We start from the raw sequence: 124859 nt of genomic DNA on the forward strand, positions 1-124859 counted from the left end.
ATAAATCAGTGCAAATTACATTACAACAACACATACGCTTTAATACGTTTCAAAACATATTGGAAATTTATGCATATGTACACATGTATATATGTATGTATGTTAGGGTGGAACAAACAAAAGAATATTTTTTTGCGCTTGGTGCGCTGAAAAATAGGTTCTTAGACACACCTACAAAAATCACTTAAAGTACGTATGAACTCTTAATTGTAACGGGAAGATCACCGGCCAGTACTCAATTTCCTAAAAAATTTATGATTTTTTCAATTAGTTAAGAGCGAGTAATGAAATTTTCTCCTGATAAAAAGAAAAAAATGGAAAACTGTAACGCGGTGTATTTTGCTGTGTCAATTAAGAGCTCTACTTGGAAAGATTTTCGTATAGGTGTCTAAGACCCTTCTTATTCAGAGTACAAAGCAAAAAAAGTATTCGTTTTCTAGCAATAATAATGTATATGTCGTCACCTAAAATGCAAAACAACGCAGCAAAAAAAAAAAAAAAACAAAACGAAAACCGCTCTCAAATATAATATAATAACCATATTAAAACCAAAACTCAAAATTTCTTTCAATATGAGTGTTTGATAACCAATATATAACCAAAATTTTGTTTCAATATGAGTGTTTGCTAACCAATATATAACCACTTTATAACCAAAACAGAAATATTGTTTCAATATGAAAAAAATAATTGGAAATCGCTGTCAAATATAATAACCAAAATATAACCATTTTATAACCAGAACGTAAATTTTGTTTCAATATGAGTGTATGGTAACCAATATATAACCATTTTATAACCAAAACGTAAATTTTGAATATGAGTGTAAGATAACCAAAATATAACCATATTATATGAAAACTCAAATTTTTTTCACTTTGAGTGGTTTCTATTACATTGTTTTTCCTTCGTCTGTAAACTTATGAACGTGATTTTATGTTATTTTGCACTTTAGGTGACGATATGTGTAGTAGGGTGTGCATTCTTCCACCAAGTTAATTTGTAAAAGGCCCCTGAAGTTCGAGTTTTTGTCCTAAACACAAGGATCCAAAGTAAAAAATTTCTTTATTTTCAATTTAAACCGTGTTTAAATCACCATTCATTTATCATGTAAACAACATAAGCCTTTTTCGTATTTTGCATTAAACAAGTAAATTTATAACTTTGAAAATTTTATTAATATTATAAGAAATTGTTCGCTTTACAAAAAATATTTTGCTGATTTTTTGAATAAGAACATATTTCTAAAAGTTATATACAGTTAAAATAAAACATCAAATTTATAGAGCATTCATGCAAGTGATTTATGCATTTTGTGTTGCTCATACGACATGGTGTACTGTGTCAAAATAGTGCATTTGATACATAATTTTAACTGCGCATAACTTTTAAAGGAATATGCCTGTAAAAAAAATTATTAGAACCTGTTTTTAGAGCAGAAAATTTTGTATAATATATATATTTGTCATTTATTTTCTTTGGAGATTTAAAATTTATTGGAAAAAATAAAAAAATCCGAGGTAAAATGTATGGGAAATGTTAAATGAATAGTTTAAATTATTTTATATTTTTTAAGGCAAAAATTGAAACTTTATAGGGTGTTTGCAAAAAAACAAGTCAACTTGGAAAAAACGTACACCCCAATATACATATACATACTTATAAGTATATACGTATAAATAGAGTTATCGACTTTCAGCTTTCAGCGCCGCACAATAAATAAAAATGCCAACTGTATTAATGAAACGCACTTGAAATATAAATTATATGTGTATGTGTGTGTAAGTTCGCTCACGCAACATGGAGTCGCACGCTCAGCGGGATTATTGATAATGGCAATCAATTAATTAGACACTTTCAATGGCGTACAAAATGAATTATAAGCTGCCGCACGTACAAATGTAAATATAATACAACAACAACAACTCCAACGAAATGAAGGATGAATTCTTTATACACAAGCACGTGACTGGTTATACACATCCTTATATGTGTATGAGCACATATGTATGTATGTATGTGCGCTTGTATGCATATCACCCGGCATGAATGTATTTGTAATTATATAATTTTCCCAAGTTGTTGCCACATTCCAGCTCGTACTACGTGCCTACTGTGAGGCATAGATGGATACACCAATTTAGCTTCATTTTCGCAATTTGCCCACAGCCAAGCGCCGTCGAGCACAACTCACTGCGACCCGCACATACACCCTTTTAGTGACATTTATGAGGAATTTATGGTACATGCTCACACTTGCATGTGTGAGTATGTGTGTGTGTATGGCCATATGTCCAACTAAACTGATTACTCCCGTTGCCCCAAAGGCATTCACACGTCAACTCTGAACTCTGACCGTGTTGCCACAGTCAACGCTGCTGATAATGCCACTCGCCTTACTGGCTGGAACTTTTGCTTTTGTTGTTGTTGCTGTAAGTTGGTAACTTTCTTTGCACTTTGTGGCATAACAGATGTGGAGCAACGTGCAACAATTTTAGATTTCCGTATGCATATTGCACAGGTGGAGGTTATATTGCGCAATAATAAAATTAGAATATAGAAAAATGCAAACTTGTCAAAGAAGAGGATATAACAGAGGATGTTGCATGTGGGTGATTTTTTAAAGCGTTGCATTAAAAATTGTTAACAAAATCATGTGAATTATAATTTTGAATCAATCTGCTAATAAGCGGCTTTAGGTTTATTAGGCAGGATCTGGAAGAATCAGTTAAAATATCTTAAAGGTTTCTCAGCTTTAACAAATTGGGCAGTCGGAAGGTCGGAAGGTCTCGCCATCTTCCCAAATAAAACTGAGGTGGTTTTATTTAATTAAGGATACAAGATCCCGGTGGCACCGCAGAAGCAAATGAGAGACATCGAAAAGAGAACAAAAAAGCCATTGATGCCTTATACTGCAGTAAAGGAGCCATTGACAAAAGGTGGGGTCTCTCACCGAAAGTGGTACTCTAGCTTTACGACACCATAGTGTAGCCCATTAAGTTTTATTGAGTCTTGGAAAGATTCGGGGTAACCTTCTTTACGGATGGGTCAAAGCTTTGGGGGGAAGTTTAGGAGAAGGGTTTACTGTCAGGGCTCTTTATCAATTCTAGATTCAGACTTCCTGTCTGTTGCTCTGTTTTCCAAGGCGGGGTTGCACCCATTAATGTAGGAGTAGATTTACTGCTCTAGAGCGCAGCCTCCTTCAGAAAAGTGACCATCCACTCAGATAGCAGGGCGGCGATACTAGCCTTGAACTCATTAACAGACCGTTCAGGGTTACTCAAGAACTGCCTAACCTCGCTATCAATAACATCGAGAGTCTTTGTGATAAGATAAGTCTATAGGCGCCAGCCCACAGAGGAATCGAAGGAGATAGCTGATGAGTAAGCAAGAAAGGCAATCTAGAAGACTTCACGGTAGGGTTTTACTTAAACCAAAGGGAACCTGATACCATATATCTCTTTTGTGACGGAAGTATAACGAAATCCGTGCAGGTTTTGGTAGTAAAAATATCTTATTCCAGTCGCTGGAATACCCTGTAAAATCAAATCCTCTAAAAACCCTACCTCGTCTAAGTCTTTCGAAGCTGCTCGCTTTCTGACCGCACCTAAGGTGGATACAACAACTACCTTATCAACAGCAGCTAGATCCATGAGTTAACGGAATTTTGGGGCTTGATGCTGGAAATCTATTTTTGTACGACTTTTTAAGTTCCACCACTTGTTAAACCAATTCATATAAAAATATAACCTCATCCAAGCTTTTCGAAATGGCTTGCATTCTATCCATACCGCAGAGAATACCCGTTGGATGCAGCAACCACATCTAAATACCGTTCCAACAACAGTTGGGTCTACGTAACCGAAGCGAACCCGGTTTTTTATCTGGTACAGAACTGCCAACTCGGCAGAATTCTGCCGCTACAATAATAACAACAACCATCTTCATCAACCGTCAGATTCATAAATAATTTAAAGTTCTTATCTCTCTCAAAGGTAAAAAGCATTAGTCAACGGAACCCTGGGTTTTGAGATTTTAATATAGATATATTTCTGTTTAATAACGTAAATGCATTTGATATATTGTATATAATAAACATCATATTTCAACTTCTACATAAAGCTGAAATCTTCAAAATTATGAAATCATTAATCTTCCCAAAATAATTATACACTCGATCCATAGAGACAAATAGCTGGAAACAATTATTCGACTAATATCCATTAAGCCTAGTAGAAAGCTGTAATAACCTTCATTAATATATGGCAATTATGACACCTGCTCATTTTATTTACAGATAAAAAACTTCGACCGTCCAAGGTGAGATATGTCACCTTGGTTTTGCTTTACAGTGAATAAATTCATTACTCATTACTTGTCATTAGTAAGTAGAGTTTAGCAATTTGTCATGCCACCTGAATCTCGTCTGGTGTGGGTTTCACACCGACAAACCTATTTCACTGTTATTAATATAGCCGTAAAACAAATAGAACATTGCAATGAACTCAAATTTAGTAAGAAGAATATGATTAATGGTTTTCCTTGCTTTATGCATTCCTAATTGAATGCCATTAACTTAATGATGTGGCAAATTTGTTTGGCTGACGAAATTAGAAATCAATAATTTATTGGCCTAAATATAAATAAATATATAGCAGGGCAGTGAACTTTAGTTTTTCTTTGAAGAAATGTACTGGACAGTATCAGGACAAAATGCAGGTTATGTTTACAGTCATTTAAGAAAATTAATCTTTAGAATATAATATACTTATTTAAGTGTATTAATCCTTATCGATGCACAACTGTCGCTGACTATATTTCTTTATGTGTCTCAATATTCCATTTTAGTAAAATTGCCACGAATTTTTAATTACCAAAAAAAGGAAGAAAAAAAAAACTTGTTACTAACTAAAATCCGTTTAAGACAACCTCTCAATAATTATAATAAATAGTAACATACCAAACACGTATATAGGTATATTATATGCATACATATATAATATGAGCGGTTTTAACAAATCATTTTGCTAAAAGATTCATTAAGACAAAAAAAAGTTTAGGTAAGCTGCACCTCAGCTATAATACCTTTCATAAATAAGAAAGTTTCCAAACAAGAACTTGATTTCGATCGGTTGGTTATACTATATACCCTGAAAAGTGTATAATAAATTTGCTAGGATGTTCGTAACACCCAAAAGGAAGCCTCGAAGACACTATGTCATGCCGATCATTCATAAATTATATACATAAATGATCAACATGACGAGCTCTGTTGGTTTAGGCGAGTTCGTCCGACTTTCTGTTTTTACGCGAATTAGTCTCTCAGTTTTTGAGATATCGGTCTGAAGTTTTGCACACGTCCTGTTATCTTCAAGAAGCCACTCATTTGTTGCAACCACCGATATCCGGCTATTATAGTACTTCTATCGAAAACTTTTTATTTGACAAGGTATCTTCTTGCATTATTCTTCAATTTGAAAAGGCTTATTACCCAAGGCATCGCTAGAATCCCCGATGAAATAACATATAGCTGCCATTTAAACTGACCGATAAAGAGCAGCGTACAGACCATTTTATACCCTTTTATGCCATAAAAAATGCACCTCTAAAGGTTATTAAAAAAAGATTAAAATTTGTCTTCGGGGCAGACAAAGTTAACACTTTTTTTTTTGATTTTCTTGGCGTCCCTTAACTTTACTTTACTTAACTTTCAATTTTTTCACTTTACTTAACTTGACTTCTTACTTAACGAGTTCTTCCAAAAGAGATGTTGGGGATTAAAGTTCATGATCCTGACACTGAAAAATCATTTTTCGTTTCGAAAGAACATCTAACAAATCTGAAACTGCAATAAATTGCTAAAATGAAAACACACAGTTCCTCAAAAAATATGGCTTTTGTTACCCTGGTTATCTTATACCATGTTCAGACCGACACTTAATCACACGATTTCGGCTGTTGAGTGGCTTATCCCACTAATCTTATAAATTTATCAAGATTTCGCCATACAAAAATGACAGTTCAAAATCACTTCATCAGAGTGATTTGAAACTGATCCACGCTAAATCTCTCTGAGCGACTCTGATTTTGCGCCATCTACTTGTCAGCATTCGAAATCTATTACATTATCACAGCTGATTTTGACACTACAAAGGGGAAAAGAGCAATGAATCTAATTTCCCCTGAAAATCGACTTCCCAAATGAAAAAATGCGTCCATTATTTCCATTATATGGAAAATATTTAAAAGAATACGACTTTTATTACAAAATACTATATGGCAATAATTTCTTTTGATAAATATTGTGCGATGTAAATTTTTGAATGGCAAAAACAGCTGCTTTTTCATCTTTTCAACGGCAGTGAGAACGGACTGATTAGTGAATGTAATTAAATGTAATCTAATCCCTTTAAATTTTCGGTCTGAACATGGTATTAGCAAATTTTGAGTTTATTTATGAGAGAATTTATGTGCTCTGGGTTTTAAGATTATTGCATATCTCATACATATTTTGACCAATTAGTTATTTTGCCAGTCTTGATTAGGGTACTGCGCATTTTTTCGGGTATACAAATATCGCGAGATCCCCACCTTCTGCCTATTTACCGGAAATATGCGAAAAACGAGTAAGGAGGGACTAAGTTCGGGTGTAACCGAATATTTCATATTCTTGCAACGAGCACGTTTTCGGCGGTATAAGAATACAGGGGATTGTGCTTGTTTAATTTTGGATATGTTCATACAAATAAATTTCATTGGAAAAAATAACGAATTTAAGGCTGCTTTCTCAGTTAGGATAACAGCATCTGTCAGTTCTAGTTAAAAAAAAACGTTTTTTTCCGAAAAAAGGAAACTTGGTAAAGTTTACCTGAACTTAACTGACAATGACTGTTAAACAGATATTGAGGAAATGTCACTTAAGATTTGGCATTTTACTGAAAGTTTTAATTACATTTAAACTTTCCTAACTCGAATCACCATAATCCACAAAAAAATTCGAGTTGTGGCAGAAAATTTCTTTGCAATTTGACTTCTATTGCTAATTCCAAAGTTCGACTTATGGAGAATTTCGAGTTAGAGAATTTTGAGTTGTAGAAGCTCAACTGTTTTATATATTTCGGGGGATTGTGAATACATGCGTATGTTTAGAAATATGTGCAGTGAAATCTCCCATAAACAGACACTGACGAACCAGCCTTTCTGTCCAGTTATTAGAATTGTCCGCTTAATAAATTGTACCTAAAAAATATCAACAAATTGTGGGACCGTTCAATATGTTAATGGAGATGTCCGCTTAATAGAGCGTTCACTTAACATAGTTTTCACTGTATTTCTTAATTATGAATTGCTTTGACTATCCTATCTTCTAAGTTGCTTCAAACTGGACACAGTGTGTTAAATTTTGTTCAAATCGGCTCAGTAACTTAGGAGCCCATCGCGGACAAACAGCGTGACACGTGATTTTTACATATAAAGATATATTAAATATGTTTATAACTCATACACTGACCGACATCTTCGGCAAAAGGTTGGTGGTAGTATCGAACCGCTTTTATCTATGTTTGTTAATATTATACTACATATATACTATTAATATGCCGCATCATACTAATAAAAACTTCCTAAGATTCCATTAAGGTACTCCTCATTCCATCATATGTAGAAAAAGTCACCCGGATGTTTTTTTTGTTTGTTATGTGGGAGCTAGGTCAAGTTTTCGCCCAATTTCGAACAAAAATAGACTATTATGAGTAATACATGCTCTCTCATGTTCACTGTGCTGACTTAAATATTGACCGATATATGCGGCATAAAGTCAACTGGAATTTCAAAGATCTTTATGTTAAGTAAAGGGGGGCTCAGGGAAATATTGACCCGATTCAGCACATTTTTTATATGCAGTGATATTATTATCAGGAAAAGGTTCTCTCTGAAGTTCAATTGTTTATTCCCTACATTGACCGATATTTTCGGTCAGAAGTCATCAATAGATACTGGAGGCCACATTTCTGCTATTTGAAGCTTGAACAGTTTTATTTGGATTTGGACAATTTTCGGTCGTAAGATGACATTAGAGCAGAAAGCTTTATTACTGCAAAGTTTTATACCGTTTTATTAATTGTTTCCTGATTTGTGTACTGGAAAGTGAAATAATCAATTGTGTTATATAGAAAGCAGGCGTGGTTGCAAGACGCTTTTGCCCATTTTCACGCTATAACCTAAGGATATCATAGAAATGTCACGTATCGAATTTGACTGAAATGGTGTGAGCTTATAACATGTTTCCGCCATTTGTCGCCATCTTTATTTCAATGTATCCCTATTTTTCAAAGCAAAACGGACTTTATAAATACTATATGTCTATTCATGTCTCATGTTTTCTGAATTTTGTAATGTAAAATGGAAATCAAGACTTAAAAACAAATTAAAACTGATCTCATAAACATCATTTTGATGACAGCACAAATATATGCAAAAACGATCTTATACTGCCGGCAACAAAAGCAGTGTAAGCCAATGAAACTAGTTCATTAGATTAAAAAAAGTTTTTGATTAACAAAATGAATCGCAAACAACATTTTTTGGCTATTTTAAAGCCACACAATTTAGATATTTCCGCAGAGAAGCAATCCAAGTATGCATACTTGTTCTATAGCAATGTGCGAAAACAAATGTGTGTACAAAAGCACATATCTCTGAGCAAGTAACTACTGAGATCCATTAATTCATCCGCTCCATAATTGTTTGTGCAATTGTCGTCAAGTGCATGCTTCCTCTACAAAACCCTTCATTTTATACCTTGTTGGCAGCATTCCAATTTCCCACAGCCACGTCCAGAGCCAAAGTCATTATTCAAACAACACACACACACTCACTCACACGCATGCACACACACTTAGGGCAAGCAATGCGAGTAGCAGCAATCACTTTTGAGCTTACATTTTCGCACTTGCACTTCACACTTTTTACTGTTGACTATTGTTGTTATTTTTGCTTTATTTAACGGACACTCGTATCATCTTGTATTTCAGCCCCTTCAGTCCTTTCAGCCCCTGCAGCTGGTTTGTAGGTGTGTGTATGTGGTGCATGCAAATGTTTAGAGATCTGTCAGCAAGAAGTTTCTTCTGTGAACAAATACGAATTTCCTTATTCTCCCGTACATTTAAACAAAAACAACAACAACAATCTACACAATGTCCACAACATGTCTATAATGGATTTCAACAAATTAAATCGTTAACAATGTTGACTGACTGGTTAGGTAAGTGCTTGGGTGGCATTAATTCCCACAGCTGTGTTCTCAAGCATCAAGCATCTCGACTACGTGGCCCCCGGGTTGCACACACACACACACACACACACACTCACACACACATCGGCTCACCACTCAATGGCGTTGCGCATTTCTGCTGTTGACCCACTTGACGCTTAAGAAACACAACTTCAGACAAAAGTCACACAACAAACTGTAATAAAACAAAATTTTCTTATTTACTTCCCACCGCCCACCGCCGCCCGCTACACTTACTGCCGCTCTACTGCTGTCTTTTATGCTGTTTTGTGCTGCCGAGCGTAGGCAAACTAAGCGCCGAAGCACCGTAGGACAGGTCAAGTAGGTGGTGTAGCTCGGCGCAAGGACACAGGCGTCCATAGCGACGATAGCGTTGCGCGGAATTACGTGCGCTCAGCTTAAATTCCATTCAAATTGGATTTACAGTTATAAAAGACAGACCTGTAGCGGGGCGCGTAAAGGCAGCGCAACTAATTGTATTCATCCGCTCGCACAAGGCGCGAAAGTTCACGAATAATGCGGAGCTAAGCAACTCGCTTGCAACGTGGGATGTGAAAAATGCGAGATTTTCATTGATAAACACGAAAAGCGTGAATTTACTTAACTCAAATTGTATAGTAGCATAGTAGGGGCAAAGTGTAAGTGCAAATATCAGGACATTAATGAACTCAACGAGAAGATCTTATGAAGATTATTCTGTGAAGTGAGCTTTTCTACTACAGAGCTTTCCGATAAGAATGATATGATGTGAGGGATTTCTTAAGAAAAAAGCAACACACACACTAATTAGTAAGGAAATGTTTCTTCTTTAACGTGAAGTGGAATCGAAACAATGCAGTTCTAAATTTAACATCATTCAAATGGTCTGTACGACTACTTTTGCGGTAATGAATTCGATGAACCCAGCATTCTAATAATACCTACAGTATTGGCTTCTAAAGTGTGAAGAGAGTCTGATTTCTTTCTAAAGACTCATGACTTTAAATAACCCCACAAGCAGTAGTCTAATGGTGTTAAATCACAACTTCCTGGAGGCCATTCAATGTCACAATTTCTTGAAGTAATCGAAACTGCCAAATTTTACTCGGAATAATTTGGTTCTTGCACGTGCTGTGTGGTACTTAGCGCCGTCTCATTGGAACCAGATAATGTCAGGATCAACTTCTTCCAATTGCGGCCATAAAAAGTTGATTATCATCGATTTATACCGCTCTCCATTGACATAACGTTGTCATCAGCTGCATTTCGAAAGAAGTACGGACCGATGTGGCATTAATTATTGTCTTAAATTCTACAATACCTTAAGAATATTGTTTTAAATTTTCTAGTTGATCCGAGTAATAATTTCGAAGTTACAACTTTGAGAACTTGCCCGCTCGAGGCTAGCTAGGCTAAATGCGTCGAAAATCTAAGTTAATGTTTTATCTAAAACAAGTACTTTTTTTTTACTTTAGATGATTCTGTAAATTTAAAATATTTTTTTAAAAAGCTTTCAGAATTTCTTTGTTAATAGTGTATGTTTTTAGCAAAGAAAAATTCAAATAAAATATTTAATTTTATTTATGAGAAAACAATTTTTGAAAAAGTCTATTTTTTTAACCGAGAACCCTTAATACTATTTTTAATCAGGTGGCAACTCTATTCAAAATCATTTATTTTGTTTTACAATTGTTTATGAATATTAGTTTGACCCCCATATTGCTTAATATTATATCAATTTGCGTGAATTAGAATTTAAAAACAAGTGGTATCCACTTCACATTTCTTTGTTTTAAACTATCCTAACAACATATCATTTATTAAGTTGCATTGCTCTACTTCGCTAAATAAAATTTATATACTTTATATGAACTTAAAACAGGTGGCAACTGTCTAAGTTTTTTGTTTTAAACCATCCGAGTTGTACACCGTTTAATAAATAAATTGCTTTAATAAATTAGATAAACGAACTCGATTTAAAACTATCTTAAAATTTTCCACAGGTGGTAACATTGCTGAACGATTTTTAATAGTGAGTTTTCTTAATTTAGTTTAAAACCCATTAGTTTCAAGAATTATATCAATTAAATTGGTTAAAAATTTCAAACAGGTGGCATCCTTATTAACCATTTTTAATAGTCAGTTTTTTACTTAAATACCCATTCGTCTCAAAAATTATATCAATTAAATTGGTTAAAAATTTCAAACAGGTGGCAACCTCACTTACATATTTTTAACTATCTGAGTATTATACCCATTAATAAATTGCATTACTTCAGTTAGCTAAATACATTTTGTATAAACGATTTACAATTTACAAATTTTTAAACATATGGCAACTCTAATCAGCATTATTGTATTATATTATTTAAGTTCTACTAAACTTATTATATTGCACACGCATATTACTTATTTATCAAAGACATTTATTTAACTTCACACACAGTTAAACAGGTGGCATCTCTTTAGTCTACTTATTACTATTTGAGTATTAAGCCAATTAGCAAAGCAATCGATCAGTTCGCTAAATAAATTACATGTATTTAGAGTGCAATCGATTTTAAACTTTTACAAAATACTAAACAGGTGGCAACTATGCTCAACATTTTTTTAAATTAATATCATCACTTTTTATACTGTATGACGCGGTCCCAGAAAGACCTGTGATCAGTGAGTCTGGTTTCATGGTTTATGAGAACCTACTTAATTGATTAAGGGCGATGTCACGCCTACTTTTCAATAAATTTTTCAACATTTTAGGTTCTCATAAAAGCTTTTAGATATTAAAAAAACTTTAAAAATATTTTATTATTGTTTTTATTGGTGCCAGATGGTATTCATTATATTCATCGCATCATAAGCATCACTCACACTCATTAAGAACCCAATGTGTATGAATATGTAGGTATATGTATGTATGTGTGTAAGTGTCTAAACCACATAAACTATTGCAGACGACAAGCAGATTGTGTGCTAAGTCTTTCGATGAGATATTGACAATTTCCACAAGCATGTGCTTGTATGTGAGTAGCAGTTGCGCATGGTGAATATATGGTATAGTGAATGCAACGCAATAAAAATATGTGGCAAGGAAGTGAGCAATTGGCAACAGCGCAAGTTCAAAGGCAGCTAATCGCACTGGGATGCGCGCCGGTGGGACTCAATGTGTGCGGCATGTGCAGGGTAAAGTGATAAAAAGCGCAATGAATGGCAACGGCGGCAATAAACAAATGGGTTGAAAAGGCAACACGCTCAACAACACAGCGAAAGCAGGGCAAAAGCAAGCAAATGACAAGACACAGATGAGCCCACACACCCGCATACATGCATGTATTAAACTCTGCACCGCCCAAACTGCATAAAGCTCTTGCTACAAGTGCATGTGCGCCAGTCGCCACTCTTCTTCTTCCCCCGCCATCGTTAAGTGTCTTTACTTGCGCTGGCATTCCGCCAATTGTCAATATGACGGCGGCAACGAAATATTATTACTCATACGCCGTGTAGGGCCAAGCAGGCAGCCGGCAACTCGAAACAGACACACTTGTGCGAAACAAGCTTGATTGAGAGCGCGCTGGAGGGTCGCAAAATCAGCTTGTACTGTTTAGTATCGTCGACGATGTTAACTGCAGTGGAACTTGTCGTAAAACTGCTCACGGCCATAATACAATTGGGGATACCCGAACAAATATGTGAACAAGCGAGCACACGCAGACACACACACGCACGCATATTGAACGCAAACATGATTACAGATTTGGGCGAGACAAAAAACCAAATAAGAACTTGTTTTATTTGCTACACACATATATACATACATATATGTATACGTACATATGTACGCATATATAAGTCTAAATGATATATGAGCTACGTTGCGATCACACGTCACCGGGGAGCGAAAAGTCAACAAAAGGTTATATTGCGAATTTTTTCCACGCGTTCCCTTTGAATAACAGACAATCAGCGACAAGAATGCTACTTTCGTAAGCGTGTGAGAGTGAAGCGGAAACGGGGGTGCGCCAAGGCGATGTGTGAGCGGAAAATATAGCAGCATTTCTTCTTATTTTTTCTTTGTGTTTTTTTTTTGCCAAAGCAACGCGCATAGCTATGTGCGAAAAGTCAGCAAAAATGAATATTGTAGCAAAATGCAAAAGGGAAATGGCAAGACTACAACAAAAATGCGTAAACAAGCGAAATTACAAAGCTAGAGTGACAGCAGCCCTTACTTGAAGCAGCTGAACATGACTTTAGGCAACTGATTAAATTCAGAAAAGAAATTAATTTTTACTTATTTATTTATTGCAAGGGTGTATGCAACAATCATAGTGCTAGTTGGTCTGTACAAATCACTTTAAATTAAATTTTTGGTTTTGTGGAAAAAATGTTGACAAATTTGTGAACAGTGAACTACTGGTGTGCTGTGCTGGTGCTGGTGTGTAAACTCGGCTATTGTTGTATTGAAGCATTTAAAAAAGGCTGGCTGCAAAAGGAAGCTCGATGTTTGGGTAAAAAAAAACGGCCAGAACTGATCAACAGAAAAAGCTTCGCCTTCCATCAGGACAACGCTAGACCACATACATCTTTGATGACTCAGAAAAAACTTGGAGAGCTTGGCTGGAAAGTTTTGATGCATCCACCATATAGCCCTGACCCTGCACCATTGGACTACCATTTATTTCGGTCAATGCAGAACTCCCTTAATGGAGTAAAGTTGGCTTCAAGAGAAGCCTGTGGTAATTACTTGTCGCAGTTTTTAGCCGAGAAACTAGAAAAAGTTTTACGCTGATGAACTAATGTCTCTAGCGGAAAATGGCAAAAAGTGGCCGACCAAAATGGTACACTTTTGGTTCATTAAAGTTGATTATAAATATAAAATAAATTTAGTTGAAGTTTTTCACGAAAAAAATTGTTCCACTACCCAACATTTCTTACATCAGCAGGTCTACAAACGCTTTATCACTTTTTCAGAAGAAAATACTACCAGTCATTGACAATGCTCGATACAGGCTACTAAAGCTTTGTATCGGAAAATAACGGACTTATTTTTACTTGAACTAATATTGTAATAAATATTTGCATTTGTCGTAGATTCATGTAGTCCATACATAGGTTGTCTTTTATATTTTGGGATTTGGCAATCCTGGTGTTATGATCTGGCAATTCACAACAATATCGTAAATTTTTGATGTTATAGATGCTCAGAATGTTTTGACATAAGGGCGCTATTTGTGTTGTTCACAGTTACTTAAAACGTTCCATTTCGGCCAAAAAATGGAATTAAAGCATTTTCGCGCGCTTATTATGAGCGCTGAAACGTAAATTAGCGCTTAGGAAAGCGATGGTGATTTATATTTTCAAGAAAAGTTGTCTAATGCGTTTCAAAAGAGATGTAACAATTTTCGTTTATAGAAATTTCTATCATTTAGCCACATCATATGGACTCTGAAACTGAACTAAAATTTCAAAAGTCTAAGTGCGATTGAATTCTTATAAGCTTTTTATATTTATCTATCTCTCTTAATGCCTTTCATGTCTGAAACCCTTTTTACTAGTCTTTAAAATGTTACTCATACGCCGCGTTGCACAGATATTCATCATATTTTGTGCTTTTTTAGATCTTTACTATTTGATTGTTACCTAGTGAGGAAAGCTCTCTAAGCGCCATTCACTTGGAAAAGGATCGAAACGAGTCTTTTACATGTGGCTCAAGAAGCTCACTACTTTCGGTCTTAGACCAAGTATCCTCTGGGTAGCCAAAGAACATCCGTTTGAAGGCCAGCTAAAGTGGGAAGACGAAACATCTTCTCCACAGGATTGTGCGCTGGGTTTGGGACCTGTCACCAAAGCAGGCGTTCTATTGCTCAACGATGCAGAAGTTCAAGAAGCAATTACTAGTATGAAGAACAACAAAGAACAAGTCTTGGAACCAATATTAACACCAACAACAATGTCAGCCTCAAAATCCAAGGCAAAATAACTCTTGTCTACTACTACTTGTGCTACTTCGGACTGAGTAGGCAATTGAGAAGTAAAGTTTTTTCTCGACGAACAAAGACCAAATTCTACAAGTCACTCATCATCCCCGTCCTGCTATATAGTGCAAAGGCATGGTGACGATGACAACATCAGATGAGTCGGCGTTGCGAGTCTTCGAGAGAAAGGTTCTGCGGTAGATTGATGGTCCTTTGCGCATTGGCCACGGCGACTATCGCAGTCGATGGAACGATGAGCTATACGAGATATACAAGGTGCGTTACAAAGTAAACATCTATATGTCAAATAGTGCGTTTGAATCTGCTGTTTTTATCGATTGTCCAGTGATAATTTCATAATATTTGATGGATTGGAAGTGAAGTTATTGCGTTTTAAGTGTCAGTATGTTTGTGTTATCGGTGCGAAAATGAGCTTCGAACAAAGAGCCAACATTGAATTTTGTTTTAAAATTGGTAAAACTTTTACCGAAACATCTCAATTGATGAAACAAGTTTATGGCGATGATTGCCTATCCCGTAGCAGAGTGCACGAGTGGTTTCAACGTTTTCAATCGTGAAGTCGGTCAACATGTGGGGTAATGAAAATCCGTGATCACCGGAAATTCCATCGAAACTGTGCGTGAATTTATCAAAAATCAGCCGAAATCATCATTGAAATTCATGAAAAAGGAGTTGAACATCTCTAAAACATCGATTTTTCGCATTTTGACGGAAAATTTGGGCTTATGAAAGGTGTATGTACGGTTTGTCCCGCACAAATTAGCTGACGACCGAAAATTGTTCAGAATCCAACATTCGAAGTACGATTATTTGTCCAAAAATCACATTTTAACCATTAACCACTCCCCGTATTCACCTGATATGGCACCGTGCGACTTCTTTCTTTTCGGAAAAATGCATTTGCTCATGAAAGAAAAGCGTTATGCAGACGTAGAGGCCATTCAAAAGGCTTGCACCGGCGTACTGGCGGCCATACCGGCCAACGAGCTAAAACACTCGTTCGACATGCTTTTGGACCGTGCAAAAAGCTGCATTGAAGCAGAAGGAGACTATTTTGAATAAAATAAATTGATTTTGCCAAAAACCCCATTTGTTCTGTTTTTTTTTTAAGTCGTTTTTACTTTGGAACGCTTCTTGTACGACGACTTACTACTTTTTCAAAGCATTATTTGCAATCTTCGTTTTACACCAACCAACAATGCTAATCAACTGTAGTGCTACTTTATTTTTCCGCAATTAAATCGATAGAGTGCAAAAATCTATGTCATGTGACTGATGGACACAATTCAAAAGGGTAGCATCCCACTTGCTGTACACCCTACTCCATTTATTCGAAAAAATTGCAAAGATAAACTTTGATGGCAGATTTAATTGCCATGTTTTCCCCTGAGCAATCATACAAAGAATTCTTAACTCTGCAGCGCCAACATTGTTTTCTCCGAGGAAATGCGACACTCAACCAGCCAGAGTGGCGAAAGCAACACCAACAAATGATTCTCAAAACAATATGCATAATTTTCATTTACTTGAAAGAAATTGTGACGATATAAACTTTGCTTAGACCACAAATGTAGATATCCTTTTTGCAACCGCTTCTTCTTCTTTTTTTTTTTTTCTTATTTGTGCATTTTGCTCATTAACAACTTTTCTTGCGTTACTTCAAGTTGTTATTTTCACGCGAAGTCGTGAAAGCGCAATTTGTGCGCGAGAAGCGTTGGCTGCTGCTGCGGTGCTTGAAGAGTCGTGTTCGCAACCCGCTGCCGCGGTCGCTGTCACGCTGCGCCAACCAGAAATTATTGCAGCAGAAGTGCGAATGCGAGCGCTGTGAAGTGTGTTGACAGCAAAGAGGCGGTTGCACACACGATGCCACACTTACATATATACCATTAATATTTATGTACACACCCACACATACATATATGTTGTTGCGTTTGAAGTATGGCGCTGATGGCAACCAGCGAATAATGAACTGCAGCGAGCAATGAGTGAACGTTCAAAGAAAGTAAAAAGTCCATGCGTGTGTGTGTGTGTGAAGTAACGGGAAAGCTGCGAATTGCACTCGGGCAAATTGAAATTTCAAACGCAACCATACGCGTAAATGATTACATCAACATTTTAAGAGGCTGCATGTATGTACATATGTATGTTCGCAATTTGCGGCAACAGCAATTGCTTATTTATGCACCCACACACACTCACTCATATATTTACTTGACACACTACCGTGTCGATTTATATTATTTATTTACATGAAAACTTCAATGTGTGGTATTTGTGCCACAAGTTGTTCAATGCGATAAACCGCACACACACACACACAAGCACACATGCGCGTATAAATATTCACTGAGTTGCTCAGAAGAAATTATGAGTGCAGAAACTAAAAGAAAATGATATACGAAACATAATGTGTGACATGTGACGAGTGACGAGTGCGCAAATGAAGTAGTGAATAATTCCTGAATTATGGTGAGTACGTGTGGCACGCAATTAGCATTTGGTCGCCTTTGCCACCGCAGCCGAGGCAGATGATTTGACGCTGCTAGCAGTGAAGCAAATTGTGGGAATCCTTAAACCGCAGCAAAGCACCACACTTAATAAGCATGCAACACGCTGTGGCATTTCGAACTACATAATTAACATAACGCAAGCGTATTTTTCACAAAGTCCATCAAGTACAAAAAAAATTTATGAATACTGGAATTTCAGCGAAAATTGTTCATATTTTCTGATTAAGTGTTTTTTAATTAAAAGTGAAATGAACCTTATGAGTTATAATTTAAGGCGGTTTTCAATTTTCAGTGCTTCTGTAGAGAAATCATGTGTAAGAGTAAAATTAGATTAGGTTGGGTTCTGCTTTTTCAAGTTTATGTTAGTCTTTTCTTTAGCTTCTTTGAGCGAACTGAATGAGATAAAATGGATTTAGCAAGCTTAGTTTTGCCTAAATACATCAAAATAGCCAGATATACTGTTAATTACTAATTGAAAAATAATAATTTACAAATTATATTAATCACCTTTTGACAAACTAATAATAATATTTAAGAGCTATATCGAATGTAAATAAAATTATTAGGATATTTTTTGAAAATTTGAAGTTTATCTTGTTTCGGAGATGTAAACAAATTTTGTGAGAAATTTTTAATTTAGTGTTATCGGTTCCCAAAACTTTTCCTCGAAGCGCTGTTCTCAAAGTCGGTGGAGAAAATTAATCCACACAAGCTTCTCAGATAAGGTTTTTAATTTTGATTTTTTAAGTATACATTTTTTGGGAAGACGTAATTTTTAAAAATATCATCATTTTGATATTTAGTTGTAGTTCGAATTAGAGTTGCCACCTTTAGCCAACTCAAATTATTACAAAAATCGTGAAAAATATAAAAAAAATATTCTGTAATATTCTGAGCATATTAGATTTAGTCGTAGTGTCAAATAGAGTTGCCACCTTTGGCAAAAAAATAAAACCGAAAACTTAAAAAAAGTGAGGAATACATAAAAGAATACGTTCAAAAATATTCTGAGAATATTAGATTTAGCTGTAGTGTGAAATAGAGTTGCCACCTTTAGCAAAGAAACGAAAATGAAAATATTAAAAAAACGTGAAATAAAAAGTATTCTGGAATATTCTGAGAATATTAGATTTAGCCGTAGTGTGAAATAGAGTTGCCACCTTTAGCAAAGAAAAAAACTGAAAATATTAAAAAAAATCGTGAAATAAAAAGTATTCTGGATATTCAAAGCATATTAGATTTAATCGTAGAGTGAAATAGAGTTGCCACCTTTGGCAAAAAATTAAACCGAAAACTAAAAAAAAGTGAAGAATACATAAAAGAATGCATTAAAAAAAATTCTGAGAATGTTAGACTTAGTCGTAGTGTGAAATAGAGTTTTTAGCAAAGTAATAAGCCCGAAAACTAAAAAACAAAACATAAAAAATACATAAAAGAATGCATTCAAAAATATTCTAAAAATATTAAATTTAGCCGTAGTGTGAAATAGAGTTGCCACCTTTAGCAAAAAAACAGAACTGAAATTATTAAAAAAATCGTGAAAAATAAAAAGTATTCAGAAATATTCTGAGAATATTAGATTCAGTCGTAGTGTGAAATTGAGTTGCCACCTTTAACAAACAAAATTTAATTCGAATTATTACAAAATCGCGATCAACATGGAAAATCAGCTGGAGGTGCTTGATTTAAACTTTTCATGGAAAGGAATTGCCATCTACTAAAAACTGAAAACTGAGAAAAAATTTAATAAAAGAGTCGCTAAAGTTGAATAGTACCTAATGTAGAAATATTTAATAAAGAAAAAATCCATTCTTGAAAATCTAACCTAGTTTTTAAAGTAGGCATCTTTTAAAGATTTATTTAGAGATATTAACGGTGCTTGATTGTGATATTTCTATTCGCGTCTAACCTGCTATTTAATAATTTTCAATACTCGAAACTATATTTTCATCCACTCAGAATTATCATTTTCAATCTATAGTTATTTTTTCTATATTTTTCATTAGTCAAATTTGTAGTATTATTCACATATTCGAAACTCAGTATTGAACGCCAAACTAAAGAATGTATGCCACATTACAAAAGTGGAATTTTCATAAATTTATTGAGCATTATCATATCATTATCTATCATAAAGTTTATTAATATTAAAACACATCATAACTGAATGCTACAACTACAAACAGTTCAATTATGTAATTGTTAGCCACAATAAATGGTGAAATGTGGCAGCTTGGCAATTAACCACGAAATTTTAAAACAATTTTTGCTCTAATGACAATTTGGATACTAATTAAGGGCAATCATTGTGACCACCGAATGATGTGTATGACTTGCAATCAAATTAGTTAAGCTTTAAATGAAATAAATGCGCATTTATAAATGAAACTTTTGCTTAGCTGCAATTAAATTGATTGGAAAAGCCATTAAAATGCATCGAAATGAAATTGAAGAGGCAACCATTTGCATGTAAGTGAACAAAAGAATATAACACAAATATGAACTGATGCGGGCAGGTGAAGATATGAAAAAATATTTGTCAAGGAGACTAAGCCAATTTAACAGAGAATTTATTTCTAGATTAATGACCCGCCAGAAACACTGAAGTATCGATTTTAGTCTCTGTTGCCATAAATCACTGACATACATACCATATATAAATAAATTCTACTCATAGACACAAAAACAAGTGTAGAATAATATTATCAATGAAAAACATTTTCCATGCGTTTAGACATTTATGCTCGTAAACAAAAACACATATACATACACCTTTGCTCCATTTGTTTTGCTATTTAAAAGCTCCATGGTAAAATTGGAAGTTTCACGGCAAACATATATTCACACAAAAACAAATTCCCTAATAGCTGAAACACGTGTTTGTTATGTTTTCAGTGAAAGCAATCTGTATTTTCGTATGTTGTTGTGATTATATATTATCAAATGAATTGCTTGTGTCTAAATAAAATCATATTTAATGCACAAAATGCCAATTAAGTGTGGGAGTCGTCGTAATGTCATTGCCAGCCTACGACAGGAGCAAATATATACATACATATATTTATAAATATGCTTATGAGAAGTGGCTTGTGTATGGGAATATGGCAAAAACAAGCACTGATTTTATTAGAAATGAAAAATTATTCCACATTTTGGTCCTATATGACCACTTTGAAACTAGTGTAATTAGGATTAATTGAAGATCAACTGAAATACAACGGAAATACTCAAATATTTAGTCTTCTTACAAGATTTTATTAAAAATCTTACTAAACCAGAGCATAGAATTGAAGAAATGTAACTTTGCAATAAAAAGAAAAGCTCTCGATAGATGGCGCTTTAGTCGAACGATTTCTTAAATCCTTTTTAACTTCCAAGTTTTATTAATAATCTCACTAAACTCGAGCATAAAATTGAAGAAATGAAATTTAGAAAAGTTTAGAAAAGCTCTCAATAGGTGGTTTCTAAAGTCCATCTCTTCCAAATTTCATTAAAAATTCATATAATAATAGCAAAACCAAATACGATGTTGGATCGAAAAATTTCAAAACCTATATTTACAGATAAAGAAGATATTCAAAAAGCTTATATAAGAAATTATATCTACTTGTGAATTAAAAAAATATTTTTCTCGCATATTGAATGTACACAAATTTGAAAATATTGTTTGTAATTTGGAAGTTAATCCAGCAAATAGTTTTGGAGACACTAGTGTACTTATAAGATTCTTTTAACTTAATGTAATCCCCTTCCAAAAACTTAAACGCCCTTTTTTGGAACACTTTCTTCAGAGTATGTGGCGAAAATTTCTTTAAAACGTCCAAACCGATCGAGTTGAAATTTTCTCGCGACCTTCTCGCCTATATTTTTCAGGTATTGATCGCAGAAATAATAATAAACAAGAAAAAATGTTAACTTCGGCTGCACCGAAGCTAATATACCCTTCACAGATTACATTGGTGCCTTAGAAAATAATTTATACCAAATTTCGTAAATATATCTTGTCAAATGCAAAAGTTTTTCATACAAGAACTTGATTCCGATCGTTCAGTTTGTATGGTAGCTATATGCTATAGTTAACCGATCTGACCTATTTCTTCGAAGATTACATTGTTGCCTTAGAAAATAATCTATGCCAAATTTGGTGAAGATACATTGTCAAATGTGAAAGTTGTCCATACAAGAACTTGATTCCGATCGTTCAGTTTATATGGCAGCTATATGTTATAGTGGTCCGATATCGGCCGTTCCGACAAATGAGCAGCTTCTTGAAGAGAAAATGACGTTTGCAAAATTTCAAAAGGATATCTTAAAAACTGAGGGACTAGTTCGTATATATACAGACAGACAGACAGACGGACATGGCTAAATCGACTCAGCTCAACATACTGATCATTTATATATATACTTTATAGGGTCTCCGACGCTTCCTTCTGGGTGTTACAAACTTCGTGACAAACTTAATATACCCTGTTCAGGGTATAAAAATGCGTTTTTTGGACTTGCAAGTGAATATAAACTAACCAAATAAACCTGAAAAATAGCTGAGCCAAATAGTATCTAGAGATGGCGTTGAAGTCGAAATAATTTCATGACAGAGCCCTTTTTTGAAGTTTTATACAAAATTGCTTAAAACTTCAATGATTTCTTGGTAATAATAAGCCATACAGTTATTGCAATTTCTAAAACTAACTACAGCCTTAAAACCTTAAATCGCTTTAAAACCCCTGAAAGTATGCTACACAATACTAATAAATATCGCAGTTTCTTATAGGAAAGTGAAAGCAGAGCCCAAGTCGCCAATAATCTCTTCAAATAAACTGGCAATTCAAAGCCACTCTATATTCCTGCAGCTCCAATATATAATAGGGTGCTACATACACACTAACACACACACACACATACATACATATGTAGGTAGATATTCGAGTATGAATATCATTACAATTTTATTGGCATATAAATTTTGGATGCCAACCAGAAATTATTAACTCGCCAAGCACACTCAATAAATTTATTTATAACAGCTAAATGCTATACAAACAGCAAGTCGACAAACGCAACAACAACAAAAAAATAGCAAAAGCATCAACGAAGAAACAACAGATGTTGCATAAAATACGAAATGATGCCCAAAGGGCACAGACTCATGTAACGGCTTGAAAGTATAACGGAATTTATTGTGGGCTTTAATGTATGCACGTGTGTGTAGACATACATACATACTCGTAGGTGTCTACAAACATATCTCAGCTCCGACACACACACATACACCAATACATTGCGGCACTTGAAGCCGTCGCAGCTTACACATTTACATACAAATGTTTATTTATTCGCAAATATCATACATATGTATGTATATATAAGCGCACATATGTACGTTTGCTCTCTATTGACCTTTCACCCAAAACCCGAGTGACCATTTCGAAATAACGGAAATTTATTTCAGTACGCCCGGCGAACGGCGTGTAGCGAAAGTTTTGCCAATGCCTTTGTGTCTCTCTCTCTTTGAGCATTTGTGTGTGTGTATGTGTGTTAGTGTGGGTTAAAAGGGTAAATAAATCAACATTAACGCCGAGAGCAACGTTTTGCTAAAGAGCAAATTTACATCAGCGAAATTGTTATTGTTATTAGTTTCCCACAGTGCACAGAGGTCAGTTGTAATGGAACTAGATTTTGCAGCGCCTAAATGTTTGAGTTGTGCAGTAAAAGTTTACACACAGCTTAATGTTTACGCATGTAAGTAATGTTCGAGTGTTTGAGTGCGAGTGTGAGTTGAGCGTGAACTCAACGTCAACTTTGCTCTTGTAGAAATCTTGTTCAATTTAATTTGTCTGTGGAAAATTAGTGAAATATAAAAATGAGTTTTCATTTGCATCAACTTACTTGTAATTTGCGTTGAAATTTGAACATCGATTGCAGTGGCAAAGCGTGTACGCGAAAAAAAATATAATTTTATATAAAAAAAGAATATAATTTAAACACCTTTTAAGATATTTAACTTGAGAAACAATTGTATTTTAATAATGTTGCCACCTAATCGTAAAATTTTATTTTTCAAAGAGATATACTTATACCCCACAAAACAAATAATTGTTTTATTTTTACAATACTTCCCTTGTAACTAAAATATAATATTTAGAGTTGCCACTTGTTTTTAATTTGTTTTTTTTTAATAAATTTTTTTCATTTTGAGAATAGGATACACCTTTTGAGATATTTGAGTGAAGAAACAACTGTATTTTAATGGTATTGCCACCTAATCATAAAATTTTATTTGTCAAAAAAAATATATATTCCACAAATAACTTTATTATTATTTGTGAAATACTTGCTTTCTAATTAAAAAAAAATATTTTGGAGTTGCCACTTGTTTTTAATTTGTTATTATTTTTTTTGTAATATTATTAATATAAGTTTTAGCATACAATATTACACAAAACTTGGGTAAGCAATTTTTGTCATATGGATTTCAGGTGCACTAAAATGTTGCTAAATCGGGTGTGTCAAGCGATCAGCAAAAGCAGAAACCAAATTGAAATATATTTCTAAATAAAATATATTTAAATTATATGAATGTTTGTATGCATGCATTAAAAACGTTTCAAAAATATATAGAAACATTTTTTATATGGCTTTGGCTAATTTTACTATATTTTACTTTTTGCATTTGCCATCGGTGGTAACTCTATTCAAAATTATATCTAATTTATTTTATTTTTTTCTTCGGAGGACTTCCTGCTTATATTTAATATACATTTTATAATACATATTGCCCAGTTCTACTATTTTTCATTAGGTGGCAACCCTGTTCTAAAATATGTTTAATATAAAACGTATACATATTTTCTGGACTAATTTTTTATCATTTAATTTTAACGCAAGTTTTTACTATTTTTTTTATTTTTTCCATGGGTAACACCTCTGTTCTGAAATATGTATAAAGTTAAGGGGTACCCACTATATACTAAAACCATGTTATTTTTTATTTTCTTTAACAAAAATATTTTTGTACCCAGGAAGAGTATTAAAATTGCGGTGTAAATATTTTTGCTTGTTTTTCATTTATTTGAAAGTTTCAGAAAGAAACATATTTGGTAGTCGAAAAAGTCTTTTCGTATTTTGTCAATAGACGTCGTTGCATTCGTATATCTCCAGTGCTACCAATCACATCATGTCATACCATATAGTGTTGGAAAGGTAAGATTTTAAGCTTCATTTAACAAAAAAAAAAATGGGGGAAATTAAAAAATTACAGTTGTTCAAAAATGAGTGAAAATAATGAAGAAATTCGCTGTATTTTAAAATTTTTGTAGAAAAATGGAAGAATGCCACGCAAGCCACCAATGAAATTTGTGAAGTTTACGGAGACGATGCTGTATTAGTTCGAGTAGCACAACAATGGTTCGCTCGCTTCCATTCTGGAATTTTTATGTGAAATATGCACCTCACTCTGATCGACCTATCCTTGAAAAAGTCGAAGAAATTATGGAAAAGATTGGCCGGAACCGTCACATAAACAACTATGACATCGCTAAGGAACTTTACACTCATCATCAAACGGTTTTGAACCATTTGAAAAAGGGTGGATTGTCTATGAAAAATTTAATGGACCGAATTAACATCTGCAATTCTTTGCTGAAACGAAATGAAATCGAACCATTTCTGAAGCGAATGGTAACAGAAGACGAAAAGTGGATCAAATACGATAACAATGTGCGAAAAAAATTATGGTCCAAGCGTGGGGCTGAGTTTTTTAATTTGATTGGAAAGGAATCATCCATTATGAGCTACTCCAGCCTGGTCGAACGATTGATTCTACATTGTACTGTCTACAACTGACGAGATTGACGCAAGTAATCGAAAAAAAACGGCCAGAACTGCTCAATGTGCTCAAAGAATGTGCTTCGCCTTCTTTTAGGACAACGCTAAGCCACACACATCTTTGATGACTCGACAAAAATTTGGAGAGCTTGGCTGGAAAGTTTTGATGCATTCACCATATACTCCCGACCTGGCAGCATCGGACTACCATTTATTTCGGTCAATGAAGAAAGTTGGCTTCCAGAGAAGCCTGTGAAAATTACTTGTCGCAGCTTTTCGCCGAAAATCCAGACAAATTTTTGTGCTGATGAAATAATGTCTCCAGCGGAAAAATGGCAAAAGTGGCCGACCAAAATGGTACATATTTGTTTATTTATTTATTAGCAAAAATAAAAAACAAGGTTGAATTTTGATTGGAAATACGAAAAGTCTTTTTCGACTACCCAATATGTATGTGCGTAAATATATTAAAATAAAGATAATATACACAGTTTTTTCCTTCAAAATATTTACTAAGCTTCACTAATACTATCGATTTTCTGCTTATCTCATTCAATTACACCCTGACACCGCAACGGAGGGCAAGTCAGATTTTCCTTATGATTTAAAAGAAAGTATTAAATGAATAAATAAATCGTACTGCGAAAAAGCAAGAAGCAAATAACAGTTCATTGCAATGATTACGGCAGAGAAAAACAATACGGAACCCTACCCGTACCACTCCAGCCTCCGAGCATTCGCAACTTATTTGCAAGGGTATCAATGTCAATATCATTTCATTTGCATTTCATACCGCCACACGGTGAAGGCAAACAATCAAGTTGAAATAAAAATTATTGACACACTTACGCACATACATGCATGCATATGTATGCGGGTTCAAGTGTATGTGTGGGCACAACAATAAATATCGCTTTAATGCCGACAAAGATAAAATAAATATTGAAATTGACTCGTAAAACTGTAAATGTTGAGCATCAGTGGCGCAAACATATCGAATAACCGGATGTGTGTATGCATGTGAGCATGTATGTGTGTGTGTGTGTGCCTTATATTTACATATTTCATTGCCATTGGCAAATATCCAGCGGCATTTGTTGAAGATTTCGAATTTACTTAATTTGCTGTGAAATTCACCGGAACTTTGTAACGGAAATGTTGGCATTCCTCATTTATGTAGTATACATACATACTAATATGTATGCTTGCAAGTATTTTGTGCGAAGGGTCATTGCCATATACATAAATATTTCGTTAATTTAATGGCATTTCCTTAAAACGCAAATAGTTTCCTCTTGGTAGTTTATTTCAACGGAGCATAATTTGAATGTTTCATATATTTTTGACTGAAGTCAATGCTGTACATATACATAGTATACATTTTTTATTTAAAAGAACTAGTATTAAATTTTTAGGGGTTGCAACACCACAGTTGAATTTTATTGCTCTTCAGCTTAAAAAAATAAATCTGAAATGAAACAAAAGCATAATTTTCTACTTCAAATCTAATAACCTCCACCAAATAACCCTTTCATGTTAAACACCTCTGCGTATGAGTAACTTCAATGCAGTGCAAATTTAACCAAATAAAATTTTCAGAAAACTATTGCTCTAAAGGAAATATTGGAACTAATAATTATTAAACAAAAAATTTCAATTAAATTATTACTAACTCATACATACTAACAACAACAACTAACAATTTTAATTTTTGTTTTTAATGATTGATAATATTTTATGAAAGCAATTCAAAGAACCTAACCTCAAATAAAAAAAATCTCTTTGATTTTAGTAATAACACAAGCCCGCAAATCATTTCATACTATTATAGTTACTTTTACAATGCACCTGACTAAATTAGTTCTTTATACAGTTACTTCACAAAAACTTAAAAAATGCCACTTGCAACTAGTAGTTCATATTGCCAAATCGTAAATAATATGTCTTATTAGGTGCATCACTTCAATATCTGCCAAATTCACAGTAGTCAACATAAAAGTCCAAGAGTATACTTCTTTGGAACATTTCTGCATTGTTTGAACTTGACTGTCATAGTTCTCCTTGTGCTGTCTGCATTGTGTGCAAACAAAGTTTCTTATTTCCTCGAAATCATCATTTTGAACATTTATTCGTGAGTCACAATGCAAGTGCGCTGTGAATTCGTTTTATTGAAGTAGATAGCAAGTTCATTTCTTTCTCGGTAAAATACTAAAATCATTCATAGTTGAAGTTTTGTCGATTAAAACCAGCTGTTTTTCCATGAAATTAATGCTCTTAGTTTCCAGGGACACTCGCAGTGGCTTTTACGGAGTTTTTTTTTTAGATTTGTGAAACAAAAAATATTATAAGTAGGAGTAAGCAGGATAGAGTCACACGAAGAAGTTCACACAAGTGAGAAAAGCTCTCTGATTGCCATTCACGACTTCCGGTATAAGACCAAGTAGCCTCTGGGTAGCCAAAGACCATCCATTTGAAGACGAGCTTAAGCGAAAAGGCGAACAATCCCTCCCCAGGGTTGTGCGCTGGGTTTGGGACCCGCCACCTTAAAAACACCCCCAATGAAGTAAGGGCTATGATTTAAGGACAAGAACCTGGGATGTCTGGTTTCTTTATTAGGAAGGTGCCACTGCCCAGCTGGTTGATGTCCATGTAAAAATAAGAGCTGACATCACCGCGGTGCGGTGGACGGGACAAAGACTGTGATATTTACTACAGTGCCCATATAAAGGAGCGCAAATTCGGTGTGGGATTCGTGGTAGGAGAAAGACTCCGTCGCTGAGTACTGTCATTCAGCTAGGTGGTTGAACGTCTAGCCGCAATCCGCACCAGAGCAAAGTTCTTTGACATATCGCTAATTTACGCCCACTCTCCGACGTAAGAGAAGGACGATGTGACCAAAGATGCCTTCTCTGAGCGGTTGGATCACACCTATGTGAGTTGTCTCACCACGATGTCAAAATCGTGCTTGGTGACTTTAACGCCAGAGTAGGCAAAAAAGGTATCTTTGACACAACGGTCTTCAGTCTCCATGATGAAACCTCCCCAATTGGGTTAAGTATGATCGACTTCACCGGGACCCGAAATATGGTATTAGATTCCAGCATAGGAAAATTCATCATGCGGCGACTAACAGAAGGTTTCAAGACCGGAGCATACTATTGTAGAACCCCAGGCGTGATATAGTGACTGATGCCAAGAGCATACAGAAGTTATGGAGGGAACACTTCTCCAGCTTGCTGAATGGCAGAGAGAACATAACATTAGGAGATGGTGTACCCGATTCCCCAATCGATGACGATGGAACAGGCGTTCCATTGCCCGACCATGAAGAAATTCAAATAGCAATTACCCGTCTGAAGAACAATAAAACGACGGGGGCCGATAGATTGCCGACCGAGCTATTCAAATACAGCGGCGACGAACTGATAAGAAGCATGCATCAGATTCTTTGTAGAATATGGTCGGAAGAAAGCATGCCCAACGACTGAAATTTAAGGGTGCTCTCCCAATCCACAAAAAGGATCGACCCCAAATACCGTGGGATAAGCCTCCTCCACATTGCATATAAGGTTCTATCGATCATATTGTATACAAGATTACAGCCCGCCGTCAACAAACTGATTAGATCCTATCAGTGTGGCTTTAGGGCTGGAAAATCAACACCTTACCAGATATTCAACATGTGGAAAACTTTGGAAAAGATCCGTGAAAAGAGGACCGATACACACCACCTCTTCGTCGATTTTAAAGCCGCTTTCGACAGCACGAAAACTGACATTGAACAAAACCAAAAGCTCTGTCAGGATCGGAACAGACTTTTCCGAGCCATTCGATACCAAACGAGGTTTCAGACAAGGCAAATCCATATCGTGCGCCTTCTTCATTCTACAAGAGGCTGTCGTTAATTCTCCAGACTGGATAAGGAAGCGAAGCAAATGGGTCTGGTATCGAACGAAATACCTCCTGTCATCAAACAAACAGTCGTCGCACCTGCGTTAGTAGTTTGAACTGAACAATACATAGTATTTGAAGATTTCACCATTGTCTTAGACAATAATCTAAGCTAAATTTCGTGAAGATTTCTTGTAAAGTAAAAAAGTTGTTCACGCAAGGATTTGCCCTTGACAGATCAGTTTGTATGGCAGCTATATGCCACAGTTGTTCGATATCAACGTGTGAAAAATTTCATTGCGATAACTCAAAAACTGAGGAACTAATTTGCGGATATACGGTCAAATAGGACAGACAGACCGCCATGACTACAGCGGCTAAGCTCGTGACTCTTATCATTTACATATATGTATATATGTACTTATATATATCTCTTTTGTAGGGTCTGTAACTTTCCCACGCAGTAGCAAACTCAAACTTCAGACTATAAGAATTCAAGGAAACAAAATCTATAATAATTAACTTTCATTCTACTTGAATTTGATAGGCACTTCCACACTCAATTACACTTAGTCGATTGGTTGAGCTTACGGTAAATAACCTTGTTATACATTTCAAATAATTATTTGTAAATACTCATATGCAAACATAGCACATGCACATGATTACTCTTATAATTATAATAATTTTAGAGCATACACTTAAGGGACACAAAATACCACAGTGCTAGTCAAACTCTTTTAATGTAATTACATTTTTATACCGTTAATCAAACATCACTTCGTTACACCTCGGCTTATTTTCGAAATGACTAATGATAGTTTTTAGTATTACCATTAGCCCCAGCACATATAGTATGTAGACATAATCACAGAGTGTAAGCAAATACAAGCCTATGGAAGGATAATATGCTTTGGCCCACAAAAGTTAGCTGCATCAGTCAAATTGGTCTCACACGTATCGCATATGACACTTGACGTGAAAATTTTCTAATATTTGTGCAAATTGTAAAAATGGTTTGGGTGCAGGCGATGCCACTTTGCCTTTAGGTGTGTTGCCACGAGCAGCGCCACGGCGTATGAGTTACTAATTGTTAAGTGAATAAACGAAGCCAAACTAATGCTAGCACAGCGGCGTGTATGTATGTATGTATATATCAGCCAGCAGCACCGCTAACTAATGCTAATGCACAAGCGCGAATTGGAGCAGCCGTGAGCGCGCAGTCAGCCATCAGTTCACTTTGTGGCGCAATTATACAATTATTAATCACAAAGTTAATGACCAAATGACCTTCATCACTGCGCTCGCCCAAAAATGCTACCGGCTGCCACTCGGCACTTGCCACGTTGCATATTCTGTGTGGCTGTGGCTTATTTTTTCGAGTTTTCCATTTTTAATTGTAGAATGGTGCATAGCGTTGGCATTTCCATTGCAATGGAATGCTTTCAGGAAATCATAGAGGAAATTTTCAGATGTCGATAGGCGTTACAGCAACAAACTTCAACGGCATAATTGTGTAAATGACTGAAATGCAGCTAAATGCACGGGCACGTGTGCATGCAGTGGGTTCTAATTAAGGTTTGAGCGCATATGCATGCATGTATGTATATAAGCATGTAAGTCATATTTAGAAGTAGCCTGTAGGAAATTTGAGTTTTGTGTGGGTGCCGATGGTGCATTATTTAAATTACGCGAATTTTGTGATAAATCTAAGAAAAATCGAAGCAAAATCTGTAATAGCAAAATAATTAAGAACTGGTGGAAACTGGAAATCGCCAAAAATGCTGCTTTTATTTAATTAATGAAATTCGATATTTATTTGGTAAAATATTTAAAAAATATTTTTTAATAAAAATTTGTCTTTAAAGCCAAAATTATGCATAAAAGCTAAACCGTTAACTTGTATGCTCTCACGCAGCAGAAATTTTTCATGTTATGAATTTGACAGTGCGTATGAGTAACCTAAGCACTCTAACAATACTTCTCTCATTTGCGATAATCTTAAAAATTCTTAGAAAAGTTTATTAATTCGTTAGATGCCAAAGCATGAAGAAATTTTTAAAGCAAAGTTATGGTTTCTTTTAATAAAAAATTTAACTTTAAGGTTGTTTATAAAAAAATAATAACCAATTTACAAAAAGAAAAGTCTCGTTCCGACAAATTTTCGTACATATTTTTCTTCTGAAAAAAAAAAATTTAATAAACTCCAATATTTTCTTTATAATTTTTCCCAAAAAATTGCCAACCATATCGGAATTTTACAACTTCTCCGTGTCCTACATGAACGCTAGCTGGTATGTATAACGCTTCAACTGCGCTGCACTTAACTGCCAACATCAATTTACACAGTTAGTTTACCTTAAACTGTTGATATGTGCGTGCACAAATTCACATTCATTCAATTTTTGGGCGTGTTAATGAATGGATGTGCATATTTTTGCATACCACGCATATATATATGTATATATACTATGTTTATGTATTTAGGCCGGCTTGCACTCGCGTTCATGAGGAGCTTTTCACTAGCGCTACAAACCTTGTTGTCTACAACTGTAATAACAAAGTGAGCAATAACAAAAGTAGCAAAAACAAAGAACCTTAGTCCACCGGCAGCTAATTGCTTACACAGGCTCATAAATGTAATGGAAAATTGGCCCAAATGTGTAGTACTGGCAAGGCTGTTTAGTATAATAGGAAAAGAGTGGTGGCTATACATGTGCACATATCCACTCACAATTGGTTAAATGGTGCATTGTATGATTCATTGTATAATTCATAACCTGACATTTCAAGCCAGAAAGTCGCTATAACCTTGTTATCGACACTTAGAAATTTATTGAGGCTTAGAAATGATTCAATAATTTTATATACCTGTAAGTATACAATTTATCGTAATTTTGCATCATACATGAAAAATACACAGTGTTGTATTAATATTGAATTAGTTTTCGATAAAATTGATTCAAAATCTCGAAAATCGATTTTTATCGATGATTAAAATATTGATGCATTTTCGTAAGTACATCGATATTTATTTTAACTCATTCTGAAAAAATATACAATATTTTATTATTATTTAAATAATTTTCGTTCGGTTTACTCGAAAACAGTTTCAAAATACCAAAAATCGATTTATATCGATCATTGAATATATCGATAATATTGTCATCGGTCTATCGATATTTATTGTAACTTGTTCTGAAAACACAACTTCAACATAAAAGATAATTTTTGAATTTTTTAGTACTTCAGAAAATGTATACAAATTGTAACGCTTTTATTAAGAAATATTAACTTAATAAAACAAAATAAAAATATATTTTAATAAAACACATTTAAATGAAATAAAGTAAAATAAAACAAAACAAAAGAATTAACAAAATAATAATAAAAAGTGATACAAATAAAATTGGAAATAAAAAAACAAAATAATTTCCTCTGGTAAACTTTCATAAAAAATGTTGTTTATTGCGCCTCAACAATTAAAATAAAATGAAAATTAGAACAAAAAAATTAAATGGATATAAAATATTATTTCCTCTGGAAAATTTTGATGAGCAATATTTTTTATTACCTTTCAACACTTTCATAAACTAAAATGATATTAAATAAAATAAAATAAAAAAAAAATTTTCTCTGGAAAATATTCATAAAAGAATAGTTTATGCTGCTTTTCAACACAAAAAAATAAATAAAATAAAATAAAGTAAGCCAAAATAAATTAAATTAAATTAAAATAAATAAAATACAAGGTCCAAAGTAAACAGGACTTTTTGAATTTAGCGCCCCCTGGTGGCACCATCTATATGTCGACTGGTGCGTTAGAATCTGCTCGATTTGTCTTTATCGATTGTCCAGTGAGAATTTCATGACATTTCATGGATTGGAAGTGAAGTTATTGCGTTTTAATTGTCAGTATGTTTGTGTTATCGGTGCGAAAATGAGCTTCGAACAAAGAGCCAACATTAAATTTTGTTTTAAAATTGGTAAAACTTTTACCGAAACATCTCAATTGATGAAACAAGTTTATAGCGATGATTGCCTATCCCGTAGCAGAGTGCACGAGTGGTTTCAACCTTTTCAAAGTGGTCGTGAAGACATAAATGACGATCAACATGTGGGCTAATCAAAATCCGTAATCACCGGAAATTCCATCGAAACTGTGCGTGATTTCATCAAAAATCAGCCGAAATCGTCATTGAAATTCATGAAAAAGGAATTAAACATCTCCAAAACATCGATTTATCGCATTTTTACCGAACACTTTGGCTTACGAAAGGTGTGTGCACGGTATGTTCCGCACAAATTGACTGACGACCAAAAATTGCTCATAATCCAACATTCGAAGTACGATTATTTGTCTAAAAATCCCATTTTAACCATTAACCACTCTCCGTATTCACCTGATATGGCATCGTGCGACTTCTTCCTTTTTGGAAAAATGCATTTGCCCAAGAAAGGAAAGCGTTATGCAGACGTAGAGGCCATTCAAAAAGCTTGCACCGGCATACTGGCGGCCATACCGGCCAACGAGCTAAAACACTCGTTCGACATGCTTTTGGACCGTGCAAAAAGCTGTATTGAAGCAGAAGGAGACTCTTGTGAATAAAATAATTTGATTTTGCCGAAAAAACCATTTTTTCTGTTTTTTTAAAGTCCTGTTTACTGTGGAACGCACCTTGTAAAATAAAAAACTTAACAAAATCCAAAATAAAACAAACTATTATGGAGATAGTATAAAAAAATTATTTCCTCTGGAAATTTTTCAAAAGAAATATGGTTTATTAGCTTTTAACGCTTTATCAATTAAAATAAAATAAAATGAAATAAGTTAAAATAAAGTAAAAATAAAATAAAATAAAAAAAAATAAAATAAAATAAAATAAAAATAAAATAAAATAAATAAAATAAAATAAAATAAATAAAATAAATAAAATAAAACAAAATAAAAAGGAATACAAATTAAATAAAAAATTACATAAAATAAAATAAAAAAAAATCCTCTGGTAAATATTCATAAAACAATATTTTTTGTTACCTTTCAACATTTTCATCAAATCATTTGTTGCCAGTAATCAAAAGTAAATATATAAATAACCACACAGTGTACATGACATTGACTTCTATTTACAGTTAAGGCGATTTTTATCTGAAACAAATAAACTCATACCACAATTCCGTTTAATAGCTACGACTTCTAGCAATAGTAAAAATAGTTATCCGCGTAGTATAATAGTTCGAACAAATAATATTTATTATAAGCACCACACATGTACATACACACATAACTTAGGATTCGTGTGTATATGCAACTGTGTGCCTGTATATGTGTAGGCGTTTAAACCATTTCAAAAGCGCCAGCAATGCTTTTCCTATAACATTTTGACCTTTCTACCGTATGTGTATGCGCAATAATCGATTGCCCCTAAATATATACTTCCAAAACATGCACATTCACACTTATTTACAATTATAACTAATTTCATGCCTTTGACTTGTAATCCACTTTGACGCTCGTGTGTATATTTGCACTTTAGCAGCAATTGGCCGAAAATAGCAAGAAACTTTGCTCCTTTACACACAGAGGCACTCAGGCACATATACATATGTATGTGTGCACACACACCATACAAAAGCAACTAGCTTCAGAGAACAAAACTTATACAAAGATGTCTGCGGTGTTTGCTCCTGCTGTACTTATTTGAAGCCCCCCAAAAAAGCTGTTAGTAACTGTTGTTCCATAATTTGGCTTTCAGTCGTTCCTCTATTGTTTTTTCATACGCTTTTGTGCGCGAAATTGCTGGCGTTATTCTATAAATTTATCTTTATATTACTATACCCACGTTGTTACTAACACACTTATCTATACATATATGTATGTATATGTGTAAGTATGTATATGTTTTGTAACAGACATAAATTTATATATGTACACATTTCATAAAACAAGAATATCATTTCTTTGACATTGACGCGTTTTTCTTGCACCGTCGTGCTCTGTACGCCTCGAAATCAATATGTATGTATGTATTTATGTAAGTACACATTCCATATATGTATTCGCTTACATTTATAACATACTTATTTCCGCATTTATTTACATATATGTAAGTCCACCAAAAGATTTTCATAATTTTCCATCGTTTCTTTCGGTTAACCTTGTCTTTACTTAGCTCAAGCTATCTACCGAATACTTTTACTTTTTGTTTCCACCTTTGTTATTAGGCCGTTATTACACATTTCAACATAAATTTCACCGAGGTAAGGACATGTGCATATCAACCATTCCCAAACGCCGTGGAGTAAATTGGTTTTATTTTATTCTTTTTTGATGAGTATTTCTTTTCCCTTTTTTCCTCCTATACGTATAATTGTCTGAACACCGACATACATGCATCGTTCGAATTTTTGAACATTGAAGCATAAATTTTAAGCCAAGCAGAGAAGAACGCCAGCGGAGCTTGATAAGCCACGACGTTTATTCACCTTGTTTCATACACCTCAAAATTATAACTCTGATCACTGAAATGAAGCTTAATTTATGTAACGAACTGCTGTTGTGGTTAGATTAGGTTAAGAGGTCGATCATAAGAGGGATCTTAATTGGAGAGCTTAGAGCGCCATTCCGTTTTTTTTACCTAAAACTCCTTTATAATAGATCATAAGACTTTTACAAATCGATGAAGCGCTTGAGCCTCCCAAAAATTAATTGAGACGTCTAATCTCAGTTTCTGCTAAGACGCCTAGTTCGTCGAAGATAAGATTATTGATATGTTTCAACCTCAATCTTATAAAGGCTGTAGAAGGAAGGAGAAAGTGCTTGGATGTTGTCATCTCACCCTCCTCCACATAACCTGTGGTCGTGTAAACTCCTACTACTACGGCAAGTTCAGAAGATCTTCTGTGTTCTACTCTAGACCAAAATAATTTTACAGTTGCACAGAAGCGCGTCGTCGACTACCGCCTGTTAAGCGCACGCGAGGTTCATTGATATAGTACTAGAACTCAAGATGCCATTGGAGATTCATCCGGTCGCATTCCAATGTGAGTGGGGCAAGGATACCCCCTCTGGCTAGCAAGTCAGGTCACTTCACGTCGTAGCAGTACGTCGACCTTAAAAACGGACACATCTACCTAAAAAACACTACAGTGGTCCGGTAGCCTAATTGACGGAGAGCTGATGACAAAAACTCCCACCTCACCAACCTTTCTTCATAGCTTCGACACATCCGTAAAAAAGCTCACTGCATATTTTCTCCATCGACTTTTTCTCATCCACATATCCCTCATCGGCGTATGAGCAGAGAAAAAGCCGTTATGCGCCCCAATATTTTCATTTTGCCGGGATGCAGTTGAAGAAAGAGAGAATTTCGGGATGCCCGTGTTGTTGTTGCTGTGAAGGGTACTTAATCCCGTTAATAGGGTAAGGATTAGATAAGTTTTCATTGAGATCATCTAACGGTGGGCACAGGAAACATGCTGTTTCGACTTTGTCGGACCAATATGGGAAGGGTGCCAGATGTGTAGAGTTAGCAGGGCATGCAAAGAGGTGGTTAGTGTCATATAGGGTCTCGGTGAACGCTCTTCGTCTGCAATGGGTGGTGGTTTGTCTACAATTGCGCCATTAACTGAGAGGGAGTCGCTGAAGAAGTTAATCGCTACCCTTTAAATGGCGATCAATGCATGTCTGATATTTGCTGCGTCCGAAGTCTGGTTGTTTTATGTCGTCGACGTAGTTGAGGAAGGACCTCTTGATGCTCCTAGGTGGTGGTTCCGCTCCAAGCAGGTGACTGCAAGGATGATTTTTGCGAAACACCCCATTAGAAACTGCTTCTAGAGGAATTTATTATACTCCTTAACTGAGGGCATAAAGACCTCACTGTGCAGGTGTTCAATGGGAGGCATCTAGAGGTATCCTGTTGAAGTCCGGAGTGCAGTGTTATGACATGTCTGTAGCTTCCTGTATGTTGCCAATATCGTGCATTAGTCTTTTTGCCATGTACTACCGGCTAGCGACTTGAGGATTTTGTTGCGGCTCTTTACTTTGGCAATAATCGCAGTCAATTCTGTCGAATATCATACATAAAATGTTAGGTTTATTGACAGTCAGATTTTTAACGCCATAAATTGAAATATTAAGATCATGTCTGCACTCGTTCGTCTAGTTAGTGAATATGGGGATTTAGTGAGGAATAGTGTTAGGTTCCGTGCAACGAGGAAACGGATCTCTTCATATACCCAGCTTCCTGAAGCCTTAGGGCGCACTTCGCAGAAATGCACTTGGCGGTAATTCATCATTGATCGCAGATCAGTGTACGATATGAAACCAACTCTGAGCTTTACTGTCGCGTAATACATACATATACTTATCGGAAGTCGGTAACTGTTCAAAAATCGTTCTAAATTAACTTTATATAGTACTTAAAAATAATTACTTGATATATTCCTAATAACAAGAATATTTTATGAAGGTTAAAAAAGTATTGCATACTATTAGGCGCAACTTATATTTTATCAATTTAGTACATATTTTCTTTAAAAAATTAAAGACGATAAACCTCGAAAAGTTAAAGGAATGTATATTAAAATATCGGCTATAAATTAGAAATTACTCTTAAATAAAATGAACGTCAACAATAAGTATTTAATTCTTCAATGTCTACTTAACAAACACTAAATTAAGACGGCTGATTCAAGACACTGACAACTGTCACCACCAATAAGCCTATAAATCTAATTTTTTCTCAAATTTTTTGGCTTTTATATGGACAAAATATTGTGTTATGCAAAGCTAAAATAAAATTCATTGCGATTTGTTATTCTTGTGTTCCTGCATATAGAGTATCAGAAATCAAATAATTTTAATTTTTATTAAAAACTATAAAATCCAGTGTGCAAAGCTCAAAAATAATAACTGCGTGTACATGTCACAAACTCACCATACACAAACTTAAAAATTCTCATATTTCGACAATATTTATTTTCAAAAATCTCTGCCGCACACGAAATATAAACAAATAGCTAATAAAACATAAAAAAAATGGTAAACTAACCTCTCAGCTGTTTCACTCACACTTATATACTACACTTAACTCAAATTTGTGGCTTGCTGTAAGGATACGCCTACATATACGCACACACTCTCAACAAATAACAAAACTGTCAACACTGCTTCTGATACGGTAAGTTTTCCTGTGCGTGGGTAAAATCTGTAGTCGCACTAACTAAATTGGTATATATATATGTATGTATGCACATTGGGTATCACGTTGGCGATATGAAGTTTATGCTTCTCGTGAATCAGTGCTCTAAATCTACATATTACATATGTAAACAAATTTAAGAACAAAACTTTACTTTGGCTGCACCGAAGCTATAATACCCTTCACAAATAAAACAAGAAAAAACGTTAACTTCGGCTGCACCGAAGCTAATATACCCTTCACAGGTGCATTTCTTTTAGTAGCTATGTGTTCAGTTTGTATGGTAGCTATATGCTATAGTAATCCGATCTGAAAAATTTTTTCGGAGATTATATTATTACCTTAAGCAGTAATCCATGTCAAATTTCGTGAAGATACCACGTCAAATGCAAAAGTTTTCCTTACCAGCACTAGATTCCGATCGTTCAGTTTGTATGGTAGCTATATGCTATAGTTAACCGATCTGAACAATTTCTTCGGAGATTACATTGTTGCCTTAAAAAATAATCTATACCAAATTTCGTGAAGATACATTTTCAAATGTGAAAGTTGTCCATACAAGAACTTGATTCCGATCTACAGTTTATATGGCAGCTATATGTTATAGTGGTCCGATATCGGCAGTTCTGACAAATGAGCAGCTTCTTGAAGAGAAAATGACGTTTGGAAAATTTCAAAACGATATCTTAAAAAATGTAGGACTAGTTCGTATATATACAGACAGACGGGCCGACAGACTGATCATTTATATATACACTTTATAGCGTCTCCGACGCTTCCTTCTGGATGTTACAAACTTCGGACAAACTTAGTATACCCTGTTCAGGATATAAATATTGTCCATGCTCCAGGTTGGTCTTGGATAATAATCCATGCCGAATTTCGTGAAGATATCTCGTGAAATAAAAATATTTGCCATACAAGGACATTATTTGAATTGATCAGTTTGTTTGACAGCTATAAGCTAGAATGGTACGATAAAGGCCACTTCGATAAATGCGCAGCTTCTTGGCGAGAAAAGAAGGTGTGCAAATTTTCAGAACGATATTTCAACAACTGAGCAACTAGTTAGCACGTCAATCTCCAACGTTGCCTTCTGATTGTAATAAACTGCTTGGCAAGCTAAATATACACTGTTCAGGATATAACTAAATACATATATAGAACCCAAAAAACTCACAAAAGTGCTGCTTACAAATGTGCGTGCGTGAGTAACTATTTATGTTTTTCTGAAGTTTAACGACATGTTAGTATGCTTGTTCGGTGAAATTTATAGAATGCGAGGGCAAATCAATAACCCACAAGCGCACTTACTTCGATTTCCAACAAACATTGGCCTTACGTGTGGGTAAATTCAATACTCGGGTCAAGTGAAATGAACTTGCACGAAATGGAGTTTATTTAAATGCATATGTATGTGTTTGAGGCAGGGGAGGCCACTTAACACTCTATGAAATATTTAAAGGGTTTATGTAGGCTGCAGGTTAGTTAGGGGAGTATAAGTCTACAGAGCACAGTTGAATTTCGTGACGGGTCGGCAGCATAATAGTGCAATGAATAATGTTATTCCGGCTGCCAGTATTAGAACTAGTTTTCATAGCATTTGTTATTTATTTCAAAGCATTTGTCACATTTGATGAATGTTGTCCTAGATTGAGATACGTTTAGCTCATGTACCATAATTAAGTCAGATTCGATACATGGAAGGGTAATAATAATTATTATCACGAAAAGTTAAAAAAAAAATGAATGGTAATTTATATACATATATGTATATATAAACATATATACTTGTATATTAAGGTGAGCCTAAAAAAATTATTCGATTTTATGAGTTAAATTAAACCTATATATAGAGAAAATAATATCACTACAAGGCAAAAATGTTTACTTTTACTTTGAAAACACCTTTACTTTTTAACACAATTTTTTATATTGAATTAAATTATATTTCCAGTAGAGCAAAAAATTTCCTTAACAACCTTAGGAATTTTTTTTTCAATTAAGGGATTACATACATGAGCTTCCTCATGTAGAAACACTATTTTTATTTTTTGGAAAAAAATATTTTAAACTCTGAATCGGACAAAAGATGCGCCCGCGTTGGCAAGTTAACTCCTTACAGGATCATCTAAAGTGAAACAAGTAAGGAAGAGCTAAGTTCGGGTGTCACCGAACATTTTATACTCTCGCATGATAAAGTGATAATCGAGATTTCATTATACGTCATTTACATATTTTTCAAATACCGTATTTTTGTAAAGTTTTATTCCGCTATCATCATTGGTTCCTAATGTATATACTCGTATTATACAGAAAGGGCATCATATGGAATTCAAAATAGCGTTATATTGGAAGAAGGCGTGCTTGTGAACCGATATCACCCATATTTCGTACATGTCATCAGGGTGTTAAGAAAATATTATATTCGGAATTTCATTGAAATCGGTCTAGTAGTTCCTGAGATATGGTTTTTGGTCCATAAGTGGGTGAGGCCACGCCCATTTTCAATTTTTAAAAAAAGCCTGGGTGCAGCTTCCTTCTGCAATTTCTTCCGTAAAATTTTGTGTTTCTGACGTTTTTTGTTAGTCCGTTAACGCACTTTTAGTGATTTTCAACATAACCTTTGTATGGGAGGTGGGCGTGGTTATTATCCGATTTCTTCCATTTTTGAACTGTATATGGAAATTCCTAAAGAAAACGACTCTGTAGAGTTTGGTTGACATAGCTATAGTAGTTTCCGAGATATGTGCAAAAACTTAGTAGGGGGCGGGGCCACGCCCACTTTTCCAAAAAAATTACGTCCAAATATGCCCCTCCCTAATGCGATCCTTTGTGCCAAATTTCACTTCAATATCTTTATTTATGGCTTAGTTATGACACTTTATAAGTTTTCGCTTTCCGCCATTTTGTGGGCGTGGCAGTAGGCCGATTTTGCCCATCTTCGAACTTAACCTTCTTATGGAGCCAAGGAATACGTGTACCAAGTTTCATCATGATATCTCAATTTTTACTCAAGTTACAGCTTGCACGGACGGACGGACGGACAGACAGACATCCGGATTTCGACTCTACTCGTCACCCTGATCACTTTGGTATATATAACCCTATATCTGACTCTTTTAGTTTTAGGACTTACAAACAACCGTTATGTGAACAAAACCTCCTTAGCAACTTTGTTGCGAGAGTATAAAAATTGGATTTGTTTTTCAAAAACACAGTTTCGAGAAAAACGCGTTTACGAACTACGCACTCAACAAATGGTCGCAAAGCCAGGATTGACGAAGGTTATTCTGAGTGTTTGGTGGTATAGGAAAGAAATCATCCACAATGACCTGCTACAGCCTTGTCGAATGATTGATTCTACATTTTACTACCTACAACTGACGAGATTGAAGCAAGCAATCGAAAAAAAATCAACAGAAAGGGCTTCGTCTTCCATCAGGACAACGCTAAGCCACACACATCTTTGAAGACTCGGAAAAAACTGGAAGTGCTTGGCTGGGAAGTTTTGATGCATCCACCAGATAGCCCTGAGCTTGCACCATCGAATTATCATTGGTAACATTTGGTTCGGTCAATGCAAAACTCCCTAAATGGAGTAAAGTTCTCTTCAAGAGAAGCCTGTGAAATTTACTGTACGCAGTTTTTCGCCGTAACCACCTCCGTGGATAAAAGCTAAAAAAAATTCTACTTGAAGATATTGTCCGCACAAATCCCTACAGTCTAAAGAGAATGGAAAATGTACAAAATGGCGACGTTTATAAAAATTTAGTTTTAACCGAAATAGCGGTCGTTTTTGACCCAAAAACTGGATTGTAATTTAAATTCCCCGGGTAAATGATATTTCAAAAAAATGTATTTTGCTAAGTTGGCAGGACTGTCCTTAATTACTTTGCTAAATATGAGCGCGATCTGTGAACCAGTTTGTTTACATCAGCTGCTTAAGTCGGTACACCTCAGTAGAGCGTTGCAATTTTTGGAACGTATAAAAATATCGAACAAGGAATTTGTCTCAAATTTTGTATTTCTAACGAAATTTCGTGAGTGGAATTGTTGCAAATGTTGGAAAAGCTTACGGTGATTCATTTTTATCAAAAACACAAGTGGTACAAAGCCTTCAAAGATGGTAGAGGGATCGTTGAAGATACGTTCGACCTCTTCAACTGATGAAAATATTAAAAAAGGAAGGATATGGTGCTTGATAATCGTCAGACATATGTTAGAGAGATGGCAAAACAGCTCGACATCTTTCGCGAGTCCGTTCGAATATTTTGGGTATAAAACGCGTACTTGCTCGACTCGTCCCGAAAAAATTAAATTTTTTTTTCAAAAAGTGACCGTAAACAGGTCTCTTTCGAAAAGTTTGAAGTTAACTGTCGATGAGACATAAGTTTACGAGTTTGACATGCAAACAAGTCAACAATCATCCGAGTGGAGGGAAAAAAACGAGCCGAAACCGAAAAAACCACGCAAAAGCCGCTCAAAAATCAAAGTGATGCTCATTTTTTTCGATATTCGTGGCTTGGTGCATCAAGAATTTGTTCCGCAGGGACAGACAGTCAATAAAGAGTTCTATTTGACCGTACTGAGACGTAAGTGTGAGAACATCCGTCGAAAACGGCCGGAATTGTAAAAGAACAGTTCTTGGATTTTACATGATTATAATGTGATCGAGGCCAAAAATGCAATAAATACGATCAATTCACCACCCTATTTACCAAATTTAGCTCTGTGTGATTTTTTCTTGTTCCCCAAACTGAAATTGCCGCTCCTCGGAACCCGTCTTCAGTCGATCGAAGAGATAAAACAAAATTCGCTGAAGGAGTTGAAAGCCATCCCAACAAGTGCTTATGAAATATATTTCGAGGGCTGGAAAAATCGTTGGCATTAGTGTATTATATCTGGTGGGGAGTACTTTGAAGGCGGCAAAATAAATATTGATAAATAATTAAATATATTTATTTACAATTTCCGGGTACTTTTTTGTCAGAATGTACATATATGCATAACATAGAACAATATAAAAGAAAATAGTAATGATCGGATAATTTCTCCAAGTAATCACTGCAGAAAATTCGAAAAATGTTGTTTCGAAAATTTGAAAATTCTATTCCAAAATGTTCGAAAAATTCGAAAAATGCTATTCCGAACTGTTCGAAAAATTCGAAAAATATTGCTTTGCATTTAAAGCTAAACTGATAAACTTCACCTTAAATCCAGCAACTCAAACAATATTTTGAATCTTCATTTAGAATTTTAGTATAGTATTTTTAAGGAGCCTACACTCTAGCATGAGTTAAAGGAAATTAAAATATATTTTTAAAGCTGCATATAAAATCTTAATTTATCAAAAAATGCAATTAATTTTTTTTTTCAATATTTCGAAGTGGGTGGGCCACTTTTGGAGACTTCTGATGCTGCGGAAGTACTAAATTGTGTCAAAAATTTCTACTTCCCCTTTAATGATTTGCTATTTCCGGATAAGTCAAATCCTCAGTGCCCTTAAAAAATCTAAATTATAGTTTAATTTATTTTTTTGCAACTAATGAACGATACTTTCGTAGTCACGATATAACCCTGAAAAAACCAAAACACAATTTTGCGCTAATTACACCCCTGACATTTAATGATACCATCTCTTTACTAAGAACTTGCAAAGCTAACTTTTAATTATATTTACACGATTGGCTTTATAAGAGTTTTCTTATCACAAAAAGTAGCTGAATGTTAAATTTCACAACAAATAAATTCCACGAAATACCGTATCCTCAGTGAATCTCACGTTTGTGTGTATATGCGTGTTTTTAAAAATAACTGCACTCACACTATAAATACTCAACGACTAAGTGTAGCGCCAATTCGATTAGCTGGTCACAGTCAACATTCCATTTTCAGCACCTTGCGCCATTGATTTGTCACTCAGGTGTTGTTTATATTGTTTGTGTTGTTGTTGTTGTTGTTGTATTGGTGCGCTGACACATTTACAAGTTTCGTCTTTGTTTTACTGTTGTAAAATTTGTTATTTAGCACTTTGGCGCTGCTTCGTTGCAGGCAGATAGTAATTTAATTACATTTCCAGCTTCAACACTTCGCATTTCGTGCACCTGAGCGCCGCGAGCGCATAATGAGCAAAAACTCGCTGGCATACAATTGGACGGGCGGCACTGACAGAATATCGATTTGGAATCATGGATTTTGTGTTGTGTCGGAATAACCTTGGCCGGTGAATGGGTGGAGTCAAATTGAAAGTTACCAACGATTACTTTTGCACACAAAAAGTTGAGTGAGTATATATATATAATAATATATATAGCAACGCACACACACACACATACAGAACGACATGCTAACTGCACAGTTGATTACGCACGAATTGGTAATTTCATTTATTTTCAACGCAGTTAATGACGACGCGACCAGGCAAGAGCACAGCTGCAGACGGCAAGGCGACGGAGGAAACAGTGACGGCGGAGGAGGACCTCAAAGTGGAGGCGGGCACAGTATATGTGCAAATAAATTCATTGCAGCAATATCGAGGCAGCCAACTTTTAAAATGCAAATTAAATAATTGCGCGTTTCATACAGATTAAACATACACACAAACACTTACAAAACATAGCTTGCGCAGGTTCCTCTACGTTTGAGGCTTTAAAAATACATGAAAATGCTGCAGTCTACATGTGTATTGCTTTGACTATTCACAAATGCCGTTAATAAATTCAGTAAAGGAGGAAATTGAAATATTTTACAACTTTGCGCCTTCAGATATGCAATGAAAATTACAAAAATGTAACATTAATATGCATTTGGCATGCATCGCATTGTCTGTTTGTATGCTCACACTTTTGCAATGAAGATGGCATCACGTACTCAGCGCGAAGGCGTGTTTAGTTGCACGAGCAAGTCAGACGTTGCACGAACGCCATGCAATGTTGCAGTGTTACGGCAGTAATATTATGCATATACAAAGTTTTGCATTCCGCAACACTCAAATTGGTTTTGTTTTGTATTCTCGAGCTTTGCACTTGCTCGTAACCTTGCTGTATTTAAACTAGATTTTGTAAAATATCTAAAAATGTGGTACGAATCAGTAATGTACATTTGTATGCGCTTAAATGTGAAGGAATATGATGGTACTCTTTACTTGTTAAGGAACAGCAAAGCTTACAAATATTATAAATATTTTATGGCACATAAATCTAAGGAATAGTTTTTTCGTTTCATAAAAATTTGAGATAATGAAAGAGTAGTGTGTGTTGCCTGAAGTCCTATGATTTGAACAATATGAAGTTAACCATAAAAAGTTGAGTGTCTAGAGCAGTACACTAGAGAAACAATAGAGCATCTCCTGTGCGTCGAGCTATTCAAATACGGCGGCGAAGAACTGAGAAGAAACATGCATCAGCTTCTTTGTAGAATATGGTCGCAGGAAAGCACGTCCGACGATTGGAATTTAAGTGTGCTCTGCCCAATCCACAAACAGGGAGACGCCACAATCTGCGCCAACTACCGTGTGATAAGTTCCTTCAATATAGCATATAAGGTTCCATCGAGCGTATTTTGTGTAAGAGTAAGGTCCACCGTCAACAAACCGTTTGGACGTTATCAGTGTGGTTTAAGGCCTGGAAAATCAACAACTGACCAGATATTCACCACGCGCTAAATCTTGGAAAAGACCAGTGAAAAGAGGATCGACACGCATAATCTCTTCATCTAATTCAAAGCTGCTAGACAGCACAAAAAAGAACTACCTTTATGCCGCTAGTATGAAAACACTCAAGCTCTGAGAGTATTCGACGCAGTACCCGCCGGAGGAAGCAGAAGAAAAGCAAGACCTCCACTACGTAGGAAATACCAGGCGCCAAACAACGAAAAGAAAGAACGACTGGCACGCTGTTGTAGACTTGGCTAAAACCGCGTAAGTGGTGTCTATGTCAATAAAGAAGAAGATAAATATTCACTTACAAGTCAGAAACACATTTTTTTAACTTTTTTTTTTTGAAAAAACATTGTATTTTTGAAGTAAAAAAGTGTACTTTTGCATAGTTTAAAATACTTTAATAATGAGGGTTTAATTTAGAATTTTTTTAGATTTTTCCGATCTTGCAGCCAATTTCTAGGACTTCGGAAAAAAGTTGTCTGGCAGCGAGGAAGTTTTTTCTGCTTAAAATTATCTCAAAATGGAATGATGGCATAATGGATACAATTCCTCAAAGCAACATTCCTTGAAATACTTGGGTGTGATCATTGACTCGAGGCTATTCTATCGACACTATGGCTTACCAAACAAGAGAAGAAGCAAGAAAAACAAAATAGTCTTAATGAGTGGCAGAAACGGTGGGACGTAACATTTTGAACGTAAACACACACGCTAATCAGAAACGTGCAAGCGTGGGCAGTTCCTGACTGGGCGGCTGATTCAGAGAGTATTTACGCAAATATGGACATAACGATTGGTTTGACTCATTTTGTGGAAAATATTGTACCACGCATAATACGTTCCCAACAGGTGAAAAGAAATGCCTGGCGGTGGTCCTGCAATAAAAATAAAGAGCTGTAGGAGACGGAGTTAGGGTTTATTACGTAGGCGCAAGTCCCGCACACGCTAAGTGAGCATGAACAAAGAACAATTGGACCACTCATTATTATTATTTTCTATAACAATAAGTACGATAGATTTGACTTTTTGTGGGAGTGAAATCGCGTGGCACATTTTCTTTCTATGCCCACGTTATAAAGATGAAAGGGAGGATCTGGAGAAACTTCTTGGAGAGCGGCTAATCCCTAAAAATGAAATATTGTATCACAGATGATACGTCCCCAACAGGTGAAAAGTAATGCCTGACGACGGTCCTGCAAGAAAAATAAAGAGCTATAACGGAGTTAGTAGGCGTCATCCTTCGCAAGTCCCGCATACGCTAACACTGGCGGCGCATACGCGAGTAGGATGAACCAAAAAGAATGCTTAATTCATTATTATTATTTTCTATGACAATAAGTAAGGGCTACAATTATTTTCACATTTATAAAATTTTCCAAAAATAAATAAAGAATAATTTAATAAAAATATTTGTTTAAATAAAATATTTATTAGAGATAAGACCGCGTCGTTTGAACCATTGAGAGGTGAAAGACTTATTACAAAATGACTGGATGTAAAATTAATGGGTTCTGTAACATTTTGAAAATTTATCGATCTGAACAGAATAAAAATTTCGCCCACGACATTGTCAATAAAATCGCCAAACTTCCAAAATTACTGAACATTTTGAACGTAACCATAATTTTTATACCCCAAACAGGTTATATTAACCTTAGAGCCGTGACTTGGTTATACAACTTAACCTCTGTGCCCAATGTATTTTGTATGGAAATTAAGCTTTTAAGATATTTTTTTTTTATAAATAGGCCAAAACATGTGTTTATTGCTAGAAACGGCAGTGTTTTTATTGAAAAAATTATATATCAAATAAAGTTTTCATATTGAACTGCTCAAATGGGTGAAACATATGGTGACTATGCTCAAGCAACCTGAACGCTGCAAGTCCAAGAATATTCAGCATTTATAAAATAATACTGTGCACCAACGATTGGTATTACTAGGGAATCTATGTATCATTTTGTCAAAAGTATCGTCACAACCTTTATGCTTATTATAGTCATATATGGCTTGTGTTATTATTTTCTTACGGACTTATTTCTTCTTCTTCGTGGCTGCTGCAGTTGAAAGTAGTAGCAGGTTTTTCTTAAAATATACTGCAAAGCTTACTAATTGCAATGATTTTGAGAAACGAAACACCTTTTTTTGGTGCCTCTTCAGAGGATGTAAAGAGTTTTGGCAGTTGCGGCTTATTGCCTCATATTTTGTCCACAAAGGTAGTATTCTGCTCAAGCAAATCCTCCGCCAAGTCATAACTTGTGAAAGATGTGACCACAATTCGGTTGCTGAGACGCATAACGAGGATACGCGCAATACTAGTCGACCGCTGTTCATTAGGCTGAGCACTCAAATATACTTCATCTACGAGTGCATAATTGGTTTTTGCGTCCACAAGCCAAACAAATTTGTATGTCATGTTTTCCAGGCTTAGAGCGAATGTATTGGCGTAAACTGCATCGGTTTCTTATTGAAAGTTACTGCTCATTAACTGTCAATTCTTTACCTGGGACGAATGGCATCGTCAAATTCGCCAATAATACCTAATGTTCATACGTGACGAATAGACGTCAATTCGTCATAGTACCCTTTTAGCTTTTCTATTCATCTCAAGAGCAATTCCTTCAATTAAAGACACTGGGAAAACACGTATCAAAGCATCGCTTTTTCATTTAAAACAATTTTCAATGATTGGTCTTTAGAGTATGCTACCTTAGAACCAAAAATTGTCCAAATCCAACAAATACTGTTCAAGCCCCTATGTGCCGAATATTTGGACCCAAGTACTTATAGTTGACTTTTTGCCGAAAATATCGGTCAATGTGTCAGATTTATAATTGAAATTCAGAGATAATTCTTTCCCGATAGTAGTATGTCTCTGTGCTAGAAATGCGTTGAATGAGGTCAACTCTTCCCTTAGCCTCTATATACCAAATACAAGGATTTTCGAACATCCGGATGTCTTTATACAGCATATATTGGCCAGTATGTGAGTTTTCCTAATAAAATTGAAAAAAGAGAAAAGTATATGAATCGGTTATAACCTAACTTAGCTCTTCCTTACATGTTTTCTTTTATGTTTTAAATTAAGGAATTAAAATTCTATTTTTAATGAAAATTTGTAAATTAAAAAATTCGCACTCCTGCTTATAAGGTTGAGTAAAATGTATATCAATATCCAGAGAATATTTCGAGCAAGGCCGACCTAGTGGTAATGGTTCGAATATTGAACCATGGATTGTGTTTTCAGAAGGGAAGATATTTCACTTCTGGGAAACATAATCTTTATCTAACCATCATTGCTGAGAGACAGTTTTGTGAAACCAGAAAAGTTATATGGAACATTACATACATACATACATATGTACTATATCATTGTCTCTCTTGATTCTTCATTTCAATAGAAATTCATCATTCATAAAGAAATTTTAAGTTATCGAACTCAGAAATGTGCTATTTTGAAATGGAGATTGGGAATTACGATTTTTTGACAATAATGGAAAAGGAATAGACGAATGAAAAAGAAAAAAGAATTAGAATAAATACTATAATAAGAGCAATGTCGTCTTAAGCTAATATTGTTTTTCAATCAGCGCTCAAAAATCATGAACAAACTATTTACATATATTTTTAGCAATAAAACACTCCTCTTAGGCTTAGAACGCTCCTAAAAATATAAATTGTTTATTTACTACAACAACAACCGCATCAAGAGACACTGAACTAAGGCTCGAAGTTTTCATCGCATGGATTCAAGCTTTGTACCATACTGCTTTAGACCTCATCTAAGATTCCACATATTCGTCTGTTTATAAATACGCTCACTTCTGACGCTCATAATAGTGTTGGCATGTGTTTTCAAACGAAAAATCTTTTCAATTATATTTTAACGATTCTCTCACTAGTTTCGCTTTCCTTTATTTGGCAGCTACACGATAGAAATTACATTAAACAACAACAGAAAGCACCGGCAAAGCTCAAAAATGAAATCATCAAAGAGAACCATTAAATCCACTCACAATTTTCAACAACGTCATAACCGAAAAAACACCGAAATACCACCGCAAGGCAATGCAGCATGAAAAGTGCAGCGGATATGAGCGAACGGAAGTGGTTAAGAGAAGCCACAGCCAGCGTGTGTTTGCCACAAAGCAAGCATGGGAAAGCGCACTACTGTTGTTTGTGTATGGCAGAATGACAGAACGGCAGAGTGGCAGCACTGCCACTTAAGCATTATGCGAGAATGTCATACAACAACAAAAATAACAACAAAAACAATAACAGCGGCAAGAATCACTGCAACAAAGGCGACTAGGTCAACTACGATGACACGAAGAGGCGAAAGCAATCAGCAACAGTGAATATGAAATGCAAACAACAACAGTGAAGAAAAATAAAAAACAAAGCCATAAATAATATAGTAAAAATCCAAAAACATAACTACTATATATAAACGCGAATTGTGGTGGCCATAAGGAAGTGTAATCTTGCAGCTAAGTGAAGCGGCAGCAAAAACTGTCACAGCCCTGAACTCCGACGTTGCACTTTCAACTCGCCCGCTCGGTCGGACGGCGAACACATGGTGGTGGCACACTGGCGGCAGCTGTGGATGACAGTTATGTGTGCGCGCTGTGTGTTTATGTGTGGTCCTGAGAGAGTGCCTCTGTGTGTGTGTGTGAATTATGAAGTTATAAAACAAGCGTGACAATGTAGTGGCTTCTTTTTTCTCTATTTGACAATGTTCGCGTGCAGTGTAGGAGTGTCTGTTTGGCCAGTTTCATTTTGGTATTTCATTCTTTGTTGTTATGATACATGTTTATGCATTATTCCAGTTTGCTGTTGTATAAATGCAACTCGTTAACACAATTTATGCATTCTTGTCAAGTTTTGAATTGCCAAAGTCATAAAAAAGTTTCGAATATAACTTTAAACATTTCTTTTTCCCAAGTTTTCAGACTACATGACATATTGGTGATTATTATTTTTATATAACATACAAATATGCCAAATTTTTAATCCTATTTTAATAAATTCATTTATCTGCTTGTGACTTAACAGCAGTATGTACGCAATGTTAGTCCAATTACAACAAAAATAACAAAAATTTTGCAGGATAACATCTTACAGGACCATATAAGTGAACAAAATACATGTTTTAGTTAAAACCTTAATTAAAAACTTTAAATTGAGTTTTTGGCAGACATTTTTGCAAAAAAATGAAAATTTCAGCAAAAATTTTGATCTTTTTTTTTCAAATAGTTGTAATCGAAAAAAGAAACCTTCGTTCAAGACTTTAAATGTATCTCAAAGACCTGTGTAAAATTGTATGAAGATTGGTTGAGTAGTTCTTGAGAAATCTTGCCCATCGCCTTCAAAACACGCAGTTTCGAGAAAAACGCGTTTAAAGTCCGGGTACTTAGCCTTACTAGCCTCAAGCGCATAAGTTCTTAAGGCTATATCTACGAAACTATTACCCAGATCAACTTGAAAATTTTGGACAGCCATGCGGCGGTAAAATTAAAAGAATAGCTTACAAAAACAAAACTTCAGTTAGCAGGCCAAAAACCCGAAGATTTACTAATAACGAGTAGGAAAAAGCTAGAGGCGGATACGCTCAACATTGATGGATACAATATCTCAGGACAACATTCGTTGAAATACTTGGGTGTGATTATTGACTCGAGGCTATTCTATCGACATTATGGCTTACCAAACAAGAGAGGAAGCAAGAAAAACAAAATATTCTTAATGAGTGGCAAAACGGTGGGACGAAACAACAAAAGGTAGATGGACACACACGCTAATCAGAAACGTGTAATCGTGGGCAGTTCCTGACTGGGCGGCTGCTTCAGAGAGTATTTACATACACAAATATGGACATGACGATTAGTTTGACTGCTCTTTTTGTGGGAGGGAAAACGCGTGGTACATTTTCTATCTGTGCCCACGTTATAAAGATGAAAGAGAGGAACTACAGGAATTTCATGGAAAGGGCTAATCCCTGAAAATGAAATATTGTACCACACATGATATGTTCCCAACAGGTGAAAAGAAATGTCTGGCGGCGATCCTGCAATGAAAATAAAGATCTATAACGGATTTAGTAGGCGTCCTCCTTCGCAAGTCCCGCATACACTAGCAATGACGGCGTACATATATGCGAGTAGGATGAACAAAAAAAGCTGTCAACTCATTGTTATTATTTTCTATGATATTAAGTAGGGGGTACTACTTCGTATTTGTCAAATTTTCATATTTGTCCAATATGCCATATTTATCAAAGTTTCACCAAAAAAAATTAATAATAATTCAATAAAAAATCCGTTTAAATAAAATATTTGCCTTTAGCGCAAGTTAGAAATTAGCTCGGAATGTTAGAACCCTTGAGAGCTGAAAGACTTGGAATACACAGCCAGACAAAATTAAAAAAAAATGTTGCTTCTTTGAATTTATCAACTGATTCTAGTTAATTTGGGTGCGCTGAATTGAAATCTTGAATCAGTTTGTCTCTATCAGCTCTAGTTTTCATGATATAGCTTTTTTATTTTTTTGTTTGTATGACAGCTATATGCTACAGTAATCCGATCTTAACAATTTCGTGGAAAGTTGCTTTATTGCTTTAGACAAAAGTCTGTGTTAAATTTCGTGAAGATATCTCGTCAAATGAAAAAGTTTTCCATACAAACCCCCTGATTCCGATCGTTCAGTTTAACCCTCATCGAGACCTTCGGGTCTGGCCAGGCATATTTAGTTTTTCAATGCTATTTAAATATATTTAGAGTGTAGCAAACGACTTGCGCTTCCAGGTAGCTTCCTAGAATTTTATTATCTATAGAATTCAGAAAAAAATTCAAGGATATCGTATCGAAAAGGACGAAAAAAGGATATTATAATATTACACCTTAGTGCACCAATGGTGCTTGGCTAAACCCTATATATTTTGTATGAAAATATATGAACTTTGGCATGTTTCTATCACTTCGCACGGTTGATTTATCTGCTTTCATGTTCGTTACATGTCCAAATTGGTTTGTATGTTTATCTAGGTCAAATACTTTAGCCGCTAGAGCGTTTTAAAGGTTAAGAAAAATGTAATTTTTCTCAAAATGTTACATTTTTTGTGAACGCTATTGCCACGCCAAGCGTGAACAAGGCAGTCAATTTGATTTCAACCAAATCGAGAGGTAATAAATTTCAAAAATGTATCTATATTGTACATATATGAGCGTAAATACAGCACGTATTTCCTTACAAATGTATGTAAACACCACTTGGCCTAGCCAAGCACCATTGGTCTCGACTAAGTGTATCAGACCGTTGGTCTCGACCAGGGTTAAATGGCAGCTAGCCGCCATAGTCGTCAAATATCAGCGGTTTCGACAAATGAGCAGCCTCTTGGTGAGAAAAGAACGTGTATCAAATTTCAGACGAATATCTCAAAACTCGAGTCCTTGAGTTTCGCATATACTCAGGCAGACAGCCAAATTAGGTATTTTATATTTTATAGGGTCTAAGATGTTTGCTTTTGAGTGTTAAAAACTTCGTGGCAAGCTTAATAATCGCTTTTCAGCATATAAAAAATTATAATTTTTATAACCAAGCATACGGTAAGCCCTTTAAATAGTGTTATAAGTTTTATGAAGAAGGCAATCGTTGAAAAATAATTTAATTTAACTTTTAATATTTCTTACAGCAACCACATTACCCTTTTTCGCGATATATTTTAAAATGTATAAATGCGCTTACCCTTCCAAAGGACAATACTATGAGCGCCTGGGGATATGCTACACAATTACGTACACACAAAAGCTGAACTCTTAGCCAATTTAAAGCAATGTTAACGGTTAAATATAAGCATCTCGCTACATTTAAACCAACGCGCATACCAAAAGCTATGCAACACATACATACAAACATATGTACATTTGAAAAAAATATATATGAACATACAAACATGTACAAGTAGAAATTTTACCACACTGGTGCTAGTATGTACGAATATGCGCTGCTTGTCATATCTAGCGCAACATGAAAGCAATAAATAACATTCTTGCTGTAAAAACACCTACTCAAGAAACTGAGATTTTCCATGTTAGCTCCCGCCTTTCGCGCACCCACTCGCTGCCTTCACATAGAGCCCCACAGACAGGCAGTCAGCTAGTAAATACGCGACTTTAACGACAAGCAGCACAAACAGCGGGAGTCCATGACTTAAAATCACTGGCGTATTCTTAAAAACAAGCATGTATTTACCAACACACGTATATTGGAAAGACACAAGCACACTTCTGTTCGCACATACAGACAGACAGATATCAAATGCCAGTAATGGCACGAAATAATTAGGTTATAAGTGTAAAAGCCGAAAAAGCTGAGTACCTAGGCATTTCAACCCTTTTCCTGCATTTTATTTTTACAATATGCCATTTCCGTTTCCGTTTGCCTGCCTGACTGCCAATACACATTTAGCATTCAAATGTATACAAACACACACACACACGCAAACATAAAGCTACATTCGCCAACTTTAAAGTCGCGCTCACGCACACACTAACATTCGCCACGCAACACTTAACTTTGTCCTAATGTCCTTGCACTTACTTCACACCCACTGCAAGCTGCGATCCCTTTGCCGTTGCCGTTAACGTTACCGTTACCGTTTTCGATGCCGATTCCGTTCCGATTCAAATGCGAATGCCGATTTCAATTTGAGTTCTCCGCACTGACTCTGTCAACACTTCGTTGCGGCCTAACCGCCTAACCGCCGTCGCCGCACAACTTCACAGGCGAATCATTGACTTTGGCGCTTTCTTGAACATCAATTAATTTTTAGCTTTCATTTATTATTATTTTTATTGCCACTTAGTTTCGAAAGGACTTGTTAAGTGTTTTCAATGTAACGAATCTTGGCACTTTTTTGTTGTTGCCTTGCCAATTACCGACTTCTGCGTGGTTAGCATTTACCCTTTTCACATTCTTCTTCTTCTTCTTGTGCCACCAATCATGATATGAAATGCTTAAATTTTGTAGTATATGAATGAAGACTTTAGCATATTCACTTGTATTTTATATATTTGTTTGAAACACGGTTAGGTCATTTTCAATTTATCCGGCAAACCGAACTTTTCGATTGAGTGTCCCGTCGTCAACTGTCCGAAAGGACATTTGTTCGTTATTGTACTGTTAGTATTTGAGCTTTTTGTTTCACTTAAAGCTCTGGAGGTGCTGCCAATATTTTGTAGGGAGTAATGGGTTTTACAACTACTTATTTTAGTTCATGAAGCTTAAAGAGATTTCGTAATAAAGGTCTAAGGGCTATAAGGTCTTGATATTCTTTCAAAATAAATAATGTGCAGATTAACAATTTTCCTTATATTTGCGGGAGTTAAAATAAAAAAAAAATATTTTTTCATTTATACAATATTTAAAGATTGAAAAATCTTTTTCTTTTAATTAACAGCAAAATTTTTCTTTAATTAATGCTTAAGCCGTTCATTCAGATATTTAAATATTTGTAGTTTATATATTTAAAATTTCGGCCGATAGCCCATGATGCTAGTGCTGCGTATTTTCTTAAGTTTGTATAATAATTGTATTATTATGTAAGCTTTTATAAAATAAAAATAAAATATTTAAAAATTTACACTTATTTAAACCCCAATTAAAATTTAATTTCTGCGTTTCTTACACAGTGGCAGCTACAAAAACCAAATAGAAGAAGAAGAACTGCGCACTCACAGTAAGCATATGAACAGCTGTTGAGTTCTGGAAAAAATACACAACATCATTTACAAAAACTCAGAAAAAGCGAAAACATCATATAAATTGTTTCAACATTACAACAAAATATAAAATATCGTGTATAATTAATAAAATAGTACATTAAAAAGATTACCAAGTAATGGCGCACTACAAGGGAGCCGCCAGTGAAGCGGGTCGTGCCGCTCAACTGATGAAAAAACGTGAGATTGCCCAGCAGGAGATTGAGTTTCGCAAGAAAAAAATCGAGGAAGAGCTTAAGCTGGATAAGATTGAAAACAAATTCGCAGCGCATTATGATGCCGTGGAACAGCAACTTAAAAGTTCGACCATTGGTCTGGTCACTTTGGATGAAATGAAAGCCAAACAAGAGGATATTGTGAGGGAACGTGAAAAAAAGTTGGCACAGAAAAAAGATGAAAAAGAACGTGAAAAACAACGCGCACTAGAGGCCATTCAAGCAGAAAAAAATAAACAAAAGCGACAAATTCAAGCACTATCATTCAGTTTTAATGACGACGAAGATGATGAAGTGGCTGCGGAAGACGATGATGAGGACGATATTAAAGAAGTTAAAAAGGAGGATATTCCACCTAAAAAGAAGTGGACAGAAATCGATGATGATAGTACACTGCCGAAGAAAAAGAAAATATTTAAAAATCCCGAAGTAGACACATCATTTCTGCCTGATCGTGAACGTGAGGAGCAAGAAAACCGCTTACGTGAACAATTACGTCAAGAATGGGTAATGCAACAAGCAGCATTAAAGGATCAAGAAATTACCATCACCTTCAGTTACTGGGATGGTTCAGGTCATAGACGTAGTGTCATTATGAAAAAAGGTAACTCTATATATCAATTTCTGCAACGTTGCCTTGAGTTGCTGCGCAAAGAATTCAACGAATTGAAAACTGTTATGGCTGATCAGTTGATGTATGTCAAAGAAGATTTAATACTGCCACATCATTACTCATTCTATGATTTCATTGTAACAAAAGCGCGTGGTAAGAGTGGACCTTTATTCCAATTCGACGTGCATGATGACGTGCGCATGATAAGCGACGCTACGGTAGAGAAAGAAGAGTCCCACGCTGGCAAAGTGCTCTTACGTTCGTGGTATGAACGTAATAAGCATATTTTTCCAGCCAGCCGTTGGGAGCCATATGATCCCACAAAAACTTATGATAAATATACCATTAAGGATAAAAGCAAAAAAACATGAGTTGTATTTATCGTAAAAAATTAATAAAATTAAGTACAATATGTAAGAGAAACATTTTGATTTTGAAGTACGTAATGTTTATAGATCATTTTAATAGTTATTTTGTACATACGCTACATATTATATTCGAATATAATCGGGGTTTGAAAGTGGCTGTAATTATATCATTAATAACAAGAAAATAGTAAACTTGGCTGCACCGAAGCTATAATACTACTATAACACAACATAATAATTTAATGGTTAAACGATCTCAAAATTTCTTCGGAGCTTGTTTTATACATAGTTCTCAATAATCCATGCCAAATATCGTGATAATATATGATTGTAAAATGTAAGATAAATATCTCAAAACTAAGGGACTATTCCTGCGTATATACTGACAGACTCAGCTCAACAAGCTAATAAATTATTATATATGTATATATTCATTATAGTGTCCCCAACGTTTCCTAGCGGGGTTTACAAACTTCTTGGCAAACCTAATACGCACTTTCAGGGTATAATAAGTTTGAAACTTTGCCAAGTAATTGAATGCAATTTAAATGTCGGGGAAACTTTTTCGAAAAAATATTCGATGTTAGCAATATTTCTTGAGGCCATTATCATATATATTATTCATTCTTAAAAGCTTTTCTAAGTGAGACCCACCGATTGCTCTCAAGCATGCCATCAAAGCCAAGTGATACGGTGTAATATGAACTTGGACCCGTAAATGACGAGGTCAATTTGAAATAAATCTCATTATACTTATTATATAAATGTATGTATATAACAGTAAAAATAACTTACCGAAACTTTACAACTGCCCAAAATGTTTGCGTTGTAGGTATTAGCCGGATGTAAAAGCTGAGCTGAGCAGTTCCGCGATGTACTTTGATACACCGTTCCCTTGTTTATATATATACATACAAACCATTGAAATTATTATTTGTTTGTAAGTAGAATAGCATTTATAACAAACTAAAATAAATAACCAAAACAATTTTTCACTTTATATAAAAATCCAACTTCAATCAACACAAACCGAAAATTTTCAATTAGATAGTTATGTTGGCTGCATAAGCAAAAAAGGCGGAAACTGTGTTTGGTCATCATGCAGCGCAAATTTAACTAATAAATGTTTTATAGCACATTGTTAAAGGTAATTAAAGGCCTGATATTATTTATTTTATATAGTAAATATAAAATATAAATTATTATATAACTAATCTTAAAATATTTTAATAAATTATATTGAAAAATGATATCAACAACACGGCAGCTCTGCCGCCTCAAGTGCCTTACAAACTGGCAGCACTAGTACGTGCTTGTTCTTCAGTGTGCCATAAAATTCCGTCTGGCAAAGTAGACAAAGTGAACGAAGTGAATGTTTGTGTTTTCGCGTATATAGTGCTATTTTAATTGAAATGTGTAATAAGTCAGAATAAATATTAACAGTAGTTATCAGTGCAGTTGATAAGAGCATTAGTAAGCACCTGTATCAGGTAACAACGTTAACGATTCACTCCAACCATCTTCGCCATATAGATATATGATGGTGAACTCGCTGATGCAGTGAAATTGAAGCAACGACGACTCCCAGATTTTTTTTCAAGAAGAATACCCAAAGGAAAGGAAGAAGGTATGTGGGATGATAAGTGTTCGCGTACCTAGTTTGATACACAAGTTCTGCTGGTGTTGCGCGCTGTTTGCTGTGAACAAAAAGTTTCAAAGTTATTTTACTGGTTATGTTGCGCAAAATTAGTTTCTGAATGAGTGAAAAATTAAATATTTTTTATAAATATAAATATATGAAGGCAGAAGTGTTTGCTCGGAAAAGTTACAAAGTATATGACAAAATTTAAGCACTCAAGTGTATGTGAAAAATCAATACGAACCCTCGGTACATCGCATCAGCGCCCTACAATATTGAAGCCTCCCTTTGCAGGATACGGAATATGTATGTATGCATGGTTGGGGAAAATGGGATTCTGTGAGTACACAAATTTAAAGAATATAAATTTAATTTTTTCAAAGGGGCATTGGTACATGTTCAAATATGCGAAACAATTAAATTAACGAGATAAAAAATAAACAACAAAATTGTATTGTTATTAATAGTTTACCAAGGCATATAGCTGTAAGTCTATTAATTGAAGTTAATCAATTGTGCGCTTAAATAATGCCTAAATTGGAATTGTTCATCAACCAAGTTTACTTATAAATATATGATATATGCATATGTATAGCAATGACTAAAACATAATAGACTACTATATACCTAAATAATGTACTTTTGCACATATTTTCAGTTATATTTTTATACCCTGATCAGTGTATAATAAGTTTGCCACAAATTTCTTATCACCCAGAAAATTCGGAGACCAAACATATAAATGATCAGTGGGATGAGCTGAGTCAATTTGACCATGACTGTCTGTCCGTATGTATACCATATATGTATGTATAAATTGTTCTTTAGTAATTTTGTCCCAATCCTCATCTCCCGAAGAAGCTGCTTGATCAAAATCAAGTTCTTGCTTAGAAAATTTTTTTATTTGACGGGTATCTTCACGAAGCATAAATTATTATTCAAAGCAACGGTAACGGTAATCTCCGAAGAAATTTGTTCAGATCGGTCTGCTATTTCATATCGCTTACATGCAAACCGACCAATCAAAATCAATATACAAATCTTTATATACCCTTTAATGCTATAAAAATGCAAATGTAAAGGGCATTATAGTTTCGGTGCAGACGAAGTTAACGTTTTTTCTTGTTTTAAATTTACTTCGTAATGTATGGTACAAAATAACTTTACTGGATACGTTTACCGCTTTTGCCACCATACTCATCTTTATTTTTCCGCTATATCAAATTGTTGCTGCCCTTCATTAGCTTGGACACAATCGTTCATCCGAATCGAACTTGATTGTAGTACTCTTGTCGTACTTTTACTGTTGCTGACAATGTTATTTGTATATAAAGTTACCTTCCTACCTATGTATGTATATGTGTACATGGGTACATATGTACATACGTATGTATAAATGTATATAATAATATACATACATATGTATATTGACGAAAACTGTTGATTTGTACCTTAGCCATCTATTTCGCTCTTACTTTTAAGTTATTATTATTTTTTCCCTTTTACTTTTTCTTTTATATAATAATTAATAAAAGCTGAAAATAGAAATGAGTTTTACAAACTTAAATAGAGCTATTTTGTATATACATAGGTTTAAACGAATTTCTTCCACTAGATCTCCATCAATTCAACTAGAGCGCATAGGTATTTTTGTTGTTTTTTTCGTTCATTTTGCGTAATATGTATGCAATTTTCTCCTGTTGCTATCTCCGAATTCGTCTTAACTTTGTAAGTTTGTTAATGGTTTTTCTGTGCACGTTACTTCTTCCCTCAATTTCGGGTTATGAAGTAATTCTTGTCCGTGGGTCATCGATTGCCGAACACCAGTTGAAAGTACGGTGGAAGATTACGCCTTTTTGAAGGTTGCTTTATTTACCGCATTGTAATACATTGTTGTTGCGCTTTTGATACATACATACATACATATCGGGTGATTTTTTAAGAGCTTGATAACTTTTTTTTAAAAAAAAACGCATAAAATTTGCAAAATCTCATCGGTTCTTTATTTGAAACGATTAGATTGGTTCATGACATTTACTTTTTGAAGATAATTTCATTTAAATGTTGACCGCGGCTGCGTCTTAGGTGGTCCATTCGGAAAGTCCAATTTTGGGCAACTTTTCGAGCATTTCGGCCGGAATAGCCCGAATTTCTTCGGAAATGTTGTCTTCCAAAGCTGGAATAGTTGCTGGCTTATTTCTGTAGACTTTAGACTTGACGTAGCCCCACAAAAAATAGTCTAAAGGCGTTAAATCGCATGATCTTGGTGGCCAACTTACGCGTCCATTTCTTGAGATGAATTGTTCTCCGAAGTTTTCCCTCAAAATGGCCATAGAATCGCGAGCTGTGTGGCATGTAGCGCCATCTTGTTGAAACCACATGTCAACCAAGTTCAGTTCTTCCATTTTTGGCAACAATAAGTTTGTTAGCATCTTGGTTGACATGTGGTTTCAACAAGATGGCGCTACATGCCACACAGCTCGCGATTCTATGGCTATTTTGAGGGAAAACTTCGGAGAACAATTCATCTCAAGAAATGGACCCGTAAGTTGGCCACCAAGATCATGCGATTTAACGCCTTTAGACTATTTTTTGTGGGGCTACGTCAAGTCTAAAGTCTACAGAAATAAGCCAGCAACTATTCCAGCTTTGGAAGACAACATTTCCGAAGAAATTCGGGCTATTCCGGCCGAAATGCTCGAAAAAGTTGCCCAAAATTGGACTTTCCGAATGGACGCAGCCGCGGTCAACATTTAAATGAAATTATCTTCAAAAAGTAAATGTCATGAACCAATCTAACGTTTCAAATAAAGAACCGATGAGATTTTGCAAATTTTATGCGTTTTTTTTTTTAAAAAAGTTATCAAGCTCTTAAAAAATCACCCGATACATACATATATGCATGTGCATGCTTCCGTACAAATATTATTGGGTGTGCTGTAGGCACGAGTCTGCAAATGAATGCAATAAAACTATTCAACTTTACTTACTTTTTCACATACAGACGTACGATATGTACATACTTTATAAGTATGTAGAAAGTTGTACTATGAGCACTAAAATACGATCTTCGCCCAAGGATCGTTAAACCCACTTTACTACCACACCATAATACGGCTGGTACGTATACCTGCCGGTATATTTTGCATATAGAACTTTGTCTGAGGCAAATTACCTACATACTGACACACACATACATACCTACACACGCACTCTATATTCGTAAGTGGAAAAAATGCCGGTTTATATATTCGCTTTGCGCGTTTATTTTTGATCGTATTCTCTTTCAATAATTAATTGGTCGCCTGAGTCATAGGCGTGTGAGGAGGCTTTCGTCCAGACAGCAAAATACAGCAGAACATACTTACTTGCATTGTCGATTCCAAACGATTGTGGAATTTGCATACACACATACAATTAGGTCCACACATATATAAACATACTTGTATGTAAATGTTCAAATGAGTTTTATGAAGACGTTTGCACTTGTCTATAGTTTCGCTGCGTATATGTACGTAGTAGTGTTTTTGTAAATTAATTTCGCACAAGTGTCACATAGAACTTAGTTATTTAATTGGCGACAGTTGCTATTTTCGGTTTGCTTCGGCGCGGCGCCGTCTTGAATATTATATGATTATATTGTGTATTTCTGTGCTATGTGTCGGTTTTTAGAAATTATATAAGTTAAAGGGAAAGCAACAGGGCGCCAAACCTGTAAGTACACCGGAACAACATAAATATTTAAAAGTGGTAATAATAAGCAAAACTATTATTTTTTATTTAGTGAAACAGAGCATGAGCTGATTTGGAATGGTTTCAGCTTAACAAACGCTAATACCGAACATGAATTAAAACAAGAAAAAAAATAGTTCGGCTACACCTACATACATACATCCATATGTATGTATATCTTTCACAGTTGTAGCCCTCATAAGCAATTTGTGTGACATAACGTATTTAGAGTATAAAATGTTGTTATATAAATAAATTAAAATTTTGATAAAATGTTATTCCTTTCGTGTTGAAAAGAAATTAAGAGAACTATCAGTTAGAACCTCATTAACAAATATCATAAAATCAAAAAAATCCCTTGTGAATACAGTGAAATCTCTATTTAACGGACATCTCCATTAACCGTGCACATTAACTGGTCCAAATTATTAAAAATAATTTAGCCAGAAGTATTTCACCTTCAATTATTAGAATTTGTTTAAAAAATATTCTGAATGTGTTTTATGGCTTATTTCGATTTTTATGAAATTTATCTTTTCTGAAACTAAAAACAAAAATCATACAAAATTTGTATTAAATAATATATTAAAATCCATAGCTTTCTTTGGTAACTACATACATATCATATGTACATTTGTTTCTACAATCTGTAAACAACAAAAATATTGACCTCATTATTTATGATAACTTCTCCAATCCAGTGATATAATGTCAATTTCCCTATAAAGCAATCGAATCGAAACTAGTTTGATTTCTAAGCTTATAAAACCTAATTACTCACCCTTGATAAGACTTCAATACACAGCTGCACTAACAACAACGGCAACAAAAATAAAATTAATCATACGCATTCACTATCTATATCCTCTGCCTAAAATCATAAACACCATGACGTATGTATATATGTATGTATTTGCGTATAATATTTCTTTATAAAATTTTCTCAAGTAGTCTAGTCAAAAAAAAGAGAAATAAAAGAAAAGTATACATAGCATTCAGTCAGCGCAAGAAAAATACTTAGTTGTCTTATTTTCTCGATTTTATTTCGCGTGCTTTGAAATGAGGTCATTACTCCAAAACATATGTGCATATGTATGTATGTACATACATAAATCAATATGTTATAGTTCTGCACTTGCAAATTATTAAGCTCTTGGTTTCTACATACATATGTACATGCATTTATCATTAGTAACATCAAAGAGCCTAAATGCGGCAGATATTCGTACGATACTTATACAAACATACTTACATATGTATGTGTGTGTCCTTATACTTGGTATACTAAAATGTTTTAGATTTTTGGCTAAAGTTTTGACGCCACAAAAAGAATATTGGCATGTTCTTGTCATTCACATTTCTACATAAATTTTACGATTTTCGATGCCTATATACCATATATGATAGGTAGATATGTACCTTTGGCATTGTAAATTTGTTCTCTATCTAATTTGTATTCACAAAAATAGTTCCTATTACATACATACTTACAATATTTCGCTTTGGTATGTATGCCATAATAAAAAAACACTTTATGACTATATATGTATGTATACAGGCAATAATATTATAATATATTCCAAGGGCTAAAGCACTTTGGGCTCATAAATTTTCAATTTTTATTCCTTTTTAAATTCTTAAAAATTTGTACGCTTAAGTTCAGAATAAAGCTAATATAATTATTTATATTCACTACTAATACAGTATATATGTATATAAAAAAAAAAAAACATTAAAAAAAAGAGCAATAACTGGCTATAATACCCTTCACAGATGTGTTAAAGGTTAGTTAATAAGGAAAAAAGATATTTTCATAGTCCTTATGCAGATATTGTTCGGTCGGTTTGTATGATTTGTATTGGCTTGTTCGAAGATTATAGTGTTGCCTTTGAGAGTAATCGATGCGATGTAATTCCGTGGAGGTAACTTGTTAAATAAAAACGTTTTCATACAAGAACTTGATCGATCCGTTTGTATGGGCTGAATGATATATTGGTCCGATATCGGCGTTTGCGACAAATGCTTGGCTTCTTTGGAAGAAAAAGTTGTATGTAAAATTTTAGATCGATACCGCAGAAGCTGAGGTACTGAAATGTCTAAATCGACTCAACGCGCCGCGCTGATCTTTTACATAGTTAGAACATGGTGGGCTAACATATAATTTTTTTTATATAAAATTTGATTTTATTATTCAACATAACGTGAAATTCCTCATTACGGGCAGTCCTTATACTCAGACACCTCCGATAACCGGACAAATTTCATAAAGACAACGTTTTCATTCATATTTATATACAAAACCAATATCTATAACCGAACATGTTTTCGTTGCAATGACCGAACACGGACTGTACACAAAATGATCACGGCAAATTCACAAATTGACTTGCGCTGGCGCCAACGAAAACTAATGGGATCATTGCCACTCATTCACTTCTGCCTGACGTTGGCTGTTGTTATTGTTGTAGCGGTGAATTCTGCCGAGTTGACAGTCCTTGGACAGATAGAAATCCGGTTTCGTTCCGGTTACGTAGACCCGACTATCGTGGGAACGGATTGACATTGGCTTCCATAAATTAGTTCAGTAGAAATATAATTCTGAGTTCTAGCTTCTGACTCTAAAAATGCATTTTAAACACAGGTTTTTGCCACGCCTGAATCGAAGCGGAATCTCTTCAGATTGCTCTTTGTCCTAAATGCGGCAAAATGTTTGCTTACCCATTACCTCATCGCTGAATAAAATTTGGCTCGAAAATGTCGAATCTTCTTGGAACGTAAGCCCTTAAAGCGAAACGATGTCGCTTGGGAAGGTCGAACGGCTGCAGTTCTTGCACAAGCTGCATTTTGTACGCTTTCTATTTACGATCTCGACGTAAATTGCACCAAGTCGAGTTGCTGCGAAGGGCGCCGAATCGACTCTCCATGGCCTTCCTGTACACTCTCAGCTACGGCTGCTATATTTTCTTTACCGTGTGCTATACGAGGTCTATTCGAAGGTCGAATGTTAAACAATAATGAATGGGTCCGAAGATGGGTGATGGTGTTGTGAATAGTACGTATGTATTTGTATACATATACTCGTTTCTTTCTGTGTGTTGCAAGCTTCATGGTGTTAAAAGCCCTGTCCAGGATATAAAGAATATTTATAAAAGTTTACACATGTATTTAAGTATAACATATGTATGTACATATACTCAACTTGAAAGTAATTTTTCAAAAATTAATATTTAAAAAGATTCTCTAAGCAACTGTACCATAAACTGTTAAGCTCTAGTATTTCAGAACACACATTTCCGGTATCGTTTACAGGCATGCTTAGAATTCCTACACATCACGATCGCCCCAAAGCACCCACCCACTCAACAGCGCATATTTACAGCTTTGAGCAGCTGCGCATTTTATCAACGAATGCGGCGGAAATGCGGCATGCACGAATGTCAAGGCTAACATTTCTATGAAAAATGTTTCCAAATCGTTGCATCAATGTACAAATGTTATTTATTTCGCTGCACAAACTACCGTCCATACATGCATGACTACATACATGCAAGTATAGGCATGCTTAGCTATTTAAAAGCTGTGAATTTATAGCGCTCCCTTTGTGCCCACACAACGGATGCCGATGCGCATATACAAATAAAACACACATTCATACATACATACATACTTACATGTATGTAGGTGCATGTGTTGCCATATGCGCGAGCTTATGACCAAGAAGACGACGCAGTTCAACTATTTTCCTCTTGAACACACACGCAAATTACCAGCGTTTTCAGCGCGTGGAGTGCAGTGACAGGTTGAACAACAAACACACAAACATCCGTATATATATGAGCCTAGTTATAATGCAATGATATTATTTTTCGCATCGTTCAAAGCCCAATGCACCCAGAAATACATGCGAATATAAGCTTATTGTATACATTTCTTTGGTCCCATGTGGGCGCACGCCAGTTGCTGCCTCTTCCGAAAAATATATTATGCCTACACATGCATACATGCAGATGCAATAGAAATATGAAAATAATATACATATAAATCAAAATTAAAATAATATACATTTTACATATTGCATTTGTACAGTGATGATAATAATGTTCGCAAAATATTTTCCAGAGGTCGTCAAAAGCGATTATTCATGAATATTTGTAAGAGTCGAAAAGAAGAAAAATTACACAATTTTTAATGTCATTTATGAAAGCAAGCGGACTTTCCTAACTGCATTTGTTACTGATATTTTCCCACAAATTCATTTGTAATAAAATGTCTTTTCATCTCCCAACCGACAGCCCCATCTTGTGTCTTAGGAAACATGTGATTTTCCAGAGTTATATGAACGTCCCTTCAGCACAATGTTTTACGTTGGTTGCTCTTGTTGTGGCGTCAAAAAACGTTCTGCTAATGATTTTGATGCATGCTGCTGAGTTGGCAATCATTGATCTTAAAAACCCAGGTACATTTCGGTTTCTGTGGCTGAGATCGATTGATTGGTGCTTTTAAACATACAAAACACGTCAGGGGATTATGTTGTCGTTGTAACGGCAGAACTCTGCCAAGTGGACAGTCCTTGGCCAGATAAAAAAATTCGGGTCCGTTCCGGTATCGCAGACCCGACCGTCGTGGGAACGAATCAGGCGATTATCTATTCCTTCTATCTAATCGACTGAAAATCATCTTTATTCTATATCGAACGCGGTCTGCTTGTTATGATACGTTATGTAATACGAGATATGTTATAAAAATTAAGGGAAAATTTGGATCTGGAGAGTGCAATTGTCAATTTTTTTGTTATGTTGATATGCACGTTCCTGAAGTAAGATACAGTTTTCATCTGTACTCAGCTTACTTTGTGTGTAGCAGCCGCAAAGGTTACACATGTTTTTACGAACTTGGCAGTTTTCATTTGTTAAAAGAAATGGATCAAAGAATTTATTCATAATACTTAGCTTTGGCCCAACCTACATATTCGCCAGACGTGACTCCGTGTGACTTTTTCCCATTTGCAAAAATAAAGAGACCCTTAAAGAGCCGTCGTTTTACAAGCATAGATGACATTACACTATGACATTGGTAAAATAGCATCGCTGAAAGAGCTAAATTCTATCACAACAGTGATAATCGAGTTTGAGAAGTGTTTCGACGATTGGAGGACCTGATCCAATGTAGGCAAATGAATTAATATTAAAATAAAACTAAATTTCCCTTTATTTTTTGAACACACCTCGTATTTCAGCTGAAATCTCTTCATTAGAAGCAATGAACATCAAGTGTTATATTGAACTGTAGGTCCGATGGTTCTGATTGTAGCAAACAAAAGTAGACCATATGAAAGGATTGAACTTATAAGGCAAGGTAATAAAACATTATAAAACATCTTGAAAATTTTCAGATTTGGACTATAATCTGTGTCGAATTTCGTAAAGATACCTCGTCAAAAAAAGTTTTCCGGTCTTATGTGGAAAACTTTTTTGACGAGGTATCTTCATATATTCTATAGAGATTCGATATCGACAGTTAAAACAAATGAGCAGCTTCTTGAGGAGAAAAGGCAAATTATCAAATCGATTTAAAAAAAAAATAAAAATGTCCGCGCCTATACAGACAGACAGACAAACGGACATGGTTAAATCGTCTCATATATACCACATATATTTAATAGGTTCTCCGACCTTTCCTTCTAGGTGTTACAAACTTCTTAGCAAACTTAACCCTGATCAGGGTATAATAAAATAAATAAAAATATCTCTATTTACCCAAAAAACATTCTAGAGCAGCCCTTATATTTCAAAGCGATATCTTCATCGAAGGGCGAAAAAAGTGAGGTTATGGAACGCTGTCAGAGTACTGTCAATGTTCTGTAACAAAGTCTTGTGATTTAAAAGTTTAGTTTCTGTCAACTGCACATTTTTTAGATGTTTTTTTTTTTTAATTTTATAAGAACATCATAATTATCTCAGAAATCTATAATGATTGAGTTTACCATACGCGCTAAACGGTAGCGGATAGAACTATTTTTCATAAGCGTTAGAGCTTGTCAGGAATACTTTTACACTGGCAGAGCTTTTACCAAGCAACTGCAATATCTGCTTAAAGTCAACTCAGGCTATATCTTATTCGAGAACTGGATATTATCACAAACTATATCAGACAATCATAACCTCAACATCACTTTGACAATATAATTTCAGACAAGTTAAAATTACACACCTCTAAATTGTTGTACTGACATATGAACATACAGTTGGCCAACACTGTGAATGCACATCCGTTTCAGCGAATGGAGAATTAATTACTATGTAATGTAGCAGCAGGTGCATGCAACGTGAGACGACAGTTGCTGGCAATTATGAAGAAAATTAACGCTGACAGACATTCAAAATGCCAAACATGCCAAAAACAAAGCGCCACAAGCAATTGTAACAAATGAATTTGTGTTGCAAATGTCAATGCATAGTAATGCATTGTTGTTGTTTTTACTTAATTCATTAATATACCCTGAACAGGTAATATCAAGTTTGCCACAAAGTTTGTAACAGCTAGAAGAAATCGTCGATCCATATCAATTCTTCTTCTTTATTGGTGCAAACACGCGGTCAGCCGTTTCTTTTTTTACAATTTGGCGGCAATTCGAGATTCCAAGTGTAGCCAGGTACATCTCCACTTGGTCTTTCCAACGGAGTGGATGTCTTCCTCTTCCTCTGCTTCCCCCGGCGGGTACCGCGCCGAATACTTTCAGAGCTGGAGTGTTTTCGTCCATTCGGACGACATGACCTAACCAGCGTAGCCATTGTCTCTTAACGCGCTGAACTATTTCAATGTTATCGTATAACTCGTACGGCTCATCGCTCCATTTAATGCCAAATTTGCCGTAGTCAATGCGCAAAGAACCATGAATCTTCCGAAGAATCTTTCTCTCGAAAACTCGGTCGACCCATCAGATGTTGTCATCGTCCATGCCTCTGCACCATATAAGAATGATAAGTGACTTGTAGAATTTGGTCTTTGTTCGTCAAGAGAGGACTTTACTTCTCAATTGCCTACTCAATTCGAAGTAGCATCTGTTGGCAAGAGTTATTCTGCGTTGGACATTGTTATTGGTGTTAATACTGGTTCCAAGGTGGACGAAATTATCTACGGCTTCGAAGTTATGACTGTCAACCGTGACGAGGAAGCCAAGTCGCGAGTGCGACGACTGTTTATCTGATGACAGGAGATATTTCGTCTTGCCCTCGTTCACTACCAGACCCATTTGCTTCGCTTCATTATGCAGTCTGAAGAAAGCCGTGATAACGACGCGGTTGTTATGTCCACTGATATCGATGTCATCGGTATACGCCAGTAGCTGTACACTCTTATAAAAGTGTGTGCCTTCTCTATTCAGCTCTGTAGCTTGAATTATTTTCTACAGCAGTAGATTGTAGAAGTCGCACGATAGAGAGTCGCCTTGTCCAAAACCTCGTTTGGTATTGATCGGTGCGGAGAGATCGGTATTTCTCAAGAAATTTTGCACACATCTTTCCTCCTCAAGAATTTACTCATTTGTTCTAATCGTCAATATCAGACCACTATGGCATATAACTAGCATACAAACTGAACGATCAAAATCAAGATCTTGAATGAAAAACTTTTTTACTTGTGAAGGGTATTATACATATATAGCTTCGCTGTAACAGAAGTTTTCTCTTGTTTTTAATATTATTTGTCCACTACTGTCTTGATGATGATTTTGGCACATCGTCTGCTGTAAGCCAATTTTTGTTTGTGTGCTTTGCTGCCGCTATCGGAAGTGGCTGTAAAAACCACAGCAATGCGAACGGCGGCTGCGACGCCGCCAGTCATGCACTGGAAACTCCTTCATCAGCGAGACTTTCTAATAGTGACGGCTGCGATTATTGTTTCAGTTGCAGTCAATGTTGTTGCTGTTGTTGTTATTATTGTTGTTATTATGCTAGATACAATAAAATATTGTGATAGTCCAACATGTGGCAATAAACATGTATGCTTGCTGTTTGCCTTGTTGTAGTTGTTGTTGTTACCTGCTGATATTGATATCGTGCGTGGCGCGACTCTATTTGCTGTTGTTGTAGTCATATACATACATACATATGTATGTACGAGTTGATTTCCCAACTTTTGGTGGATTCATTCATAGCGGATTGCATGCAGTAAATCAACAGCAGCAGCAACAACAAAAAGAACAACAAAAACTATTTTGAAGTTTTTTGTTGTAGCAGCAGAATTGCGGATTCATTCTGTTATGCTTGTAATTTTCGTATGTATGAGTTTACACATATTTGTTGTTGTATTCTTTATTAGTTGCAGCAACATAAAGAGCAGCGGCAGTAGCAGCTCTCGTTTATTGCACAAAAGAAGCATAACAAATATGAACACAATGCGCATGCGCCACACATTATCGCACCTCGTCAATATCACACACACACACATATATGTATAAATTCACATACACATCAACACTGTTGCAGTTGGCAGCATTGCAACCGCTAGATCGCGCCAAATCCAATCGCATCGCTGCACAGCGCTTTTCCATTGCTCATATACACATGTACATATATGTGTATATCTGTGTGTATGTGTTTGTATGTATTCGCTTTTAACGGTTTAGCTGCAAATACTTGCATGCACCGCACACTCGTCGCGTGGCAGCAGCAGCAGCAATAGCACAGCAGCGTCGTGTGCGCCACATTTTCAATCACTACTCGAGACCGCTTGAGTTCTCCGGCAATAATTCAAAGTGTCTGCGCCGAGCAATGAGTGCCGAAGAACCGAAAAATCATTAATACAAATATTGAAAATTATGAATACTCAATACTCACATGTGTGTGTGTGTGCGTGTGTTTGTCTAGTGCAACATAAGTGAAGTGCCAAGTGCCATTGCTGGAAGCTCACAATTCGTAAATGGATTAAATATTCGTTTTACACCAATTTTATTACATATGTTCTGTCAAACACTCAAACATACATACATACATATGTATGTTCATATTTGGGCGCCGCACGGCCATCGTGTCAATTGAGACTTTATGTAAATTCGTTGCGGCGTGTTACAATAATTCCAAAGTCGTTTCAATGTTAAAATTAATATAAATGAAAATCAGAATTATTTTAAGTGGGCGCTGTTGTTAAACTTGTGCAGTGCATTTGTTGTGATGACATCGTGCGATATAGATTTGCATTTATACATACATACATATGTACATGTAAATATTTATAGCCAAAAATCACTAATATACACTGGCCTGTGGTAATTTGAATAAAAATACAACAACAATACATATATTCTATAATTCATTGGTGCGAGCTTTTATTCACATATGTATGTATGTATATGTATGTGTGGGAAAGTGTTTTGAAGACTTGTAGAATGGTATTGTGTTGAAATCCCTAACAAAAAAATTATAAAAATTTAAAGGAAAAATATACATCTGTGTATAAATAACTGTGAATTTACGCATTTGATTAATTTCCTCGTACAAACATCTAAACAATGAAAAATTAAAGGTAAGAAAATGTTTGTTTGAAATGGAAAATTAAGTGCTCTTAGTTAAGAAAACATAAACAAAAGATATTATCCCAATTTCTAGGTCAGAGACTTGCAGCAAGTCAAATCAAATTTTACCCGGACTGTCTAAGAAAAACTTCATTTTTATGTATTTTAAGGGGTTGTAGACAGTTAGAATGTCAAAAAGCACATTTTCCAGAATTTTTTCTGATAAAACCCTATAATTTATTGATCCAAAAATTTGAACACATCTTATGGTATCTTTTAACTACTTTAAGTGTGAGTATTAGTAAAAATGTTTATTTGGAAAGGAACTACAGCTGTTCTCCTGGAGCTCCTCTCAAAAAAGACGTTTTGCGGTGACCACTATCTCTCTGAACTGGGTCCTGTGAAATTAAAAAACGAAATAGATTTCGTTAAAGTAATGTTAAATTTAGTAATTAATCGAAGGTTTAAGCAAATTAAATTTTTTTGACAAAATGGCGGTTTCTCAAAAACAATCGATTTTTGACCAAAATTTCGGCCTTAAATTGTTTATAAAAAAAATATTTATTGATTAAAAAAATTGATATTTTTTACCAAAAAATATATTCGTGAAGCTCGTGTTAAAATTTGAGACCCGGCTTAACCGTTTTCGAGTAATGTTGGCACGTTAAAAGTTTAGAATTGCCTCAAGCACTCTGAAACGCCTTGTATCTTCGAAAATATTCACCGGAACGGTATAAAACTTCTGTGTGTATTCTTAAATATATGTACATTAAGAATATAAAATATAAAAAAATTGATTTTTTGAAAATTCCAACTGTATATAACCCCTTAAAGGTAAAAAAAATATTTGTTTGAAATTGAAAATAAATATTTATTGACACCTTCAAAATAGGCTCTTTTTAAGTTCATACAATCATGAGAACGCTTAAACAAATTTGCCATACACTTGTTACAAACTTTGACTGGGGCGACTTTCAGTGAATGATTTTGGTGTTTTTTTCTGTTTCGCCTCAGATTATGATGGACGACCCGAATGAGGCAAGTTTCCTATTACTATTCACGATCTTCACCATTTTGTGTCACTCAAACTAGGTTGCCCAAAACATTTCTGCAACATTTTGAATGATATTAACAATTTGAAAGGCATTTTGAAAATATTTCAAAGCAAAATTAAAATATTTCTTTGTTCAAAAATCGAATATTACCACAAGCGCAACCGTCATGTTTATTATAAAAAATATGATTATACTAGATTCCAATTTTTCAAACCGAATTTTGCGAGTTATTCTTATGGCTGATTTGTATTTCTCTTCGATTTAAAATAATGCGAACGTTAAGGTTTTAACCAAGTCATAAGCAGTTTTTTCAATGCTCTTCATTTTTCGCACTTTTTTGTTCAGCCTAAGGCTGTTTCTTCATAATGCTTTATAAAGAAGAATAAAGTTTCTATAGAAGAAAGTGTATTCATATCAGACACTGAAGAAATCGCCTAAGGCTGAACAGAACAGTGAGAAAAATGAAGATCATTTGAAAAAAGTGCTTGTAACTTACTTCCATAAACTTAATTGAACGTATAAACCTCGATAAAGAACTCAATGGGCATTGTGATCGCAGTGCGCTTGCGAATTCCCATCCCGCATTCATGAGCATTATAACTGCCGTTGAGATATGGGTTTATGAGTTTGACATGCAAACCACTTAACAATCATTGGAATGGAGGGAAGAAACCAGCCGGAACCAAAACAAAAAATCGTCAAAATCGCTTAAGGTGATGATTATTGTTTTTTTTTTTCGATAATCGTGGTCAGACGGTCAATAAGGAGTCCTATTTGGCTGTATTGAGGCGTTTGTGTGAGAACATACGTCGAAAACGGCCGAAATTGTAGAAGAACAATTCATGGATTTTACACGATGATAATACACCATCACATCGAGCCACGATTGTGACCGAATTTAAAGCGAAAAACGCAATGAAAACCATCGATCAACCACCGTATTCACCAGATTTGGCTCCGTGCGATTTTTTCTTGTTTTCCAAACTGAAATTACTGCTCGGGTTGCACAGAATTCACAGGTATTCAGTCAATGGAAGATATAGAACAAAATTTGCTGAAGAAGCTGAAGATTCCTAAAAAGTTCCTATGAAAAGAGTTTCGGGGACTGGAAGAATCGTTGGCATAAGTGTATTACATCTGCTGGCAATTACTTTAAAGGCAACAAAATAAATATTGATGAATAATTAAATATTTCGCGTTTTATTTACAATTTCTGGGCACGTTTTGTCACAATGTATTTCGTAACGTTTCAACTGCAACTTGTTTCTGGCCACAACTGTTATCAAAACTTTGTAACAATTAGGTTCATAAAGCTCATCCTACCTCCGGAGAGACAACCTTAATTTTTAATACCAAACTTATGTTGTGGGGTTCGCAGGTTTTGGTGTATCCCAGCTAAACTCAGTACGTAATCAGTTGAAGCAATTACTTTCGAAATAATATGTTCCTCAGTTAGTAGTCGAAACAATATCATTATTTATGTAGCTCCATAGCCTTAACACATAACTGTATGTATATAAACGATCTGCTGCCATGCACTGCTTGCAACATATCCCCCCACGCACATCTACGAGAATGGTGTATCGAGTAATTCAATATGTATTATATTTTGTAAGCAAAGTAGAGACAGACAGACAGACAGAACAAAAAATATGCTTTTATGCTTAGATTTAGTTTTGAGTGATATACTAATTGATTGCACAGTCACTACAAGAAGTGTTCATTATACTATTTTAAAAATAAGTTGTCTTCTTTTATTTATGCACCCGCGTGTGCACGCATACTTCAAATCTTCTATCTGTGCGCAGCAAACCAACAATAAACTATTGAGATTGACGTGATCCGATAAGTGGTCGTGAAGCACTTGAGAATCCAGTTCGAAATTCTTCAGCGAAATGAAGAAGTCATTGACGTTTCTTCGCTTTAATGAGTGCCAACTATTCATAATTACATGTCGAACAACAACAACAAAGTGTCGAAATTTGTGTCAAACAAATTATTGTTTGTTTTTATTTTACAACATTTACAACAAATTAAAATATTAAATGTGTGGCTAAATGTGTTTTCGGTGGATTTTCAACTTTCTATGTTTTTCTATTTCGTTAACATTTCACTTTCGCTTGCCTGCATTTGTTTCATATACTTTACACCTATATGTATATAGTTACATATGTATATATTATATGCATTCATATTTACAAACATATTTCGCTTAGAAAAGTGTTTTAGCAAACCAAAAGCGATGAAGTTGTCTCTTCATTCGGAGATGGCATTGATATTCTTTGAAAACTGAACCCGGAGGCGTCTTATGAATATTCCATTTGTCTTTATTTATTTATTGCTTTGTATGAATTGAAGACTGTTATTTTTTTTTAATAAAATAGAAAACTGTGTAAAATTATGGGAAAATTAACAATCTAGCCCTGTAATCAGATTTTAGAATCGAGTAAAGTATCTGGTATTCCAATTCCTATATATTGGGTAGTCGAAAAAGACTTTTCGTATTTTGTCAATAGATGTCGTTGCAGTCGTATATCTTCAGTGCTACCAATCTCATTGTGTCGTACCATATAATCTTGGAAAGGTAAGCTTCATTTAACCAAAAAAAATTAAATTCGGAGAAGTTGAAAAAAAAGTTAGTTGCTCGAACTAGTCATCGAAAATTGGACTCAACGGATGTTCTTTCGAATGATAAATATTCCACATTAAATTTGAAGTTTCCTTGTTTTTTCTTTAAAAAGTAGGGAACCTCGAAATGAATCACCCTTTATGTATTGAGAAATAGAAGTTTTAGATGAAACAGCATCCGAATGATTTTAGAATGATTTTACGACTTTTGTTTTGGCAAAGATAGGCAACGCATTAGATAAAATTATAAACTAGCGCTATAGAAAAGTCATGTCGCTCGATTGGATGCAGATTCTCTTTGGAGGATTCGTTTGTTGCTTCAAATGTTTTCCAGATGATACAATAAAAGTCTGGTGGTAACCAAAAAACGACTACTTTAAATTCAATAAAGTGAAGACTGAATCGATATGTTTCGTAGTTAAATATAACCCTAAAAAAATTAGTATATTAAATTGACAACCTTTCGGACTATTGGTTCGTGTAAATAAAAATTTTAAGTGACGCATTTTTTTTTTGGTTTTTTAAATAAAAGTTTATCTTATCTTTTTTAAAAAAAAGAGATATTTCCTATAAAAAATAGTAATAAAAAATCAGCACGATTACTAGCTTCTGGAGAAGTTGGCGCTTGGTCGTGTTTTAAATCCTCACGACCATCTTTACATCATGTAAACCGTGAATGAATGCATCTTTGTCTGCAACTTTTCAATAGATCATGTTGCATATTATATGATTTAAATATAAATCGGTTAGTTTTGGGACGCACCTTGTTTGGCAGAGAGCGAATGGATTCATAGCAAAGTCCTAATATTTCTTTCTAGTACAATTTAAAGAAAATAACGGTGTTGCACGTGAAGCCAAAATTAAAGTCAACTGAGCAGAAACAACTCCACCCTCTACATGCCTCGACTAGACATTATTCGTAAAAAGTATCAATAAAGTAGAAACTTATAATATTAGTTCATTACTCAAATAAGTTTGCCTACACATCACTAATTCCAACCATTGCCTGTTCCTCTATATATGTATATCGCAGATAGTCTGGGCCTCTGAAAAGCATAAAATGAATTTAACAGTTAAACCTCTCTAATATTTATATTTATTTATAGCTTTGTGTCTTTGCCTTGATGAGCGATCTATTGTGAATATATGCACAAGTATGTACATACATATCTCCAGGTATAGCACTCTGCCTTCCTACAAGTACTCTCTAATGACACTTTTATGAGCGATGAAGTGATTAGTAGTTTATGTTGTTATTTTTCAAAATTGGGAAGCATTCGAGGGGATTTTGACACAAAAACTGAAACTATCGTGCGGGATAGATATGTAATGTACAGGGGTTCTCAATTGTGTAGGTTCGATGTTGGCATGGCGGAATGTCTGTTTAATCAAGCTGGAGAAATTTACTAGGTCCTTCTTTCAAAACCGGTAACTCAAAGAAAAGCTTGGAAAATATAGTTCTTTCACCAACTTAGAAATTATTTTATAAAAATTATGTTTCTATGCTCTCGTGTCGCACTAATGGTGCGTACTTAATGTAAAAAAAACATTAATGACGTCATACACTTTGAAAGCCAAAGCGCTTTAAACAATTCTTCTGTATAAGTAATGTTTTCTGCGTTGGAAACTGAGAAGGTCCTCAAAGGACGGTTAATCTCAGCCGAAATACCAGGAGTTTTTAAATAAAAAATTTGCGCTTAGGACTCCGCTATCCAATTTCTCAGAAGTTTCAAAAGTCTTCTGTTTCTGATCTACATAATTCGAATTATGTTTCTTTACCTCCTAAGTCCCGTACTTTTGGCATGAAAATCCTTGTTTGTCGATGATGTTGTGTTTTAAAAAGTATAGGACCGTTCCGTAGTAAATAAACATCAAAAAAACCAACAGTACGTTATACAAGCATCTTGTAAAAACGCATCCCAATTTCTGAATGTCACTCGGTAGGTCGTGAATCTAAATGTCAATCCTAATCGACTTGTAATGTCAAACCTCCTGACAGTTCTAGGCGTTTAAAAATCCAATTCCATACGACTATCGACTAGGATGGTCCAACGAATTGGAAAAGTCATTTAAACAGGCGTCTTAAACTTCTATACCTCTCACAAGATTGACTGAAAATCTATTCTCATCTCATCTACTATCGACTGAGATCTAAAAAATGGAATCGAGGAGTCGACACAAAACATGTCTTAAAACTTGTATAAATTTCACAAAGTCGGCCAAACATCTGGCCTTTTTCATCTTCTATCGGCTGAGATCGAAATAAGGCCTACGGAATAGAGGAGGCTTCACAAAAAATGTCTTAAAAACTTCTTTATCTTTTACAAGTTCAGTCGAAAACCTGACTTCATTTCATTTACTATCGACGGGGATGTAAAGGAGGTCCAACGGAGTCGAGAAGTCATCACAAAAAATGTCTTAAAAACTTCTTTATCTCTCACCAGTTCAGTCGAAAATCTGTCATCTTCTATCTACATCCCGCCCTGATTGTGTAGCCCTTTGATATGGTTCTTTTAAGCTATATGATTTCTTCTAGCAAATTTTTTAGCTTTCAGTCATTCGTAGAAATTACTTTGTATGTGTGAATGACTAATGCAAGTGAGCAAGCATAGCTGTAAGTTGCAGCGTAGTGCTCTAGTACTCTTGTACATGCTCGGGGCGCATTCAATTGAAATGAGTCTTCACTAAAACAAAAAGATCAATTGCAAAAGGAGGAATAAATGAACGTGTGAACTCATTTAAAAATAGCCGCAACATACATGCTCACAAACATACTAACCCGTTCTAATGTCGCTCTCTGTTTTCATTACAGTTGCCGTTGCAACGTCGGTGGATATGGAAGATTAGACTGAATTGTGCAGCTAACGCTCGAGAAGCGTGCGTGTGCGTTTGCCCGTATCACCATTTTTTTATTGTTTCTTCAACGAAATTCGACTGAAATTGTTAGAAGCGCGTAAAAATGTTTTCATCGGCGTCCTCGGCACACACACATCGTGGCAATAAGCGAGAGGCCAAATTGAATGCTACAACCGATTTGGATGATGACGATGACGACAGCAGCATCATTGATGACACCGATGTAGATGTAGCCGTCGACGTCGACGTCAATGAGGTGCCCACACAAAAGCCGCATTTTCTAGACGATGCCATGCCGCCACCCGAAATGGTCGCTGACTTCGAACGCGTGCTAAGTTTTGGCGCAAAAATCGATGGTGGCACACATGCGACAGCCGCACCTAGCAGCGGTGAGCAATTGAAAATGGATAAGAAGTATGAGCGCGACGGTGAGATTAGTGACTATGAGTTGGCCGCAAGTGGCTATACAAAGAAAGAGTTCACACAGGACGATAATACGTTGAATCTGCCAAGTGGCATTGGCAAGAGCACATTTTCGAAACCAAAGCATTTCCTCGATGAGAATCCCATACCGCCAGACTACATGTTACTGGCGACCGCCGCTGACCATGACTTGCGGCGCGAGCACCGCAGTCTAGACCGCAATTTCGAGCGACAAGAGGAACAAGAGTCCGCGCTCCTTGCCGGCCAATTGATGAAGAGCAGCAGCAGTAGTGGCGGTGGTGGCCGCAAGAGTTCACTGGATCGCGGCGGTTATAGCGGCGGCGGCGGAGGTCATAGTAACGGCAGTCACAGCGGCAGCATGTCGAGTTCGCGCACTTCACGTGAACGCAACAAGGAGCTTACTTCCTCGTACACATTGTCACGTTTTCTACACAGTGCCGAAACACCGTCGCCACCACCGGCGCTGCAGCGCAGCATACCGAAAGGCGGCGCTTGGATGAGCAACAGTGGCAGCGGCAGTTGCAGCTTTGACAGACTTTATGGCAGCTTGCCAATGGCACATGCCAGCGGCGACGGCACAAGTGGTGTTGGCGACAGCAGCTGCGCGCTAGGGGTCGATGACATTGTCGATGGCGACCGGCTAGGTCCGAAAGTGCAGTGTGTGTACTCATTGCTCTCGATGTTGGGCTCCAATGACCCGTCGGAGATGTCAAAGAAGTTTCTTGAATTGTCGCGCACGCCAGAAACATGCACTGCGCTGCGACGTGCCGGCTGTGTACCGCTGCTCGTGCAAATGATGCACTCCGATGGCAATGATAGTGTGCGAAAGTGCGCCAGCATGGCACTGCACAACGTGGTACACAGTCATGTGGATGAGAAGACAGCAAGACGTGAAACGAAAGTATTACGTTTGCTCGAACAGATATTGGATTATTGTAATTTCTTGAAGACGCTGCTGCAGAGCGGTGGCGAAGCTATTGCGGATGACTCCGAACGGCATCCGTTGGCGGCGATATCGTCATTGATGAAGGTGAGCTTCGACGAGGAGCACCGTCACGCTATGTGCGAGCTGGGCGCACTGCAGGCAATACCGAACTTAGTGCATTTAGATCACGCAGTGCACGGACCGAAACCGGAGGATCAGTGTTGCAATTCCTTGCGGCGTTACGCACTAATGGCGCTTACAAATCTCACATTCGGTGATGAACACAACAAGGCTTACTTGTGCAGTCAGAAATTATTCATGGAGGCTTTGGTGGCACAACTGGACTCGGCACCCGACGATTTGCTGCAGGTAACTGCGAGCGTATTACGTAATCTGTCATGGCGTGCCGACAGCAATATGAAGGCTGTGCTGAATGAGATTGGCACGGTGACGGCATTGGCGAGTGCCGCTATGAAAAATAAAAGTGAAAACACGCTCAAGGCGATATTGTCGGCCTTATGGAATCTATCTGCGCATTGCAGCACCAACAAGGCGGAGTTTTGTGCGGTAGATGGCGCGCTCGCCTTTCTCGTTGACATGCTTACCTATGAGGGACCTAGTAAAACTTTGAAGATTATCGAAAATGCCGGTGGCATACTACGTAACGTCTCTAGTCACATCGCAGTGCGCGAACACTACCGACAAATACTACGCGAACGCAATTGTCTATCGATACTGTTGCAGCAACTGAAATCCGAGAGCTTAACGGTGGTGAGCAACTCTTGCGGCACACTGTGGAATCTATCGGCGCGCTGCCCGGAGGATCAAAAATTTCTTTGGGATAACGGTGCAGTACCAATGCTCCGTTCACTGATACACTCCAAACACGCTATGATCTCAGAAGGCAGCGCCTCAGCGCTTAAGAATTTACTCAACTTCCGACCGGCGGTGCAGAGTCAAAATCAGCTGGATCCAATAGCACGTTCGATGGGTCTACGAAAGCTCCCGACGCTAAATGCGCGCAAACAAAAAGCGTTGCAACAAGAGCTTGGCGGCAAACAGCATGCTGAGACCTGTGACAATTTGGACATCAGTGGAAATGCTGGCATAGCAAAAGAGGATGGTCAACTGCTACAACACACCACTTTGAGTGTCGTAATGCATGCGCATCGTCAGCGTTATGTCGCCGCAGCAGGTAGTGCTGTGCCGCCGGGCACATCAGTGCGACTAACGCGCTCCGCCATGCTAACCAAAAGTGAAAGTCGTGACTCAGTCTTCTCCGCGAAGTCAGATACTGCTTACGAGAACTTGATGCGCTCCCATTCGGCATCAGACGCCAATCGTAAAAAGTTGCCATACAGCGGAGCTGCAGCAGTGACAGTGTATTCGCTTGAAAATGATGCAGAGTCCACAGATGTCGAACAGCCAATCGATTACTCGGCCAAATATTGCGAAAAAGATGCAAAAACGTCGAACGAGCGCGCAATAGAGCCGACCGCGGGCTGCAGTAACAACACCAATGTCACATATCAGGAAACTGATTTGGATCAGCCGACAGACTTCAGCTTGCGCTATGCCGAACATCAAATTGAAACCGAATTGGACGTGTTACCCTCTGAGCGGGCTAGCCGCAGCAGCAATGTTAATAAAAGAGGTGACGCTGCCGTAAACAATACGGCAGCACCGAATCGCGCACAGACAGCAGTGAACGATGGCAACGAAATACTGCTGATACTCGAGGATACCGTTAAATGTTATCAAACGGAGGATACTCCTTACGTCATATCCAATGCTGCTTCAGTTACGGACATACGTCAAGCGGTCGTCAAGTCTGAAAGCACCGCAACAGCTGAGACTGCGAAACCTGCAGAAAAGCCGAAGAAATACCAAAGAGTACAACAGATGCACAGCAATGTCGGCGCACAGGGCAACACCGCTTATGGATCGGGCTCCTACACACCCGAAAAGCCCATCAACTATTGCGAAGAGGGCACTCCCGGTTATTTTAGTCGTTACGAATCGCTCAGCAGTCTGGATGAATCACCGCCAACACAACAATCTCAGAACAAAGAGGCGAAAGTGTCACATACTAAAACCGCCAGCAACAAGTCAGCCAAAAAACTGAGCAGTGAACTCGATGCTGATTTAAATGCTCACACACCTGTGACGCATGTCAATGCGGCTGTGGTGCAAAGTAGTGGCAATGCCACCACGATGAATTCGGCGCAGGAGACGCCGCTAATGTTTTCGCGTCACAGCTCGATGGATTCGCTGGTCGGGGAAGGTGAGGATGAGATTGGTGTTTGCGATGACAAGAGTTCGGTGGTTAGTGACTTCAGTCGCCTGGCCAGCGGCGTCATTTCACCGTCGGAAATTCCTGACTCACCTACACAGAGCATGCCCCAATCGCCACGTCGTCAGAGCAACGCTGGACAAGTGAACAGCGGCAGCGGGAGTGGCATGGGTACGTTTCTGCAGGGCATTTCACCGAGGGCTGCCCCACGTGGCTCCGCTGTGGGCATTGCTAGCGCTAGTGCTGGCATCGGGCTGCGCGGTAATGCTGCTGTGGGCGAGGAAACAAAACGACCGCTTCGTAGCGTCTTCGAAGATGATCTGAGCACTTTCAATGTTGAGAATACGCCGGCACAATTCTCGTGCCGCACCAGCCTAAGCAACCTGAGCATACTGGATGATGAAAACAGCCTGCCACCATCGAGGCAACCCATTGAGGGCGAGAACAACACACAGCCCGCTATCGTGTCCGAAGGTTTGTTGAAATTGCTTATGATTACTTATATTGTAACGCATATAACATTCATATATTCTTTACAACAGGTGAAGAAGAGGAGTCGACTAACAACATCGACGACATACTGCTCGCGAATTGCATTAATATGGGTATGAATCGCACAACCATAACAGCTGCCGCGTCCAAGAAATCAATGGCGCGTGCAGCACGCAGCCAAACCGGTGGAGACGCCCAGTTACCCGTCGATGAGCCGAGGCATTACTATACCGAAGATACACCGGCGTTGCTCTCAAAGGTTGGCAGTAATACAAATTTGTCAGTCTTATCCATCTGCTCCAGCAATAATTTGGATGAATTGAAGGAACTACAAGCGCCGGCCACAACTAGCAGTACAACCGATAACCGGCACTCGCTTACTTTGTCCGATGATGTGTCATCAAATGCCTCGGAGAGTGGTGCCACCGGTCAATCATTCGATTTGTTGCAGCAATGCATTGAAGTCGGTATGAAAAAACCGAATACGCAAACGAAGACACACTCAAATCACGCCACTGCGACACAACAGCGACCGTTGCGTCCAACACCGACGGCCGATCCCATAGCCATGTTGCGACGTGGTGGCACCGCATTGCCGCCATATTTGCCTGTCTCAGATGAAATGAGTAAATATTTGGTAGAGGACTCACCTTGCAATTTCTCTGTGGCTTCCGGTCTGTCTAATCTGACTGTAGGCTCTAGTTTAGTGGGACCCGCTGTGACGCTAAAGGGCAGCAATGCGAGGTGAGTTAATAATATTGAAAACAAGAATTCATCGCTACCAAACAACAACAATAACCCGACCGTCGACGATATGATCCGAACTTAGTCTTCATCATTCAAATAAGAGCTCCATTATTTTTCACTTATTCAATAATCCATATTTATTTATTATCGTTTTTTTTTTTAAATTTAGCGCTGAAAACTCTCCAAACATGCCGACAGCTGCAGAGACTCCGCCGGCTAAGTCTGTGGCGCCAGAGGCGGGTGCGCGCTTGGAACCAAAATGGCAGGACGATTCGCTTAGTTCGCTGTCCATCGACTCTGAAGACGATACGAACTTGTTAAGTCAGGTGAGTAATGAATTAAATGCACATCCAGTATACAAAAAATTACAACAACACTTTTCGTGCAATTTTTTACTTTCGCTCCCCGTTACAGGCTATTGCCGCTGGTTGCAATAGACCCAAATCGAATCTTGGTTTTAGTAGCACATCGTCTACCAACAACAATAACAACAACAATCGCAACAAGCGCATATCACTGTCCGCTTCACAACCCATACCCATCAATGCGGCCACCTCGTCATCCTCACTAAATTCCTGCGCCACAGCAAGACACTACCAACGACAGCAACAACAACACACAAGCGACCGCAGTGCTGGACACACTTCCAGCACAGCACACCGTTATCAAAATGGCAATGACTCTTACAGTTCGGTAGATTCGAGTGACTCCAATGATAACCAAGCCAAATCACTCTTTGAGCTGTGCATACGCACCGGAATGCATAAGCCTACACGTGACGGCGGCACTCATCGGCGCCAGCAACTAATGAGTAATCGACGGAATGGCAGCAGCACCACTCAATCGAATCCAAATTTGAAACAATTCGATTCGTTGCCGCTGCAATTGCATCCGCAAACGAAAACAACGCCTTTGCCGACGAATACGTCCACAGCATTACCGGGCACAACCACAACGGTTAATCGTCATTTACGCGAACGCGAGCGTAAAGACGAAAAATTGCTGTTGGAATGCATCAACACTGGCATTTCGAAGAAGATCGGCAACAATACTATCAGCGGCGCCGGCAGTCTAGGGGGTAGTGCTGCGGCTGCATCCGTTGGCAGGTACACTGCCGACAATAGCGCACATTCAATGTCTATGCCAATATTTAATACGGGCGATGGCAGTCACAGCACTGGGACCGGGTCAAAAAACGTGCTGGCTACGTCTGCAGCTGCACGGGCGCTGTGTCACCCACACGCGGCTACTTTATCCTCAAATGTGCTCAGCACAGCAGCTCCAGACGTAACAAAGACGAACAACACCGGCTACAACAGCAACTGCACCACCATCAGCAGCAACAGCAACAACAACATCTGCAACGAAACCAACAACACGTACAACAGCGTGAATTGTTGGGAAGTGAAGGACACCAACAGCGTCGACATCATCGACGCAGTAAGAAATCCAGCGATGGCCACCACCATCACAGCACACAACGACGCAAATCTTCCAAATCACGCGAACGCAACATCCGAACAGAAAACGAACAGTACTGGGTATAAGCAAGAGCAAGAGCCGGAAGCAGACGACTTAAATAGTCCATCTACTTCGCTAGACAACACTGCAACCAGCGACGATTCGAATGAGTCGTTCATTATAGAGACCACAGTGTCGCTGGAGATGCGTCAATCGCGTACTTCGCCGCCACTTACCACATCGCAAAAACACAAGGATCCGGATTTAATGTTAAAGTCCGTGGAGCGGCTTACGTTGGAGTTTGTCTCTTCAGCCGAACAACTACGTACCAATGCCACCAATGTAACTGCGGACTGCCTTGCTGTTGAGCAACAGCGTGCGACATCTGTTGGCACGAGTATATCCATCGGCGGCAACTCGAACTCCAACAACACCTGGAACGAGGATACCTGTCCCAATGATGATGTATCGTTCCCCAGCGTCAGCGTCACCGCACCTGTTGTTGCTTCATTAAATTATGACGACGAAGACGATGAGGATGACGATGACGCAGACCAGGCAACCGAGGCGGACCACAAGGATTTGCATGATTTTGCTGAAATTACACCAATAAATGAGGAACAGCCGCAACCGTCCCTCTTGCTACTTGAACATGCTGAAACCGCTACACAGCCCAGTTCATTGGAAACGGAAACCGAAACCGACACTTTGGTGAATGAAGGTCGCAGCCTGGATATACCATGTTATATTGCAACGCAAGAGTCGACCACCAGTAGCGGCCTAAACTTCCAGCTGGGCGGTGCTGTACAATCAGCAGCACTTTCTCTGGGTGGCGGCCATCATATGTTATATGGCAGTAACAGCAATGCAGCTGCTGCAGCAGCACAAGCCGCCGCCGCGGCCGCTGCTGCAATGACAAACTCCACTATCATTGCTATTGAGGCGCGCGCCCTAGCCGAGAATCTACAGCATGCTAGCAGTGTGGGCGCTGACGATGATGAGAGCATCGATTTGACATTTAGCATCAACAGTTTGGATTTGGAAAACATACGTCCACCTTCGGGTATGGAATCGCTCAACATATCTGGCTACTACCAGCAGGAGTCGCTTTCTAATGCATACCACTCGCTTGGTGTGCTGCAGCGTCGTAGCGGTAGCACGCCGCAAAGTCCACAAATGATGTTGCGCTCACCGAAGTTCCCACGCAAATCGTTGCCGCATGGTTTGGTGGCTAAACGCGCACTGGGCCAACTGCCCGCACACCTCAGCGGCAGCGCGGAAAGCGTAAACTCCAGTTGTAATATGTTGGAGAACATCAAGCCGCCATCATTAATGGATGAACTATTGGATTCCATGATTAGTGTGGCAAGCATACAATCGGAGGTGGCAGACGGCGAATGCAGTTTGGCTACTACTCTATCGGCTGCTTCGAATTACGAGACTGCGGCTGGTGGACAAATGGAGTGTGCTGACTATGATGATAATACCGTTACGCTGCAAAGTTGCTGCGAAACCATGCCACACGATATGGATGTAGAAGAAAACTCTTTCCATAGTGGCGCCGGCAGTACACCACTGCCAACCGATGATTATGAATTCAGTTCTGCCGAATCGACACCACAAAAGTCGGCTGCTTCACCAACGCCGCCGAATGGTGAAAAGCGCACACTGACGCCGAAACAGAAGCGGAAAGTGGCCAAAGATCGCTATCGCACCTACACGATAACTTCCAATGCGGCAGTAAGTGAGGAGGAACGCCGGCGTTTGGAGCTTGATGAGGCACAAATGGCAGACGAGACATTGCAGATCGAAATCATCGAAACGGAGGGTACCACTAATGGCAGGTGAGTTTTTAGCACGTTATGCCAGAAATGTTTTTTTTTTTCATTTTCAAATGGAATCCACTTAACAATTTTAGACTTCGAGTACATTTCTTTTTTAATGAAATAATAATGTTGCCTACATTTGGGCGCGTTTATAAATTAGCGCTTTTAAGCTGATAATAAAAATTATTTTTTATTTAAATTTTTAATCTTAAGGAACTACTTTGTTTACAGCTCCAGCAGCCGCCGACGGGCAGATGCCGAACGTTATCGAACGCAAACAATTGTCTATACAACTGAAACCACAACAACAACGACAACCACAATCACAAGCAATGAACGGGAAGCGCAAGAGATCAACGCAAGCGCGGATGAATCGGCCGGACCGTATTCTTTGACTTCCACAGACGACTGCCCTTCGGAAACTATGTCTTCGCTACGTGAATTGACACAAAAGTTCAAATTCATTAATATGCCCATTCATACATCGAAATCCGCACCAGAAGCACAAGCTACCGAGGTGAGAGGAGCTCCCGATGGTGGTGACTGCTTAACCAGCATGGAATGCGATCAAAACTCGGACACAGAGTCGCGTCATGATCAACAAGAAGCATACAATCATGTTGAAAACTATGTTGATCGAAGTGAAGAAGAAGAAGAAGAAGCAACCGAAGAGAGTGATTCGGAGAATCAATCTCTAGTAAAGGCACCAGCACGTGCGCGCATCGCCAAACCTATAGAGATACCTGACATACAATCAGTCGCCAATGCCGCCGATGAGCAGGCGAAAATTGTGCGCGGCCGCAAGAAACCGGCCTACATTTCACCCTACAGCATCCAGTACCAGCGTACCATATCGCCGCAGACACGTGTCGCTACAAATAAAACACTGACTCAGCAGGCAAAAACCGCCAGCACACGCTTGGCGTCACCAAAAAAAGCGCAGACGCAAACAAACGTGGACGCCAAAACCAACGCGACACTACAAGCGGCAGCACCACCTCCACTGGAACGACAGGGTACTTTCGTGCAGGAAGAGCCAACTATTGCAACATGTCAGGTTCCGATTGTTGTGTCCGAAGTCAAGGCATCGGCAGCACCAAAGCCAGCCACAACTGCGGGCGGTAGCCCACAACGTTCTTCGAAATTACCAACAAAACGCGCAACCGCGGCGGCCGCTTCCAAATCCAACGCAGCGCTCATACAGCCAGCCACTACACGCAAAATACCGATTGCAACAAAAACCAACTCCCCCAAACACCGTAAAGTCACCGCCACTATCGGCGCGGCTACAAGCGCCGGCATGCCACAGCGTTCGAACAGCAATGCGGCCATACGTGTGACCAGTAGCGCGGCGCGCATTACGCGCGTATCAGCGACAACGCCGCCAACGCGCAGTAACTCTAATCTGAACAGTCGCGACACGGCCGCAACAGCGGCGGCGAATGCAACGAAGAGCGCGGCAGCGAAAATCAATCAAGCACAAAGTCGCATCGCCAACATTTGGAAGCGCGTGAATGACGTTAAAAGCAAGCAGCAAGAGCCGTATAAAGCGCCTCGCGCCAATATCGCGCGTGGCTCAGCGGCCGTGGTGAGTAAGTTGAAGTCACAGCAAACGAAGTCGTCGCCTGCGTTAAATGCGCCGAAGACAATATTGGCTGCGCGTACAACTGCAACGCAACAACAAAAGAAACAAACGCTGATACGTAGCTCGACATTTGATAACACGCCGAATGGCGGCGTGGGCGCGCTGCAAAACGTGCCACCGAAAGTGGCTGTCAATGCAGGTGGCGGATTGTCAGTTGCGCAACGCCCAGGCAGAAAATAAATTGCGCGTAACGTTTGGTGTGAAAGTGCACAAAACTCTTTGTCCAATAGTAAAAAACTGTGCGGCGCCGCTGGCAGTAATCTCAAGGGCAGACATTTGAGCGGCGCAGCATCATATGTTGTCATGGTGGCTAAGTGCGTCCATGCCCTTCGATTTGCGTTTAACTTATACCAAACGCAAAACAACAATAACAACATCTCTCATTGGCACGACTTTTAGCAAATCAATCAAATCAGTTAGTCAAAACTAAGCACTTAAGCGCATTTAAGTATCTCTTTAAGTTAATATCTAATCAAAATAGTGAAGTAAATATATAAAAAACGGACCGAAAGCAAAAATCACGCTGCGAAAAGTTAACGAAGTGTACGGGAATGTTCTCACACTAAACGCAATTCGTTTGGGGGGCGACTAATTTCACTGCATTGTAGGCCAAATTATAAAATAGTTTAGAAAATACGAAAAAAGGGACAGCGCCGCACGTTAAATGCGCGCTCAAGTAGTCAAATATGTACAGTATATGTACATATATATATGTATATCTATGTAAGCATTAATGAAATGCTTGCGAAAGCATAGAATTTTGATAAGAGATAACGCTAAACGTTCGTTGCATGCAACGCATATAAATGCGCATGCTTGCTGGCTATCGATCGCTTGTAAGCCGTCACGTAAATTCTTGCCAGAAGAAAAAATATAGCAAGAAACTGCGTTCTAAACAATGTAATGAATCATTTATTTAAAAATATATTGATTTCATTACGAATATTTGTAATGAAACGGTACACTTACTGTCTTGTCCACACTCGTTTTAATCACCGGTGTGTGTATGTGAGTGTGCCCAACAGCTGGCTGATAAGCAAACGTTTAATCACGCTCCATTAGTGCACAAAAATTAGTTATCGCTAAGTTAATGATTCACCGGTAATTAAAATGCCAAAATTTAATTGCTTCCGCAATGGCAAACAACGTGTCTTCGTTTACTTCGGTATTTAAGGAAAAGTTATTTTCCAAACTCGATAATAGAAATATGTTTTTCGCGCTTATCAATGTGACTAAAAATATATTTGTGTGTGAATAAGACTGATTATATTTGGCATTAGTTACACAGTTGGCATATATTATTTGGTTTGTCTGTACTAACAAATAAATACCTGGTACATACATACATATATGGTACTTCAATATGTTAGTTAGCAATGGCGCTTTGTTGAGCAAAAATTATTGAAATGTTGGCATTTCTGAATTCAATGCTTGGTTTCAGCGTTTAATTTCATATTTTATCACAATTCAAAATTGAAATAGACAAATTTTTCTTACTAAATTGTCTTAATTTCAATACGTAGTTTAATAAATTTGAAATTCAAATTCCTTAACCTTACAACCGAAACTAGCACTAAGGCTTGTTTGCAGAAACGCTTGATTTCTAATTATTATTATTTTTTTTGTTAAAATGCTTAGAAATCAAGTTTTCAAAGTGCAAGTTTGCTTAGCTGCGTTTCTGTTGTATTTTAGTTGAATTCATTAAAAGCTAACCCTTTTTATTTTTGAAAAACTTAAAAGCATTTTAATGATTTATTAGCGTAAACTGACATAAATTAATTGAAATGCTTTTAAAATTTCATAAATTCCTCTTTAAACCAATTTCAATGTTTGTGCTCAACAAAGCAACCTTAAATTGAAACCAAATTAATTACCTTATTGTTTTTAAAATGTTTTGGCTCGTTCATTTTTACTTAATTTTAGCGCGTACTTACTAGTGTGCGGGCGGCTGTTTAAATTGATTTACTGTTGTACAACGTAAATATACAAAAATAAAATAAATATAAAATATGCTGCAAGAATTGATGCACAATTGGTGGGTTTTTCAAGTGGTGCATGGTGTATGAGCTGGCAACTATTTTTTTAATTGCAAAAAGTCTCAAAAACAATTTTACGACTCAAAAAAATAGTTTTGAAAATTGTAAAAATCAATTTCGATAAAAAATATCGAAAATATTTTTTTGTAATAAATAAATAAATAAAAAGTGAAAAACAAAAATTTATTTAAATTATAAATTTTTATTTATTTATTTATAATAAATATGATTATTTTTTTTTGCTCAAAAACAATTTTACGACTCAAAAAAAATATTTTTCATAATTATTCTTTATAAAAGATAAATAAATAAATAAAAAGTGAAAAACAAAAATCAATTTAAATTACAAATTTTTATTTATTTATTTATAATAAATATGATTATTATTTCTTTTTTGCTCGTGTCATAACTTTGCTGCTCTAACTCTTCCTTGCGAAGAACTATTACGAGAAATTTGCCTCCACTGTTCATCATCCTTTAAAATACACCAATTGTGCATTCAAAAATTCTTCGACTGCAGTGTAATTATTACTACTTTACCTACATATAACCTAAAAACATATACATACATATATTTACTTTGCTGCTAGTTAGCGTGCTTAATAACTTACTATAAGCGTAAACGAATTTTTCGTACAAACCAAATATTAATATTTAATTTTCGAAAAAAATTGTAACTTTAGCATTAAGCCAATATAGTCTTCTGCTTAATTTTAATTACTGTTAATTTTAAAGACTTGAATTTTTTATACTTAATTACATACTACATACAAACATATAAGCGCGTCTTCGAAGTTTATTGCAATAAATACCTACACACAATATAAATATATACCGAAATGTTAGTTTGTATAGTTGTGCGTTCATATTTTCCTTATAAGCGTTTTTTTTTAAGTCTACCACACTGAGGATATTTATAAGATTTCTCGCCAACATATATGTTTTTTTTTGTTAAACACTCGATGTATTTCATGTTTAAACACTTCACACACCACTCGAACGCAACTTTCCAAATTATTTCTATGAAATTCGAATTCGAGCGTTGCGTTCGAGCGTCACAAGCTTAGAAAAAACTACATGCTGGTAGCAGAAACTCCTTTATTTTCCATTTATTTGCATAAAATGTGTAAGCCGACGCAAAGAACCAGGTACTTCGATTCTTAGGCATATAAAGAATGCGAATTTACTTAGCTTTTTGCAATAAACAAACGATAAATTATATTATATATTGTTCATTCATGTAAAGTGAAACGTTACGCGTTGCATAAGCGCTTCAACTTTTAACACTTATACTGTCTTACTTGCTGCAAATCACTAAAGGCGATAAAATTTAAAATAAATAATTTCAACGAATTATTCAACTGCCGTTTTATTCATTTTAACAGCCATTATATTATTATTATTTTTTTAATTAAAATTTTCAAACAAAATTGTAAAAAATAATTTTTTCAAAAAAAAATATTAAAAATTAATTTTTCAAAAAAAATTTTTAAATTTAATTTTTTCAAAAAAAAATTTTAAAAATTTAATTTTTCCAAAAATATTAAAATGTAATTTTTCAAAAAAAAGTTTTAAAAATAATTAAAAAAATAAATAAAAATTCAATTTTTCAAAACCAATTATTAAAAAAAAATTCCAAAAAAACATTAAAAATGAAGTTTGAGCTAAGGTTCGCAGTTAGACCAATATGTATATGTAGGTCTTTTTAATTTTTCTATATACGCATACACACATAACTGTTTGTTAGAAAAAATATAACCATGAAAAACAATATACAAATACAAAAGTGTAGATCAAGCTAATAAATACAGTGTATCGTACAGTATAAACAAGTAACGTTTTCAAGTAATAAGAATGTTCCTTCAATTCCAATTAATATTCTTACAAACAAACATATAGAAATACCGTAAACACAATTATACTAAATACCTAGCAGTAATATTTCGATAATAAAATGTTGAGAAAAAACTAAATTATAGTGCATACATATATAAACAAATACATAGCTACATACATATACACAACATACAACTGTAATAAAAGTGCTTAATAAAATATACAAGAAGCTGGTTTTATTTTTGTAAACAAAAGTGCATTTCTTAAGCACTAAATATACATACATATGTATGTGCATACTACATATACATATGTACCTTCTATACATATGCGTATATAAATACATATTAGATTACAAGCTGCATTTACATTTCTGCTGACAAAACAGATGTGAGCAAATATGAATACAGTTGTTTGACTCTTTGCAGTTTATTAATCTTTACGGACTCCTTTAGCTTAGCGTTGCTGATAAGTAAAGTTCGCCGACGCTGAAAGTCACTTAAATATGTACGTTTAACTGCGTCTGTTTCTATTCGAAACTGCCACTTCACATTGTGTCAGAATGTAGCCACGCATCCTTAATGTTTCCCCAATATATTCCAAAAAAATAGGCCATCCAATGGTTTGCATTACTTGTCCATAATTAAAAAACAGCAGGTATTTTTGTACATTTCTATATTTTATTTACAATTACATAATATATTTCATGCTAATTGTATGATGTATTTATATCGTAAAAATCATAAATAATCGATGGAATAACTGCATAATGTGCAGTAAAAAAAAATTATAAAAAGAAAAAAAAAAAACAAAAAAAATTAACCTAACAAATAAACTGCAATGACAATGACTTTTTCCTTTGACTAAAACAGAATTTCCTTGCAGTTATTTGTCAAGCAGCTATAAATTACAATACAAAAGATTTTTTTAATTTAAATACATAATAAATTATTTAGTGTCGTTGCAACAAACGTGTTTGTTGCTCATTACAATTTATCGATGTTATATTAAACTTTTTGTTTTTAACTATTTGCTAAGGAAAAAAGTCTTAATGCCTGCTCAGTGGTGTGGAAGTAGAGAGGTAAGTGTATAGATGTGTATGTGTGATGTGTTTTAGTAGAAACGTTTCCTTGAATTTTTCTCTTTGAAATAGGAGATTGCAAAAATGGCACCGGCGATTGTAATCAACATACCGAATAAGAGTATGAAGAAAATCTTTGCATTCGACATACCCGGTTTAGGATCGTCCTTGTGCTCCCGTGGCGGTTCATATGTTTTCGCACGCGGTAAAATACTAGAACGTGATGCAATTTCTTCTGGCTGTGAAATATATTGATAAAATAAATAAATAAATAAAAATTGGCACACTTGTATTAAATCTCACACTACACCTACCGAAACATTTATATCCAGATCGTAAAACTTGACGCCAAGTATATCGTGGCTGTCCGAGAGGTCGCCAGTAGTCGCGGACAAACCCAGAAAGTAGCCGGTTGGTAACTCAACATCGTTCACCACAAAACAATTCTTCCATTCACCCTTATTCTCCATATCCGTAGAAACGGAAAGTATATCATTCTCATAACGTATGCTCACATGTGTATCAAAGTCCACATTGCGGAAGCGCACTTCACAACCTGCCAGTTGTGTATGTGTACCATCGCGATCATGATCATAAGTCCAGGTGCCATTATTAATCATAGCACTGAGGTAGGGATGTTGGTGCTATTCAAATGCAAATTTTAAATATGTATGATATAAAATATACTGTTCCCTTACATTATGTGGACCGTTGTGATTGCTGTACGTATCTAAAATCACCGCTAAACCCGAAAAGTAATCTTTGCTGCCAAAAACAGGGCCTGGTTGCATACGTTCTTTGGTGTACCAAATCGAAAAACCATCCCCATACAGTTCATTGCCTTTACCGTGTACTTTGAATGTCACATGCAACTCCCAATTACGCGTCATTACGGGCTATTCAATGAAAAGTCATTGATTAAACATATCTTTTTTTTTTTATGCAGAAAAAAAACTTACCGAGTAATTCCAAAGTGCACCGCTTTTAGACTGCAAGTCCGGCGTCAGTCTTATGTAGTTACTGGTCACCATAGTGTGACCTAAGAAATCCCAATAGGGTAAATTTACGCCAACGCCTATTAAAGAAGAAAAATAATGATTTTAAGTGACCCTCGTCTCCTTAATATTCTTTATTTTGTTTGTGTCGTTTTAATTAATTAGCAAAGGGAATACGAAAACTTACCTTGAAATGGACGTATCAATGAATGCTCACGTTTCATGTACTCATTGCTACTCACAGAACACTCGCTGTTTTTTAAAACAGATAGTAAAAGTATTGGCAACAACTTGTTTAAATTTTCCCAAAACACATTCGACATTTTTCGCAATTTTGTATGGAATACTCAAAAATTCGCGTTAATTCTACAACTGTCAAACGATCATTTACATTTATCTTGAGAATGTTCGGTGAAAGCGCCGGGCAATAGTTTTGTTTGATTTGTATTTTGCTGTTCTCAAGGTTGCATTAATTGGATAGTACTTTTCATTCTTCGGAGCACTCAGAACTTCTTCATATACTTAATAGAGAAGTAGAAGTTCTAAGTACGCACCACTATTTTGTACTATTTCCAATATTTTGGGAAACAAGATTTCTTATGAATTTGTTGTGCCATTACCATAGGTCTATGGAAATTAAGAGCGTATGTGGATTATTAGAGAATTCAGTTTTCTTTCATATCTATTTCATCCTTTGAAACTTTGGGTAGCACTAACTAAACTGCAAATTTATTTATATTTTCTTTGCAATAATAATGCATTTGTATACTTTATGGGTTTCGGGATCACCCTGTTAATATTATATCGATTAGCAATTATATCGATAAATGTATAGAATTATATACATATAAACCGATATGTTTTGCGAACCTCTATTGTTTACTATTTAATCTGTTAATAAATTGATTCAAAGCTGTCATAATTTTAGGAAAAGATATGTTACAAATTTCAATTAGTTGAATAAATAACTTGAAACAAAATTGCACACGGAAACCATTGGAAGGTCAAAGAGCAATACACGAGTGTATAAAATGGATGAACGAAATTTCCGTTCGAGTTACTATGAAAAAGTGGGATGTTATTCCGTTGAAGAAAAGAAATCGCTAAATAAACTGCTCCAAGACAATATACGTAATCACTCAAAATTAAAACAGTTTTGTTTAAGTTATACTGTACCAACGGCACAACGTGGCCTATTGTGGAGTATTATACTTGGTGTATTACCACTACACAAAAACTCGATGGATTATATATTACTACAACGCACTGCCGTTTATGAGGACTTGCACCGCGCAGTCACTAAAATGCAATATATCGATCAAAACTCACCGAAAAGTAAAGTGCTGCAGACAATGTGGCTATTGGAAAATGGTCGACTGTTGCATCCATTAACCGGTCCACCGGACGATGATAACAATTTTATGGAAATTGTTAAAGTACTTTTACAAATATTTGATAATGATGTAGAGACTTATTGGATAGCCAAAGAGTTTTTTGCATGTACAAAAGGAATACAGCAAGAATGTGCAAAACTAATGGAACTCACACAGACGTTGTTAAAGCGTGAGGACATTGAATTGAATAAGTGAGTTTTGATGCAATATTTTTTGCATGGTATTTAAAAAAAAACAAAATTTCACATATACATACATACATAATTCAATTGCAGCCACTTGGAGAAACTGGGTGTGTTTAATACTGGGGAAATATTAGAAAAATTATACGTAACCTGCTTCGCTGGAGTCATAACTGATACAGTATTAGTAAAAGTGTGGGATAAAATATGTGGCGGGTCGAGAAAAATTGTTGTCTTTGTATTCTTGGATTTAGTTAAAACGCTGAGAAATCATGTGTTGGATTGCAACTCGATACTTGACTTAAAAACACTAATTGAACAGGTATGAAAACCATAGATACAACTTTAAATATATAAATCCAACCGATAAATTGTAGGTAAAGGACCAAGACGCCACCATAGTTAACAAAGCCATTAAAACTTGGCAAAGTAATAAGAACCACAACGAGATTACTGTGCACTGATAAACAAAATTTCGTTAGGACTGCGCTTTATTTGGTTACTCTCGCCCCGTTTCAACGTCTACATAAAACTTAAATATACTTGAATACAACATCCTTTTTATCTGCAACGGTTTGTAACTCCAATGTCACCGGACACTGCAACCAATATGAGAGGAGCTCCTCGGTATAACCAATAAGAAAGTACATCTTTCTCGGGCTAATTGCTTGGCGAATAATGGCAGCTATTCTTATCATATTATGCTGCCTTTTGATAATCACTTCGGATACAATAAGCGCATGCCAGGTACCAGTCATGAACTTGCGCATAAACACATCTTCAATGGCGGTCTGTGAGGGGCGCAGTCCATCCAACATAGATGCTATTTGGAGCAATAAATACAATTCATTTAAATAGAATATAGTATTTGTAATAATAAAATTTTTATACGTACACGTGTTCCATGAGTTCCAAGCTTTGCGATGTGCAATATAGTGGGGAGGGTTGGCCATTTCATATGTGAGTGCACGATTACGTTTTGTCGTAACACGATAGCGACCGGCTTGCACGCGATTGCATACTGGACTTGTGTGGAATGCAGCAGCTGTTGCAGCGATTGCTTGAGAACACAAATTTGTGTTTTCCAATAACTGCTGCGCGCACTACAATGAGAAAATGTGTTTATTATAGTTGAAATAATTGAAAAATTTTCAAATACCTTTTTTAGCAGGCTCATATTTCCCAAATAGATTTACAAATAATGACCACGGTGAGTTATCAGCTGTTTATTGTGTCGTAACAAGAAACGTCAAAATGACAGCCAAAATCCAAATATTTATCAAAAAGTGCAGAAGGAAAACATAAAAAAGTCAACTTAAATGTCAAGCACAGTAAAAAAGAAGTAATTGTTTTGGACTCGCCAAATTTGTTTTCATCCAATCTGTCTGGATATTAAATTTAATTTAATGAACTTTTTCTAACATTTATTACGAACTGTGCACTTTACTGTTTTTGTTTGTGGCGTGTGTGTGTGGTTTTAGTGTTGTGCTTTGTGGAAATACAAGTGCTGTGCCAAAATGAGTAGTTCGCGTAATCTCTTACTACGTAGTCCAGATAGTGAAGAAACCGCCAGCAATGCCTCTAATAACCTTTTATCTAGTTCCCCATCATTATCCTCCCTAAATAGATTGCGAGATACTTTCCGACGTTCAGAAAGTATTTCATCGCAAATTAGTGCATTCGTTTCGAATGCAGCTGGTGTGGTGACGGGTTCAAATAATGCTCAAACGGGCATACCATCGGAAGTTTCATCGGCATCATCACAAACATGTACGCCCAAAAAACGAAAACCTGGTGAGTTGAGGATTTATTTATTTTGATTTATAAATACATTTATTGCAATGCTGTTTGGATGTTTAATAAACTATTACATTGCTATTTTTATGTATGTACATATGTGCTCAAGCCTGCACTCATGTAAACTTGCAAGTATGCGTTTTTGCTACAAAAGTGCCTGAATAATCTGTGATCCAACAGGTGATTTAACAACTTGCGAACGCTTTGTAAGCATTAAACATTTTTTACAGCAGATTCGAATTAAGATATGATATATCTGATCGGAAACTATCATTTTTTAAATCAAATATTTTTATATGGGGTTAGTACTCACAAAGTGATACGGGCAATATCAGACAACAAAGAACGTATAATATATCCCTATGTAAACAAAAATCTGAATGTCATAAGGCTTATTTATTTATTTAGGTAAATATTGACTGTGCTCATTTGCAAGTAGATGATATTTTTAGTTGTTACCAGGATCTTGTTTTTTTATTTCTCCTTAATTAATTTTTAGGTGTGTGTTGGGGGTCAGAGTAATCCGACAACCGAAATTACAATATTGCTGTAATAGTTTCAATACATATGTCTAAAAATAAATATAATCAACATTTATTCAAGTTATATTTTGCAAAAATTATCTAAGGATTATAAATTAGTGTCATCTTAATAATTTTAAATTATTAAATATTCAAAGTAGGTAAGACTACTTATTTACCTGCATAAGTCCATTAAACACTGAATTAATAAAACTCGTTTCCAAGTAATTACAAAGAATCCGATTTTACATCCAGTCAAGGGCTATAATTTATACATATTTCTGAAGTAATTTCAATGTATGGTGCCGAAATGACAGACCTTGGCCGGATAAAAATCTCTAAATACTTCGAAACGACACATAATTTTATCCGGCCAAGGACTCCCAACTCATCCTGTTGCCTCGACTGTCGGGTCTAATTATTTATTTACATTCATACGGCTAAAATTCATTTTATTTTAACCACCTGGTAATCCAATCTCGAAATTCAGGATCATGCAAGTCAAACTCCTACTTATTCAGAATTGAACCTGAAATATCAAATATATGTCCAGCGTGCAGCGAGCCCCTGCATGACACTAACTATCTCTTTGCATGCCCTGTTAACCCTACACATCTGATACCCTTCTGCATATGATCCAACCTCGTCGAAACAGCACGTTTCCTAGGCTTGCTGTTGGATGATCTCGATGACAACTTGTATAATCCTTACCATCATAACGGGGATTGAGTTTCCGTTACAACAACAACAACAACTTCTCTGTAAGCGCCACCAGAACAATTATGGCTAAGCAACACCATCAGCTCTTGTCTGTCTAAACATTTCTCGGTTATATTTTATCTAATCTTCAAATATTAAAGTGTATTATTGTAATGAAGGAAGAATTATTGCTTTAAGGCTGTTACTCCTACTTACCACTTACCGATCCGAATAGGGTTTGGAAAAAAACGAATCAAATTCAGTTGCTTAGAACCGACTGTTGCTTGAATAAGACTTAAGGCTCTTACTTTCAACTTACTGATTTAAGCAGGATTAGATCTCCGCGAGCTGACTATCGCTTCATTAAGACTATTCCTCTATCTTGTCTCGTTTTTTATATAAAGCAATCTATTGATATTTTTTTATGAATGAATTGTATCAATCCCATATTCAAACACTAAATTTATGGTCCACTTTCTTGAAAAATCTTTTCGAATTTCCTATATGCCACCAGTTAAATCCCTACAAATTCAAATAAAGGGTGTTTAGTTGGGAGAGAAATTAACATAAAACAATTGCCTTTTGACCGTCGAAGTGACAGCTGTGACAGTGGAAAATCAATAATGGCAACTTGAAAACAAGTAAATTGTGAGTGAGCAAACTCACCACCGGATGTGAGCGAGTGGTGCGAGTAAATTGAAGACTTCAAGCAGAGAGCCCCAAAGGACACAATACTATACCTTCAAATTGTGAGAATTGCAAAGCTTGAAGCAGACAGTCATCAGTGAAGTAGCCAGTCAGTCGCAATACAAATACATATTTACCTATTCACTCGCATTAATTTACGGTGCAGTATTTGTAAAAACACAGTGGAAATTTGCGTGAAGAATTAATCGTGTTTTTAAATAGTAAAACTCTCTACAGTGCTAATTAAATATAAATGAACAAACAAAATATTGCAAAAGACATCAGTACTAGCTGCGAAAGTAAAAACGAAAAGGCGAAGTTTGGTCTACAACAACTTTGTCTTGCATCGATGGTGATTGTGGGTGGGGAAGTGCGCTTCGATTTTTCACCAGAGCATACAATATTCGATTAACGCGAGCTATAATTACTTTTCACAGCAATTTCGTGACTTCAAATAAACGACAGTCAGAGCCAACAGTGTTTTTATTATCACACTGTGGAGTCTGGGCCAATTGTGTACGTTCCCAGGTTACATCTTTCCAACAATTTGATTTGGCTTATGCGCACCCAATACCCGTAACATGCGCTCCCTGGCTGACGAAACCAGGAAATTAACGTTGAACAACAACAATAATAACAACAACACCTCGACGACCATAGCGATTGTTACGCAGTCAAAAAATAATAAATCGAATAAAATTTACAAGATGCAACAGCAAGTCAACGTAATGACCAGCGCCACCACGGGTGTTCATCAAAAGCAACAGCATCAGCAGCAACAAAAGCAAATTAAGCAACAGCAGAACAACAACTCCACAACAATTAGCCTGCCTAAAGCTTCACATGCGAACACAAGTGAAGAGATTGCCGGCGGTGTGCAGGACACTATCTATTTGTGCAACTTTCGCGTCTCCGTTGACGGCGATTGGCTTTGCCTGAAGGAGCTACAAGATCTTGACATTGGGCAGCAGCATAGTGGCGGCGGTGGCACCAGTACCAGCGTCTATGGCGTACATCGCGGCACACAGCTGGGGCAAAAGAACAAACGCTATTCGGGAATGTCGAACGGTTTGGATGATAATGGTATATTGACTGTCCGTAACTTGCTGGGTCGTCGTTTTAACGATGCACCCGAACATGTGCACAAGACGAACGGTTCGTCGTCGTCGTCGTTGTCGCACTTGCTTACCGCACGACATGCACATGCAGATAATGGCTTGATTGGTGTGTTTGGTGTTGGTGGTACTGGTGAATGGTCCAATCACCGTAGGTTGCTTTTTTCAACTAATTTCCATTGCAATATTTTCACATACTACACTCACACACATACAAGTGCATATGTAAATAGTAGATTCATATGTTTGTTTATTTATTTGTTTGTTTTTTGTTTTTATTTCAAACACAATGCATTTTTTTGGTTTTTGTTTCCAAATAATTTTGTTTCAGTAACAAATTTTCTAAATTCAAATCAATCACTTTGTATGTGTCATAATTGTTTGGTTTGTGTAAAGTAAGCAATAAGTAATAGCTACCCTACAGGAAAATATCCGGTTTCCAAATTGTTGCAAGTTGGTCTGAATTAGATTTTTGGCTGATTTTACTTTTAGCGTAAACTCTATGGAATTTGAAAATACGCACAACCAATAGAAACTGTAGTATATCTTTTACATACATACATACATATATCAAATTTTATAAAATTATCTCTATCTTCGTTTTCTCATATTACAAATGATGCATATGTTTGTTTTTGCTAAACCTCTGTAAATGTTCCCAAAAAACACCAAAATGTATATCTCTTCCGGTTTTGAACGTTTTTTGTTTTTAATAATTTACATTTATAATTCATGTTTCCTGCAGGCTGCTTGGCTACAAGTGTTGATATAAATGTATGTATAAGCATTGCTTCACACCTGATTGCACTTATTTCACTTGCATGATGGTGATGTCATTCGGCGCTTTTACGTTAAAGTATCCTTTTCCCAAGCATCACTTAAAGGTGACATAAATGTATTTGTTGCTTACCTAGAAGTGTGGTGGGTAAACCTCTTGAGAACAATGCATTAGACTTATAGTGGCACTCACGCATCCATCTTGTTGCTAAAGAGTCTCAAATATTTGTGAACTCGAGTTAAAATGGCTGAGCATTTTTGCTTTTGCTCAAAAGTAGTATTAAGTACTTCTTGTATATAAATAAATTTATGACAAATCTATGAAGAAAATCTTTGAAGAAATGATAGATACAAATATTCCAATTATAGAACCTTTAAAAGTTCAAAACAACTATGGAAAATTTATCATAAAAAGCCGTCTACCATTTTCACTCAAGCTTTTACGAACTCTAACTTGACTATGAAAATAAAGGACTCCAATTGCAGTAATTGATAGCATTGGTCGAAACTTTTCAGCTTTCAGTTTAATTTTTTTTTCGAATTTACTTTCGAAATTTCACGATTTTATGTAGCGCCTATGCATAATATAGTTTTTTGGTCTGCCTTCTAATTATGATCCATTTAATTAGACACTGTTTAATGTTAGAAATCACTCTCAGCTTCGATATTGCCAGGAAAGGACTGAACATACCAATGTAATTTCGAAGCTATTGTCATCAATAATGCATCACACCATGCATACCTAGCTTTTGATGAAATAATGCAAACGCTTAAATAATCTATTTATGAGAAGGAGCCACGCGAGCTTCGTCCGCAATAGCAATTAATGCCCCAACGGCAGAATTTTGTTAACAGTTGACAGTCCTTGATCGGTTAAAAAATCCGGCTTCGTTCCGGTTACGTAGACCCGACTGTCGTTGAAACGGAAAGCCCTTATCTCGAAGCTCACAGTCTTCAGTGGATCCACACTCTTTGCAATATTTTTTTTTTATCGTGCAAGATCCGTTATTTATTTAGCGAAAAAAATTGCTTAAAAGTAATGCAAAAATATACATAAATAATGTGAATAAACACTTGCGATAAGTAAATAGAGAAATAAATACGCTATAGTGTAGATGCTAGTTGATTGAGCAGAGATTTATGTGTCGTACATGGTTTCCCAACTGCGTGAACCTTTCGAGTGATCGCGGGAAGCTGGACGTTCCGGCTGCGGCAATAAGGGCGTGTCCTCTTCATTCTGTAAAAATAATATTTAATATTGGTTTATATAAAAGTGATACCTTCCTATACACTACTCTTCTTATTGTCTGTGGGGATGGTACGTTGTATGCCCAAGCGCTTCGTGCTATCTGAACTGGATGAACTTTTTAGCTCTGCACCGCCACCAAGTCGCGATTTCGGTGGTGCTGCTTTAGATTTCGCCGGTGATGACTTAGTTTTCGTTGGTGAGGGTGATGCCGATTTTTTCTTCTTCTTCTCATCTATTGTGACCACTTTCTGTTTGCCTTTTTTCGCTTTTTGACGCACTTTACTTTCGGGCTCGGACGAGGAATAGTAATCGAGTGAGGTTGTTTCGATAATGGGTGCACTTTCCGATTCCTTGGTGGCGCGCTTAGAGCATGGAATGCATTTAGCAGCCGGTTGACAAGCCAGCGACGATGTGGAAGTGGACGCGCGTCGGTCTGGAAAGTTGAAATTGATTAGTTATAGGCTTCACTTTTTACATTTTTTGTGTGATCTACGTGGTTGTGTCGCAATAACCGATTTCGTCTCGGGCTTAATAACGATCTCTTCATCGCGTGGTTTCTTTCTGCATAGTAAAAAGCTGCACCATGCAGGGCATTTACGCTTTTTTTTCGGTGGCTTTGGTTTTGGCTCAGTCTTACGCCTACGTTTGCGGTATCGCAATAACATAGCGACAAGCAGTATGATCAGTAATATGAGCAGTATAAGTCCGATAATGCAACAAAGATATTTGAGATAGTGTTTTTGTTCTTCCGATGTCAACTTGATTAGGGACCCTGCGCCACCATGCTTTCCACCCTTTGTTTTACACTTTGGCTTCTTGCCTTTATGTGTTTGATTTTGATGTATTTGCGGAACATGTTGGCTTTGTTGACCTTTAGACTTTTCGCAAATCTTTCGGCTCTGCAGTTGTCTGTTGTCATTGGCGCTCTTCTCAAACCAGTGTTTACTATTGATCATTGTTTTTCTGGCGCTCTCCTTCATCTTGTATTCCAAGGCCTTTTGTGCTAGCTCCATGTCAGAAAAGCCATCGTCGCTTTTACTATCGCCAACTCCACCAGTATCGCCCATTCGCGTACCGCTCAGATCCTCTATGCCTTGATTGAGCGCTTCATCATCGTCCATATCCAGCGCCTTACGACCTTTTCTCATTTTTTCAACAATCCGTAGTACGCCACCCAGACCGGGATAGAACTCCTCGTCGGATAGATGTGGCTTTAAGTTTTCATTAATCCATGCTATAAATTTGCAATTGAAAGCTTCTTGTGGCATTGACTGTGATTGATAACAACGTGTGACCGTTTCGTAGAATCGTAAAATGATATAAGCGGATTTCTGTGATCTGAGATCATAATTGCGTCGCTTCCGAAACGGCAACCATATATTACTCAAACCGTTCTCAACACAATCGGCCTCCAGTTTTGGCAAAGATACGAGCATAACATTTTCATCGCCATCACTGGCCGGCAACATTTCGAGCCGTGCACAGCCGGTCGGTCCGCCACCAGCACCGTTGCCATCGGCACCACAGTCCGAGCCCCTTATCGAGTCCACACGCACATTTTCCATTTCCTCAAGTAAAATGGGCATTTTCCAGCCATTGCCGTTCGTGTTCAGAAAGGACTTGCATTGCTGATACAGCTCTACCACACTACTGACCACCTTGAGACTAACCTTGCCGCCGTAAAAGGAGTACTTAGCCACTGGCAGCATGTAAGAGCGCAAGTAACCGCCCAACATATCGTAATAAGCACGCTCAACCACCTTTCTCGAAACTTCGTTCATTCTTTGTATAAACTCGTTGCCATTGTAAAAGTAATTCAGCAGCATATTTAACATGTCGTCGTTGAGTAGACATTTCGGCAAATCTTTCGGCAGCAAGTACTGTAAAAAAAATGTTAATTTTATGGTCCCTTTTCCTTTATGCAAGCATAAAAATAACCTCTAGTTACCTCAAAGTCTCTGCGTGCGGCCAGCAAATTCAAATCTTCCGGCGAAAAGCAATTCTTACGTGTACTATCAAAAAGATTCGATCCCACAAACTCATTCAATTCCATATTAGATATATCTTCCTCCTCAGCTCTACGTAAATACTTCAGTTTTCTTGTTGGACCTTCAACAGGCTCGTCTGAAATACCGTCTAGCTTGCACGTGTCCTCCACATCGAATCGGTCCTTGTCATTGAGCACATGAAAATTCATCATGCCCTGATTGAACTCGCTATTAAGGTCGGCGGCAAGCTTTAGACCGTTCGCGAATTGACTAGGCTGCTCGACGGTGCGCAAATCGAAATCGTACACTGGACAGCCGCCCGGACAGAGCATCATCAGCAGCACTAGAGGCACACATATTTTCATCTTTTCATGTCAAATACTTTTTCAAAACTGATAATTTCATTTCTGGTGCCGACTGACGTCTGCGGCAAATCAAAAGCCCCTGCGATCAATTGAATCTTCTACAGTTTTTTATACGAATTTTCTTCTTTCGTTAAGTTTTCATTTAATTATGCTTTTCGATATTCAATATTTTCGGTTGCAAGCAAATTCTGATACGTTAGTAGTGTGGGAATGCATAGATAGACTAACGTAAGTGGTTGTGGGCGTGGCTAAAAAACGAATACGAGTGTGCGCCGATTGCAAGTAAATATCGAGAGCAATTTCTGTGACATCCTATTGTTATACTCAGAGATCTCTCTCGAATAGAGTTTTGTAAAAAAAAGTTGCTCGTCTGAAGGCCATTTTTCTCCACTTCAGTTGTCGAACTGACCTCAATATAGCTTAACAGCTTACTTATATTGTATGTTGTAAGAAGAAAATGTCATGGTTTTACCACGCTCGACGTAAACTCGTTATTCTCTCCATGCGGCGGTGTGATTGTATTATGAATTATTGAGTGCTGAAACTGATCATGCCGGTCACATGAATACATAAACCAGACTTAACCGTTAAACAGCCAATTCAACTTGGCTAAACGCAGGTCTTACAGTGTTTAATCGTCACAATTCGACGACTTGTACTTTTAGCACGCGATCCAGCTGAAATCGAACGCAGTAATCTCGTAAATATTTGCAAACTCGTGGTAAAGGAACTATTAGAGCAGTCGCTACGTTTCGGACGTATGTTGGACTCGGACCACCTACCACTGCAACACTTTTTCATCGTCATAGAGCATGTACTGGGTCATGGCTTGCGTCCAAAGAAGGTGTGTACAACTACTTTGTCATCGCCGGGGAGCGTTGTCTTTATACAATCTAACCGATTATTTTAGGGTCTTTTGGGGCCACGTAAAGAATTGTGGGATCTGTTGCAGAGCGTAGAAAACTATTGTCCCGAGGCGCAGGACATCACCGCAAGTGTACGTGATTTGCCCACCGTGCGCACACATATTGGACGCGCTCGCGCTTGGCTACGCATAGCGCTGATGCAGAAGAAATTGGCCGATTATTTGCAGGCACTTATCGAGCATCGCGACGATTCGCTCTACGAATACTACGAACCGCATGCGTTAATGATGAGCGACGAGGTGCGATACTTACCACTAGTGACTCAGTTGTTACAACACTTTTAAATATTGCTTCGTTTTTCTTGTGTCTCTCGCCGTAGATTGTGGTCATAATGGGCATTTTGGTGGGTCTAAATGTCATCGATTGTAATTTGTGCGTGAAAGAGGAAGATTTGGATTCGCAACAGGGTGTTATCGACTTCTCACTTTACTTGCGTTCGAGTTCGCGCAGTAACGAGAACGACGAAGAGATCAATCAGTCATTGGAGGCGAATGGTCAGGGCAACATGATTGCCGTGTTGGACCAAAAGAACTATATTGAAGAGCTCAATCGGCACTTAAAGTATGCTTTGTATTGTATTGCTTTGAAGGTTATGTAGTCAATTGTGCAACACAGAGGCGAACTATTTTCAACCATAATTTAGTGGAGAAAAGTACAAGTCTGCGAACTTTAAAGCGAAAGAATTTTTCCAAAAAAAATCGATAAATTTTAAAATACCAGTGTTATAATTTACCCATGCCATATTTCCCTTTTAATACAAATGAAAATTAGTCGTCTTGTATTGCACAATTGCGTGCTTATCCTTTGCTACCCGAGGCAGATTCTTTATCACTGACGTGATTTCGCTTTAGTGCCACAGTCGGTAATCTACAGGCCAAGGTTGAATCGCTTACAACAACAAATGCGCTCATGAAGGAGGATCTAGCGATTGCGCGCAATAGCCTCTTAGCCTTACAAGCCGAGAATCAGGCACTACGTCAAAATGCCACCGTTACCAGTACGTATATTCATTCATTTCTCGTTCTGTGCCTAGTGTGACCACATTTGGTTCTTATACGCTTAAAATATTACCTATTTCCCATAGAAGATGTTTCTGCAGCAAACGCGGAAGCCAGTCCAAACAAATCGTCAGATCGTGCGAATAAAGCAACGATCGACACACTCAACGCCGAATTGAGTGAAGAGAAAAAGAAAAATGCCGAACTCGATAAGGAGTTGAAACTACAAGTATCCCTGAAGGCCGAATCCGATGTGGCAATGAAATTGCTTGAGAAGGATATACACGAAAAGCAGGATACAATCGTATCGCTGCGACGCCAATTGGACGATATAAAACAAATTAATTTGGAAATGTATCGCAAATTACAGGTGGGTACGAGGAGGTGGCGGAAAAGACAACGATTACGAAAGAAATCCGTGCGAAGTAAAAGTATATATTTTTACTTTAATAGATATGGAGACAATTAGTTGATTGACTAAATTAAATGGTTGTCTGTTTAGTGCAATTAAAATATATTAAAGCAAAATACATAAAGAAAAATTTTTAATTAATTATTAATTAATTGACAGATTAGCATAAATTTAATTCATCCGGACCAAAATAATTAATTTAATTTTTATAAAATATTTTAATTTAAAATTTAAAATTTTAACTTCATACAAATACACAAATTAATTAAATTAATAAAAAATTGGTCAAAATATAACTGCAATGAACTCAATAAATTAGAGTAATTAAATATTTTTTTCTTTTAAAATGTGTTAATACATTTAGCTTCATAACCATACACAAATGAATTAAATTAATTAATAATTAATAAAAAATTATCCCAAATATAATTGCAATGAACGCAATTAATTAGAAAAATTAAATAATTTATATTTTAATTTAACCTCGTAAATATAAACAAATTAATTAAATTAATTAATAATTAACAAAGCAATGGACAAAAAAATCTTGATCAGAACTGAATTAATTATATAATTTCCCTTTTAACTAATTTAATATCATAAAAATACACTAATTAATTTCCCAAATTGAATCACAAAAATTAAATTGAAATTTACTTATTTATTTTAATTAAATGTATTAAGCATCAACTTAATCCACTTATGCATATATGTATGTATGTATAACGATTAATTTGTTCAATATACATACATATATATTAATTATCATTAATTATTAACTACCATACTTAATTATTTTGTAATATGTAAGCCATGTAAATATAGTAATATTTTTATCAACACAATTTGCATTACGTATAAGTATATGTACTCTCCTTATATCGAACCATTCACAATTTACGCCTAATCAGGAATGTGAAGACGAGCTGACCCAGAAGGGAGAAATGGTATCACGCCTACAAACGAAAGCTTCACAAATCGGCAACATACTGCAATCGCTCGAGAGAAAATACGAATCTAAGCTAGAGCAGCAGCAGCAACAGCAGCAATTGACTGGCCAACCGATTGGCGATAAATCGCCCGCGTCACGACGTCAACAAAATCTACAGAAATTCGAGGCGCTCACCAAAAAGCATCGGCAGGACATTGGACCGCCAGTGAAGCGTTTGCATTTGAAAGTCGACGCCATACCACCATTCAATCCCAATAATTATCGCAAGTCACCATCGGCCACGGTCGCACCCGACAAACTAGAGGCTGAGGGCGAACTCAAAACACCAACTTCAGCGAAATCGTTTACCGAAGTGGCTAAATCCTATCCGGAAAAGCCGATGGACACCTGCAAAAGTGACTATGCCTTGTCGCAAGAGAAAATCTAAAACTGAGAATATGTTAGATACTTATTTAAGCATTAATTAAATTCAAAATTACTTGATGTTAAGCATTTATTTTACAAAAACGAAAATAATAATAACAATAATAATCGAAAATCATTTAGAAAACTAGTGGAGAGTTTCGTTAGTGATTTCTATTAGTCTTTATAGCGCTATGTATGTGTTTAGACGCTGCAAAGCTGCAAAAAATTATGTAAAAATATTTTGAAAATTTTGAAAAAAGTTAATTGAAAGTTTAAAGTCTCAATTAAAATCATATTTGATTTGAAAAATATAAAATAAAGTAAAACAACAACAATAATAATGTATAGTTGTCGTTAGCGTAAAGTATGGCTTACATTTCTCAAGTCCTTATAGCTGTGAACAGTCATTACTAATACTCGTATTCGCATACTAAAGGCCTTTTTATTAACTTAGGAGATATATGTTGACGGAAAAATACCTACATACATATATTAAAGAAAATTAGAAGTCTAGATAAATACATGCATACTTACATACATACATATTTAGCTACATATACAAACATGCATACATATATTGTTGTTAAAAATATGGATGTTAAAATGTATTTGAATTTTAAGATAAGGCGCAAAATATCTGCAGTCTCTTCAAAAGTACAATGCTATATTCTTACAGATTACATACATACATACATATGTACAGACATACATGTAAACATAAATGATATGATACCTGTGCGTAGATATACCGAAAAGTTACTATGTATGTACACATAAAATCAATCAGAGGAGTTTAGTACTCAGACATTATAGATTATAGCAACTAAACATACATACATACAAACATATATAATTATACATACATAGGTATGCTTTATGGAGCTGCATCCACTTGAACGTGGTGTAAGGGTCAAAACCCAACCATTTACCGAAATGACAAAAATAGCTGTACGTGATGGCAAAATGTTGAGCTCAAATTCGTAATCCGAACCCCTCAAATAGCCCATAAACCTCTTAGCTCATCAGTCCATAATTTTTCCTTCAGATTTGCTGAGTAGTGTAATCGGCGATTTATTTTCAAAATTTTTGAATTTTATTAATCCCGCAGTTGATTTCCAGGCAGACCACCGGAAAAAAGTGTTAGGCGTTGCAGAAGATTTCATACCAAACCAAAAAAAAACTAGTCTTTTAGATAAATGCAGCCAATCATCAAAGGACTAGTCAAAATTTGATTACTCACATCATGATGGTTTCGAAAACAAGCGGTTGTTGTACTAGAAATGCTTCACCATCAGAAAAAGCCCGCACACAGGGAGATTGTGTCTCATAACTAAGATGGTCATGAAAAGTTTTCAAGTCGCTCAGGCCAGCCGTTTCAAAGAAATTTTCCTCGCCAACTCTGAAAATAGCGTTTCGAGGAAAACGCATTGAACGTTTTGGGGCCGTTTACACTACAATACAATTTTTTACAAATGTGCTTATATCTCCGCAACCAATTGCCGAATCAACTTCAAATTCTCGGAGCATATTCTCATATATAAGTACATACATTCGATATAATATACATATGTAAAACAAAAAAATCGATTTTTGATTTTGATTTGCGATTTGAAATTCGCAAGTGAATACAACCCCTTAAAGTGCATAGCAGCAAAACCATATTAATATATCTCGTCACCTAAAATGCAAAACAGCGTATCATCAAAAAATCTAAATTGGGTTTTTTATTGCTTACCACCATATTACATATGTATGTAGCATAAAGTTTTCAGCTCCCGCTGTCAGATATAACCAATATGTAACCATTTTATAACCATGTTATAACCGAAAATCAAATTTCGTTTCAATATGAGTGGTTTTTATTATATCGTTTTTCCTTCACCTGTAAACTTAGAAAAGTGCTGTTACGTTATTTTGTATTTTATGTGACGATATGTGGCATTATCGACTAGTCAGCGTTATTTTCGCGTCAAAATCGGTTATTAATTAACTTAGCTTATCGTTCAAAAGTAAGCATGTACGCGTGTGCATACACAAATGTTTTATAATAAGTATTCCCAGCCTTTAGCGCTTATTGAAATCTACTTTATTTAATTATAATTAATTATTATTGTTAAAAAATCAAAGCTAGTAAATATTCTATGTGGCTTACTAACTCTAGTCTAAGCAAGTATTAATTGGAAAATCAGTATTTGGTTCAACTTGAGATACGAAACAGTATTCTGTGATTAGAGAAACAACAACAGTTTATTGAACTACTCATTATTATATAATTTCTTTGCTCTTTACTTTGCCGAATTTAGCGCTCTATATAACTACCATATGTTCTAAGGTTATCTAATATATATACCGTATAAATGCAAATTATATTGTATTAAACAAAATATAAATTGACAGTAAAACTAAATTAAATTTAAGTAACATGTATGTAATAATTAAAATAAAAATAAAGTGAATAAAAATACAAATTTACTTAAAACTGATATTGAATTGACGAGTGAATCTTTGCTTTCTGCTATTTTCATGCAAAATTAGGAATGCGACGCTTCGCTCAAACATAAAACCGAATTGCTCAAAAAGCTCGAGAGTCAAAAGGAAGACATGGCCAGCACAATTGCACAGCTGGAGAAGAAGTAAGATTTTCGCTAGCTATTGAGTTATTGCAGAAAAGTTGTGTGAAATTGTGAGCATCGAAAGTGGGAGTATTATTCTAGAGCACCCTTTATAACAATATCTGTTGTGCATTAGCTTCTCCCTCATCAGGTGGTAAATTTGCGTAAAATCCATGACCCTTTGGGGAAACACTTAAAATTCAGTCTTCTACACTACCGATAACTACTACGACGACAACAACAACCGAACAGTTCCTTTCACTTAACACCCGTTTAAATGTTGTAAAATGAATGTAAAATACTCTAGAAATATTGTTGAGATATCTGCTTAGAATGGTCAGATATAAAATCGGCTGCACCAAAGAATACCCTTCACAGCTACATTTTTTTAGGGTGTAAAAAGAGCTTTATCTAGGTTTAAATCGATTTTATAGGGTATAAAAAGAGCTTTGTCAAGATTTTGACCAATCAGTTGACCGACCTGAACAGTAGGTTTGAAAATTTTAACACGTTCTTTAATAATAACTTAAGACAAATATGAAGCTACCGATAAATGAGTAGTTACTTGGAAGCAAATGACCTGTGTGAAATCAGATCGATATTCAAAAATTGCAGGACTACTTAGCGTATATACTGACCATTAGATAGCCGGACGACGAAATAGGGCCTTCAACGCTTCCATCTTGGTGTAACAAACTTTGCGGCAAACTTAAAATACCCTCTTCAGAGTATAAAGAAAACCATGTAAACAATAGATCATGAGATATTGTATAAAAATATTGATATTCAAATTAAGTCGGTAGATTTTCACCTTCTTTACGTATCCATATAAATTCGACTAAACATTTATTTTCTTCTTCGAAGTTAATTTGAAATACAAATTTAAGCGTGATCTTTCTCGCGTGATCCTCCGCCATTTGATCTCTCCGATGAGACCTTCTTCTACTCGTGTGGACCAATACCTATGACTGACTGGTCCATTATACTCTGGACAATTATGCCCCTCATTCTTACAACCGTATACATGAACATTCCGAAATTCGCCTTACAAGATATTACTGTATTTTGCGATTCGCATTCATTCCAACTTTAAAATTAGTGATTATCCATCATCCCCCAATTTCGCCCGATTGGAAAATTTTATATCTAAATATCTCTACTATAAGTTTAAAGAGAACTTATACGGTTATAACAGTCAAGTGGGTTTGATATTTTTTCAGGAGCAATCATTTCAACAAAATCTATAAAATAACAATAGGTTGAGTTGAGTTGTTTGAGTGGTGCAACAACTTTTGATATATTCCATTGAGTTAGACCTAAAACTTTAACACCCAAAGACAAGAACAGCCAAATAAGCGTTTGTTTTGTTCTAAAAAATTTAAAATTTTTTCGGACCCCTTCAGTAAATATACAGTATTTCGTTTTAAAACTTTCCCATGTTGGATATTGCTAAGCCATCTGTTGTTGTAAGGGATATCTAGTCCCTGTTTGGGTGGCAAGTTGGTTGCCACCGAAATCACAAAACGAAAGGTCCAGAAACATGCTGTATCGATATGATCGGACCGTAGGGAAAGGTGTGTTAGGCGAGTTGTTTTTATGGGGCATGATTTCTATAATATTCTCCTCACTCCCAAAACTCTCGAACTCACAGTTTCACACTCTCACAAAATGTAAATATTAAGAATAAAAACAATTTCGCTATTTATTAATTTTATCCAAACAATTTTTCTTCATTTTCTCAACACACAGATGGGACAATGATAAAAGCAATTTGGGAGAAATACTCAAGAATACCTCACAAACACTGTCCACACAGGTGAACGCATCCGAGGAGCGAGCCGCACGCGCCGAAGCTGAGGCGCGTATAGAACGCGAATGGCGGCATTCGTTACAAGAGAAGGAAGTGAAGTTGAAGGAGAAAATCAGTTCACTGCAAAATTGCGTAAAAGAACTCACCGACGATGCACAACAGAGTGCCAAGCTGCGGGTAGAACTCGACAAAATGCGCACACAATGGACGGAGGCACAAACCACACTCGAAGAGTTGGGCATACAGTTAAGCGTTAGCAAATTAAAGGTTTCCGAATTGGAGGAACGCGAAAGAAAGCAGCAGCAATTGCGCTCGTCCGATCTGTCACTGCAGTCACCCTCGGAGGTGGGTAGCGCTGGTATATGGGCGCCAGATTCGATTGCCACACATTGCACGGCGTGCAAGAAAGAATTCGGCCTGACGCGTCGAAAACACCATTGCCGCAGCTGTGGCGACATCTTCTGTAACACATGCTCGGAGCATACACTGCCACTACTCAACGATCAGGGGCAGCTGGGCAAGCCGGTACGTGTTTGCTATCGCTGCTTTGAGACGCGGAAATGATGATGCTTTCACAAACTTGCACTAATTTAATTTTATATTGTACTAGCTAAAGGCATACAAAGCCTGTGTATTTAATATGTATGTATGTAAATGTTCATGTATATGCATTCTATATGTATTATCAGTGTGTACATATACTAAATCTATTTATCAATTTTGTATTTGTGTGTATTGCCGAGTTAAAGTACAATTCTGGGCAAGCTCGGTATTTGTGAAACAAATCACCAACTATTTTAAATGTGTGCAACTTGTCTATATTTACAGTGACAAATATTGTACGAACCTATGAAAATATCTAGTTTTTTAGTGTAATAAGCGGTACACGCTAGTATTTTAAACTGTATCAAATATGCTTGTATTCAATGTATTGAAATATTTATTACTTTTCATACAAATAAACCAGTTACAATTAAAATTATGGAAAGGCAATTTATTTCTCTGAATTTTAATTCTGATAACAGTACTAGGTGGAAGACCATTCGTTTGTTAATTACAGTTAGAATAGTGTGGCAGGTACGAGAATGTGGTAATTTCAAACCATATGTAAGTAAAATTAATTCACTCTTAATAAATACTTTCCATACATATTCTTAGCCTTGCCATAAGGTCTGTTACAAAGTGTGAAAAATCGGTTAAAACAGTGGCAAAAGTGTACCAGCAGGATGCTTTAGAGACAAGGTAGAGCAGTTAGGCAATACTCTCTTCGATGAAGTGCATTGGATCTTCCAGTACATTGCAAAAATCACCCAGCAGTGGCTTAAAAGCAATGTTACTGGTTCAATAGCTGTAGATAATTAGCCCTCTGAAGTCCATATTTGAATTCACGAGTCTACAGTTTGTGATCAGAGCTGAAGAACATGGTCTATCAAATGGTTTGAGAACTTGTGTGAAAGCAAAAAACTGCTCTTTACATATAACAATTTGTTTTAATATTTGAACATATTCAAACTGTATAAACAAATAAAATTACATACATATACAAGGTCGTCTTTTCGACGATATTTCTTTCGCTTCTAGTTCGAAACACACATCGCTTACTTATAGTCACACACTTCTCCTTGCCTAGCAATAATAAATTAAAAAAGAATACGTGAATGAGTTTAATTAACCTGGAATTATTTTTTTGATTATACCAGATATCTGAAATAGCTTTTGTGTATTTCAAAGTAAACCGTGTATTGACCGGAAGTATATTTAACTTTTTCCGGTTGCGCAAGTTCGGAATCCGAATTAGAATGGAATTTTCGGATGTACTAATTCCATACTGTAGACTCTCAAAAACATAATTTTATAGTCTTACAAAATAAAGAATACGTTCCTTTTTATTCCTTATCTTTTTATATGGAAAAAATAAGTAAACATCGAGGTTGCGAACACGGAAAAATCAACTCAATTAGTAATCTTGCATTTTTTTGCGCAATATTTCAATGGAAATAGTTTATTATAAATAGAATTTACTTATTAATGGCTTAGTCAATTAGTGAGCGTTATCTACCAATACAACTTTCAATACATATATGTATTTGCAATAGAAAGGTATGTATATGCATTCTTTTGACATAAAATTGTTTCTATTCGACTGCGTCTTGCAATTTATCTTTTCTTTTGTCATAGTAACCTCTAAATTCAAGCGGTGTAAAATAACAGATTTTTAGTATTTTCGTGTATGGTTTGTTTGAAATTTCCAGCAAAATTTCACATAATATGATATTTGCTTTCCATTTCAAATAATTTTATAACTGTATGTAAATATTATATGCTTGTGTACTTAAATGTGTGTTATGTACATAAATAGTACTTATTTTCTACACTTTTCAAATAAGTCTTTGTTTGACACACTTACTTCGTACAACATGCAACCCTGTAGCAAAGCAAATTTGTAAAGGCAGAAAAAATTAAAAAAGCAGTCGTCAAAATTGGTTGCAATGAAAAGGTTTGTGTTTGGAAATTGTTTACGTGTGGTTATGGAACTAGATAAATTTCCTGCTGTTAAAGATTCTACTTGCATTTACTATCGAATTCTTTGCAGATAAGTTAGTCAGCATTAAAGATATCATTAATATTTTAAGCAGACTACTTAGACGCTGTCAATATGTTGTTGTTGGTGCTGTTCCACTAAATTAAAAGGTATAAAATCGATTTTGTACTCAGGCAAAAGCGAAGTGGTGTACTTATTTTTGGAACAGTAAAGGTACGACGAGTAGCTGCGTCGGAAAGCAATTGTGTGCGGCATTGGTCCTATTAACACCTCTGTGTAGCAATGGATAAAGGTGATCACATTTCGGTAACATTGTCCGGTGTCGGTGTGAACGACACGGAAGAAGACAGTCTCACTACGAAACAACCACAACGACGTAGTTTGCGACGGGTACGTACCCCTATATAAATACATATATGCCTAATGCATTAACCGAAATTTTGCAACTAAAGACAGAGTATTATTCTTTTTATTGCGTTGCAGTCTTGGAATCAATTGCCCCGATGCCAGCGCAACCTTATCATTTTAGCAGTGCTGGCGCTATGCTTAACTTTGGTCTTAGTATTATACAATGACCAAATCGATGCGGAGCATAACAGAGTAATTGGCAACAACGGCGGAGCTTTCTTATTTCGCGAAAATCGCGAAGTGGCAAACAGTGAAAGCTTAGTGCAAAATGGGCTAAGCAACGGTATGAACGCGCTGGATGCGGGAAATCTTAATAATCTGAAAAAACCGTTGCCGAATATTGGACCACCACCGCTGTCATTCACAAATGACAATGCGCCGGTATTTAAGGACGTGAGTATATCTACAAGTAAATAAACAAAATTAGTGGGCGTATGCTAGTACGAGTTGTATCTGCAGGCCCCTATAAACCTTATCTTATCAATATAACCACTCTAAATAATAGACAAGCCAATGAAATGGGTTTTAACAATTGTTGAATAAATACAAATATGCACACATGTTCACACATGTTCGTAAACATATGTACACATATGTAGACAATAGACAGGCCTTCGGGAGCGTTTAAAAAATTGTTTATTTGCCTTGTGATAAAATGAATTGTGGCAAGGTAAATCGGTAGCAATCAAATATGTACAAATGATTTGTTATGTCAATTGGATATTTTTTTTTTATAATCTGAAAGAGGGTAACATAATAAGTTTGCAACGAAGTTTGTAACACCTATAATATAAGGATAGAGATTCTATAAAGTATGTTATATATGTAAATAAATGATCAGCTCGGTGAGCTGACTATGTCCGTCTGTCTGAATATATGCGAGCTAGTCCATCAGATTTTGAGTAATCGCTCTCAAATTTGGTTCACGTGCTTTTCTCTCTAAGAAGCTGTTCATTTGTCGGAATACAAACTGATAGATCAAAATTAAGTTCTTGTGTGAAAGAGTTTTTATTTGTCTAGATATCTTCAAGAAATTCGGCATGTATTTTTGCCCAAGTCCACGCTACAATATAAGAGGAAATTTTCTAAATCGTATAGTGTTCCGATATATTGGTTCCTTAAAATTTATAAAAATATTTTACCATATTTTCATTTTCCAGGTAAAGGTGATCGACACACCCAACCTCAATAAGAAAAGCGACGATAACCTGCAACATGCGGGAGAAGGTCCGAAGGAGAGCTTATTACAAGGTCCTTTAGTCGAATTTCCTAACAAAATAAGCATACAAGAAAATAATGACAATCGTATTGACGAACCCGCCGTTGAAGCACAATCTGGCGGTGGTGATGACGATGATCGTGTGGCTTTGGAAGCAGCGGTAGTAAACCCGCGGGTGGTGCCAGGCACCAACAATATTTTAATTACAGATTATATCAATAATATGGATGCTAAGTTGGTAGCGCAAAAACAGCATTTCCATGGTGCAACAAATGAACGGCAAACTGCCGTTGTAGCCGCTTTTAGGCATTCATGGAATGGCTATAAAAAATACGCTTGGGGTCATGACAATCTAAAACCGTTGTCGCAGAGCTCACACGATTGGTTCGGTTTGGGTTTGACCATTGTGGACTCATTGGACACCATGTACATAATGGGTTTGGAGGATGGTAAGTTAAATTTTTTATATATAGTATTTAAATATTTTGTAAACATTCTTCTATATCAACAGAATTCAATGAGGGTCGCGAGTGGGTCAGCAATTTCTTGACATTTGATATCAATCGTGATGTGAATCTCTTCGAGGTGACAATACGTGTCTTGGGTGGTTTGCTCTCGGCTTATCATCTGAGCGGCGATAAAATGTTTCTGAGCAAGTCGGTGCGTTGTTGTTGTAGTGTATTTCAGATTTAAACATAATTATCTAAATATATTTGTTATTTTATAAAAGATCGAATTGGGCAATCGCATGCTGCCATGCTTCCTCTCCCCCTCGGGCATACCATATTCGGATGTAAATCTTGCCTCAATGTCAGCGCATTCACCCAAATGGTCGCCGGACAGTTCAACTAGCGAGGTTAGCACAATACAATTGGAATTCCGCGATCTCAGTCGTTCGACTAACATATCGATTTACGAAAAAGTAAGTTTTTGACATAACATAAGCTGTACAAAGCCTCAAACTCGCTTTTTCTTTTATTGCTAACAGGTAACGCATGCAGTTAATAAGAAAGTGCATGCTTTGGAGAAAACTAACGGTCTTGTGCCGATATTTATAAATGCCAACACCGGCACATTCAGAAATTACGCCACAATCTCACTGGGCGCACGTGGTGACTCCTATTATGAGTATCTGCTAAAGCAGTGGCTACAGACCGGGCGGAAAACCGACGATTTGTAAGTATTTCCATTATTTTTCTACAGTTTTTATATAAAAGTTCGCCTAATTCACTTTTCCGCCTCCACACAGCCTCATTGTGGACTATATGCGCGCCATTGACGGTGTGCTCACGAAGCTGTTGCGTCGTACGCCCAAAGAGCAGCACGTCTACATTGGCGAATTGATTAATGGCAAAGATTTCAAGCCTAAAATGGATCATCTCACGTGCTATCTGCCCGGCACACTGTTGCTGGGCCACAAATTCGGCATGCCCACCTCACATTTGTTGCTCGCACGTGATCTGCTCGAAACCTGCTATCAAACGTACATGCGTCAGCCGACTCAGCTGGCGCCCGAAATATCCTACTTCGCGCTCACCACCAATGAAGAGCAGGAGATTTACGTGAAACCCAATGATGCGCACAATCTACTACGTCCCGAATTCGTAGAAAGTTTATATTATTTCTATGCCTTAACCGGCAATCGCACCTACCAGGATATGGGCTGGAATATATTCCAAGCATTTGAGAAGCACACCAAAGTGGCCTACGGTTACACGTCCATTGGCAATGTGAAGCATATATTCAATACAAGACTGCGTGATATGATGGAGAGCTTTTGGTTGGGTGAAACGCTTAAGTATTTCTATCTATTATTTAGCGATAATCGCAAAGAGATCGATTTAGATAAATGGGTAATCAATTCCGAGGCACATTTGGTGCCCTTGCGGAATCATTAAGTTCGTGCTGTTGCTTGCATGTGGGTACGCGTGCGTGCATGTGTGTGTGTATGTGAAACGTTTGTACGTAACCATGACTATTTTAAAGCGAATCGAAATGAGTTGACACAACTCGCATTGTAAATATTTACAACAACCATTACTTATACAACACTAGCATGCAATCAAATTTGTCGCATAACAACTACTTTACATATTTATATAAATGTATGCTTGTATGCCAACGATATTATTTATTACTATTTTTAAATAATTTATAAAGTGAACTAACTGAAAAAAATGTGAACGACTAGCGAAGAAAATGCGCACGATCTCCGTTAGTTCTTAATTATGAAATAATTAAATAATTAGAAGAATACCAAAAGAGAAGCGTTGCTCTTATATTAGAACCAGATTGTCACAGACCGCAAAATATGCATCTACGCTCGCCGCACTCGCCGTGAGAGAAAGTTTTTTAAGTTTTTTTTTTTAATAACTTGGGAAAATACCCAAAATCACAGTTTGATAACGTTTCGGAAAAAAAATTTATATTTTTTAATTACATTCAGGCGTTATACAGATTGTTCATAGTTAAAAATGGTATAGCTGATTTTAATGATGATTCCAATTTCGCGAAATAAGTAATTGTTTGTCTATAAATGTGCGGCTTTAAAAAATAAAAAAAGTTTTATAAAACGGCTTCTCTTCCTCATACGTGCAAAATTAGCGTAATTTTTAACAAATTTATTTCTTTCTTGTATTCGGAGCGCATTTTTAGCCTCAGTTCCGATTTTTTTTTTTGGTACTGAGATATGCCAAAACTTGTTTTGAAATTTTATTTCAACGTAAAAAAGATTCAGTCTATACATCTATAATGTAATGGGTAAAAAATAATTGTAAAAAGTGCACTATGCACGCCTAGAACCAAAACTCAACGGATAAGAGATAATATAATTGTTATTAACATATTTTTATCGCACTTGCAGTAAATAAAAGGGTATTTCAATATTAAATACGGTTAAAAATTTCTGTATGTACAATACATACATATATAAAAGCCCACGTGACTCGCGCTATAGACTCGTTTTCTTAGACAATGCGCGCGCATTATTGTTGTATATTCAAGCAGCAATAAGGTGGCGCCGCCACATACGTAAGTTGCATGCGCATTCGCTGTCTAATAAATCGAGCCCTACAACAGAATTGACCCAATTTTAAATTAAATAAACTATTTTTTGTAATTTTTAAGTATTTTAAATATTCTAGTTGCAAAAATATTCAAGTTGATATTATTTTTTTTCATAGAAAATTTTAAATTATCCAACTTCTTCGTATTGAAGTTTTAATAAATAACGGTAAATTATACTGTAATTTAATACTAAAATTAATATAAATAGTCCAAAAAATCTTAATAAAAATAATTTTTAACTTTATAATTCTTAACACAGGATTGAAAAGAGAGTAAATTGCAATCCCAAAAAATTCAAAAAAACCTAGATTTAAATTTTCTAAACAAAATCCGACCTTAAAACTGAAAATTTAGTTTTTAAACCAAGCTGTTGGGATTAAGAATTTGATTTTAAATTTTTATATTAGAAAAATCGCAACCTAAAAAACCAAAAATCTACAATTCACTATGCATGTAAATCTTATCTGGCCTAAATATCATAAGAAATAGAGTAGAGTAACGTGGCATAATCACCAACATGAACAACATCAAACAATTTCAACAAGTACAAAAAAAAACGGTATAACAGAAAATATAGTAGTAGACAACTTAAATATTTGCTCAATTGCGCTATAGATATATGTATGTATTTATGTGCAAACATTATAAAGCTAAAACGTAAATACTTACTGACGCAACTCAAAAGCCAGAAAAATTAAAAATAACATAAGTAAACAAGAAAAATTTGTGTATTTTAAATATTCAGAAAGTAAGCAGGCCAGCAATAGAGGTAAAGCATTTCATTTCGGCAAAAATATTTATTAGCAATATACTTATTATTATTTAAAAGCAAATATTATTTCGCTAAACATTTCAATATTATTATTTTACTAAACACTTGAAAAAATATTATTTCTTCGTATATGTATGTCTGGTTCTTAAGATTTTTTTTCATATTTAAATCAATAATTCTTTAGCAGTGTTTTGAAAAAGTAAAACTTGAAGAGAAACTGCCACATAACCTCAAACATACCAACAACTCCAGTAATACTTTTAATATACAATGCAAAAATTTGCTTTCTTTTATAAAATTAAAAAATATGTAAAGAAATACATAATGTAAAAATAATCGTAGCTAACCTTACTTATGGCTAGGTACATAGTGGAACGACGCATATTTTACAAAAAAAAAAAAACAGAAAGTAACTTTAATCGTAGTGGAATCGCCGTTTCTGATCATGTCTAACACTTATTCACACATACACATTTATTGTATTTATATTATTTCTTTAAAATTTTCTTCAATGCCGCTCTACTATGTGCTTGGTCTAATTTTCTACTTCATGGCTCATTGAAAATTGTTTTTGTACTTTGTTTAAAAGAATCTCAGTTATATGTAATTGGCATTTGCTTATATAGCAATCTAAATTAATTATTAACAAAAATTATTTTTATTTAAAATTAATATTTTATTTAAAAAAAATTATTTTAAATTATTAAAAATATTTAAATTAAAAAAATTTATTAAAAAAAATTATTTTAAATAAAAAAAATTAAAAATAAAAATTTTATTAAAAAATGTTAAATAAATAAAAATATTAATTTTATTTTATTTCAAATAAATAAAAATAAAAATTTTATTTAAAATATTAAAAAAATGTCTGTCAACTAAAAGGTTGTTAGTTTTTGTAGTCTTCAAGCAGGCACAAATAACGGTTTATAGCAAGTATATGTTTGTATGTTTATAATTATGTGCTTTTGCGTTTCTTTAAATATTTTTATTACTTAATCATAAATAGAAAACAATAAAATTGTCTTATTAAAAACTGAAAAGTGTTTAATATTTACCAAATACATATTTATATGTAAACGAAAAGGAGGAAAATTGAGGTTAGCAAATTTCAGTGTTGAAAAAGCTGAAGAATTATCGCTTAGTATCACGTTGGTGGGCTTAAAATAATTGACAAGTGGTTTTCTACATATAAGGGCTTGCACTTTGGAAGATTCACAGGTCCTTGCGAATTAGATTGAGTTGTCGAAGAATGTAAGGACATTAATGAACTCTAAGCAGAATACAAATAATACTTACTTATTGGTAATTAGTAGGTTCCTTGGTACAAAAAAAGTTCGAGTTCGTAGCGCCCACAAATCGCCTTTAACCGAAAACATATAAAGTGCCATAACTAAGCACCAAATAAAGATATAAAACTCATATTTGGCACAAGAGATCGCAGTGGCCAGGAGCACCTGTGGGGAAAAAAATTTTGAATAAGTGGACGTGGCCCCGCCCTCTAATAAGTTTAATGTACACCACTAAAGGCACAACAATTGTATTCGCTCAACACGAATTTTACAAGAAGTCTACTTACAGTGTGAAAATGGACTAAGCCGGATGAAAATCCCGTTCACTCCCCATATAACGGTACTGTTCAAAACGACTAAAAGCGCGATAAAGCAATAACTAAATGCGCCAGAGACTCAAAAATTTGCTGTCGAGATGGTATGACAAGGTTTTATAGGGATTGGGGTAAAAATTGGACACTAGGCGTGGCACCGTCTACTTTTTGGTGAAATCCCATATCTCGGGACCCGACTGACCGATTTCGAAAAAATTTGGTATCTGGTATTTTTTTCATATTTCTATGTGACGTTGTAAAATTACCGAAATCGGACAATTACCACGCCTACTTCCCATGTAGCACCATTTTAAATTCCAATTGATTATTTCACTTTGCAGTACACGAATCAAGAAGCAATTAGTATAACGGGATTAAAATTTCCACGAATAGTGCCTTTAGTGTATGTCACCTTATCAAAAATTGTTCAAATCCAACAAAAACTGTTTAAGCCCCTTGGTACCGAATATTTATATCACGGTACCTATAGTTGAATTTTGATCGAAAATGTCGATCAATGTGTGATATACTTGAATGTAACTGAAATTAAGAGATAATCCTTCCCTTAAATGGCATTACTGTATGTAAAAAATTAATATATAAATCGGACTAATACTTCTCTTCGCCCCATATATGTATGTATGTATGTACTTAATATAAAGATTTTCGAACTTTCAGGTGATTTTGTACCGCATATATCGGCCAATATGTGAGTTATCTCAATAAAAAAAGCGAAAGGTTGACTTATCCCTCTATATATACATTAGGGTGATTCAAAAAAAAATTTTTTTTTTTTTTCAATAGGTACTCGCAAAAATAGTTTCCCAAACACCTCTAAGAAAGCCTCTCCAAATATGAGTTTTTAATTGTAACGGGAAGGTCCTCCGCCTAACGGTTTTCTATTTTTTCTTATTATCAGATAGAAAAATTTATATCTCGCTTCCAACTACTTGAAAAAAAAATATTTTGTTAATTAGGTTTTGTAGGAAATTGAATGCTCTAAAATATGGTCTCTTATGATTTTTTCGTAAACCCAACCGTTTAAAAGATATTAACGGTTGAAATTTGACTATTTTTGGAAAAATTCTTTTTTTCTTATTAATTTTATAACTCAATGAAAAAAAATTATTATGAATGATGAAACACATAGTTTTGTAGGAAATTTACTGCTCTATAAAAATGGTCTACTATGATTTTTCGATTAAGCTAAGCGTTTTCGAGATATTCATCGTCAAACATCAATGCATATTAGGGTGGATCAAATAAATTTTTTTTTTTTTCGTTTGGTACTCTGAAAAATAGGCTCCTAGACACCTCTAAGAAAACCTCTCCAAAAATCTATTCATAATAATTTTTTTTCATTGAGATATAAAATTCATAAGAAATAAAAAAATGTTCCCAAAAAATAATCAAACTTTAACTGTTAATATCTTTTAAACGGTTGGGTTTACGAAAAAATCATAAGAGACCATATTTTAGAGCATTCAATTTCCCACAAAACCTAATGAACAAGATATTTTTTCAAGTAGTTGGAAAGCAAGAGATATAAATTTTTCTATCTGATAATAAGAAAAAAATAGAAAACCGTTAGGCGGAGGACCTTCCCGTTACAATTAAAAACTCATATTTGAGAGGCTCTTAGAGGTGTCTAGGAACCTATTTTTATGAGTACAATTGAAAAAAAAAAAAATTTTTTTTGAATCACCCTAATATACATACATATATATGTACATATATGTATATATATAGGTAATATCAGGATTTTCGATCATCCGACTGACTTTACTCTATATGATTAGTTTTTTAGTATGTGACATGTTATTGT

General features: G+C 36.1%; 8 protein-coding genes across 17 annotated transcripts; 5 read left to right on the forward strand and 3 right to left on the reverse strand.

Moving 5' to 3' along the window:
• Nucleotides 1–56138: 56138 nt before the first annotated feature.
• On the forward strand, nt 56139–57382 carry LOC120766627 (protein FAM50 homolog). The gene has a single exon (XM_040092242.1). It carries the CDS (start codon nt 56257–56259, stop codon nt 57334–57336), a length of 1080 nt encoding a protein of 359 aa, XP_039948176.1. The 5' UTR covers nt 56139–56256; the 3' UTR covers nt 57337–57382.
• Nucleotides 57383–58667: 1285 nt separating this feature from the next.
• LOC120766994 (adenomatous polyposis coli protein) lies at nt 58668–89221 on the forward strand. Of its 5 annotated transcripts, none has more exons than XM_040092798.1 (6): nt 58668–58960; nt 78711–82890; nt 82959–83652; nt 83825–83981; nt 84070–86960; nt 87174–89221. In XM_040092798.1, the coding sequence occupies exons 2-6, from the start codon at nt 78858–78860 to the stop codon at nt 88765–88767; spliced, it is 9369 nt and encodes a 3122-aa protein (XP_039948732.1). In that variant the 5' UTR covers nt 58668–58960; nt 78711–78857; the 3' UTR covers nt 88768–89221. The 5 variants fall into 5 exon arrangements, with proteins under 5 accessions (XP_039948732.1, XP_039948733.1, XP_039948735.1 ...); XM_040092799.1 differs by lacking the exon at nt 58668–58960 and adding an exon at nt 58967–59311; XM_040092801.1 differs by lacking the exon at nt 58668–58960 and adding an exon at nt 58967–59278.
• A 4294-nt stretch (nt 89222–93515) lies between these two features.
• LOC120766493 (vesicular integral-membrane protein VIP36) lies at nt 93516–94908 on the reverse strand. Its single transcript, XM_040092045.1, has 5 exons — nt 94723–94908; nt 94500–94615; nt 94239–94436; nt 93855–94184; nt 93516–93779 (listed from the first exon to the last, which is right to left on the reverse strand). Exons 1-5 carry the CDS (start codon nt 94856–94858, stop codon nt 93573–93575), a joined length of 987 nt encoding a protein of 328 aa, XP_039947979.1. The 5' UTR covers nt 94859–94908; the 3' UTR covers nt 93516–93572.
• A 533-nt stretch (nt 94909–95441) lies between these two features.
• Nucleotides 95442–96659, forward strand: LOC120776852 (TBC1 domain family member 7). Its single transcript, XM_040107895.1, has 3 exons — nt 95442–96120; nt 96205–96433; nt 96489–96659. The coding sequence occupies exons 1-3, from the start codon at nt 95567–95569 to the stop codon at nt 96573–96575; spliced, it is 870 nt and encodes a 289-aa protein (XP_039963829.1). The 5' UTR covers nt 95442–95566; the 3' UTR covers nt 96576–96659.
• Nucleotides 96562–97373, reverse strand: LOC120776859 (28S ribosomal protein S24, mitochondrial). The gene is made up of 3 exons (XM_040107907.1): nt 97271–97373; nt 97007–97214; nt 96562–96934 (listed from the first exon to the last, which is right to left on the reverse strand). The coding sequence occupies exons 1-3, from the start codon at nt 97286–97288 to the stop codon at nt 96645–96647; spliced, it is 516 nt and encodes a 171-aa protein (XP_039963841.1). The 5' UTR covers nt 97289–97373; the 3' UTR covers nt 96562–96644.
• A 74-nt stretch (nt 97374–97447) lies between these two features.
• On the forward strand, nt 97448–114421 carry LOC120776808 (protein RUFY3). Of its 5 annotated transcripts, none has more exons than XM_040107840.1 (8): nt 97448–97905; nt 105975–106153; nt 106220–106474; nt 106555–106796; nt 107087–107232; nt 107320–107603; nt 111538–111635; nt 113364–114421. In XM_040107840.1, exons 1-8 carry the CDS (start codon nt 97629–97631, stop codon nt 113986–113988), a joined length of 2106 nt encoding a protein of 701 aa, XP_039963774.1. In that variant the 5' UTR covers nt 97448–97628; the 3' UTR covers nt 113989–114421. The 5 variants fall into 5 exon arrangements, with proteins under 5 accessions (XP_039963774.1, XP_039963746.1, XP_039963766.1 ...); XM_040107812.1 differs by lacking the exon at nt 97448–97905 and adding an exon at nt 99876–101081; XM_040107821.1 differs by lacking the exon at nt 97448–97905 and adding an exon at nt 99882–100898.
• On the reverse strand, nt 102780–105526 carry LOC120776835. The gene is made up of 4 exons (XM_040107860.1): nt 104905–105526; nt 103450–104836; nt 102998–103389; nt 102780–102944 (listed from the first exon to the last, which is right to left on the reverse strand). The coding sequence occupies exons 1-4, from the start codon at nt 105307–105309 to the stop codon at nt 102846–102848; spliced, it is 2283 nt and encodes a 760-aa protein (XP_039963794.1). The 5' UTR covers nt 105310–105526; the 3' UTR covers nt 102780–102845.
• Nucleotides 114422–115834: 1413 nt separating the features above from the next.
• Nucleotides 115835–119944, forward strand: LOC120776843 (endoplasmic reticulum mannosyl-oligosaccharide 1,2-alpha-mannosidase). 2 transcript variants are annotated; one of them, XM_040107872.1, is made up of 8 exons: nt 115835–115921; nt 116018–116356; nt 116450–116767; nt 117535–118042; nt 118105–118253; nt 118324–118515; nt 118582–118769; nt 118843–119944. In XM_040107872.1, the coding sequence occupies exons 2-8, from the start codon at nt 116249–116251 to the stop codon at nt 119489–119491; spliced, it is 2112 nt and encodes a 703-aa protein (XP_039963806.1). In that variant the 5' UTR covers nt 115835–115921; nt 116018–116248; the 3' UTR covers nt 119492–119944. The 2 variants fall into 2 exon arrangements, with proteins under 2 accessions (XP_039963806.1, XP_039963816.1); XM_040107882.1 differs by lacking the exon at nt 115835–115921 and having other exon boundaries at nt 115946–116115; nt 116175–116356.
• The last annotated feature ends 4915 nt before the right edge of the window (nt 119945–124859 follow it).

Source organism: Bactrocera tryoni, chromosome 1, assembly GCF_016617805.1.
Source record: "Bactrocera tryoni isolate S06 chromosome 1, CSIRO_BtryS06_freeze2, whole genome shotgun sequence".
NCBI lineage: Eukaryota > Metazoa > Arthropoda > Insecta > Diptera > Tephritidae > Bactrocera > Bactrocera tryoni.

Excerpts from the sequence above, each read along its gene's own strand:
- LOC120766627 (XM_040092242.1), top strand. The coding sequence starts at position 56,257 with ATGGCGCACTACAAGGGAGCCGCCAGTGAAGCGGGTCGTGCCGCTCAA.
- LOC120766994 (XM_040092798.1), top strand. The coding sequence starts at position 78,858 with ATGTTTTCATCGGCGTCCTCGGCACACACACATCGTGGCAATAAGCGA. Across the intron at positions 82,891-82,958 it reads GCCCGCTATCGTGTCCGAAG|GTGAAGAAGAGGAGTCGACT; the intron begins GTTTGTTGAAAT and ends TCTTTACAACAG. Across the intron at positions 83,982-84,069 it reads ATACGAACTTGTTAAGTCAG|GCTATTGCCGCTGGTTGCAA; the intron begins GTGAGTAATGAA and ends TCCCCGTTACAG.
- LOC120766493 (XM_040092045.1), bottom strand. The coding sequence starts at position 94,858 with ATGTCGAATGTGTTTTGGGAAAATTTAAACAAGTTGTTGCCAATACTT. Across the intron at positions 94,185-94,238 it reads ATCACAACGGTCCACATAAT|CACCAACATCCCTACCTCAG; the intron begins GTAAGGGAACAG and ends GCATTTGAATAG. Across the intron at positions 93,780-93,854 it reads ATCTGGATATAAATGTTTCG|CCAGAAGAAATTGCATCACG; the intron begins GTAGGTGTAGTG and ends TATATTTCACAG.
- LOC120776852 (XM_040107895.1), top strand. The coding sequence starts at position 95,567 with ATGGATGAACGAAATTTCCGTTCGAGTTACTATGAAAAAGTGGGATGT. Across the intron at positions 96,121-96,204 it reads GAGGACATTGAATTGAATAA|CCACTTGGAGAAACTGGGTG; the intron begins GTGAGTTTTGAT and ends ATTCAATTGCAG. Across the intron at positions 96,434-96,488 it reads TAAAAACACTAATTGAACAG|GTAAAGGACCAAGACGCCAC; the intron begins GTATGAAAACCA and ends GATAAATTGTAG.
- LOC120776859 (XM_040107907.1), bottom strand. Across the intron at positions 96,935-97,006 it reads TTGGAACTCATGGAACACGT|CATCTATGTTGGATGGACTG; the intron begins GTACGTATAAAA and ends TGCTCCAAATAG.
- LOC120776808 (XM_040107812.1), top strand. The coding sequence starts at position 100,397 with ATGCGCTCCCTGGCTGACGAAACCAGGAAATTAACGTTGAACAACAAC. Across the intron at positions 106,154-106,219 it reads ATGGCTTGCGTCCAAAGAAG|GGTCTTTTGGGGCCACGTAA; the intron begins GTGTGTACAACT and ends CGATTATTTTAG. Across the intron at positions 111,636-113,363 it reads ATTGCACAGCTGGAGAAGAA|ATGGGACAATGATAAAAGCA; the intron begins GTAAGATTTTCG and ends CTCAACACACAG.
- LOC120776835 (XM_040107860.1), bottom strand. The coding sequence starts at position 105,309 with ATGAAAATATGTGTGCCTCTAGTGCTGCTGATGATGCTCTGTCCGGGC. Across the intron at positions 104,837-104,904 it reads CCGCACGCAGAGACTTTGAG|TACTTGCTGCCGAAAGATTT; the intron begins GTAACTAGAGGT and ends TTTTTTTTACAG. Across the intron at positions 103,390-103,449 it reads GGTTATTGCGACACAACCAC|ACCGACGCGCGTCCACTTCC; the intron begins GTAGATCACACA and ends TCAACTTTCCAG.
- LOC120776843 (XM_040107872.1), top strand. The coding sequence starts at position 116,249 with ATGGATAAAGGTGATCACATTTCGGTAACATTGTCCGGTGTCGGTGTG. Across the intron at positions 116,768-117,534 it reads ATGCGCCGGTATTTAAGGAC|GTAAAGGTGATCGACACACC; the intron begins GTGAGTATATCT and ends TTCATTTTCCAG. Across the intron at positions 118,770-118,842 it reads GGGCGGAAAACCGACGATTT|CCTCATTGTGGACTATATGC; the intron begins GTAAGTATTTCC and ends GCCTCCACACAG.